The sequence below is a fragment of the Prionailurus bengalensis genome, chromosome B3 (assembly GCF_016509475.1).
Source record: "Prionailurus bengalensis isolate Pbe53 chromosome B3, Fcat_Pben_1.1_paternal_pri, whole genome shotgun sequence".
In the NCBI taxonomy this organism is placed as follows: domain Eukaryota; kingdom Metazoa; phylum Chordata; class Mammalia; order Carnivora; family Felidae; genus Prionailurus; species Prionailurus bengalensis.
This window is the reverse complement of record NC_057355.1, coordinates 22,586,556-22,730,734: the sequence shown is the minus strand read 5'-3', so window position 1 is coordinate 22,730,734 and position 144,179 is coordinate 22,586,556. Positions and strand designations below refer to the sequence as shown.

General features: G+C 40.3%; 1 protein-coding gene across 1 annotated transcript; it reads right to left on the bottom strand.

The window, feature by feature from the left end:
* Nucleotides 1-23,446: 23,446 nt before the first annotated feature.
* Nucleotides 23,447-137,447, bottom strand: CHRNA7 (cholinergic receptor nicotinic alpha 7 subunit). The gene is made up of 10 exons (XM_043554864.1): nt 137,313-137,447; nt 136,908-137,047; nt 88,920-88,964; nt 76,133-76,242; nt 42,083-42,162; nt 36,499-36,666; nt 35,527-35,721; nt 34,450-34,536; nt 31,445-31,554; nt 23,447-27,120 (listed from the first exon to the last, which is right to left on the bottom strand). Exons 1-10 carry the CDS (start codon nt 137,356-137,358, stop codon nt 26,602-26,604), a joined length of 1,500 nt encoding a protein of 499 aa, XP_043410799.1. The 5' UTR covers nt 137,359-137,447; the 3' UTR covers nt 23,447-26,601.
* Between the last annotated feature and the right edge of the window lie 6,732 nt (nt 137,448-144,179).

Sequence of the window (144,179 nt, the reverse complement as noted above, 5' to 3'; positions counted from 1 at the left end):
GAAAGATTCCTAGCCAAGAAAAAGACTCATCAAAGAGTGGCCTTCTTGTTCTGATCATTCCAAACTGTGAGGAGCTGATGTGACCAAACAGGGGCTCCTCTGACATGCACTAACAGTGGTTACATGGCCTTATCATTTCCTTTTGAGAATTTGAAGTTCCAACAACCTTCTTGGTCTTCATTTACTCAACTTTAAACACTTAAATACTTCAAAGAGCATGTGCAATGAGACATTGTTAGGCTGAAAATCTAAGGCCCACCTCTCCAAAGCCAAGTTGTTTTGAGCATGACAACAATAATCAGTTTGATTCCAAGTACAGCCAGAACCAAGAAATATATATATATATATACATATATATATATATGTATATGTATACACACACACACACACACACACATATATATATATATATATTTCTCTTTGGATATTTTATCTAGAATTTCAAAGTTTGAACTGAAAGTGAACTTCATCCACATCAGCTCCATTTATTATACAAACAAGCATCTCTCGAGTTTTTTTTTTTAACTGGCATACATAATTCATATGCTGTTCATATTTTTGTCCTTTCAGTGTATATCTTGAAGACAATAGATTTGTTCTAGCTGATGCCTGGGCCATGTTCCATGGATTTGGATTTGGTGTTATCACAGCTGTATGTTTCTGAGTAATCTAAAATTTTGTCATGATTTCCTCCTTAATTTGAGAATTATTAAGAAGGCTGGGCTTGTTAAAGGGGGATAGATCATATTCTTTTTTGCTATCCCTTTATATGTAATTTCTAATTTCATTGTTTTATGAAAGGAGATAAGGCGTGTATCATTTTTACTTTCAGAAATTTATAGGATTTTCTTTGTGACCGGACACATCATTGATTTTTCTGCCTACCTGAATGGGGTGGGTTTCATAAATACCTGGACACAGGAAGAAGAATCTTTAAGTATCTTAAAACTGGGATCAGTCCAGGCTCCTTAACATCTCAGCTATTTGGCTTCAAGCAAGGAGTTTCAGGCTGAACCCCTGGGTTAAAAAATAAGACCTCTCATGGCTTCTGTTCCACTATTCCAGAACAAGAGCTGGGGGAACTACAGGAGCCCTACATCCACCTCCTTTCTATGCAACTGTCTCAACAGTATTTTTTTTAATTGATATATAACTACCATATAATGTTATATTAATTTCACCTTTATAACACAGAGATTCAATATTTCTATACATTACTCAATCTTTACTACAATAAGTGTACTCACTATCTGTCACCATCCAAACCATTACAATATTATTGACTATATTCCCCAAGCTATACTTTGCATCTCCATAATGACTTATTTACTTTCTAACTGAGAGTTTCCCACACTATCTTGGAGGCCAGTACAATGACTCTGCTTATAGAAGCCCACATTCCTGGCATAGTGCCTTATATGAGGAGGTAGGACAAAGTAGAGGGAGGAGGATCAAGTGCTACTTCTGGGGCATGGTGTACTTTGAGGAAAGCAAGACTTTGAGGGTGGGTTTTTAGGACTGAAGTGTGACATAAGTGTGTTAGAATTCTAGGGAAAAAGAGCAACACATGTCCAGGATAGGTCCTTCACCACTCTGTTTCCTAAATATCAAGGTGTAACTTAATGCTAGTCATATGTCCTGGACTTGCAACATACAGCTTCTACCTATGTTATAATTAAGCAGAGGTGATAATTTGTTTATGTAAAAGACAAAACTAAGGGGGGGTCTCTGGCCAGTCTCAGGCAGCAGGCAGACTACGTGTACTTCAGACTGGTGATAGTTACATGTGAATTTTGCCAACACTTATGCAGAAGTGGAGAAGGTAGAGGTGCAGTAAAAGTTTAAGAAGCAGCAGAGAAACTGGGGGCAAATCCTGATATCCAAATTTGCCCTTCCCGCCCCCAACTATTTTAAATTACCAATTATCCATATAGAAACCTGGAGACTCTTTTAACTTTGTATTTCAATTTGTGGTCATATTTTTGTCTTAGATAATTTTCTAACATTGGATAACCTGAAGACTAATTTATTTGCTTGTCACTTTCCCATTAGAGGGTTGAATTCATTTCTGTTTTCATTACTGGTACACAGTGACTTGTCCAAAATTGCTTTCACCTAAGTCCCATGTGGACGGACTTACAGCATTTTAACAAGATGGTTTTTTGCTTTGGGAAGTATTTATAATGGATAAAATAAATCTTCTTATCTTTGAAGTAGTACTTCATTTTTGCCAGCAGACATACAGGGACATAGTCATAAAAGTTGGAAGGTTAGTTTGAATGTGAGACCAAAGTAAGTCCTTTATACTTGGCTGCATGATAATACAGGATTCTTTCAGTTCAATACTGAAGTTGTTATGCAGCATTTTATTAGATGATAAAGAGCTCCCTTTCTTCATATATACTCTATAAACTGCTGAGTTGTCAAAGTGTTCCATAAATAATGCAAGCCTCTTGCCCATCATTAACAAAAGACACCACTAAGTGGACAGAAAATTCAATGATTCCCTTTTATGGAGATCGTAGGACACATAGCACAATTTGCTGACCTTGACATCAAAAAAATAATGTCTGCATAAACTCTGGCCTGGATATTTTCATATGGGAAATGGAGAGGTGGGGATTTTAAAAAGAGACATTGAACATTGTTTAAAACTCTGACTTCACTTTAAAAGTGGTCCACTGAGAAAAAAATGGAACTATTGCTTCTCTTCCATTCAGAGCACACTCTTCTAGCAAAGGCCCGCTAGAGCCAGGAATCTGAGCTCTTTCAAGAAATCAGATTGTAGTAAGCCCAAGTGAACTGCAAAGTCAGATCCCAGTGTGAGAAGTTATATCATTTATTATAGGCCATGAATCATCATTCATGTGTCTCATTTGTATGACAACAAATATGCCAGTCGAGCAGATTCACTGTATATATGTCCCTGGTAATTCAGCTAGGGAAATGCAACATAAAGAACAGGTGACTTGGTAAGTTTATAAATACAAAGAAAACAGATGCCCATAGGGCAAATTTGCCTAAGACAACCAGATGTCCAGGAATTTGGTCTAGGGCATACTCTCCCAGCCCTAAACATTAAGTTCTGATGCTCCATTTCTCAATATTCTAAGCAGTAACAAACCTCAAGTCTTTGCTAACATCTCTGGTGAATTCATAGCATCTGGATACTTCCCATCTACTCCCTGATTTGGAATATTCCTCAGCAGTCTGTTGATCCCATATTCTGGAAAGTACAGTTGGAAAGATTGTAGTGTAGAAATTCTAGTGCCCATTCCAGGTTTACTTACAGCAAATGCACAAGTTAGACTCGAGGCATCCCCAAATGTCCTGTTCCACAACTAGGAATCCACATCTCACTTGTTTCTCTTAAATAAGACCCCAGACTGCCAAAATTCTTTACCTGACTAAATCTGCTAAACAATCTGAAAGCTGTTAAGAATTTTTTGCCATTTTCTAATTATATGGCCTACCATGATTAGCTTTGGTAACAAACAAATCCATGCTCTCAGAAGAAAAGTTAATGCTACATTCTAGAAAACATGCATTATCCTCTCATCCTGGTGTCTTTCTTTTCCATCCAGTTGTATCAGGGCATATTGTGGGCATGTTAAAAATTGGATTTCTGGTCTTTACTCCTGACCTTCTAGGTTAAAAATATCTAAGAATTGGGCTCAGAAACTTTTATGTTTTATAAGCCCCCCAGATAGTTCTGTATATGCTGTAGTTTCACAGCACTTGGGGAGAGTTTTCATCAAGACACATTTTTGTCTTAATGTTCTGTAGTTCTGGACACATCCAAAGATGTTACTGCATACCACAGAGGAGCAGCCACAAAGTTCCCTGCAGCCATCAACCACCCCATCCTCAGACCATTGCAGGACTGTGCTAAGGAATGCTTGGAAAGTTGAAATGGGGTTGTGGAATATGTGAGGGCTGGAAATTATGAATCTTCATGTCTGAACCTAATGTCTGGCTCTGCAGTCATGAGTTATGGTGCTTAACCTTTCCATTGTTAGGTTCTCTACCTATAAAATGGGAACAAACACACTAAAGAACAAAACTCCTTTCCAGATTGTAAAGTGATTGACTGAAGCAATGAAAGGACAGGACCTTGTATATAATGATATCTGATTTAATTCAGTAAGTGTTAGTTTTCCTCTCAATTTTTCATTTGCAAACTGATCATGGAAGTGACTCCTGGTTGGTGGGTAGTTTTGAAGATCACATTGGTTGTATGTGAAGGATACTCTCTACAGATAAGATAGCTCCACAGGAGCAGAGAACCCTGAATTCCTTCCCTTGTCTTGAAAGAGTGACAAGACCACCACACCAGTTCAATCTGAGGGCTATGTGGTCAGATGAATGAGCCCTCTAGATGTCCCTATCCTAATCCCTGGAATCTGTAAATGTCTTACATGGCAAAATGACTTTGCAATGTGATGAAATTAAGGACTTTGAGATGGGGAGATTATCCAGGATTATCCAAGTGGGTCATAAAGGCAATCATAGGTGGCCTTCTAAAGAGAAAGGCAGAGGGAGATTTGACAATAGAAAGGAAAAGCAATATGACAGAGAAGTAAGGGAAGAAAGGGCTGGGTTCTGCAAGGAAAGTGTAAAATCCAAAGAATGCAAGTGGTTTTCAGAAGCTGGAGAAGGCAAGGAAATGGATCTTCCCCGAGATGTTCCAGAAGGAGCCAGTGCTACGGATATCTCAGTGTGCTATCTTCATGAGACTCATTTCAGATTTCTGACCATCAGAACAGTAGGGGAATATATTTATATTATTTTGAGCCACCAAGTTTATGGTCATTTGTTACACCAGCCATAGGAAACTAACACAGGTGGGTTTTTAAATAAAATTATTTCTAAGAAAGTAAGGGAAATATTTTAATAATTTACAGAGGAGAAGTACCTGAAACTCTAATAAGGCAGTTTGAACTCATATATATTTACTCCACCAACATTGACAAGACACTCACTAAGTGCCTAGCACACTGCAGTTCAAGATCAGCCTGACATGATCTGCAATTGTCCATTTCCCCAGTCCATTTGCCCCACCTGAATGAAGCATCTCTGGAAAAAATGCTAACTACCTCTTCAAAATTCAGATCTAGGATAGAGCCAGAGCTCTATTTATGAGCTGGCACAGTTTATGCCAGAGCTGGGCCTCAGTATCTCCAGAATCAGCTTTTTGGAAGCTTTTTTGGAGTTTCTCAGGTCAGCTCCCATGACCCTGTTCTTTGAGGCCTCTGTAGGTAAGGAGACCCAGGAGGGAACAGTAGGATATTTTCTCCCCATTCCTACCATTTTCTATACTGGATATCTTTACCTTGTTTCCTTTTTGTCCTGTTTTTCCTCATTCTTGCTCTGTCTGCCAGAATCATATTGCCCGCCTATAGAAAAGGTTGGTTCTGAGGTTAAAACAAAGCTGATGCAATCCATTCAATGCACAGAGGCCCCTGGGCTAAGAATAGGATGATGGTGTAATTTATCATTCACAGCAGGATACTTCTGCATTAAAAGCAGCATTGCCAACCTGAGACAATGTATCTGCTGGAATTGGCAAGCTCCAACCAGACAGTGGCATGACCAGTCCAGAGTGGGACTGCAGCTGGGACAAGGAAAATAAAAACAGGTGGTCCTTCTGTCAGGCTTCTGTGTTCTCTCATTCACACTGAATGAGAGACTACAGACCTGTGGCTGTCTTAGGCTTCCAGGAGAGCCTTAGACCCCCAAAGGTCTGGGGTGGAGAAGCAGGACACTGTCCTCTTCATTCCCTTTAACCAAGAACACCATCTGATTAGAACCAGACACTCAAGAAATTTGTCTCAACTTAGCAGCACGTACCCCAGTGTCCCATTCTACCATTCTAGGCTCCGATGGGCAACCAGAACTTCGTAGAGATCAGGGTTCTCTAGAACCCATCAACAGGTAATCCTGTGCCACACACACTGCTCCCAAGTTCTCTTTTGGCCAACCATTGGGTTCCTACTTCCTAAAAGAGCCAGCCAAAGCCTCTGGGTCATTTGCAGAACAGTCCAGAATCACACATCTGGAATGCCATCACAGACCAGACCATTCTTAATTTAGAACACCCCAGGATGCCCGGGTGGCTCAGCTGGTTAAGCATTCGACCTCGGCTCAGGTCATGAGCTCACAGTTTGTGGGTTTGAGCCCCACGTCAGACTCTATGCTGACAGCTCAGAGCCTAGAACCTGTCGCATATTCTGTGCCTCCCTCTCTCTCTGCCCTTCCCCCACTCACGCTTTGTCTCTCAAAAATGAATAAACATTAAAAAAAAAAAGAACATCACTTCCACTTGTCAGGTTTTTAATATTTTGTGTGTGTGTGATGAACTCCTTCCCCCTTGTGTGGGCAGAGAAAACACAGAATACCCAGTGAAATTTTAATTTCAGTTGAATAACATTTTTTTAGTGTAAAGATGTCTCATGCAGTATTTATCTCATCATGTATTTTTATTTTCTAAATCTACTAACCCTGCCTTCCCTCATTACCCTCCCCCAAACTCAAGGAGATATTTTCCAAAATCATATCATGGTTGTATAATATCAAAAATACATGTTTAAAAGCTTTATTTGCTTGTTTGTTTAGATTGGTGTGTGAAGAGGGATACAGTGATAACTATTTCATGCCCACACAGTGAGTTCCATGAGGGAGGGGCCATCCGGTAGTATAAACCGTGCGTGTTCAGATCTCCTCCACGTCTTATACTCCTGGGAGGGGTGAAAAGAATTAGTATGCACAACTGGAGATGTCTTCTGTAAGCTTCCCTAACTCCATCATCAACTCCAGACACAGAGGACATGTAGGGGGCTCAGGCATGTGTGTCAAAGGCTCCATATGATGTACAAAGTCTCCCTGACTTTGGATATCTTCCTTTGAGCCATTTTGCTAAAAGTCTGTAGCCAGAAACTTTAAGTAAATTTTATTTGTTTTTTGTTTCTTTTTGCTAACATTTAAAATTAACAATTTTTGTGCAGTTCAGTGAGAAAACTGGTGGTGAACATCCATTTTTGTGCCTTTTGTTTTGTTTTCCGAAAAAAATGTTCTTTGAAAGGAGATACACAGTAATTAAAAACTAATGGAGTGTGTGTCTTAGGGACAAATAGCAGGAGAGGTGGGAAGGAGAGTTTAAAGGCCCCAGGTGATTCTCATTAGTCATTAATACAATCAGCAGATTGATAAGTGAAGAAGATATGATCTCCTCTCTCACAAAGTTACCCTTGTTATTATCCAGACACCACAAAAATATGCAAGGATATTCTTAGTTCAGAAGTTAAAATCCTGAGTGTTCCAGAATCCTAGGGTTTAACAAAAGTTATACTATCATGGTGTTGGTGGCCAGGTGAGGGTGGAATATATAAACTGTTTTATATATGTCAAAGACCTCATGGAAATTAGCCCATGAATGCTACCTGAATATATTGTAAATGAAAATGTCCTCCAACCGGAGACCCCCAGGAACATGCTTGCAGGTGAACAAGGTAGGCTTATTGTCCCTTGGAGCTAGAGAAACCACACATAGTGCACCCCATGGGGAGTCACGGGGCATCTGGGTAAGAGGGTGTCAGAAAGGGCTCATTACAGGACTAGGGTTTGTGTTGAATGACTATGGAGGAGATCAAAGAAGTGGGGCTTTCCTCTGGATCGGATGCTGTCAGAAAGCATAATGTTGTTCTCAGGTATCCTAATAAATTACATCTAGGGCAGACTAGAGCGAGGTGGCATTGTTCTACTTATAAAGAAGCAGCACTCTCTCACTCTATCTGGGAGAGGCGGATATTTGGCCAGTTTTGTGGTTTGGACAGTGTTCCTGTTTTGTTGGTATTCAGACATGATGATGTACTGCTTTTGCTCTCATCCTGATCCATCACATGCTTGGAATGGCCTTGCCTGACTTTGTGTGTGGTATAGTTGTTTGCATTCATTGGGAGAGCATGAAGGCCCAGCTGTGAGTGCCAGGCAGGCTCCTGCCCATCAACTGGGGCTGCTTTTCTCTTTCTCAAATCCAAGCAATAATAATCAATGCAAAATATGACTACATTAGCACTCTTTTGTTTTTGTTCACTGCAGGATTATTATTATTGATGAATAAGATATCAATGTTCTTTTCTTTAGAAACACTGGAATGTTATTAAGTGGGTAGTATGATATTTGAAATTATGGGATACATAAAGGAAAAGTAATTTAAAATTCTTGGGCTAAAGACAATCCAATATCCAAAAATTCCATTGTGATGCAGCCACTGAACGAAACCCCAGGAGACTACAGAGAGGGTACGTCTGTCCTTATCAGTGCAGGCACCCCCTTCTCCTGAGTGTGCCTCTCTCACTGTGGTTCCCTCACTTGGGCTGCCTCTCTGCCCACAGCCCCAGGGATATCTATCCAACACCTTCACACTTCCTGGACTCCATGGAATGTTCCCCAACAGTCCTTGGCAGTGCAGCCTCCCACCTCAAGGACAGTGTATGATAAAGACATAAGATGTCCATTTCACTCCCCCATCTACTATCTGGGCAAGATGGGTAGACCCCTCCCTGCTGCTCCAAGTACAATCAGAAGCCTAGAATAACACAAGAGGCAATCCAAGAACTGTAAAAGGTGATCAGAGGATGGAGGGCTGGTTTGGGACCCTATGAAGGAAGGAACACTGGCAGGAAAACGGGTGTCTCTCCCATCCAACAGAAGATCCCAGCACAGTGTCTGAAGGTGGCCAGATGAGTTTGCTCTTCCTCTGATTCAACAGAGTCCTTTTGACAATACCAGCTCAACACCACTAACAAGGTGGATGGATCCTGAGACCTGCCAGTGTGAACAGCCTGCACTCTTCTTTCTCACAAGCTGAGAACTTCCTCCCCACCTAGAAATACCTGGTGGATAAATAGCACCTGTAGAAGGACCCTGCCTGGGAAGCCTCTTTGTGCAGCACAGGAAACCCTGCCTCACTGAGAGGCACCCAGTCCTGGGCCTGGGAAAACCCCTCTGCCCCTCAGGCAGCATCAGCAGGGACTACGGGAACTCCAGGGACACCAGATAAACCCAGCAGGGGAAAATAACACGGCAGAGACTATGACACTGTCACTGAAACCACAGCCCACAAAATATGCCAAGGCATGCATGCCTAAACAGGAGACTGCTAAAGTAAAAGATTTGAAAAGGACCCAGAGTCCCCTACATGACAGACAAAATGTCTACGACACAAGGGAAAAGAATCACTCACCACACCACAAAGCAAGAAAATCACAACTTGAATGAGAAAAGACAGTGCAGCCAACACAGAGTGAATCAGATATTGGAACTCTCTGACAAGAACTTTAAAGTAGCCATTACAAAAAATGCTTCTACAATGATACATTTTCCTGAAATAAATGAAACACTGGAAAATCTGTCCTTCCCCTCAGCTCCAGGCTGGCAGCTGCTTTCTGTGATTCCCGCCTCTCTACACCTTAGAGTCCTTGATCACTCCTTCAGTCTCAGCTGCCTGCTTTTGTCTGTTTGATGGTTCTTCCTATGAAATCTTCCATGCTCACATTTCTGCCTCCTGTCTGCACTGACTGGCACAGGGAGCTTTGCAAAGTTTAGAAAATACCATTTAGTGAGGTGGAGAAGAGAGTTTATATCATACTTATCTAGAAAATGCCTCAAAATCCTCTTTTCACTTTGTTTTTTTATTTTTGTTTTTGTTTTTGTTTTTCATCTGGGTCTTTCTGTCCTGTCTTTGATTGTAGGTTACTAATTCATCAACCAAGTTGGCTGTGATCTTCCATCCCACATCCTGCAAACCTCACACAGTATCTCACCTTAAAAACTGGGGGGACTTCAGCTCCTGCCTTCAAACTTGCTCAGATTTTCAGCATAGTCCTCAACACCTGCCCTCTGAGGTGGAAATGAGGCAGATATGCTGTCTCCCTTGATTCTGTCTTCAAGAATCTGAAGACAAATTGGATTATACCACTGCACTGCTGACAACTTTCTTTTTTTTATTTTTTTTAAATGTTTATTTCTGAGACAGAGAGAGAGAATGAGTGGGGGAGGGGCAGAGAGAGAAGAAGACACAGAATCCAAAGCAGGCTCCAGGTTCTGAGCTGTCAGCACAAGAGCCTGACACGGGGCTCGAACTCACGAACCATGAGACCATGACCTGAGCTGAAGTCGGTTGCTCAATCAACTGAGCCACCCAGGCGCCCCTGCTGATAACTTTCAATGCCCCCCACATTGCTCTGAGGAAAAGCAGTGACACCCCAATGTCACACCTCCCAGCTCTTAACCTTACTTGATCGCTTGTCTGTCTGGTGCTGCACATGGTCAGGGGCCTCTGCTGAGCTACTGCCACTCCTATCTGTCCTTCTGGGTAACTCTGCTCATTCTCCATGTGCTGCACAAGGTTGCCTCCAGAGACACTTCCCTGGCCCCTTCTTTCCACTCCCAGGTCTTCACCCTGTCACACATATCCTGTCTCAATCATGTCCGTGTCCATTTAGGAGTTTCCCACCCTCCCTGAAAGCCTCCCAGCTCCACATAGATTTGCTTCTCTGCCTTTCCATGCGGGAATGTGCAGAACATGTAGGATTCAAGTACTTATTCTATGAGGGGCTTTGCCGCTTTTCATGTGTAATGATCTCTCCCTGCTGACCTGCCAGCTTCTCGTGGGGTTCACTGCCAAAGCCCTTTTCTTTATTTTTGATTTGTGCTGTGCAGTATTGGGGTCTTGGAAAATACCACTTGGAAGAGACGACTGACACTGTCTCTCTAAACTTTGTTTTTTCTCACCAGAAAACATGTGGCTAGAGGCCCTTGCCCATGGGGTCAAGAGCAGTTTGTTAAACTTGAAAGGGACACCTGTGACAGAACAGCTGGGAAGCTGTTTGTCATAAGCCTTTATATATTTATTTTAAAGTTTATTTATTTATTTTGATAGAAACAGAGACAGCACCAGTGGGGGAGGAGCAGCGAGAGGGGGAGAGACCGAGAATCCCAAGCAGACTCCACACTGTCAGCACAGAGCCCAATGCAGGGTTCGAACTTATGAACTGTGAGATCATGACCTAAGCCGAAGTCAGATGCTCAACTGACTGAGCCACCAGGAGCCCCTGTATAAGCCTTTGAAAACAAGAATGGAGTGTTCCCTGTGTGAGATGACGTTTGATCCTGGTGAAAATAAATTTAGCTGACATTTCTGAGTGTTTCCTCTGTCCTGGACTGTATTGAGACACCTGTCTCAGCAGGCTCTGCTATTAGTCATTTACTCTTTACAGATGGGGACACTGAGGTTTCAATTAGGTGCCTATATAGAGTGTGCTGGAAGTCAGTGGGAGGCAGAGTTGGGTTTGCGGGTGAGATGGGCTGACCTGGGGTGGCCATTTCTAACCACTTCACTAGAGAAATGACAGAGGGTTTGAAGGGAATGGATTTACAAGCCACAAAGTGCCTTGGAGGGGTTTTCTTAATCATTGCCAACCCAAACTTATTAGATTAGCGGTGCCTTAACACAGCCTTAGAATACTCCTGGAAAGCTCTAACTACATGGCCTCAGGGCATTATTCTCAGCCACCCCTGCTGCCTAGGCTCCAACTGAAAAAGCACTTTTAGGAACGACCAGTGCCTCAAAAATCATGGTATTGAAGATATATCTTTCGAAGAAAAATGGTTTCAGCACCAAATTTCATTCACAGCTATTGAAGACAGCACTCACCAGTAACAAAAACAATAAATACTTTGAATGGAAATAAAGTTGAGTTGACAAAGCAGCCATAGCATCTTCACATTTCCTATAATTCCAGATATTGAAAGACAGGACACCGTTCTTTGCTGCCGTTTCCAAGGCAGGCAGACATGTTTGGGGTTAATGAGTACAATGTTGGGACATTGAGTCTCTAGTCCTAATTCAAAAACAAGCATTTGTGAGAGACTGAGAAAATGACCAGTTTTGGCCTCAGTCTTGCTGTCTGTAGCCAAGGAGCCACCTTCTCTAGGAAGTCTTCCATGATTTCCCAAGGCCAGGATACCTTACTTCTTTTCTCTTATATCTAAGTCTCTTACTGAGAAAGAGCTCTTGTTCCAGCTAAGGGACTGTTTTTTCACATGACTGTATCTACTTTGCTCCTCAGAGCCTGGAAGAGGGGACATCATGTCATACCAAGCTGTCTTTATTAGTCTGCTGGGGTTGCTGTAACAAAATGCCATGGACTAGGGCTTACACATCAGAAGCTTATTATCTCACACTTCTGGAGGCTATAAGTCTGAGATCAAGGTGCAAGCAGAGTTTGTGTCTTACGAGGCCTCTCCAGTTCATTTGCAAATGACCCTCTTCTCCACGTGTCCCACATGGTCTTCCCTCTGTGGGTGTCTGTGTTCTAATCATCTGTTATTAGGAGACCAGTCAGATTGGATTAGGGCCCACCTATATTGTAATCTAACCAATGTGAGTTTGCTCTCTGGTGAGTCAGAAACTGCACCAGGCTGAGCTGTCACACAAAGAAAATTTTATATGCAGCAAATAAGGATATCATGGGGAATAAGTTCCAAAGCCTTGACTCCTCGAGCAAAGGTGGATGGGTTCCTTTTATTTAGGGTTGGGATGAATATTTAGATATAAAAGGCTTGTCATCATATGTAGAGGTGGGCTTAAGGTGACACATGCACCTTAAGGAAACATGCCTATACATATATTGCATGTTATGTAAATGAGGCTGAGGTTCCCTGGGTGGAGATTTTAGTAAGTAGTTTTTGGTCATTCTAGACATCACTCTGTGGTCCATCTGCACAGGTAAGAGTCATGGGTGACACTCAAACTGGTCTGGGTGGTCTGGGCTGGTAGGAGGTCTGTTGCTATCGCTTAAGGGGAAGTTTCACTGTCCATTTGCCTGAGTTAAGAGATAAGCTGGAAAGGAGAGCTTAAGGAAAAATGTGGGACAAAAGTCAATGAGTACAAGCAGGTAGGCAGTGAAGGTCAGGTCTGGGGTCTAGCTGATGACAAACTTAACCTCGTTCTACAAAGGATTTAAGACACTCCTTTCTCAAATGCACAACCATTCTTCCCTCTACTTAGAAAGCATGTGGGCCTTGGCAAATGCAGATGCCTGAGGTTGTCACAGAGGAACCAGAAGGCCAAGGATGACAGGGTATAGGGAGCAGGCTGAGGCATGAACAGTGGGCGGTCATTTTCTGAGCCTTTATTATGTTTAAAGAGTGTAACAACAGTTTCTACTGTATAGTAATTACCAAAATGCACAGGAGGACCCATAAGGCTCATTTTATCTCTGAAATATTCATTCCTGCAAGACTGTCTATATCTTAAAAGATAGGTCAGTATTGCATGTCTTAAAATACAGCTATGTAGTTAGTATTAATAGAAAGATATATGACAATACATGGCCAGTTCTTGGTTACTTTCATTTACCATGGGGAGAAAAATGGGCAAACAGTGGAGGAATACTAAGCTCCACAACTGTAGATGCTCCTTCAACATAAAGATCAACAGCTTCAACATAAAGTTAAAAACACCTGTCAGGATACTCTCAAAATATTGAGAATATAATTTTCCACTAGCTTTGGAATTTAAGTAGAACACTTACTCTCCACACTCATTTTTCTGGATATAGGTCAAGCGCCTTAAAAAGGTGTTGTGAGTGGAGGAAAGCAGGACCAGATATGCTCCCTGCTGAAACAGCAAGAATACTAAACAGCAGCAGGGAGGTAAGTGAAGTGACAAAGCTGCATGCCACACTCTTCAAAATACTGCAGCCAAGACAAGAGAGACAAGAGCGGTGTGGGTCTGCAAGGCACAGACCTTGCCTCAGTGAGACGCTTCCACATACACGTCCTATTGAAACACCTCACTCCACTTTCCCTGACCCCGCCACACCAATCTTGAGTGAGGCTGACTGAGAAGGGAAAATGTAATCCAGAGGGGAACACGTCTAGAAATCCCATGAATGCAGAATGTCCTGTTGACCCCTTGCGGATCTCAGCAGAAGCAGAAAACCCACCAGGGATCTTCACATTGTCTTTCCCAGATGGACAGAAAAAAAAAAAAAAAAAAAAAAAAAAAAAAAGGAATGTGATATTAACCACCTACAAGGCACAATCAGATAAAAAGGGAATGTTCCCATGTCCCACCCACTGGTGGGACTAGCAGCTCCATCCATGAGTATCTTTTCTTCTCTCTGTCCTGAGCAGAGTGGGTGTAAGGATAAGGTTTGGGCAAAGCTGCTGCAGAGATGAGCTGGTGGGAGGCCCCAGGAGTTGATGCTGAATTTAAGAAATAAATGAAGTCTTCTCTCAGACTTGTACCTCAAATGTTACTGGCACTTAACAGACCAACAACTGCAGCAACAAGGAAACATAAACCCTAGATCCTCTATTCTTCCTCTCAGAACCTCAGGGCAGAATAGCAGAAAAAGGGGGCGGAGTGGGCTTTCACTTCAAGCTTGAATGGGAGAATAATTAGAGATTTGGGAAAGAGGGTCTGAGACCTTCTCAATTACAGGAAATAGAAAGACCACCCAGAGCTGCCCAAACTAAGCAGAAGCAAGATGAAAATAAATGGCAAGGCATCCATGCAAACATGCTGTTGGAGAACAGAAAGGAAAGTGTGCCCATGGCATGTGGGAGAGGCAATGATTCCACTCTGTAGGGACAGAGAGCCAAATGAACAGCAGGAAATGCTCCAAAATTGAATATAAGAAGTTAATGAAAAATTGATTTCAATAAAACAAGATCTAAAAGATATCAGTGAATAAAATGAAAGGCAAATTGCAGAGCTTGGGAGACAAATTGAGAATCAAACCCACCATTTCAGAACACATGAGAAGACTGGAGACAGGTTCAGATGGATAAATCATGAAATATAGATTTAGTTATGGTATGCAAAAGTATATATGTAGCCACTTTAAACAGATAGAAAGAATAAATCTTCAATTTTAACAAAAGGAATACCCATATGCCCAAAAGAGGGGAAAGAAAACTTAAAACATAGGATGCAAAAGAAATATTAACTACAGAAATCATTTGAGGAAAATTAATATTAGAAACAAACATATCAGTTGTATTAAAATGTAAATGAACATTCAAGATAGACCTACAAAAAAGTGACTCAAAAACAGTTAAAAATAAAGTTATGAGTGAGGATATATGAGGCATTAGCTCAGGAAAGGAAATCTGGGGATCTGATTTTAAGATCAGACAATTGTGTGTATTCAAACTAGACATTTAGGATAGAATCTAAATATGATATATTAATTGTTCAATATCAGATAGGGACAGAAAGGAAAACTGAGAAGTACTGTAAATGGGGAGAGCGACTGCTCCTGCCTGACTCTAACAGGTCAGTGTCTAAGGGTAGAACTCCAAGGTCGTACTCTGGGAAGGACCCATTTGTACAAACTGATTATATTAAGAAAAACTCAAACCATACCTCAATAAGTTATAATTATTACAAATAGTACAGAATGCATGGTGCTCAAAGAACAGTGTGCTACAATTATAAATTAAATTTTAACTTTTAAAAAATCTGGGCATTTTTAAAATGCTCAAAAAAGCTCAGTTCAAAGAAGATATCAAAACTGAAATTATAGAATATCTAGAAAATGAAGGTTTAAAAAAACTACATATTAAAACAGGGATTGCTGTGAAAGCTTTGGTGATAATATTCAGAGCTAAAGGTACTTAAATAATTAAAACAGAACTAATGAAAATCAATGAACTATATATCTACTGAATAAGTTAGAACAACAAAGTAAGCAATAAAAATAGAAGATAAGCTGTAACTTGGATGAACCTTGAGGACATCATGATAAGTAAAATAAGTCAGTCAGAGTATGACAAATACTATACTATTTCACTTGTATAAGGTACCTAGAATAATCACATTTGTAGAGACAGACAGTAGAATGGTGACTGCCAGGATCTGGGGAGATGGGAGATGGGGAGTTAGCACAGAGTTGGGTGCAGAGTTTCAATTTTGCAAGATGAAAGGAATTCTGGAGATGGATGGTGGAGATGGTTGCACGACAATGTGAATGTACTTAATGCCACTGAACTGTACATTTAAAAAATGGTTAAAATCCTAAATTTTATATATCCTATATAATTTTATAAAAAAAAGAGGATCATGGGGCTCCACGGTGGCTCAGTGGTAAGCAACTAACTTCGGCTTGGGTCATGATCTCGTGGTTTGTGCGCTCAAGCCCAGTGTCGGGCTCTGTGCTGACAGCTCAGAGTCTGGAGCCTGCTTCAGATTCTGTGTCTCCCTCTCTCTGCCCCTCCCCAATCATACTCTCTCTCTCTCTCTCTCTCAAAAATAAATAAACATTAAGATAAATAAATAAATAAATAGGATCAACTTCAAGACTTACTATAAAGCTATAGTAATCAAGACAGTATGGTATTAACAAAAGAACAGGACATATTTCTTTGGGTAGTATTGACATTTTAACAATATTTATCCTTCCAACCCATGAGCAGGGAATATTGTTAAAATGTCAATACCCAAAGCAATCTACACATTCAATGCAATCCCAATCAAAATTGCACCAATATTCTTCTCGAAACTAGAACAAGCAATCCTAAAGTTTGTATGGAACCACAAAAGACCCCAAATAGCCAAAGTAATATTGAAGAAGATGAAGAAAACCAAAGCGGGAGGGCATCACAATCCCAGACTTTAGCCTCTACTACAAAGCTGTAATCATCAAGACAGCATGGTATTGGCACAAAAACAGACACATAGACCAATGGAATAGGATAGAGACTCCAGAATTGGACCCACAAAAGTATGGCCAACTAATCTTTGACAAAGCAGGAAAGAATATCCAATGGAAAAAAGTCTCTTTAAAGTGCTGTGAAAACTGGTCAGCAACATGCAGAAGAATGAAACTAAACCACTTTCTTACACCATTCACAAAAACATACTCAAAATGGATGAAGACCTGAATGTGAGACAGGAAACCATCAAAACCCTAGAGGAGAAAGCAGGAAAATCCTCTCTGATCTCAGCCGCAGCAATTTCTTACTTGCCTCATCTCCAAAGGCAAGGGAATTAAAAGCAAAACTGAACTATTGGGACCTCATCAAGATAAAAATCTGCACTGCAAAGGAAACAATCAACAAAACTAAAAGGCGGGGCGCCTGGGTGGCGCAGTTGGTTAAGCGTCCGACTTCAGCCAGGTCATGATCTCTTGGTCCGTGAGTTCGAGCCCCGCGTCGGGCTCTGGGCTGATGGCTCAGAGCCTGGAGCCTATTTCCGATTCTGTGTCTCCCTCTCTCTCTGCCCCTCCCCCGTTCATGCTCTGTCTCTCTCTGTCCCAAAAATAAATAAACGTTGAAAAAAAAAAAAAAAAAAAACTAAAAGGCAACATACGGAATGGGAAAAGATATTTGCAGATGACATATCAGAGAAAGGGCTAGTATCCAAAATTTATAAAGAACTCACCAGGGGCACCTGGGTGGCTCAGTCCGTTGAGCATCCAACTTTGGCTCAGCTCATGATCTCACAGTTTGTGGGTTCGAGCCCCGCATCAGGCTCTGTGCTGACCAGACTCGATCAGAGTCTGGAGCCTGCTTCAGATTCTGTGTCTCCTTCTCTCTCTGCCCCTCCCCTGCTCACGCTTTGTCTCACTCTGTTTCTCAAAAATAAATAAATGTAAAAAAAAAATTTTTTTTAAAGAACTCACCAAACTCCACACCCGAAAAATAAATAATCCAGTGAAGAAATGGGCAGAAAACATGAATAGACACTTCTCTAAAGAAGACATCCAGATGGCCAACAAACACATGAAGAGATACTGAACATCAATCCTCATCAGGGAAATACAAATCAAAACCACACTGAGATATCACCTCATGCCAGTCAGAGTGACTAAAATGAACAAATCAGGAGACTATAGATGCTGGAAAGGATGTGGAGAAACGAGAACCCTCTTGCACTATTGGTGGGAATACAAACTGGTGTGGCCACTCTGGAAAACAGTGTGGAGGTTCCTCAAAAAATTAAAAATAGATTTACCCTATGACCCAGCAATAGCACTGCTAGGAATTTACCCAAGGGATTCAGGAGTGCTGATGCATAGGGCCACTTGTACCCCAATGTTTATAGCAGTGCTTTCAACAATAGCCAAATTATGAAAAGAGCCTAAATGTCCATCAACTGATGAATGGTAAAGAAATTGTGGTTTATATACACAATAGAATACTACGTGGCAATAAGAAAGAATGAAATATGGCCTTTTGTAGCAACGTGGATGGAACTGGAGAGTGTTATGCTAAGTGAAATAAGTCAGGCAGAGAAAGACAGATACCATATGTTTTCACTCATATGTGGATCCTGAGAAACTCAACAGAAGACCAGGGGAGAGGAGAAGGGGGAAAAAAAAAAACTTACAGACAGGGAAGGAGGCAAACCATAAGAGACTCTTAAATACTGAGAATAAACTGAGGGTTGATGGGGGCAAGGGGAAAGTGAGTGAAGGGCATTGAGGAGGGCACCTGTTGGGATGAGCACTGGTGTTGTATGGAAACCAATTTGACAATAAATTTCATATAAAAAAAAAAGAACAGCACAGAATAGAGAACTCAGATGGAAGCCAGTGGAGCCCAGCAGAAGACACACATAAATATAGTCAATTAATTTTTGACAAAGGAGCAAAGGTAATTCAGTGGGAAAGGATAGTTGTCTTTTTTTTTTTTTTTTTAAACAATGGATGCCAGAGCAACTGAATGTACGTATGCAATACAATGGAGCAAACAGTCTTTTCAATAAATGGTACTGGATATGCACATGCAAAAAAAAAAAAAAAAAAAAAAAGAGAAAAAGATACAGACTTTACACTGCTCAAAAAATTAGCTCAAGATGAACTACAGGCCTAAATGTAAAACACAGTATTACAAAACTCCTAGAAGATAATGTAGGAGAAAACCTAGATGACCTTGGGTATGGAAATGACTTTTTATATACAATAGCAAAGGCATGATCCTTGAAAGAAATAATTGATAAGCTAGATTTCATTTATATATTTACTTTTAATTTTTTTAATGTTTATTTTTGAGAGAGAGAGACAAAGACAGAGTGCAAGTGAGGAGAGCAGAGAGGGAGACACAGAATTTGAAGCAGGCTCCAGGTTCTGAGCTGTCTGCACAGAGCCCAACACTGGGCTCAAACTCACAAACCAACCGTGAGATCATGACCTGAGATGAAGTGGGTCACTTAACCCACTGAGCCACCCAGGTGCTCCTAGATTTCATTTAAATGCAAAACTTCTGCTCTGTAAAAAACAATGTTAAGAGAAAGAAAGACAAATCATAGATTGGGAGAAAATATTTTGAAAAAACATTTGATAAAGGTCTGTTATCCAATATATATACACAAAGAACTCTTAAAATTCAACAGTAAGGAAGCAAATAACCTGATTTAAAAATGTGCCAGGGTGCTTGGGTGGCTCAGATGGTTAAGTGTCCAACTTAGCTCAGGTTATGATCTTGCAGTTCATGAGTTGGAACCCTGCATTGGGCTCTCTGCTGTCAGCCCAGAGCCCGCTTTGGATCTTCTGTCTCCCTCTCTCTTTGCCCCTCCCCTGCTCCTGTGCTCTCTTTCTCTAAAAAATAAATAAACATTTAAATAACAATTGGCCCAAAGTCCTTAGCAAACACTTCTTCAAAGATAGACATATGACAAAGAAGCATATGGATAGATGCTCCACATCATTTGTCACCAGGGAAATGAAAATGAAAGCAACAATGAGATACCCCTACTTTCCTTTTTTTTTTTTAATGTTTATTCATTTTTGAGAGACAGAGAGAGATAGAGTGTGAGTATGGGAGGGACAGAGAGAGAGGGAGACACAGAATCTGAAGTAGGCTCCAGGTTTTGAGCTGTCAGCAGAGAGCCTGATGTGGGGCTCGAACCCATGAACCACAAGATCATGACCTGAGCCAAAGTTAGACACTTAACCAACTGAACCACCCAGGCGCCCTGAGATAGCACTACTTTCCTATTAGATGGCCAAAATCTGGAAGACTGACAACACCAAATTCTGGAAAGGAAGGGAAGGAACATAAACTCTCATTCATTGCTGGTGGGAATGCAAAATGCATTCTAATGTATTCTATGCAAAACTAAATATATTCTCACCATATGATCCACCAATCGTACTCCTTGGAATTTACTCAAAGGTGTTGAAAAGTTATTTCCAAACAAAAATCTGCACATGGATGTTTATAGCACATAATTGCTAAAACTTGGAAGTAACCAAGATGTCCTTTAGTAAGTGAATGGATAAATAAACTGTGATACATCCAGACAATGGAATATTATTCACCTGTAGAAAGAAATGAGCTATCAAGCCATGAAACGACATGGAGAGACCCTAAATTCATTATTACTAAGAAGCCAGTCTAAAAAGGCTATATACAGTATGATTCCAACTATATGGCATTTTGGGGTAAAAAAAGGAACAGAATTATGGAGGAAAAGATCAGTGGTTGCCAGAGATTGGTGGGGATGAGGGAATTAACAGAGCACAGATTTTTAGGACAGTGAAACTATTCAGTGTGTTACTGTAATGGTGGGTACATATCATTACACATTTGCCCAAGCCCATAGAAAGTGTAATATCAAGAGTGAACTTTAAACAATGAACTTTTGGTGGTTATGTTGTGCCAATGTATCTTCATTGGTTATAACAAATGTGCCAATCTGGTAGAGGATGTTGATACTGGGAGAGGCTATGCATGCGAGTAGGTGGGGTTATATGGGAACTCTCTGAACCTTCCCCAATTTTTCTATACTTAAAACTGCTCTAAAAATCAATCTTACATAATAAATAAATAAATAAATAAATAAAGGAAAAGGACTGAAATATTAAAAGCAGAAATCTAAAAATTATAAAACAGCAGAATTTGTTGATGGGCAGTATTTGTTAGAAGGCAAATTCATAAAAATCCAACACAACCAGAAGTGGGACTGATAACAAGGTTTTTGGAGGAAAAAAATTACGAGAGTGTACAATTTTAAATGAGATATTGAAGAGTCAGACAAGAAAGTCTGAAGAACTGGGCAGAATTGTGGAATATTTTGCAATCCTGTGATTCCTAAATGGGGTGTGCTGAAAATACAATGGTATTTTACCCCAAGAGTTCAAAAAGGTTGAAATTGTGGACAGTACCTCCCTCCTCCCAGGTGTGAGACATCAGGACCTCCTAACCATATTATGGTAAGTTCTGATATCAGAAAATCAAACCCATATGCAAATGAAGTAAGTGGTAATTAGAAAAGGAGCCAAGAGCAGTGAAGTCAAGTGTAGGGAGAATTTCAAGAGGGTTTGGGTCAGAAAGAATGTAGTAATGAGAGAATATTAAATTATGTAGAAAGAGTTACCTCCAGAAGCATGTGCCTCAAGATGGCTTCTGGTTAATTAAAGCTTTAGGTTGGTCTGTTCTCCAAGTAACTGTGGCCACCATATCAATACAATGGCTACTCATGTCTGACATATCTGTGATGCCTGGCCTGTTTGACCCTCTGGCTCCCTCTGCCAAGTGAAGCTCCTGTCCTGGGACTGTAAGCCAGTGAGGGTGGCAGTTTCTCCCACCTGTGGCTCCTCCTTGCACAGTGTGTAAGCTGTTCCAGAACAGGTCAGGTCAGCTCAAATCCAACAGGGGCTGCGGCCAGTTCCCCCAAACTGATGAATAAATCTAAGGGTTCGGTGCTTGAATATACAAACACAAAATCCTTGGTGAGTCAAATCAATAAAATCAGAAGAAAGGAGAAATGTACACAGTTAGAAATAAAAAACTAAGGAATAGCCACCAATACAGAGGAAATTAAAAAATTCTAAGTGCCTGTATTGTAAATCTATGCAAATATGTTTTAAAAAATTGATCGTAACTAGTTTTCTTAAAACAATATGTAACTAGGGGCCCCTGGGTGGCTCAGTTGGTTAAGTGTCTGATTTCGGCTCGGGTCATGATCTCACGGTTCATGGGTTCAAGCCCCACATCGGGCTCTGTGCTGATGACTCAGAGCCTGGAGCTTCAGATTCTGTGTCTCCCTCTCCCTCTGCTCCTACCCCACTCACACTCTGTCTCTCTCTCAAAATTAAATAAACATTAAAATTTTTTTTCTTTAAAAGAATATGTAACTAAAGGTGACTTCAGAAGTGCTTGAGGACCTAACTGGCCCCATGGGAGGAATTCAGAAACATACCAGTGGATGCCCAGACAGCCACCAGGTGCTTTCTTTTTCACTTGCAAAAATGATTCTAAAACCAAGTATCTGGTTGCAGAATGTAGAGATTTTTGTTTAGCACACAAAAGCAGCAGAATGATTAATCTCAATTATCAATATTAGTAGGAAAAATCACAGGTAGGGATCATCTCAGGAACATAATAGTGGTTTGGTCTTAAATCTATAAATATAATACAACTACTAGAGCAAAGGAGGAAAGCCTTCTGATCATCTCCATGGATACTGAGAGGCTATGACAAAAATCTAACTTCCCCAGAAAGCCTTAATAGTTTGAGAATACAAGGATACTTTTTTATTATGACAAGGAAAATACATGTCTTCATACAAGTTGAATGGTGAGACACTGAACCATCCCATTAATGTCAAGAACAAAATAGGTATGCCACCTGAATCACTATTATTTGACACTGTTCCCAAATGCAATTGCCTAAAAGAAAGAAATAAGGGAAATTATTGGAAAGGACAAGGCAAAAGAAAATCTTAGAAACAGTAAGAAATTACCATTAAAGTGCTTGATTATGACATTAATATACAAAATCAACTACATTCCTACACATCCAGTTAGTAAATAAAATGGAAGAAATCATTCCACTGAAAATGGTACCCAAATGATAAAATATCTAGAAATAAACAAGAAATTCATAGGCCTGTATGAACAAAACCATAAAAATTTACCAAGTGGTATAAACTTAGACTGAATACAAGCCTAGACTGTAGCAGTCTTAAGTAGGAAGACTCAATCTATAAACTCATTGTGACCTCAATTTAAAAAAAATGTGTGTGTGTAGGAGAGAGAGAGTTAGAGAATACAGAGGGAGGGGGATAGAAAGAGAGCAGAAGGGAGAGGGAAGAATGGGTGGAGGGGATGGTTGTTTTGAAAATACTGATATTTGAATATTTGAGTATTTGATATTAACATGGATAAAGCTTCAGATTTGAAAGGCATTCTTAGACAAATCATGAGTAAAAATAGCCCCAAACACTTAGAGAAAATTAGTTTACAAATGAGGTGGCATTTTGATCAAAATGGGGAAAACACTAACTGCCTTACAGGGATACCCCATTATATATTTTGTTGGCACAAGTGACCAACAAAAAACAAATGCATTTTTACCTTAATTTCCTGTAATAAATGAATTCCAGGGAGTAAGAAGATGTAAAGGTAAACAAATGAAACCATAAGAATTTAGAAGAAAATATGAGTAAATTTATTTATAATCAGAATGGGGAAGGCCTTTTAAAACTGGAAACAAATCCCAGGATCTACCGAGGCAAATATGGATAAATTGACAACATAAAACTTAAAACTTTATATATGCTACAAAATAAATAACATCAAAACATAAATAACAAACAAATAAAAATGTTTCTAAACAAATAAAAATATTTTCAAGACATAAGACAGAAAAGTTCCAAAGTACACAGGCAAATTAAGAAAAAGCCAAATAACCCAACTGTAAATTGTATAAACGACATAAATTTACAAAAACTGAAATTTACAAAAAACATCTGAAAAGATACTCCATTTATAATAAAATTAACTTAATCAGAATAACATTGCAATATAATCTGTCACCAGATTAGAAAAAAAATATTAAGTTTGATAATAGTGTTGAGAAAGCTGAGAAACTGGCCTTTTCATTACACTCTTGGTAGGTGTATCCATTGATCGGTCTTTGGGGGGTAATTTGGCAATACCTACCAAAATGTTAAATGCACATGTCCTTAAATCCAGCAATTCCATTTCCAACTTAGAATTTACACCAAGGTATAGTCACAAAAGTATGCTAAAATATAAATCAAGGATGCTAATTACAGATTTGTGTATAAAAGTAAAAACTGGAAATATTCTATATGTTCACTAATAGACTAACCAAAGAAATTATATCCACTGAGACAATGGTATGCCAAGCAGCTATTAAGAAGAATGAGGTAGATCTTTATATGTTGTTATGTAAAGATAAAACACTAAGTGCAGAAAGCGAAGTGCAGAGTGCTGTGTGCATAGCATGAGTGGTTAAAAAAAAAAAAAAAAAAAAAAGGAGTCTCTTTCCACACCCCATTTCTCCCTCTCCTGGCCTCCTTCCCTTTCTTTTTCTTCCCTTCTGGAAATGCCTCCTAGTCCTCAGAAGCTCACTCATAGGTGGTCCCTGTGGCCATTCATGCTTTTCTTTTCTTTTTCTTGCTTGCTCTTTCTTTCTTTCTCTCTCTCTTTTTTTTTTACTACATGTGCATCTTTTCCTTATTATTACTTTTTAAAATGGCAGAGCATTATTTTAGTGGTCAACATACTTTTATTTGCTTTTTTATGTTTTTCTGTATAAAATACAAAACCAAAAAAGGTTTTTTCCAAGGAAAAATGTTGTAGACATTAATTTTCAGATAGCAGTAACAAATGAAACATTCTCTTAGATATCAAAACACCTCTACTGATTTCTAAAATAGAAAAAAAATAAACACAAAAAGAAAAGATTGTGCATTGTTCATCTATCCCATGTAGAATGGGTAAACTCTGAGAACAGCCATATTCCCAATGGTGTGATGCTGGAATGCTTTTATTTATCAACCGCCTTATAAACAAGGTATCCTCTCTGCAGCTGCAATCAGTGCTCACGCGCCCACATGCACAAGCCTCCACAGAGCTTACGTGCCCACAGAGCATGCACCAAGCCTCCATATTCCTCAGTGCAAACCAATCCATGCTCATTACCCAGAAATGAGTGAAATAAATGGCTGGAGAAAGGTATGCAATTTCTTTTCCTCTGAAAATCTAATCTTCCCTCATAATATATACCCATCTCAGGGGTTAGAAGCAAATTAAAGATCCCCAGGAGCTCAAAGCCTTCTGTAGTTTTGAGCTCTGAGCAGTTACTATATGAAACAATAGAACAGGAGAGGTTCTGTTGTGTTTCCCTCTCCTGTCATTAAAAAATAAGGAGAATGGGAAAAGGCAAAGTGATTTTGGTCAGCTGGATTATGTTAAGTGGTGAACCATGTCACCACGTAGGTTTAAAATTAAAGTTTCCCTGGCTTTCAAAACACTTATCTCCAGGGAATCTACCTGCTCAAGCCACCTTTCTGGGCTAACATTGGGGTAGATGAGCTGTGGGTAAGCAGATCCCTAAAAACCAGAGACTGGAGTTACTGGTTGTATAGCCATTTTTAGCCTGCCAGCCCCTTCTGTTGACTTCCATTAGCCTTTCATCCAGGAAAGCCAGTGGCCACATCATTCCCTTCCCAGTTCCTGCCATACAGGGAACGAGAAGATGTCCCAGACCTTGCCCCTGGCCTTGACACGTAAAGAAAAGCTTGGCATATTTTCACTTTATGTTGTGCATTTGTATGGACCCACAAGTTTCTAACACTAATCAACTCTAGTACATGTGAAATATCTAATATATTAAAAAAAAAAAAAAGAAATACATAGCTGGTTTAATTTAACCTCTAGCTATTACACTGGGCTGGTAATTCTAATAGAACTCTATTTGTCCTTTGGGTGTTTCAGAATAGAGCAGACTCAAGTCCCCAGTGTCTGGGGGCAGCACAGGAAATGTGAGTCACTAGGAGCTATAGCAATCCCTCTGACTTGCCTGGGTCTAGTCCTAGTTCAGAATGAACACACATCTGTGTCTGTCCTAATTCCCTCCACAGGGTAGACTGGCAGGACTCAGGCTGGTAAAAGCATAATTTATAAGATCAAGTGTGTGTGTGTGTGTGTGTGTGTGTGTGTGTGTGTGTGTTTTAAAATGTAGGAACAGCATAAAACTGTTTCTCTCTACCAACTGTCTATGGTAGAGAAAAATAAAACCTGAATTGCAGAAAACACCAGCAGTTAGGTTTTTAGTTTTGGTTTTGTTTCCTTTGACCAATAATTTGAATGGATCTAGTGACTGCAGCTTATTATTATTATTATTATTTTCAATCTAGGTTTGTAAACAGGCAAAAGCATATGTTGAATTTTCATGTAGGCCTTCTTGGCAAGTGACATGCAGGCATGCAAACCAGGTGTACAGGCTTCCCTTGGCAGTCCTGAGCCACTCTGACCTCTCTAAACGGCTCACCAGGCACTGGGGAATGGGCAAAATGACCTCTCAGTGGTTCTGGGGACCCTAAGGATGTTCCAAGGATATCAAGGAGCCCCTCTAAGAGGATGAAACAAAAACGTGCTGAGATCCTATTACTGAAAGGAACAAGGAGACTGTAACGACATGACTGACAGCTACGGGTACATCAGTGTCCTCACATTTAGTGTGGCTATGGGATTAGCACCCCAAATTATCCCCAAGCTAATGACATCACCTGTCTGTGCGTTTTCCTACATGCTGGGGACCAGAACCAGATTAAGCAAAGTCTTTGGACACAGCCTCCACGAAGTTTGGGGCGGACATCAGGATGCCGATGGTGCAGATGATGGTGAAGACGGAGAAGGCCATGAGACACAGGCGGTCCACCACGCAGGCGGCAAACTTCCACTCACTGCAGATGGCCTCGCTCTCGTCCTGGCAGCGGAAGCGATTGGCAATGTAGCGGACCTCTTCCAGGATCTTGGCCAGGTCAGGATCCCCCTCGGGGGGCTGCCCGCCATGTAGGAGCTGCTCGTCGTGCGTGGGGGAGCAGGCCATGCGGCCACACACGACGCCCGAGTCGGGGGTGGGGGCACAGTGCACACCGTCCAGGCCGCGGAAGCCGATGTAGAGCAGGTTGCCGTTGGTGGTCGGTGGCCCTGCCACCGCGCTCATCTCCACGCTGGCCAGGCTGCAGCGGCGCGGCTTGTGCTGGCAGGCCGGCCGCACCTTGTCCTCCCCGGGCCTCTTCATGCGCAGGAACCATGCGCACCAGTTCAGAAGGATGACTCTGGTCTGGGGAGACAATGGGGCAGTTAGCAGGGTGGGTGGTGAGCCTCAGCTGATCCTAACAGCAAGGTGATCCTAGGACCTCAGCCCTACTTAGTGGACCCAAAGGGTGACATGCCCCTGCTCCTTCCGGGGTGAGTTTCCACAGGCAGGCAGTGCCAACGCCTTACAATGGTTGAGTCAAATGTGAGCTACGCAGATGAAGGCAATGCAGAAAGGCCCCCCAGGATTGAGTGAATTCTCAGTGGCAGACACACAGCAATCTCTGGACAGATAAGCAGGTGGGAGGCGAGGGTTATCTTAGGAGAGTCCTGCCTGAGCTGTGTGAATAAGACCAGTCATTTTCCCTCTCCAATCTTTCCTCAACTGTAACTAACAGCCATCATACCTAACTGCCTGTAAGGCACCCTAGTGTCCCATGACACACCCCTGGAGATTTAAAGATTTTCAAGGGTGACCCTGTGACACCTATCAGATGCTGCATGAATGCCTAACTTGAAGCAGTCCAGACTGAGACACCAGATCCCTTGCGGTGATGACATATCATTACAAAGCAATTTTTGTTGTCCTGATGAAAAGCAAGTGCCAAGAAAGTCAACATGGGACAGGAAATTAGGGTAGTGTGCTCCTAAGATTTGAGAGGTTGTGCTGTACCAACAGGTGCTAAGTGGTCAGGACATAAATACTTATTAAGTTGTTTTGACCGATGTAATAGAGAGAGCCATTAGGTTGTTTGTTTGTTTGTTTGTTTGTTTTGCCCCGGGGGCTGTGAAAAAATCCCTGAGACACTAAAGGTGCTGTGAACCAGGGAAGTTTAGGAATCTCTAACCTAATTCATCAGGACACAGTGAAGACTGAGTAACATGATATGTGGGAAAGTACTTGGAAAAATCTAAAGCAGGGGTTGGCAGACTTTATCTTTAAAGGGCCACACAATAAAGTCCATAAGGTCTCCATTGCAACTACTCGGTTTTGCTAATAAAGTACAAAATAGTCATAGAAAGCATGTAAAGAAGCAAACGTGGCTTTTTTCTAATAACATTTTATTTGCAAAAACAATTGGTGGGCCAGATTTGACCATCAAGGCCATAGTTTATCAATCTCTGGTTTAAAGTGTTTTATCAACATATATCGCCCACATGCATCCAAGATGCTCGAGAGAAATCACTGATCTTTCTTGTTTTTCCCTTTAATGAAAAGAAGGGAGCCATGTGAAGACTCAATCCAGATTAAAAAAAAAAAAAAATTCTTGGAAGCCTATTTAGACAAGTGTGTGAAAAGTAGGCTCTTTCCCTGAAATTATCCAGATATTGATTTTAACTTTGGTTTATGATTGTGGGCGAACTCCATCAGCAACATAGCAGGTATGTTTCACATCTATAAGTTTAGGCAGTAAGTTGTGAAGTTCATGCCTGCAGCACTTTCTCGGTAATCGTTTTTATAACATCTTATCAGAGATAACTGCAATAGACCGGTCTGGAGAAAGGTAATGAAAGAACAAGAAGGCATAAGAGCAGGTTCACTTAAGCTGTAAAGATAACCTTTTGTTCATAGCAGATGGAAGTCTATATATCCTGCCCACACTCTATGGACAAACCTCCAGAGCCTGGAAAGGGCTTTTTGCAGACCCTGGAGGGTTTTCTGTGATCATTAAGGGGCAGGGCCACATGGCCCCACATGTGTCCCTCCACAGGAGGCTCCTAAGGCATGCCATTTCACTTGGGCCTCTCAGAGGTTCTGTGAAGTGAGTATAATCTCCCCACTTTACAGACAAAGAAACAGAGGCTTCAAAGAGGCTAATAAATTGGCTCAAGGCCACATAGTAAGCAAGTTACTTATGTGTTTAGACTTCCACAGCCTCATCTGTAAAAGGGTCTACAATGTCTTCCTCAAAACACCTGTGACTTCAGCCCACCCCCTACCCGCACTTTGAAGGCACAGGGAAGACTGAACCAGAGCTCAAGGGAGTGCAGTGGGCAATGAATGCATCCAAACCCAGAGGCAACTGTGCACACAGAGAACTAAGGCCAGGCGTGTCTGTGGTGGTGGTGGTGGGGGGGGGACAGGGGGTGTTTGTGCATACCCTGGGGCACATCTCAAACTAATATTATCCACGCTGCCAGGTCTATTTTGAATTCCATGGCCTGAATCATTAGCTTTCAAGGCTAAAGCATCTCAAAAGATGAAATTATCCTCTTGGCACTTATCAAACTGTGCTCATGACCTCTTCTATTAGGTTATGGTTTTGTGTCTGGCTGTGCAAATGTCACATAATGCCGCTGCACCGGCAGTATCTTCTTCATAGCAACACATCATAATAAAAGTTCCTTGGAGGCTGTTTATGTTTCAAATACACACAGAAAGAAAGAAAAATGCAGTAGGGTATATAAATTGAAAGCGAGACATACAAGCTTCATGTTTCATTTGCAGCCATTGGTTTGGACACATTTGTGCTGAGAGGTGAATAATTAGCATATCGTCTTAATTAAGATTTTCTTTCTGGGGGCGCCTGGGTGGCTCAGTTGGTTAGGCGTCCAACTTCAGCTCAGGTCATGATCTTGTTGTTCATGAGTTCAAGCCCCATGTTGGGCTCTGTGCTGACAGCTGGGAGCCTGGAGCTTGCTTCAGATTCTGTGTCTCCTCTCTCTGCCCTTCCCCTGCTTGTGCTCTCTCTCTGTCTCTCAAAATTTAAATTTAAAATTAAAAACAATTAAAAAAATATTTTTTCCTGGATACTAAAGTACTACCAGGTTGGTAAAATTGTTTTTTCTTCATGTCTTAAACATAAGAAATAATAATATATATTTTTAGCTTTACATTTGCATAAATAAACACTTGAAGGATAATGGAGGAATTAATTGAAATGGCCATCAATATTGGTGGTGGAAGCAGAGTGACGGGCAGGGATGAGAGCTGATATCCTTCCTTACAATTTTACTTTTATTTCGACTTTGGGAACACGTAACTGTATTACTTATTTCAAATGGAAGGATGGGTAGACAGAAAGTGTGTCAGGGTTATAAAAGCCAGACGAGAATGCAGGTTAATGTGGACAGATGTGTCCCAGCTTTTAATGAGGGCACCTTCTTAAAACAAGCCAACGGACTGCAGTGATTAGACGTGTGTGGGAGATAACACCATTTCTGGGAGCTCACTCTACTGCTGATGCAATGAGCTATGAGAGAAAGTTTTTGTTAAATGTAAGAATTTCCTATGGAAGAGAATCTAAGAGGACACATTAACTTGGTAAAGCCATTTCTTTTTAAGTAGTTTTTCTTAAGTTCACTTTTGGGTAACTGTAAATTATTGCACAATGAATATTTTTAGAAGGCCTGGAAACTCCCTGTTGCTGGAGGTTCACAAAAGGCATCTTGCTTCTTGCAGCTGCATTTTAGCAAGTTGGTGAGTGCTAGACTCCTTTCTGAACTTGGATGCAAGGTTACAGATCTCCAAAGAAAAACAATCTTGTTTTCACATAAGAGGCTCCTTTAGCTCCTACTGCCCTTAGGCTATGCTCTCTGGGCAAGAAGACTGGAAGGATTGCAGGGCCCAAGTAAGTATCTTGGATGGGGCGCATCCCTCCCCTGCCTTGGGTGTGAGGTGAGGAAAGCCCAGGACCCATGTGGCCTTAATCAAGGTTTCCTGAGTGTCAGGTGAGCGTCAGATACTGGACTCCTAAGGAGCACAGCATGTGACTAGGTAAGCATCAGCCTGCATGCCGGTGCTAAGCAGGTGCTGGTAAGGTGTGGCATGCTCTGGGCTGACACAACAGGCTGTTGTATTCAATCATTTGGTTTTCATCCTTTAGCTTTCATCCTATACTCCCTTCCCCACTGGTAACTACTAACCTTTATTTTATAGGCCTGTGGTAAGTTTACATTCCTACATATATTGACTACGCAGGTTATTACATGGCTCACTCTTTCTTACCCTTTTACTCCTCATTCTGTTTGGAAGATCCAACCACATGGCTGTGTGCTTATCTTGTCTGTTGCTTCCAACCACTGCACAGTTCTCTGTGGTGTACATGCAAAAAGTAGTTTCACAAACACTATGGTAGCAAAATGTACAGAGCAGTCTGTGTGTGAGCCCTCTTCCGGAATGTCCAATTGTAAGAACAATGCCATGGGAGCCTAAGAGCATGCTCACCAGAACTGTCCTCTACATATAGACCATGCAATAATGTAGATGGGTGGGGTGCTATGAGAAATATGGTTCTGTTTAGGAATGCTGGGCTGTGTGTGGGATTTTTCAGATAAATAAATCATTCCTAGAGCCTCCCTTGGGGAGGAGCCCTGACTCCCTGTGGTGAAGCACAGGAGGAACGCACCCACTTGGGCATCTTGCCGCCATCGGGGTCGTGGTGGTGATACTGCAGCACAATCACTGTCACGACCACAGAGAGGCCCACGATGATCATGGTGCTGGCAAAGTACTGGGCTGCAGAGACAAGAGACACAGGGTGAGACCTGGGGCCTCCATGGCACAATTATCACAGGGTGGCAGGCAGACCCAGACGGTGGTGACTGATTGCCTGGGGCTGGATGGTGAAGCCAAGAGCAGGGCAGGGCCACCTCCAGGCCTGCAGACTCCTGTCCACATTCCTGGCAGGCAGAGGCCAGCCCAGAGCACAGAGACCTGGTTTCCTGTCCACGAAAGCAGCCTGGCCTACCTAACTACACTGTTTTGAACTCCGTCCATTGCCTCCTTCATTGAGGGTTAACAGAGCCTCACCAGATGCTGAAATGATCGTTCCCAGGATAAAGGATGTGGACTGTCACGGAACTGAAAACACTTGGGTGGTGAGGGTGTGGTCACCACAGGGATGACTACAGGCTGTGAACGTGCTGGGGGTGGGGATGGAACAAGGGCAAACCTGGGCATCACCGGCTGTCTTATGAGGCCTGGATAGCTAGCATTAGTGGAGAAAACGAGGCTGGGGCACCTGGTAGCTCAGTTGGTTAAGCATCTGACTCTTGATTTCGGCTCAGTTCATGATTTGTGAGTTCAAGACTCGCATCAGGCTCTGCACTGACAGTGGGGAGCCTGCTTGGGATTCTGTCTTTCCCTCTGTCTCTGCCCCTCCCCTGCTCATTCTCTCTCTCTCTCAAAATAAATAAATAAACATTTAAAAACAAAAAAGTTAAGAAAATGAGTCTGGCCCCATCTAATGAGAGATAGGAGGAGGTGCCAGTTGTGTGAGGAAGATGTGGAAGGCAGTGACTTTCCAGGAGAACATTAGCTTCAGCTCTGATGGGCAAGAATTGGTTTCTCCATCTTGGCCCCAAGGAGAAGCAGCATGGAGCATCCAAAACAGCCCTCCCCCAACCCCCTGCCCCCATCCAGTGGCTGCCATCTGTGAGTTTACACAGGCTACTCAGCCTGTTTGGGCTTTAGGTTATTCACCAGTATAACAGGGATAGCAAGCAGTGCATTCTTTGCAGGGTTGGTGCAAGAATTAGCAATTATATGAGCCCAGGATCTAGGAGAAAGTCTGACACAAGGAAGACATTCCTTGATCAGCAACTCTGATTATTAGAACTTTGGTGTGGCTTTCAGCTCAAGGGGGGTGAGGTCTAAGCAGAAGACATTCTGGTGCAGAGGCTAAGTGTGTGACCACACACCTGGTTAAGAACACTTCCTTCTCTCCAGGCAGGAAGGAACTCACTGCCCCACTGTGGGGACCAAGAGGTACCTTGGTGAGGAGTTGCCAGAGATGGACATTTGAGGCTTAAAGTTAGCATCAGGGATTTCTAAGAAAGGGAAGGGTAGTAAACAAAACTCTTACTGGTATGGGCTGAACCGTGGCCTCCTTAAATTTATATGTGGAAGCTCTAACCCGTGGTACCTCAGATTGTGACTGTATTTGAAGACCATCCTTTTAAAGAGGTGATTAAGTTAAAATGGGGTCCTTAGAGTGGGATCTGATTCATTATGACTGGTGTCCTTATAAGAACGGGAAATTTGGACATATAAAGGGGTACCAAGGATGCACCCAGCAAGACCAATGTGAGGACCCAGCAAGACCAATGTGAGGACACAGCAAGAAGGGGGTCATCTGCAAGTAAAGCAGAGAGGCTTCAGAAGATCTCAAACCTTCTGGCATCTTGATCTTGAACTTCCAAACCCCCAGAACTGTAAGCAAATATATTTATGTTGTGTAGGCCACCCAGTCTGTGAAATTTTATTGTGGTCTCCCTAGAAGACTAATACAATGACTTGTGGAGGTGTCCATGGTCAAAGGATCCCACAGCTGAAGTCTCAACAACAGAGGTCAGAGGCCAACAGCATCACATCTTTCTAGAAATAGGCTATGCATCAACCATGCTTTTTCCCCATTGGTTCATCAGTCAAGGCAGTTTCTGCCAACTGCCCCACAGGGAGTGCTTTATGCTGAAAGTCTCTATTGAAAGTATTGTGTTCGAAGGTAGAAATAATGGGGTCAGACCCTCAAGTTGAAACATGGTTCCTTGCTCTCTGGATGGTACTGAGAGAACTAGGAACACCCACAAAGGCTTTTCATACCAACAATTATTCTCTCTGGCCAAACTATTACACATTAAGGGAACCCCACAAAGATGAGCCTTGGCTTCTTAGTTTGTGAAGCCTGGGAGTATCCATATAAGCTCCTCTACTCCTGTCCTCCCTAATTAACCACATATGGCAGCCCTCAGGTGGCATGGATCAACAGGAATAATCATAGACTCCTTTCCTGTTTCTGATCTCCATCACCAAACTAGAGTAGGGATTCTTATATTAAACCTAATATCCACTGTCAGAACGTTTGCTTCCCATTCTCAAAACTGGCTGGAGGTCTGATTCCCTAACCAGGAATGGAACCCTGGCTCTTGGTGAGAGTACCAATCCTAACCACTAGACCACTGAGCACCCCTTTGCGTGTTCCTGCTTATTCCAATCCAGAGAGGGGTGTAGCAACAAGTGATGCTGTCTTCTATTTCTGCCATCCTGCCCTGGGCAGAAAGTCATGCCTTACATCTGTCTTGGCCAAAATATAAATATATTTGTCCTGTTTACATTTCCTCACAAGCTTTAACTTTATACAGAGACATTGAGGTATCTCAGGAAACAACGGCTAAGAGTTAAAATGTGAGATCCTTACATTTTGGCAAAGAATTTGTGGAAAAACAATGACTCAGGTATAGTTATAGTCACTATAGGTATATAGTCACTATAGGTATAGTCACTCCTTATGGAAAAGAGAGGATTGGGGGCTCTTCAGGGCACGGAGGACAGATTTATGCTCTGTTTCCATGCTAGGAAATCCTGGGTACTCTCTAAGTCTGTGTCTTCAAGAGAGGCCCAACACTTGCTTACCTATCAAGGGCACTGAGTCAGATGTCGCAGGCATGATCTCAGCCACCAGCAACATGAAGACAGTAAGAGAGAGTAAAACTGTTATCCCTGAAACATAAACACAAAGGTGCCTGAGATAGAACAGATTATAGGGACTCAATTCCACTTAACTGTGCCTAACCTGACATTCAAATAACTACAGAGGTATGGGGGAGGGGTGAGTGACATCCTGAAACTAGATGCAGAATTCTCTGTACATATAGGCATGGCCATTTTTTCTGGGGACTTCTCATCATTTACCAGAGTCCTAGATAGAGATAAGTTTAGGAGCCAGAATTTTAGAACAACAATACAAAATGAATTACGGAACTCAACACAAGTATGTCTCATTTTCTTTATTACACTAGGATCTAGAGGTAGTTTCATATAGCATGACAAAACAAAACAAAAACAAAAAAACATGCTATCCAAAGACCTGGCTTTTGGTCTTGACTTTGCTATTTACTTCGATAAGTCACTTAACGTGTCTGAGCCTTGCACTTAAGACACGGGTTTGAGGATGATTTCTACATGTACTAAATATGGCCTTGGTAACTCTTTAAGATGTTGAGAAATTCATCTCACCATTCCAAATCTTAGTTTTCTTATCTTTGTATTGGATCTTAAGGAATCACCCTGTGGACAGCAATATACAGATGCAAACTGGTACTAGACTAAACTGTTCCCTGTCCATAACAAATGCTGGTCAGTTGCTACCAAGGAACAGGATTGGGTGGCAGGAGAGGAGAAAGCAAGGCCCCTCAGGACAGAACTCAGTAGTCTCTCCCTGGGCATTTTTATATTCTATGCAGGATCACAGGATCCTTCAGATTCTCAGGAGGGCATGGACATCCAGCATGGAGCCTAGATCAGGAGCCTGTGGTGTCGGGTGCCCTGGGCTGGCAGGTCAGTGTGTGATGCACCAAGAAGACTCTGCAACATCTCTGCACCCAGAGCCGTGACAAGTCCTGCACTGTCCACAGTTATCCCTACAGCACTGACCTGGAGGCAAGGCCTCCTGTCCTGTTGCAGACTCCCACCCAAGATCAGGACACTTACCCAGGGATATTTTCTCCCCAGAATCTGCAGGGAGCAAGAAGACGAGGAGGGCCAGCGCAGAGATGAGCACACAGGGGATGAGCAGGTTGAGGCCATAGTAGAGGGTCCTACGGCGAATGGTCACTGTGAAGGTGACGTCTGGGTACGGCTCTTTGCAGCACTCATAGAACTTCTCACTCCGCTTGCCTGGGATTCCTTCATTAGCAGGGGGTGGGAAGGAACCATTGTCTGAATAAAATTACCCTGCTTGTTTATTTTTAATGAGCATATCACACAAATGACCATGGGGTTTGTTGAGTGCTAAAAACCTGGATAATCAGTGTTTGAATAAACTATTTGTTTATTCAAAGAGGCCCAGAAAACTCCCTAGTCTTTTCTATGTAAGAACACAGCCAGAAGACAGCCATCTATGAATCAGGAAGCAGGCCCTCAGCAGACACCAGATCTGCCAGTGCCTTGATCTTAAACTTCTAGCCTTCAGAACTGTGAGAAATAAATTTCTATTGTTTATAAGCCACCCAGTCTATGGTATTCCATTATAGCAGCCTGAAGGGACTAAGACACCAGGATTATAAATAATACATTATAAGCTTTACACCATTATAAATGTAATTATTGTTTTTCTATTTAAAATCATCAAATATAGTTTCCCACGAATTGCAATTTACTGTCCAGCCTGATTTTAGGAATGGAGCAGATTCTAATATAAAGATGCCTATACTAGCACTGACTTGTTTAACTGCATACTTTTCATGGAAAGCATTGAATTTTCTAATTGTTTTTTTTTTTTTTTTTTTTTTTTTTGGTTGTTGTTCTCATTGTATAGCTCTCAATAAATTACAGAGATTGCTGCAGGGTTCAATAAATGTTCACACTGAAAAGCAGAGTGGAAAATCCCAAACTTTTAAAGCCAGCACAGGAATAAAGTGGCTTTCTACAAGGCCACTGGTCTCATGTCTTTGCTAGACTTACCCACAAGGTCCCATTCTCCGTTTGGGATATAGCCGCTGATATCTGCCTCTTGCATCTGTAGATCCAAGGACCACCCTCCGTAGGACCAGGACCCAAACTTGAGTTTGCACTGCTGCACATCAAAGGGGAACCAGCGCACATCAATGTAACAGGAGCTCTTGAATATGCCTACGTGGACAATGAAAACGGCCAGAAAAACTGAAATGGAAGGTGACTAAAATAGAAGGTGACTGCTTTAAATACACAGCATCTCACACTGTTGGTGGGAATGTAAACTGGTGCAGTCATTAAGAAAACTGTATGGAGATTCCTAAAAAAATTAAAAATAGAACTACTATATGATCCAGTGACCCCACTTTTGGGTATATATCTGAAGGAAACAAAATCATTACTTGGAAGAGATATCTTCACTCCCATGTTCATCGTGTTCATTACAGCATCATTTGCAATAGCCAAGACACAGAATCAACCTAAGTATTCATTGATGGACTAATAAATAAAGGCAAAGATTATCAAATCTCTCTCTCTCTCTCTCTCTCTCTCTCTCTCTCTCACGCACACACACACACACACACACACACACACACAATGGATAATACTATTCAGCCTTAAAATAAGATGGAAATCCTGTCATTTGCAATAACATGGGTGAAGCTGGGGAGCACTGTGCCAAGTGAAATAAACCAAAGACAAATACTATGTGATCTCATATGTAGATTTTGAAAAAAAAAAAAAAAAAGGAAACAACTGAACTCACAGAAGTGTTGAAATGCCAGGAGCTGGGGGTGGTGGAGAAACAGAGAGGGGTTGGTCAAAGGGGACAATCTTTCAGTTACAAGATGAGTAAATTCTAAGGCTCAAATGTACTACATGCTGACTCTAGTTAAAAATATCGTATACTTGAAATTTGCTGAGAGTGGATCTTAAACATTCTCATGGAAAGCAAAACCAAACTCAGCCATGTGAGGGGATAGATATGTTAACTTGATTGTGGAAATCATTTTACAATGTATATGTACATTGTCATCATGTTGTACACCTCATTACATTTTCATTTGCCAACTGTACTTCAATGAAGCTGGAAAAAAATTAAAATATAAATAATATATTTTAAAATACAAAAAAATATAGGGGTGCCTGGGTTGCTCAGTCAGTTAAGTGTCTGACTTCAACTCAGGTCATGAACTCGCGGTTCATGAGTTCAAACCCTTGCATTGAGCTCTGTGCTGACAGTTCAGAGTCTGGAGCTTGCTTCAGATTCTGTGTCTCCCTCTCTCTCTGCCCCTCCCCCGCAATGCTCTCTCTCTCCTTCAAAAATAAATATATTAATGTTTAAAAATTTTTAAATATAAAAAATATATTTTTAAATTTAAAATATAAATAATTCAAATAAATAAATACATACATACAGAGCAATCCTTTGATTTCGATCCTCAATATGCTGTTCATAATATGCAGTGCCTATTCTTCATGGCCTAGGAAAGGGCTGACGAGTTATACAATACATTACTTACGATTTCAGCACGTCTTTTTAAGGAGGGCCTCATGCACACATTGTTCTGACCCACCTGTGTTCCCTTCGAGAGGAGGTGACGTAGGCTTCTGGGCATCTAGACTAGGGGTGAGTAGAGAAGCATTCAGCCCCTGCTCCTCCAAACTACAGCTATACCTGTCCAAAATAAGCTTGGACATTTTTGGGAGATGTCTAGAAAGAAAACTTGGGTGAAGCTTTCTTGTTGTGTTTTTTTTTTTTTTTTAATTCAAAGACAACACCTTTATGCTCCATCGAAGACTGTTCTGAGGGATTTCTGTGCAAAGAATTAGAAGTTCTGTAAACTTGCCATGCCTGTGTATCTTCAATCTCTAAATAATAAGAAAGAAGAATAGAAAAAAATCCCAGAGAAATTGATAAAAATGACAAAGGGTTTATTTAGAAGCAGAATATGAAAGGGATATGAATATGAAAGAATATGTGTGTCTGTGTCTGTGTGTGTTTGTGTGTCTCTGTTTGGTGGGGGGGGGGCGCAGCGTGGGCATTTTCCTTATGTTAAAAATTGAGAAAATACTTGGTTATCTAGAAATGTACGTAGGGAATAATTTTAACTAGTTTAAATTCTAGATCACGAACAGAACAAAGACTGGTAAGTTTAAATTGAAGGCATAGAGCTTGGGCACAAGTGACAGTTTCCATTGAAATGAGTGATTCCAGGGGCACCTGGGTGGCTCAGTCCGTTGGGCATCTGACTTTGGCTCAGGTCATGATCTCACTGTTTGTGAGTTCGAGCCCCACGTCGGGCTCTGGGCTGACAGCTCAGAGCCTGGAGCCTGGTTCAGATTCTGTGTCTCCTTCTCTCTCTGCCCCTTCCCTACTTGTGCTCTGTCTCTCTCTATCAAAAATAAATAAATGTAAAAAAAATTAAAAAAAAAAAACAAAGAAAAAGAGTAAGTCCAAGCTAAGACAAGTTGGGAATGAATTTCTTCCAGGTCAGAGAGGAGACCAGATAAACCCTTCTAGCAATTTATGCCCATGTACTCCTCCCTGCCCAGAGAAAGGCCAGAAGGCAAGAGAAGGCACAAAGAGCTAACTAAGGGTGCCTCTATTCCTGCGGACAGAGTCAGCTCTGTACATTTCTGCTACTAAATTTAAAAAAGAATGAATGGAGGAAGGGATGTAACAGCCTTGCAAACACAACCCTCACCCCACAACCAAGTTAGGAGAGGGTAATAACTTCCTGTCCCCTCAAGTCCCTTTAAATATGATGTTCAGTGTTACACCCAATGTTCATGGGCATCTGGAAGTCAATACAGACACTGCCCTCCCATTAATGGGCTAGATCCCTTCAAACCTACATTGCCTGTAGAAAATGTAACTCTATAACTGAATTATTCCATTTCTATGAAATGGCCAGAGAAAGAAAATCTCTAGTGACAGAAAGCAGATCAATGGTGGCCTGAGGCTGGCAGTGAGTATGGGGATTAACTGCAGACCAACACAAAGGATCTTTTCAGGGTGATAAAAAATGTTCTAGGAGCGCCTGGGTGGGTTAGTCAGTTAAGCGTCTGATCTTGGTTGCAGCTCAGGTCATGATCTCATGGTTCATAAGATGGACCCTCATATTGGCTCTACACGCTGATAGCTTGGGGTCTGTGTGGGAGTGTCTCTCTCCCTCTCTCTCTGCCCCTCCCTTGCTTGCACTTTCACTCTCAAAATAAATAACCTTAAAAAAATAATGTCCTAACACTAGATTGTGGTAATGGCTGTACAACTCTGTGAATTCACTAAAAATCATTGAATTATGCAGTTAAAAGCAGTGAATTGTATGATATGTAAATTATACTTCAATAAAGCTGTTATAAAAATATGAAATAGAAAAGAAGGTAATTTCATAACCAAGTCTCTATTTCAAATCTTGTACCCAAAACATTTTTTTTTTTTTTGCCTGTGCTTCATTACATGAACAGAACATCATCCCAGATCTGTTCTACATGACCCCCAGGGTACAGTCTTGCTGCCCCAGACCAGAAAGCTCCAAACTTCTCCTGCCAATGTATGGAAGACTCCCACACAGCACAACATGCCTGTCCTTACCAGGCTCCTGGGGCCATGGAGGCTGGGACACAGGAATGAAGCCCCAGAGGGGGCTATTGCACACAGGCAGCTTGGGGCTCAGGAGTACTGCTTCTTGTAGCTGAAAATAGCTTCAGCCTTCAAAACAATCTGTAACACCATATTCTTGTATACTGATGACTACTGGAGATAGTTTTTTAAAATAGCCCTCATAATAAAAGCTGCAACTCACAGCCTGGTGAAAAAGAATGTCTGTGCATGTGATGGAAGGCTCATCCCATAGCTTCAGTCTCCAAGGGGCCTACTGTTAGGTGGAAAGCCTGCTTGGGCTGGGGGAGGGGTGAAGGAACTGGGGAAAGTAAAATGGAAGCATGTGCTTTAAGACAGAAAACCTGAAAATCTATAGCTCTTCAGTCTGTAGAAACATTATTGAGAGTTACCTGCCTTTGATGGATTTAATCACTTACACATTCATTTATGGACAGGTACCTGGTTGATTAGTGGTGGTTCTAAGGTGTATAAACATGGAATCTGCCCATGGGATGCTTATCCTCCACTAAGGAGGAAGAGCATTTAAGCAACAACTCAGGAGGCAAGGCCAGCTTTGCTGTGCTGTGAAATGAATAAGAAGGTATACGTGTGGTGTACAGTGTGTGTATGTGGGGGGGGTGTGTTGTTGGTGTGTGGGTATGTGTGAGGGAGGTATGTGTGTGGGGTGTATATGTGGGGTTTGTGGTATGTGTATGGTGTATAATGTGTGTGTGTGTGTGTGTGTGTGTGTGTGTGTGTGTGTGTTGTGTTGGGGGTGGTAGGTATGTGGGTATAGTGTGGCATGTGTGTATGTGGGGGGTGGTGTGGTGTGTGTAAGTGTGTGTGTGGTGTAGGTGTGTGTGTGTATGCGGGGGGTGGTGTGGTGCATGTATGTGTATGGGGCAGGTATATATGTGGGGTGTTTTGTGTGCCTCATGTTCTATAAATTTAATCCACAGTGAATGCAAGTCCCCCTTGTCAGGTCATTTCCCGTTCTCCTTAAAACCTGCAATCTGGGCAACCCTGGACATTTTCTGGTAGGTGGTGTGTAATGTGTACGCATGTATGTGTTGTGCAGGGGGTGGTAGGTGTGTGGGTATGGTGTGTGTGTGTGTATGTGTGTGTGTGTGTGTGTGTGTGTGTGTGTGTGTGTGTTGGTGGTGAGGTGGGGGATGGTTGCAGATTGCCTGGGAGCAGGAAGTTAAATGGTTGCAGTGGGGAAATAATCCTGGAAAGAACATGTAAAAAATCATCTCAAAGATTTCTAAAACTCTGTTAATACCTACATGCCTCAAATCATTAAAACCCAGGTTCCTCATGCTCTATATTATTCAGTGAACAGCCCAGGGCCCAGTGAATTGACAGAAATGATGGGCTTTTGGGAAAAAAATCAATCCCAGGAAGCAGTTAACCATCAACTGGTTGGAAAGGAGAAGAGAAGCTCAGTTAGGAATAAGTCATTGATGAGCCCCGCTTTGAAATCACTTGCTCTTATACCCAACACCCAAGTCCTCTGTAACACACACACTCAAGAAGCCAGCAAGTCCACCATCTCGCCCCAACACCTGAAGAGCAGCACCTGCCAAGATACGCAGTCTGGTGGGAGGGGAAATGGTGAGCTGAAATGGGTGGAGAGAATGGCCAGGGTTGCCCAGCTTGCAGGTTTTAAGGAGAACTGAAAATGACCTGACAAGGGGGACTTGCATTCACTGTGGATTCAATTTAAAGAACATGAGGCACACAATAAGAACATACGACACATGCCACCAAAGACAGTTTGAGCCATGACCCCAAGACAAAAAAAGGGAAAGATGGCATCATCAAGTTCAGGAAATACGTGCAAGCACACAGGGAAGAAAACAGGAAGGGGTGGTTGTGAATGAGGCAAAGGAGGCCCACCAGTAGTGTGAGCAACCATTGGGGGATTAGCACCCCAAACATGCCAAAATTGTCTAACTACAGGAGGACAAAGGAAGTGGATCTTACCTGGAGGGAGGTACTGGCAATGCCCAGAAGAATTAACTAACACGTTGGTGTGGAATGTGGCATCAAATCGCTCATCAGCACTAGAAACACAAAAAGGATTTCATGAGTCAGCACTGCCAGGCAGTGGGTTTCCCATGCCCTTAGGTCTGTCGTGACTGTGCTGGAATAGCTCTGGCAGGTGCTACTCTTCGCACTTGGGTCATGCCACCATTCACAGCCTGCCTGGGAGATCTCAGAGCAGAGGTTGGTAGAGGCCAATGTCCACCACCACCCCCTCATTTCATATGAACTGTGATTTTCATATGCATATAAAACAAAGTTCTTAGCAAAAGTCAATCCTGAAGACAATTTCATAGGACGGGAGCAGATGAGAAATTTCTATCTATCTGTAGGGTAGAAGCTCTCTGCCATTGACAGCCCCATGCAGGCATGGATTTTGATCCACTGTCCTCAAAGCTCTAGTTCCAGTCTCCTGAATGTGCCCAAAGCTTGGTTGATGCTTATCCAATACATCTTGAATGACTGAAGCTGCAAGTGCAGGAGGTTGCCAGGCATAGGCAGAGCCCAGAGGCATACTGGGCGCCATGAATAGCAATGACGGGAATGTGGGCAGGTGAAGAGAGAAGAATTAGGTATAAGTTTTAGATAGATCCTCCCCAGCCCCCTCCCTGCCCATGTTCAGAAACTCCTGCAGCCAGCACTTAACAAATTCTATAAAGGGGATGGGAAGAAGACACAAAATAGGAAGAAAGAACAACAATTAAAGCCAACAGCCCTTATTATCCATGTCTTTTATTTTCTGTATTACGATACTTTGCTGACCCTGGATGAAGTGTGCTCCCCTTCCGCTCCCAGGTTAGCCAGTTCCCAGAGATAGCAGACAACTTGTTCACCAGTGTATCCCTCAAATGCAAACCATCAAATCCAGAGCCCACACCCCAGCCACCTCCTTTATCAGGGTTTCATATTCTAGGCCTCTGTCCCTCTGCCCTAATAACCAGAGGGCCAGGTACCAGACAGCTAGGGACAGCCCCTATCACCCAGAGCCCACTGAAATTATTCACACTGGCCAATCTTAACTCTGCTCATTCTGCCTCACCAGTTCCATTCCATGGAAACCACAACAAAGGCTCTTGCCCATGTTCCCCCTTCACTCCCTCTGCCTCCTGACCCACCCCGGTGTTTTCTTGTGTGGGTCTGCATGGTGTGCTATGCCTCCTGTTTCTAGGGAACTGTGAATAAAAACTGCTTCCTCCATGACAGCTACTTCTGTGTCTGCATCTCTTAGCATACCTCATTAAAACAAATCCTGGCTATCCTTAAATAAAAAGAAACAGAACTCCCTCAAGAAAATACAGGCAGCCGGGTCAAAATGCTAGCACCAAGGAGTTAAGTTCCTCTCCTTTTAGCAACTGGGGACCTGTAGTAAGGCTGCATACTTCTGCAGAGGCTGGGGCAGCCTTTTCTAATCCCGAGGTCCTCTGAAAGGGAAACTCAGAGTCACAAGATATTTGAGGACAGCACTCAGCATGAGAGACACAATTAAAGACACAGAAAAGATCCAAGAAGAAGAAGTGAACAAAAGGAACAAAAAAAATTTGCTCCTTAAAAAAGTAATATCCTCACAGAAATTCAAGAGGATATTGCATTTAGTAAAACACAGCAATATGAAAATTAAATTTTGACTTATGAAATAAATGTTTATAGACAGGTAGGAGGTCTGGCTGATAAGAATCACAAAGATGAAATGTGAGACATTGATGAAGAGGGCCTTCAGAGTACAAAGCCAGGAGAACTCACTCAACAGCTGCTGGAGAAACAACAGGGGCAATGGGTGGGAGGGAAGGGCCAAAGAAATCACACAGAGAAATTCTAGAGCTGAAAGAAACCAGTCAAGCATGAAGGAAAAGAGAGGCACCTTCAAGAACATTAAAGGCCTTACAGAGCTTGTGTCCCCCGTGCTAGACTTGAGGATGAGCTCTAGGAAAATAAGGGTGAATACTGAAAAAGAAGAAATAAACTTTTGAACTAAAACTAAGTATGAGGGCAGGTGGGTGGTTCAGAGGGTTAAGTGTCCGATTCTGGATTTCAGCTCAGGTCCTGATATCATGGCTCAAGATCTAGCACCTGCATGGGGCTCTGCGCCGACAGAGTGGAGCCTGCTTGGGATTCTCTCACCCTCTCTCTGCCCCTTCCCTGCTCGTGTATACGCTCTCTCTCTCAAAATAAATAAATAAACATTTAAATAAATAAATAAATTGGGGTGCCTGGGTGGCTCAGTTGGTTGAGTGTCTGACTTCAGCTCAGGTCATGATCTCACGGTTTGTGAGTTCGAACCCCACATCAGTCTCTGTGCTGACAGCTCAGAGCCTGGGCCCTGCTTCAGTTTCAGTGTCTCCCCCTCTCTCTGCCCCTTCCCTCTCTCAAAAATAAACATTAATTTTTTTTTAAATAAAAAATTATTAAATAAATAAATAAATAATAAATAAATAAATAAAACTAGGGATCAAGAAAATGGATTTCCATGATGAGCTGTGCAGTGGACCTAGAAAAGGCACACAGGGGGTGTGTTTACACATTACAGCAAGATATGAGGTGTCTCTGAAGAGACTCAAGTAGATTCAGAGCAATGGAGAGAAGAAATAAGCTGGAAAACACCACAGATTCTATTAAAGACACATTAAAAAAAATCACTGTAATAAGAAAAAGAAATGTCAACCACAAACTCTGCGGAAAACACTGTACAAAAAAAGTCAGGGTGTGAATATGAAACAAAAATGTGATGATGTGCAGAGGAAGAAGGAAGAGAGGGAGACTAAGCCACCACAAAAGGACAATCCTTTGAGATGAAGGACACACCCACCTCCTTAACTCTGAGCACACACAAAGGGAGAAGGAGGAGGGGGCAGGCTCAAGGTGCAAATATTCTTTGCTTGACTGTGGTCTGTACCCGACTGTCTCAATGAATCACATGATAAACAGGGACTAGGCACAAAATAGCTGAAAATGTGGACCTTCACAAAATCACTTTATATCATATCATGATTTTCAAACTGAGTTCTCAGGAACCGTGAGGTTCTGTGGATGTGCTTTGGAGTTTCTGTAAATGTTTATTCCAACATCTCATTTCCTTGTATTTTAAAATGCTAATAAAAGCCCAAACCCACTCAAATTTTTACAAAATTTTAACTCTTCAGGATAGACTACCTACCAGTGGATTAATGCATGTGGCCCATTTAACTCCTTTTTTGGTGGAAGTTTAAGCTAAAACTTCTCTTGGCATGGTTATGCTGTATTTATAAACCTCTTGTGAATGGGTTACCCAGTAAGACTTCAGTTTTGCACTGCTCTTTTTAAAACTTCACATTTGAGCCTACAATTCCAGCTCGGAACCAGCACATGTTTCCACCTCTGTAGCTACAACTGAGAGCACCGTGCGATTCATGACAGAGGATGCATAGTTTTGCTTATTTTAAGCTTGGGTTTCTTCCCTGATTTTTACATTTATAACAAAGACTGTGATCATCTGTTAGATCAGTGACTCAATTCTGGAAGGAAAAAAAAAAATTCCTCCAAGCTCTTCCTCCATACATTTGGATCAATTTTAATTGAAGACTCTTGAGATCACAAGACAAATGAGTAAAATCAAGATAAAAATCTGTTTCCATTAGCCAACAGTTTACCTATGTGACTCACTGATTTTTAAATGCGGTCCAACCAAAATAGAATATTGAAGACAAACAGAATTGTAACTCTGTCATCATTATCAAAATTCAAATCTTAATATTTTTTTGGCAGTTTTAGAATTCTTTTCCATTTTATACATAAATGATATAAAAGTAAACTCCTGTAATAATTGTATGTTAATACCACTTTATCTGTTTTGGCCATGATAACTGGAGATAAAGTTTGAAAAAGGGCCCTATTGCTAAAAACTGAGTCTGAAAACAGCTCTCCAAGGCAGGTAATGAAGTCCCTATAAAACATGAGTAGCTGAAACCACTGCAGTGACACAGGAGATGACAGTGTCAGTGCTGTTTGGCTTCCGGCCCAGCACTATGTGCATTCAGTGATGTACAATGGGGGGGGGCAGCAGATAGTGACCATGAGGCCATGTGGTAACACAGCCTTGCAGCCAGCAGAAACTGATAACCATGGGTTGGGATGGGTCCAAGGACTCAGTTTATTCCTCTTTCTGCTCTGTTGTGCATGTGAACCTTTCTGTATTAAACAGTTTGAATATATATACTAATATATATTAGAACACGATGTGCTCACAGAGTTCTTGACAACTTAGGCACATGGCCCCTTCATTACCTTCGAGGGCTCCTCTCTCTAGCTGCCTGGGTCCTTGTCCAGCCAGCAAAGGGCAGACAGGCTCCCACCCCCACCACTGATGGGGCAACAAGGGCAACGGGCCTTGGTCATTGAAAAGTGACCACGGACAGGAGGGATATTTAGCCTAAATATTCAGGGTTCAGGCCCTATGTCCTTAGTGGGGTGGTCAGGGAGAAAGGGCATCTGGATATGCTCTAAAGATGGGCAGAACCCCAGCAGGTGGAAAGGAAAGTTGCGATATCCCCAACAGAAGGCATGATCTGATCACATATCTGGAGGTTAACTAGACTGAGGGAAACTTCATGAAGGTGTGGTTTGTCTGGACCCTGAGGTGAGTGAGGTATTGTCCCAACACCTTATCTTAGCACTTGCCTCATCAGCAAAGGCTAGCATGGAGGCTTGAGAGCAAACTTTGGGTGGCTATGACTGCAGGATCCAGGAGTCAATCAATGCTTATGGAATTAATTACAAGCTGTGCTTTCAGAAGCCATTGAAGGCACGGGCCAGCAGAGGTGAACCCTGGAGGTCTGGGATTAGATTTCTTCCTGTTTTCAATTCCCTAGGGCTTGCTCTGTGCCTAGTTCCACCCCTGACTCCTGGCCTGGGAAGCAGAGCCTCTGAACCCAGCTCAGTGCAGCCTCCTGCTTAGCCTGCCCTACAGCAGTGACCCCCACTGAGGAGCATGGAGGAACTCAGCCTCAAGCCAGGGAAAAGAAGCTGAACATGCCACCCCCAGAATCCTTTGGTCCTGGAGTCTGGCTGTCAGTGCCCTGAGAAAGAAGAACAGGGTGACCAGCCATCAAGAAAGCCCAGAAAGTAAACTCCCAACAGGCCACATACTCACTAAACTATGATTCTACATGCAGGTAATTCTGAAAGAAAGAGGAAAAAAAAAAATCCAGGGTCACCCTGCTGTACCAAAGAGGGTAGGCACTAGGTATGTGGGTTCATGAAGACTCTAATGAATAAGGATTCATGTACAATCCGCCCCATTCCCTCTGAGCTCACATTGTCCTTGAAAGAAGGACGGAAAAGCAGAAGAGATGAAAAATGATCTCAACTGTTCTTACCACAAAATGAAATAATGATTATGTGATGTGATAGAAGTATTAGCTAATGTTACAGTGGTAATTAAATTGCAATATATATTTGTATCAATACATTGCACACAGTAAACTTACATACAGTTATAGGTCAATTATATCTCAATAAAATTTTTTAAAAAATAAAATAAAAACATTGGAAGGAAAAAAGTAAAGGGGGAAGAAATAGAGAGCCAATCTATCTCAAAAGACAGTGGATCAAGGTATCATTTATTTTAAATCTCTTTTTTAAAAAAGCTATCAATTACATGTTAAGACATCTCTGATATAAAGTATGTTTAGATTTCAGAGGGGAAAACAGTCTGTTTAGAATAGATGAACTTTTTTTTCAAAAGAGAGTAATATGAGACTTTTAAATACAGGAAACAAACTGAGGGGTGATGGGGAGGTAGGAGAGAGGGAAAAATGGGTGATGGGCATTGAGGAGGGCACTTGTTGGGATGAACACTGGGTGTTGTACGTAAGCAATGAATCATTGGAATCTACCCCTAAAACCAAGAGCACACTGCATACACTGTATGTTAGCCAACTTGACAATAAATTATATTAAAAAAAAAAAAAAGAGTAGTAAGTCCTTTTTTGGGATACTTTTAGTTCTGTATTTTACTCTAAATGTTACTCTAAAATGTTACTCTAAATGTCTACTGCCAGCAAAGTGGCCAGTCACAGTCTGTGAACAAAAAGTCTTGAGCAGAACTGAAATTTTATGGCCATTTCTACCTGTCAGAGATCCCAAGGGACAGATATCTGGGCATCAGCTGGAAGCTTCCAGAGCAATATATTCAATCTGTTCTTTATCCGCCAATTTACATGTTAAGTGGCATGTAACATGGATGTTATTATAATAATTGAATGTAACATTGGATGGATTATAACCATGTTATAAATAAGAAAATGTTATTACAGTATATATCAAGTTTCTGAGCTCCCTATTTTGTTCCTTGAATTATATGACTATTTCTGACCTAGTACAATATCATCTTAATCACTACAACATAATGAAATGTTGGTATTTGGCAGAGTAAGTCCCCCAACTTTGTTCTTTTGTTTAAACATTGTATCACTGGGGCACCTGGATGGCTCAGTCTATCTGACTTCAGCTCAGGTCATGATCTCATGGTTATTGGGTTTGAGCCCTGCATCAGGCTCTGTACTGCCTGCTTGGGATTCTCTCTCCCTTCCTCCCTGCCCCTCCACAACTCACTATCTCTCTTTCTCAAAATAAATAAACTTAAAAAAAATTTTTTTAATGTTGCATCACCTACCCTTTACTCATCATTGTAAATTACAGGATCCACTTGTCCACTCCCACTAAGACCTTGTTGAGACTTCAGTTGCAATCACATTAAATTTATAGAATAGTTTGGGAAAATTGGGCATCTTTGCAATATTCAATTTTCATATAAATATGATATAACTCATCATTTATTTTGGTCTTTCTTATATTTATTTTTATTGGTACTTATAAACACTTGCAGATATTGGAAATAAAATTTGTTAAATTACATTTTCTAATTGTCACATGGGTAAAGAAATACATTCAGTATTTTTACACTTGTCTTATATCCAATATATTTTGTCTAGGTAGTCTCTAAAAGTTTTTTTTTTTATGTATAGAAACTGCATATTCTATGAATTATGATAATTTAGTTTATTCCTTTCTAATACTTGATGTTTTATTCCTTTGTTTTCATTACTACTTAAATTCATACCATTGTTAAGATATGTGATGACAATGATTATCCTTATTTGTTCCACATACAGAAACTTCTAAATGTTTCAACTTTAAATGGGTAAAGAACTTACATCAAGTGAAATTAAGTTTTATTCTATTTCAGGGTACCTGGTGGCTCAGTTGATTAAGTGTCTGACTTTTGATCTCAGCTCAGGTCATGATCTCATGGTTTGTGTGTTCGAGCTCCTCGCTGATAGTGAGGAGTCTGCTTTGGATTCTCTCTCTCTCCCTCTCTCTCTGCCAATAGCCAGCTTGCCCATGTGTGCTCTCTCTCTCAAAAAAATAAACTTAAAACAAAAGTTTTATTCTATTTCACAAGTGGGTATTAAACACTGTCAGTTGATTTTTCTGCACTTACCAAGATGATCACATAATTTTTCTCCTTTCTGTAAATAGGATGAGTCATATAAATGGATTTTTCTAAAGTTAAACAAAACTTATATTTCTAACAGAAAACTAAATTTGATAGGATTTATTTTTAATTATTGCTAGATTTAGTGAGCTAATATTGTAGTTAAGATTTATACATGTATATTCATTATTGACATTATACACTAGATGGAACTTGCCTATAAAACCCACCTTTTCCTTTCTTTTTCAAAACATATTAACCAAGAAAATGAAATTGCAGGCTTCAGATGTGGAGAAAATGTTTGAAAAAGACATACCTGATAAAGAATATAATCTAAAATACACAAAGAACTCTTGAAACTCAACAATAAGGGGGGGGGGGGGAAACAATCTAATTAAAAAATGAGCCAGAAACCTGAACAGACACATCAACAAAGATATACAGATGTCAAATAAGCATAAGAAAAGATTCTCCACATGATATGTCATTAGGGAAATGCAAATTAAAATGAGAAACATTTCTTAGATGGCCAAAATCCAGAACACTGACACCAAACGCTGACAAGGATATGGAGCAAGAAAAACTCTGACTCATTAATGGTGGGAATACAAAATGGTACAGTCACTTGGGGCTATAGTTTGGCAGTTTTTTACAAAACTAAACATACTCTTACCACACAATCCAACGATCATACTCCTTGGTATTTACTCAAAGGAGCTGAAAGCTTATGTATGTAATACACAAAAATCTGCACATGGATGTTTGTAGTAGCTTTATCCATAATTCCCAAAATTTGGAAGCAACCAAGATGTCTTTCAGTAGGTGACTGGATAAATCAACTGTGATACATCCAGACAATGGGAAATTATTCAGCAATAAAAAGAAATGAGCTAACAAGCCATGAAAAGACATGTAGGAACCTTAAAGGCTTATTACTAGGCCAATTTGAAAAGGCTACATATGTAGGATTCCAACTATAAGACATTCCAGAAAAGGCAAAACTGCCAGGGGTTGTGGTGAGGGAGGGATAAATAGGTGGGGTAGAAAATGTTTAGGGCAGTGAAACTACTCTGTGTGATATCACAATGGTGGATATATGTTATTATACATTTGTCCAAACCCAGAGAATGTATATGAAGAGTGAACCCTAAATGAAACTATACTTAGGTAATAATGATGTGTTAATGTAAGTTCATCAATTGTATCAAATGTACCACTCTGATGTGAGACATTGATAATGGAGGAGGTTATGCAAATGTGGGGGCAGAGGATATAGGGGAAATCTTCGTATTTTCCACTCAATTATCCTGTGAACCTAAAACTGCTCTAAAAATAAAGTCTAATTATTTTTAAAAGTTGATTTATTTTTGACAGAGAGAGAGAGAGCACAAGCAGGGGAGGAGCAGAAGGAGAGAGGGAAACAGAATCTGAAACAGGCTGCAGTCCCTGAGCTGTCAGCACAGAGTCTGACAGAGGACTCAAACCCACAAGCTGTGAAATCATGACCTGAGCTTAAGTCTGACGCTTAACCTACTGAGCCACCCAGGAACCCCAATAAAGTCTATTTTTAAGAAATATATATGGATTCAATTTTCTTGTCTATTTTTTTCTATTTTGTCTAGAACCAGCTTCTATTTTTCTAGAAAAAGTTAATTCTGGCTAAATTTCCAAATTTATTGGCATAAAGTTGTCTATATTAATCTCACTTGTTTTTGTTTTTGTTTTTAATATATATGAAATTTATTGTCAAATTGGTTTCCATACAACACCCAGTGTTGATCCCAACAGGTGCCCTCCTTAATGCCCATTATCCACTTTCCCCTCCCTCCCAACCCCCATCAACCCTCAGTTTATTCTCAGTCTTTAAGAGTCTCTTATGGTTTGGCTCCCTCCCTAACTTTTTTTTTTCTTCCCTTCCCCTCCCCCATGGTCTTCTGTAAAGTCTCACTTGTTTTAAAATGCCTGTTGGTGGTTATAAACCCTTTACATACCTAATAAACATTTGTTTGTATCTTCTTTATTTCCTAAATAATTACTCTGAGGTGTGTTCATTTTATTAGTTCTTAATTATCTTTATTTTTTTATTTTATTTATTTTTATTTTAGAGAGAGACAGCGAGCATGAGCAGGTGAGGGGGACAGAGGGACAGAGAGTGAATCTTAAGCAAGTTCCACACTCAACATGGAGCACAACTTGAGGCTCGATCCCACAACCCTAGCATCATGACACCTGAGCTGAATTCAAGGGTCAGACGCTCAACTGACTGAGCCACCCAGGCATCCCTATTAGTTCTTTTTAAAAACAGTTTATTTCTTGATTTCCATCTTACTTGTTTAATGTATTTCTACTCTTTGTTGTCCCTTCTATTTACTTAATATTAATATTTTTCTAACTTCTTGAGATTGGTGATTAACTCACAAATTTCCTTTTAAAATGTTTTCTTTGTTTTTGTTTTTTTATTTTTATTTTTTATTTTTAAAAATTAACATCCAAGTTAGTTAGCATACAGTGCAACAATGATTTCAGGAGTAGATTCCTTAGTGCCCCTTAACCATCTAGCCCATCGCCCCCTCCCACAACCCCTCCAGTAACCCTCAGTTTGTTCCCCATATTTATAAGTCTCTTCTGTTTTGTTCCCCTCCCTGTTTTTATATTATTTTTGTTCCCCTTCTCTTATGTCAATCTGTTTTGTCTCTTAAAGTCTTCATATGAGTGAAGTCATATGATTTTTGTCTTTCTGTGACTAATTGCACTTGGCATAATACCCTCCAGTTCCATTCACCTAGTTGCAAATGGCAAGATTTCATTCTTTTTGATTGCCAAGCAATACTCCATAAAACCTTTTCTAATGTAAATATTTAAGGTTACATATTCCCTCTACATACACACAGAAACAAAGACACATAGACACACACATACACTCTCACACTAAAGATATTTAGTTCTCCAGATACTTACTTTTAGTAAAACAAGGATAAATCTATTCCTATATCTGTGTCTATGTATATCTCTTTTAACTATCATATTTATATATTGGATAAGTCTTGTTAACTGTGTAGTTAAAAACTTGGATATTCTTGTTTTTTTTCTCTTCTTAAACTATCAATTACTGAAAGAAGTACATCAAAATCTTCTGCCATAATTATGGATTTGTCTGTCAATTGTCTTCATTTGTTTCAAAGATATTTTGTGTTTATTGCATACATACATGTGAGATTTGTTATATAGTCCTTTTTTAAATGTTTATTTATTTATTTTGAGATAGAGAGAGAGAGAGAGAGAGAGAGAGGGAGGAGGGGAAGAGAGAATCTTAATCAGGCTCTGCACTGTCTGCATAGAGCCTGATGTGAGGCTCAATACCATGAACCATGAGCCAAAATCAAGAGTCAGACACTCAACTAATTAAGCCACCCAGGTGCCTCATGATTTGTTAGAAACTGTTTCTCTTTTATCACTGACTTTACCTTGAATTTTAGTTGTTCTTTTTTCTTACAGTGTATGTTGTGTTTTTTTGTGTTCTTTTTTTTTTTTTTTTTTTTTTGTGGGGGGGGGGTTGTTTTGTTTGTTGCTATTGTTTTCCTGTTGTAAATACAGCCATTCTCATTCCTGGTTCTTGTTTGTCAGGTATCATCTTTTCATTTTTTACTTTTTATTTTAATTAGTGTGTTTATTTTTGTCCCATGTACTTAAGTGCTTTAGTTCCATCCAAACAGCCAATAGCTGGATTTTTAAAAGTATATATAGTTGGGAAACCTCGGTACTTTTACCTAGCTACCTAATCCATTTACTTTTATCTTCTATGTTGCTAATGCTTGGTTTTATTTCTACTACTTAATTTTGTGCTTTCAGTTTCTCTCTCCTTTGATTGTCTCCTTTCTTTGGGTTTCTTGTGTTTTCCTTATTGTTCTCCCTACTTGCTCTCTACCTGTTTGAAAGTTCACTATATTCTTACGCTTCTGATGGTTATTCTTATATTTTTAATGTGTCTTACTCAAAAATGACAACTCTATGCCCTGCCAGAGCAACTTAAGTACAACAGTGTTTTACCTGCACTTGCTCTCCAAGTACTGCCTTCCACATAATTATTTCCAGCATTTTAATCTCTTTGCTTTTAATACCTCCAAGTTCATCATTATTATTTTATATATTCTAATTTGTTTGTATTTACCTTTTTAACCAACTTCTTTGCTTACCATTCCTTTTCAAACCTTGTTCCTAAATGTTTATTCTGGTAGTTTCCTTAATAGTAGTATTTCTGGCAGTTTCCCACTGCATGGGAAACTTTTTTAGTCTTTGTTTTCCTGAAAATGTCTGATTTTGCCCCTCATGTAAAAAATGATTTGGCTGGGGAAATACTTCTAGGTTGATAATTATTTTCTTTCAGTACTTAGACAATATTCTCTCTCTCTTGTTTTTATTAATGGATTCTACTGTGGCTTCTAAAAGGTCTGCAGTCTAATTGTCACATCTTTGTTAGTAAGCTGCCCTTTTTTCTTTCATTGTTCTCAGGATCTCCTTAGCTTTGAATGATCTGCAGCTTTTAGAAATGGTATGTCTAGGGGCTCATTTCCTACTATCTACCTTTCCTCAGACTTGTATGTCCTGAATCTGAGGATTTATGTTTTTCATCAATATTATTAAATTTTCAGCCACTCTTTTGGAACACGGCTTATGTTGAAAAAAAGTGTTGTTTCAATGAAAAACTGTATCCTTGCTAACACACGGTTCTGAGTTACCCTGTCATTGTGTTTGAGCTATGTAGCAGTTCTTTGTAAGCTCCAAGCAATTGATAGATGTATAAATTATATGCTGTCTGGTAGTGATTTAACTGGTGGTGATTTTACTTTCTGTGCATTGTAGATAAACAAGTTTTGTGTCCACCTACAATTTATCTCAATATTCCCCTCCTCCATATAAATCTTCCTGATTTAACTTCTCCTTTGAACTGGCTCTAACATCTGTCAGTTATATAAGTAAAATAAATTCTTTAACATGTGTTCATTTTTTGTATCTATATACAAGTCACAATTTTACCTTTCTTCTGATTATTTTCAGAATAATCTCGTGAAACTTCTCCCACATTCTATTATTTCCATTTTACTAGCAAACATGTGTGGGAACACTAATCCTACATATGAGAGGAACCCACACTCCATGTCTTGCAGAATTAAGTACATGGTATCCCTTAGATTAATGCTTGCATATCTGCTTTCTGCATGACCTCAGACACACTGTGCTTTAATATGATTATGATCATGATTATTTATTCCTATTTTACCCTATTTGCAAAATAGGAATAATAATAGTCCCTTTCTCATAAGGTTGTTAATATATGTAAGACATCTGGACCAGGACCTGGCACACAGAAACATCACAGAAGTGTTAGATTTTTTTGCAATTATTCACTATTCTTTTCATATTTTCCATCTATTTAGCTTGCTATAATTCATTCAGGAAATAGCCTCTTCTTCGACTATGTCTCATGATACCCAATGCCTCCACTGAGTTTTTAATTTTGATGGTTAAATTTCTCACCCCTGTTAATCCTGCTTGACCTTTAAAAAAATTTTTTTTAATGTTTATTTATTTTTGAGACAGAGAGAGACAGAGCATGAACGAGGGAGGGTCAGAGAGAGAGGGAGACACAGAATCTGAAGCAGGCTCCAGGCTCTGACCTGTCAGCACAGAGCCCGACGTGGGGCTTGAACTCACGGACCGTGAGATCATGACCTGAGCCGAAGTCGGACGCTTAACCGACTGAGCCACCCAGGTGCCCCTTGCTTGACTTTTTAAAGCTGCTTTAAAAAAAAAAAATTCTTTAATGTTTATTTATTTTTGAGACACAGGGACAGAGCATGAACAGGGGAGGGTCAGAGAGAGAGGGAGACACAGAATCTGAAGCAGGCTCCAGGCTCTGAGCTGTCAGCACAGAGCCTGACACAGGGCTCGAACTTGTGGACCGTGATATCATGACCTGAGCCAAAGTCAGACGCTTAACTGACTGAGCCACCCAGGTGCCCCTTAAAGCTGCTTTTTAAATGGTACATTCCTCTTTTCTTGTGTTTTCAATTCTTAATCATGTTTAATTCTCTTAAAAATATTTGTTAGTTTCAATTATCTAAAGTTTAGATCTAAATCTATTTGCTGTGTTTTCCATTTGTTCCAAGTGAATGGTTTCTTTGTTTTATAATTTTAATTTTCAACTCCTCTTTAGAAGGGTTTTTGTTTTTGTGTATGTGTATACTTTTTAAGTGAGTTCCATCTTACTTTCTCTGCTGTTTCATTCCTTATAGAGTCTTTGTACCATTTTCTGTAAGAACAAGAGCTCACGTTGGTGTTGATGCAGAAACAGCATTGGTGGGAGAGGAGGGCAGGGAAGTGAGGGGACAGTGGGAGGAAAGAACAGAGTCCTGTGGCTTTCCTGTCACAGCTGTACAGCCCTTGTCCATGGACACTTCTCCTTGTCCTGCCTTGTACTATTTGTCAGGCTGCAGAAATCACATGGCTCAAAGACAGATTTACCACCTGTGGAGCTTGAACAGGGCACAAAGAAGCTTCCTAATGGGACAGACTGGAATGAACCTTCAGCCCACTAGACCCAGAAGGCAGCTTCCCCCAGCACAGCCTGAAACAGGCAAACTTCTTTTTCATTTTCCTGCACTGAAAAGTAAGTGCTTTCTTAGTCCACTTCTCACTGACAGCAGCATTCCCACACCATGCCAGCTTTCTCAGTTTCACCCCACCTCTTAGGGGGCAAGCAAGAGGAAGCACATGTATTACTCCTGCCTTGGTGGGTGATTAGTTTTGTGACACAGAACAGCTCGTTGAACTCTCCAGGGCCCCATGTGGGAAAGAGAGAGATGATCTCCGTTTTCCAAGGTCTGCTTGTGGCCTGGGCATTCCTTCTAACACAGTGTTTTAGGTAGCCTATATAAATTGATGTGAAGAAGTCAATGAAAGAAGAAGTAATTTTTCATTCCTGAACTATGTAGCCCATGACACCTTTTCTGACTCTAGATATATGAAACAAAGAGAAAATTGGAAAAAATTAATCACCCTTGTCAGTGGAAGACAAAGTGTTCTGCCATTGGTATGACCATGTATTAAAAGACTATAAATTATATGCAGAAATTCGCATATGTGTGTGTGCAGGGTGACTAGAAAACATGATGGTAAAGGTAACAATATCCAACTCTGCCCACCTGTACTCCAGAGATCTCTATGAGCTTGGGAATCCCCTAAATAAAAGGGGGCCTGAGTCCTTACTAACGTAACTGGCTAAAAAGTGACCACATTAATTTTTTAAGGGAGCTTTTCTCTTCAGATTGAAGATAGTAAAGAAACTGATCAACATTAATCTGAATGATTAAGATGCCTAAATAAACTAAGCATATGTTTTCAAAAACTGCCACTTGCTATGACATATTAAAAAAAAAGATAAAAAACATTATTTTTGTCTTCAGGAAGTCAATCTAAAAATTTCCTGCCCACAATGATACTATTTCTACCAAAACACTGAAGCAAAAAGGTTTATAATGAATTATAAAAACCAAACTTGGTTTACATTAAGTGGAATATAATACTGGGGCCTAATTTCTTTTCTTTTTCCTTTTCCTTTTCCTTTATTTTCCCCTTTCCTTTCCTTTCTTTTTTTTGAAAGTGTGCAAAGTTTAGGCCAAAGAGGTAAAATAAAAACAGCTGTTGGGAATGAAGTGAACCTAATTTTCTTTAGAAGTAAACCAAGTTGGTATAACATGCTTGGAAAAAAATTTCACAAAATACAATAAGAGCATTTAAGAGCCTTAAAAATTCCATGTTTGGTCTGGAAAGTTATCTAAGATTAAAACAATTATAGTCACAAATGCATTTTTTACCATTTTGATAGAATAAAAAATAGAGCTCAGACTTTCAGTTATAGAAAAACATACTTTTAACTATTTTCTATTGACTGATTTTTGTCCCCCTCCACCCCTCACCAATCCACATATTGAATCCCTAACTCCCAATGTGACTGTACTTGAAGATAGGGCTTAAAGGTTGAAAGGAGGTAATTAAGGTTAAATGAAGGCATAAGGATGAGGCTCTAATCCAATAGGACTGGTAACCTTATAAGAAGATATCTCTCTTTCCATCTTCCTCCCCCCACCCCCGACTCCTATTTATATGCCATAAGAGGACACAGTGAGAAGGCAGCAATCTACAAGCCAGGAAGAAAGCTATCAACAGGAACGGAATTGGCTTGCTCCTTGATCTTGGACTTCCAGCCTCCAGAACTGTGAGAAATAAGTGTCTCCATTTTTATGTATCTATTAAGATCACTTTGAATTATTCTTGGGAGCAGCACTGTATATAAATAAATAAGAAATAAAATTTAATGGCTTCAGGATTCAGTCTAAAATATCTACTTTAGTACAAAAAAGAAAAAAAAAACCCCACCCAATATATAGTACGTTGTTATGGCAGCTCAAGTTGACTAATCCACTATTCCTTCCATGATTTATGACTAAAAACTCTGAATATAATAAATAAATATAAGGAGACACGAAAAGTGCATAGAAGAAGGCAGAAGGAATGACATGAGGTCCCTATGTGTTCCATTTGCCTCCTATATTCCAAACTGGGTATTTGAGAAGCACAAATGGGCATAGACCAAAACCAAACCAAAACAAAACAATAAAGCCCTGAGAAAAAGCCTTCTCTGTGTAGCCCAGTGATCAGAAGGGCAGCCAGTCACACAGAAAACTTTTAGACAATATTCATGTCTCAGCTAAACACCAAAGAAAATCACGTTCCACTACTAACCCCATCAACAACAGCCAAGTGAGGACTCTAGACTTCCAACCAAATTATATATACCAAGAAAATATTATCCAAAAAAGCAAGAACAACTACATTATCATCAGATAAAGTAGACATTAAAGATCATTACAAAGGGTAGGCATAAATTTACACATTGATAAAGTCTCAGTCCACCAAAAAGACATAGTAATCATACATTCTTTCCACAAAGAAGCTGCAGAATATGTGAACCAAAACCATATGGAAGTGAAAAAAAGGAACAGACAAATCCACAGTTACAGTTGGAGACTTCAACACTCCTCCCTCAACAACTGACGACAGGACAAATAGAAAATCTGCAAGGATACAAAAGAACTTAACACATCCTCAACCAATAGGACCTAATGGACAGAAAATCCTTTCCCTAACAACAGCAAAAACACATTCTTTTCAAGACCCCATGGGACATATAATAAGACCATATCCTGAGCCATAAGACAAATCTTGACAACATTTGTTAGAACTGAAACTATACAGAGTGTGACATGTGCCCACAAGAAAATCAAATTAGAAACAAATAACAGGAAGTTAACAGCAAAGTCTCAAAACACCAAATTTCTAAATAATCTCTGAGTCAAAGAGGAAGTCTAGAGGGAATTCAAGACATACACTGATTTGAATGAAAATAAAAAATGCATATCAAAACCTATAAGATGTAGGTAAGGTGCCCACAAGGAAATTTATGGTAGCAAATGCTTACATTAGAAAAAAGTCTCAATTCTATAATCTGTGATCACCCCCCAAGGAACTGGAAAAAGAAGAGAAAAATAAATCTATAGTAAGTAGATGGAAGGAAATAATAAAGATAGGAACAAAAGTCAAACAAAGTGAGAAGAGAAAAAAAATAGGGAAAATCAATGAAACAAAAATTTACTTCTGTGAAATGATCAATAAAATTGACAAACCAGTATTAGGAATGAATCTGAGTATAGCACTATATGCCCTGTAGACATCAAAAGAGTGATAAGGGAATGCTATAAACAACTCCTTATACATAAATTTGACTGGCTAGGTGAAATACACAAATTCCTCAGAAAACACAAACTGCTAAAATTTAACCAAGAGCAAACAAGTAAGATGAATAGTCCTCAAACTATTAAAACAAATTAAATTAATAAACACCAAAAACTCTTTAATTAGTTCTCTAGATCCTGATGGTTTTACTAGAGTATTTTATCCTATGATTAAAGAAGAATTAATACTAACTCTATAACTCTCTCCCAGGAAGTAGAGGATGAGAGAATGTCTATCAACTAATATTAAGAGGCTAAAATTATTCTGAAATGAAAACCACAAAGATAGTATCAAAAAAACAAAAAAGCAAAACAAAAAAGAAGAAAAAAGAAAGAGAAGCGGGGGGGTGGGAAGAAAGCTACAAAGTACATTCCCTCATAAATAGACATAAAAACCCTTAACAAAATGTTAGGAAATATAATTCAGCAGCATGTATAAGTAATCACACATATATAACCAAGAGGGGTTTAGTCTATGGGTACAAAGCTGGTTTAGTATTTTAAAACTGATCAGTGGCATCAACCATATTTAAGAGCCTAAAGAAGAAAAAGAACATGACTATCTCAATTGATATGGAAAAGAGAGTGGTAATATTCAATACTCATCCATTAAAAAAAAAAAGGTTCAGAAAACTGGAATAGAAAGGAACTTCCTCAGTCTGATAAAGAACATTTACAGAAAAAACTAAGCTAGCATTATACTTAATGGTAAAAGGACTGAATGCTTTTCCTCTAAGATCAGGGACAAGGCAAAGATACCTTTTTCGACACTCTTAGTCAACATAATACTGTATGTCCTCACAAGGAAAATAAAGGAAATAAAAGGCATAAAGATATTGTGTATATGTGTGTGTGTGGTATATATATATACCACATCTTAGACACTTCTCCAAGGAAAACATCCAGATGGCCAACAGACACATGAAAAAATGCTCAACATCACTATCATCAGGGAAATATAAATCAAAACCACAATGAGATACCACCTTACACCTGTCAGAATGGCTAACATTAACAACTCAGGCAACAACAGATGTTGGCGAGGATGCGGAGAAAGAGGATCTCTTTTGCATTGTTGGTGGCAATGCAAGCTGGTGCAGCCACTCTGGAAAACAGTATGGAGGTTCCTCAAAAAACTAAAAATAGAACTACCCTAAGACCCAGCAATTGCACTACTAGGCATTTATCCACAGGATACAGGTGTGCTGTTTCAAAGGGATACATGCACCCCCATGTTTACAGCAGCACTATCAACAATAGCCAAAGTATGGAAAGAGCCCAAATGTCCATCGATGGATGAATGGATAATGTATATTTTTGAGAGAGAGAGAGAGAGTCAGAGAGACACAGTGTGAGTGGAGGAGGACAGAGAGAGAGGGAAACACAGAATCTGAAGCAGGCTCCAGGCTCTGACCTGTGCACATGGAACCCAATGGGGGGCTTGAACTCACAAAACATGAGATCATGACCTAAACCAAAGTTGGACACTTAACTGACAGTCACCCGGGTGCCCCAAGGTAGGATTATTTTTTTTCTAATGTTTATTTATTTTTGAGAGAAAGAGAGAGACAGAGCATGAGTGAGTGAGGGGCAGAGAGAGAGAGGGAGACACAGAATCTGAAGCAGGTTCCAGGCTCCAAGCTATCAGCACAGAGCCCGATGTAGGGCTCGAACCCATGAACCGGGACATCATAACCCGAGCTGAAGTCAGACACTTAACCAACTGAGCCACCCAGGCGCCCCAAGGTAGGATTATTTTTTTTAAAAATTAGAAACTTTACCAAATTTCCAACAATGGTCAATTAAAATACATCTTCTCAATGGACTATTATGTCACCATTAAAATGATGATTACGAAAAATCCATGGAAACATGGAAAATGTTTATGATGACTGAAAGATGAAGTCATTATAATCACCTAAAAATGTATTAAGTGGATGGACTGAAGGAAGACATACAAAATGAAATTTAGCTGTTTAGGGAAGGGGGGACAGAAATTAAGCATTTTGACTTTGTCATGGCCATTAATGATAGTCTTTTGAAATATGAAGATGTCTGTCTTTAATTTGCCTTCAATATGAAGTTAGCTTTCATAATAAATAAGGGTCAACAAAGACAAGATAAAAAGTGACAACATGTATTGGAAGTTGAGAGAGAACTGCAACCTTCACACCTAGATGCTACTGCCACAGGTCTTCCATAAGCCTTTTATTTATTTATTTATTTTTTCTTTAAGAGAGAGAGAGAGAGCAAGTGAGCATTAAGGGGAGAGTGGCAGAGGGGGAGAGAGAGAGAGAGAGAGAGAGAGAGAGAGAGAAAGAAAGAGAGAGAGAGAATCTTAAGGAAGATCTGTGCTAGGTGTGGAGCTGGGCTTGGACACGGACTCAATCCCATGACCATGGAGTCATGACCTGGGCCAAAATCAAGAGTTGGATGCTCAACTGACTGAGCCACCCAGGAGTCCCTTCAGTAAACTTTTTAGAGGAACCATCTGGAAGACCATAAAATGGAATCCACACTATGTTCTGCTTACCAAGAACATCAAAGGACTATGTTATAATCATAACACATCTTACCTGTTGATTACAAAAATGAGTAAGGAATCCTGTAATGAGTCACTAAAATTGTCTAGCATTAATGCATCCCTGGGAAAAATAAGAAGCACTAAGTAAGTAAGTACCAGAAAGAAACATTCAGATGGTTAAAATCAAGTTCTCATTGGTGCTTTTGCCATAGTCTCCAATGGCATGAGCACAATTTACCATTCAGTTGGTCTTTTTCTCAACAGCAATAGGGAGACAAGAATAAAATTGAGGTTAGTGTATGGGCTGAAATTCATAACTTCCAGCCACCAAATCCCTGCTGGCTTCCATCTAATTAAAGGAATGCAAGCTGGTATTAGTGCTCAGCAGGCAGGGTCTTCCAAAGTTTGGCCTGGGGACCATATGTGGCAGATTCCTGAGCTGTACTTCACATTGCTATACTTGACCCTGAGGAGGTAGAGATGATGTCTCCATTGTTAACAAGTACTCAAGGAGCTTCTTACGTCAGAGCAGAAGTCAGAGAATCAAAACAGAAGAGTCAAAGTGGGCAGCAGAATGTAGAATGCTCTTAGGATTCAGAGGGCCACCAAAGGAACCACTGAAGAATCTGAGAAGTTTCAAAGCTAATCTACTGTCTCCTCATGGACCCTTTGACCGGGTGCAAAAAGACTGCAGACATCGTTCTAGAGCCTGACCTAGGAACCTTCCATAGCAGTTCTGCTACTGCATCCTGCTTTCAGTGTCTGGGTGCCCACATTGGAAAGAGGGTTGGGAAGAACACACATGCCATTTCACTCTCTTTGAGATGCTTTGGTGAATTTTATAGTTTTCCTCACAATGGTATGGCACATTTGTACCAGGTTTTTTCCCTCAGTATCTCACAGTTATCTTTACTATTGTAAATGAGGTCTTTTATTCCACGTTACTATCTGCTGATATGTAACTCAGCTGCTATCTCTCTTCCTTGTTGAATTCTCTTATTAGCTCAAAGTTTGTCAGCTAATTCTATATTTAGACAAATAATCAACTAGTAGCAATGACTGTTATGTCTTGCTCTGTAATATCTAGATCTCTTATTTTTAATTTGCTCTGGCTAGGGCCTTCCAACAGACCGCTGGCAGCAGGAATATCTGGCATGTTTGCTTTATCTCTGACTCGGATGCGGATCTAACTTTTCAACAGTTAACTTTGTTTGTTGGAGTTTTCTTGTGGATAATATTTATCCAATTATAAAAGTTTTCTTCTAGTCTTAGTTTATAATGTGTTTGGATCAAGAATTTAGCTGAACTTAATATATTTTTCTGTCAGTTGATATTTTTTCTTTGTTTCCTTGTTTAACATGGATATGTAGTGAATTCCATTAGCAAGCCTATCACGTTAATCCATCTTTGCATACCTGGGATAAAATTTATTTGGTCTTTTTCACTTAATGCACTGCTTGATTTTATCTGCCAGTGTTTCATTTAGAATATCTGCATTCCATATTCACATGCAAGATTTGTTGATAGTTCTCTTCTATTGAGATGTCTTTGCCATGTTAATTTATAACAGTGGTATAAATTTTCCATCTTTTATCCATGTTCTAGAATAATTTATATAATGTAGATTTATCTATTCTTTGAATATTTAAAATTCAAATGTAAAAATGTATTTTTAAAAATGTAAATATTTGCCTATCTTTTACATTTTTAAAATGTATTTTTAAATCTATTCTGATTTTCTACTTTTTAGGTATACTCAGTAATTTGTACTCCCCTAGAAAATCACCCATTTAAATGAGATATTCTGTGTGTGTGTGTGTGTGTGTGTTCTTTCATTTAGTCATTTAGGTTTTTTTATGTTTTTAAAGAACTAGATTTTAGTTCTGACTTTCTTGTTTCTAAATGTGTGTTTGCTTTGTGTCTTTAAATTTTTTTTCTGCTTATCTCTTCATTAATTCCTTCCTTCTGCTTTCTTCAGGTTTATTTTGGTATGCATTTTCTAACTTTTTGAGGTACAGGCTTACTAACCAAATTTCAAACTTCCTTGTTTCCTATTTTGTAGGCATTACCTTTACATATCTCCCTGGTCTTGCTATGTTTGCTCTCATTATCATTCATTCCTTAAAAGATATTTCTTGAAAGGTTCTATATACTGAGACTAATCTGAGAGTTTCTTTAAAAAAAAATTAGGTACAAATTATAGATACATATACAAAAATAATACTATATCATAATCCCCTTGTTGTTATTTCTACTTTTATGGCATTTGATCAGAGAATATGAGCTGTAGGAGATCTGTTTTAGAATATACACTAGATATTATTTATAACTCAAAAATAATTTTTATAAATATTTCAAGGGTATTTAAAAATGATTTTTGTTTAGGGGCGCCTGGGTGGCTCAGTCGGTTAGGCGTCCAACTTCGGCTCAGGTCATGATCTCATGGTTTGTGAGTTCGAGCCCCGCGTTGGGATCTGTGCTGACAGCTCAGGGCCTGGAGCCTGTTTCTGATTCTGTGTCTCCCTCCCCTCAGCTCCTCCCCTGCTCACACTCTGTCTCTCTCTCAAAATAAATAAAGGTAAAAAAATTTTTTTTTAATATCTTTTGTTTATTGGGTACAAATCTGTTTCTTGGTTCAGTCTTATCAAATATTTTATTTAATCCTATTAACCATACTTATTTCCTAAAATTCTGGTTTTCTCCATTTCTCTTATATATTTTATCAGTATTAGTTGCAAATATCTTGAAGCTAGATTGTTTGCCATGTAATTGTTCATAACCACTTTGTTTACTCAGTAAATTTTCCTTTAATCAATAAAAAAGATTAATTTTGTCCCTGTTCATGCCTTTTTTTTAATTTAAATTTTAGTTCTGTTGTTCTTTTCATGCCTTTTATGTTTTATTTTTTATTTGTTGAATAAGAACACTGCTAAATCAGTGGTTTTTTTGGCATTTTTAATACAAACTTTTTTCAATCCCTTTAATTCTGCTAGATCATTTTTATTAAAATCTGTCTTCTGTATATAGCACACCATTGGGTTTTTGGTTTTTTTTTTTTTCTTTTTTAAATTTTATTTATTTTAGAGAGAGAGAGAGCATGAGTGGGGGAGAGGGGCAGAGGGCAAGGGAGAGAGAATCTTAAGCAGGCTTCAAGCTCAGCACAGAGGCTAACCCTGGGCTTGATCCTACAATCCTGGGACCATGACCTGAGTCAAAATCAAGAATTGGATGCTCAACTGACTGAGCCACCCCAGCATCCCTGTATGCCAACTCAATCAGAGGGTCTATTTTACTTTAGGGATTGTTATGGGATTTAAACCTATTTGCATTTTTGTGATTAGTGACTACATTAACTTATTTCTGCTTTTCTATTGTCATTTTACCATACTTTCTTATATTATTTCTTATTTTTCTATTCCTGAATTTCTTCTAGTCAATTTCTTCTCATTATTTGTTTTATGTCTAGTGGTTTGGAAGTTAAAATACCACTTCTTCTCCTCTAATATATCTACTCAAATATGCAACATATAAATTTACTTGTACTTTTTTTTTGCCATTTTGTACATTTAACAGGGGTATCTTTACCATATACAAACCACAGAACAGCAAATTTCCATGCCACACTCCTCTGTATCTCAATCTCCTACTGACCCAAACCTCTTAGTTATTATTTTATTTAAACATATTATCAAATATTTAAACTTAACTATGACTTTTAGTGTTTTCCTTGATAACAATTCATGAATATGTTCCATGCTTGCCCCTTTTTTTGGGTTTCATCCCATTTTGCTAAGTATATCCTTGAGTACGTAAATCACTCAAGTATTCACAAATTTGAAACTACGTTAGTTTTTGCCTGGGTAGTTCATTTCAGTAAAATATTTTCTTTTGAAAAGAATTTCCCTCTAATACTAGAAAGTAATGCTCTATTAACTTGGGCAAATTTGTTTCTTGTTACAATGATTTTTCACTTTGAGAGCTTTGATTTTTCTCTCGTCCTCAATGTTTTTAAATTTCAGTGTGATAGTCAAGATATATGTTTCTTTTTTTGTTTACCCTGCTTAGTATTCAGTATGCTATTGGCACATGAAGAGACAAATACAACCATCCTATTTTAATTCACTGAGGAAAAGACAAAATGCTCATTAAATCATGTTCAATCATTTCCTAGTCTTGAAAGTGAAATAAAGGGAGACTCTTACCTCATACCATTTATGAAAATTTAAAGAAAAAAACCCACAAAATACAAAGCAACCTCTTTGGTTTACCTTAGTAGTTTAGTTTCATATAAACTTTTTAAAGTATTAAATGGATACATATATAATCTTCTAGTATGGGATCCCAAAGCCATAGAGGATACATAAATAAAATAACGAAATAGATTTCCTTCACTAAGAATGCAAAATTTGTTTTAAATAAAAGACCATGAACCATACTAAAAGACAACTTAAGCAATTATCATTGAATAATCCTTCATGAAATTTTGGTATGGAAAGTGAAGGACAAAGAAGAATGATAATCTCTAGGCTAATTTGTTTCTCAGGCTAAAATCCATGTATATCTTAATGACTCATACCCAACATTCCCACCCCAAACAACCAGAATGTATGTATGTATGTATGTATGTATGGATGGATGGATGTGTAATGTATGTATGTACTTGGTGTTGGGAAGAATAATCAATCCAGTGTGAGTTCCTAGCGCTATTACCCGAGTTCTGACCTCCAGAAATTCCCTACTGGGGACCCAGGTAATGTCCCCAATAGTGTACCTGCTCACTGTAATTTGATGTTCTCCATGTGCTATTTGCCACACCAGCTTTGGGGGATAAAGCATGCGTACAGCACATGGTCTCTCTGACAGAGATCACTAGCCAGCAGGGAGGGAGGAGAATGTTAAACCTGATTTTTCCATGTGGCATGCTACTTAGAAACACCAAGTCCCCATGGCACACAGTGGCCCAGGTAGGGACAGCCCCTGAAGAGAAGCCTGGCCAGACTGAACTGAATTCCTGATTATAGTTCATCCTGACCTTATCCTATTCTTCATCCCCTTCCTTGCATTCAAAGCACATATCTGCAACATTTGATCTCTTGTAGAATTCTTCCCCACCACTTTTTTAAAGAGGTATGTGTTATGGCCTAACTTCATTTTTTTTCTCATGAAAATGCCCTCTCTTGGCACCCATGTCTTAATCTAACTGTTCTCTCTAGATAGCCACTGTCCCAAAATGAGGAGACCACATATATTATTGTCTAAACTGAGTCACTCTTAGAAGTTAAAGGGGCACTATTCACAGCTGTGCCAGGACAGCAGACTAAAAACCCACGACTGTCTCAGGAAGACAGCCCCGGCCACCATCCCATAAACAACTACTCCCCTCTGCCTTCTGGATGAGGATCTCCCTCTTCCAGATCTTTCAAAGATGCCAGATCACTGACACACATCATTTCTCCCCTGTAAAATGATCTTCTGAGCCTTTGTCAATATCCACGAAGAAGGTGTTAAGCACTGGGAAAAGTGAAAAGGCCTGGAGTCAAGGCTGTGGTTCTGCGTGCAGGTCATTTAGTCTCAGAAACAGATGAACTGGGTATCTTAATTCCCAGCCATGAAATCAAATCATATGAGACCACCCAGGGTAAAGTGATTTTTTAATGATTACAAGTGCCTCCAGGACACTGAATATGTGTCCTCTTAGAAGCACAGCATCTCACACATAGTAGGTCCTCAGAAAATTCTCCTGAGCTGAACTGACAGCATCAACCACATCACACCTGTGGCACTGCCCTGCAAGTTAAAGTACCCATTTCTCCAGGCTTTCATACTCTCCATGGGGCATGTTCTGCTTGAGCAGTGCATTCTGTAGGTCAGCCTCCCAGGGCTTGCTGGGGAGGGCCAGTTTCTCTTTCTTGCATCTCTTCCTGTGAATAACAAACTCCTATGTGCTCCTCCATGCAGGTAGCTTTGAATACAGCCCTGGGTGGGCAGTGGAAATTTGCAGGGACCCCCACAGCAGTCTGAGAAGTGCAGGCAAGGGTTGATCTTGGCCCCCACCACTGTGCTACCTGTCCAGTCCTCTTTCAGTCAGCTCATGATGATGACTGAACTTTCCATTGAATTCCTGTCTCACATATTTATTACACAGACCCTTACAATCATGTTGGCTCTGTGTCCGATGCCACTAAGATCAATAAGCTCATCTCCAAAAGCCACGCTCTTGGACTCAATCAGTCTCACAAGGCCCTCAGGGTGCAGGGAGGGAGCGGGCACTCAGTGGACTGGCCCCGTGCCATAGGCAGAAAGACAGTTTGCCTGGGCCATCTGGATGCAAAGCCGTCCGTAGAAAACTCTGCTTGCTGCAGCACCTGGCCCTCTGTTTGAAATTCTGCTCAAACCCTTGCACAGTGGTTTGCATTTTGTCATCCCACTCTGGCTGGCAAAGGATTTGGTGAAAGAAAAGTTGGATGTCAGATGCTCTGAAACCGGGAAGAGACAGACTCACCTTTCCAGAATGAAAGACAAAAGAGACGCCCAGAGAAGGTCTAAAAGCAGAGTCAACTCAGAGGGAGTGAGAGAGGAATTATTTTGCTTTTTCTAAGTTACAGAAAAATAAAAGAGCTCTAAAAAGTATGACCACAGTCAGGCCAGCCTAGGGACATGAGACTCTGGAGTCAGGCACACCCTGCTGGGTGACCTTGGGCAAGTGGCTGGACCTCTCTGAGCACCAGTTTCCAGCCCTGAGAAATGTGGATGTAAAGACGGACTCTGGAGCCATCCAGCCCTTTGCAGAAAGAGTGGAACCAGGCAGAGGTGCTAAAGGTTCACTAGGGATAGTCCATGCTGTCCAGTGTAGACAGGCTGGGCCCTGAGTCAGCCTGGGGCAGACAAGTATCTGGGCTGACAGTGGCTGAATGACGACATGTGTTCGTGTGCCCACCCTCCATCAACGTTTCCAAGAAGCTAGAGGAAATAACAAAAACAAAACACATCTACCACCATCATCTTGGAGAAGTGTACAAGCAGAGAAGAACAGGTAACTTCTGAACAAAATAACCATGGAATGTGAATCAGTTGATAGCAGAAGAAGTCAGATGAAGAATATGAATAAGTATTTTGACAATTATTCAGAGCAAAAAAAGAAAGGAATTCTACCAAAGGATGAGAGCCTCTCCCATGTCATTCATAGTAAAAGCCAAGACCCCCAACACTTGGGCCACACCCTGTTGTTTCTCTGACCTTCTCCACCCTCGCACTCCAGCCACATCACCCCCTTGTGTTCCTCGGCAGACCCAGATGGCATGTTTCCATCTCAGGGTGGTCAAAAAAGATCAGTTTGTTTCAAAGATAAAAGCATGATGCACAAATATAAAATGAACATGTGTCAAAGTTTTTACTTAAGTCATTAATTAATGAGGGAATAAGCAAGGTGTCAAAAACCAATTCCAAGAAGCATCCAAAAAGCTGACACATACAAAGGCAACCAGAAACATGGATCAGATATGTTAACAGGAATCAGTCCACCAGACAAAATCCATTTGCTTCTCTATGGACTGGAGTCCTTTGCATTACTATTGGTTTCCTAGAACTTACAGAGTTGGAAAGTAGTTCAAAGACCATGACATAGTCCGAGATAGTTTCTGATAACCTGGAAGGTGTGTGAAACCACACATAACATGCCATAGGCTACTGGGTCATCTTTCTCTTGTCTGTTTTGTTCTCACATTTCAAGGCTTTTCACAACCTTCCCTAAAAGGCCTGTGCCCTTGTTATTCTTTCCATCAAGAACGTTTACCTCGTTGATGCTCTATGACTTGTTCCTCCACCTCCTTCTGGCTCTTCTGTTGGCCTCACGTCCCACCCTAGGCTCTACCACTCCCTACATGCTCTCCATGCTTTCTTTTTCTTGGAGCCCCTGATATCTGGCATGTGTGCTCCCCTCTTCTATTTGTCTACAGCACAGGGATTTTTGTCTGGCTTGGTCACTTCTGTGTCCTCAGATCCTAGGACAGTGTGTGATAACAGCACGTAAGCCTTCACTAAATATTGGTTCAGTGAACGAACAAATTAAAAACAAACATCAAAGGGGCAGGGGTGAGAAAGGGGAGGGTTGGACATACAGTTCAGAGGATGATTTTGGAGATGCACACATAGGTTGGCCACTTCCACTCACTACTTAAAAACAGGTAACTGCTCCACTCTTTTCCCACCACACCTTGTTAGAAACAGCCTCCCTCCAGATTAGGTCTGAATATTTGATAATGCATATCATGCTATAACAGCACATCATAAAACCTCATTCTCTGGGAGGTCCAAAGCTGAAAAATTATCTTTGCTTAACTGAAGATTCATGCCACATCCAAGAGCTGCTAACTCATATTCTTTTGGTAATGGCCTTCTGTTCCCATCCCCAGCCCCAGACCAGCCATGATTGAACTTTGGGCCCTTGAACACCAACTGGTTAACCTTCTTCAAGAGGCATTAAATTGAATAAGAGACTTGCTCCCTAAGATCCCATTCTTTATTTGGACTGATGGGATACCATGATAAGACATGAAGCCCACAACAGGGCTAAAGCCACTCACAAGGATGCAGGTCCCCGCTCTTCTCCATTATCTTTGCTACCTGTCTGTCTCCTCTCTGCTTTGGCTGAGAAACCCCCTAAGTCCTTATGATGTTCTCCTTACTACTCACTTCATTGCTGTCCTCCCCATCAGGAGTCAGGATTGGAGCTTCAATCAGGCAAAGGTGACAACAACTGAAACTTGAGTGTGAAACCCATGTGTGCTGTAGCTAACCACATCAACAGCTGTCCTTATCAGACTCAAGGCCCTGACAGCTGCCTTTTCCAACCATCACCAGCCCAGCTTGAGGCTTGAGGTTCTGGCCACCAGCACACATTCGGTCCATGCATGGGGCAGGCAAGCAGAGCCGGTGTCAGGGAGCTGCCATTCCTGGAAGCAACTATCAATCTATGACAGAAGGCAATTGACAGACAAACACCACAGAGGTCTCCAGCAGGAATGGGTCCCCACTGCCCAGAGCAGCAGCTTGCTTTTTAGCGCATTTTTAATGCATATATTATCTTCCCTCCCTTCTCTGAGTCACTTCCTCTCCCAAATAAACCATGCACTGAGGGGCACCTGGGTGGCTCAGTTAAGCATCAGACTCTTGGTATCAGCTCAAGTCATGATCTCATCGTTTGTGAGTTCAAGCCCCGCGTCAGGCTCTGTGCTGACAGCGTGGAACCTGCTTGGGGTTCTCTCTCCCTCTCTTTCTCTGCCCCTCCAGCACTCACAGTGCTCTCTCTCTCTCTCTCTCTCTCTCTCTAAAATAAAAAATAAAATCCATAAACCATATGCTGAAGTACTTGTTGTAGGCTGACTTCTGGGTGAACCAAATCAGTGACTCACTGATCAGCACACAATCATTAACCCTTATCGGCTGGATCACCACGTTCCACCCAGATGTGTCCTGCCTACATCACCCCCTCTCCAGGCTCTGCTGTCAGCCACAGGGTCATGGGAATCTGTGACAGAAAGAGGGTTATAGCCAGAGGACTCTAATCTCAGAGGCAAACATGAGTCTGCAGATGTGCAAACGCAGCTTTGCACAGGCTATAAGAAAGGGGTGGTTGATACCTCATGCCCTACCAATACAGAGCCAACAAAAACATCTTCAAATACACTCATCAACAAAGATTCCACTATTATTACGGGATTTTCTGACTGAGCAGCTTAAGAATGGAGAAGACCAGAGAGGCTGAGGTAGCTGCCTGCAGTTGCACAGGGCAGGCAGGGGTGGCCAAGGTGTCACTGCAGTTCAGGCTTTCTTCTGCAAGCCGACTGCTGATAAGAGTGAGGCCTTTCATTCCGTCCAAATGGGAAAATCATGAAAAGCTATCCACAACTGCTACTCACTTTGAGCAAGACTGTGTTCAGAAAAATCCTTGAACTGCAGGCTTAAAGTAAAGCAGAATAAAGCAACCAAGAAAGTACTGGGATCAGCATCCGGCAGGGATGCTTTTATCAGCTCCTGTCCTCTCCTCAGAGCAACCCGGCCAGCTGGCTGGCAGCACTGTAACTTGTTCACCATCCATCAGGGAAATAAAGCAGCCCATCCCAGAAATGATGCCGAGATGGCTGCTTTGCAATGACCCAACCTCTTCAAAGCACAGAAAAATGTATTATATCCCCAAAACCATTAGTGGCTCAAGCTTGGACTCCAATATCAAACCAGAATAGAGCAAGAAACGTGATGGACGTGTTTGTGATGCTTCCCCTAACCTGAATCAATGCTCCCTTCAAAATCATGGCTTATGCAGAATGATGGCATGCTCCCCTCCTTAAGGAAAAGCTCCCCCTGCAAACACAACAATTTAATGAACCATCACACAAGCCTACTGAGAGAACATACTATTTGGAGTGCCTGGAAGCTGGCAGAAAGTATTAAGCTCAACATCTCTCAAAATCTCCAATAACAGAATATCAGAAGGTCAGGATCCTATTAAATTCAAGCCTGTTTTTGCTACTTCCTCTGTCAATTTTTTGGCTCAGGCCCAGGTTCATATTTTCCAGCTTGCCAATATGATTTCCTTCCTTCCTTCTCTTGTTGTTCTTAGCAGTGCTCATGTCACAGAGACCCATCCCCTTCCCCCTTTCTCTTAATTCCTGCATCCCTGATTCCTCCTTCCATCCTGTCTGTGCACAAATATTTATTAAGCACTCTCTAGACCCCCAGGGGGTGGCAGAGCCCATGTGCCATCGGGGACGGGAATGCCTTTCTGTAAGGCATGACAAAAAGACACAACCGGGACTCAGTGGAACAGGGAGTCAAGCTGAGGTCTGAGGGATGAAAGAAGGGTAGGCATTCCACACCAAGAGGGGAGCTCACAGAAATGTCCTGTAGTGGAAAAGAGTCCAGACACACCAAGGAGGTGAAAGACAAACATCTAGCCAGGAAGCAGGAGGTGTAAGAGGCAGCTGCAGGGGTGGGCTGGACCACTCATCCCTGCCAGCCAGGCCACATGACTTGTGTCCAGACAGTAGAGGGAAGCCAGCGAATAGAGGCAAGGGATAAGGAGATCACTCTGTGTTTGGAAACTCTGTCTGCTTGCCTACCTACCCTCTGTCTCCTTCCTACCAGTCCCTCCAGCATGCACTTAACTGAGTGCTCCTTCATTACAAATGTTTGTTTTGGTCCTTCATCCCCCCCTCAACTCTAATCTGGCCTTCCTGTTTCACCTCTTCCCTTCCATAGAGCACACCTTCATCTTCCTTCCTCCCCCCCAACCTGTGTGCCCTAGAGACGTGAGGCTGACTTCTGCTTCCCTGATCCAGGCTGAGCTCCTGCCTACTCTGCCCAACAGAGTGCAGTGAAGGGGCTGTTCTAGGATTCATATGCTCAGTTCATAAGGAGCCTGGTGGCTGCCACTTCCTTCCTCTCTGAACACTTCTTGCCACACACTGGGGGTTGCCTGCATCCTGTGGAAAAGGCTCATGGAGGAAGCTAAGGTGGCACAGGTAACTGTCCCAGCTGCGCTCCCACCAACAGCTGGGGGGTGTGGCTCTCCACATTCCAGCTCATCAGAGCCTCAGCCCCCTGCTTTTTGCCAACAACTGACTTAAACAGACAGGCCACCACATGGGTCAGTCAGCCCACAGTGTGGTGAGAAGTCATATGCATACATTTTTTTTTAAGACACTAAGTTCAGGATAGTCTCTCAAGCAGCAAAAAATAACTGACACTGTGTCTATGACTGGCTTACATGTATTCTGTAACCTGCTTATCCTACATCATGTCTGTGTGGACATGCAAGCCATATATTTAACAGTTACTTCAGAAAGGAAGTTCTATATCCCATTTTTCAGAAAAACTAAAGCAGAAGAGGAGGCAGCCTCTACAGATTCCATGATAGAAGCTGGTGGATGTGGTCAATGGGGAGATGAGGAAAAGAGAAAAGAGAAAAATAGTTATTTAGAGCTCAAGGGGAAACATGAGAGGAAAGGGGCTCTGGGACCATCAGCTGGGTCAGATGTGGGGGGAGGATGGGTACCATTATTTCTGAGATCCTGCTCCCTGGTGACAGCAGGTGGAGACTGCATCTTTGCTCCTTGAAATTCAGTTTGCATAGAATACGTGGTAACTCTTCCTTAGCCAGAACATTAAAAGCATCAAACATTTTATTTATTAGGTTTTGAGGTGCTACATATAAGTGGTAAGAAGCACCTCTATAACCTCATGAAGTTTCTACCACATTGTAATATCTATTCTTGATTTCAAATGAAAAAGAACTAAATTAGGCACAATGTAAAAACACTATTGACATTTATTTTTTAATTACTCTGAGCAGAAATCCTCATCACCATGTCTATAAATGCACAACCACCATCACTGAGTATTCAATCTTTGCCAAGTACCACACTAAGTATGCTAGGTGCATCCGCAAAGTTATCCCTTCCAAACTCTGAAGCTGGCATCTCCCCATTTTTCAAAGGAGGAATCTGAGACTTAATGTTTATAACATACTAAATATTACAGCTACAATTTATACCCAGACTTCTCCAATGCTGACTCTTTGTCCTTAAGAAGTCAACTGCAATGCCCCTGTTATGGGCTGAATTTTGTTCCCCACCCCCCCACTCCCGCCAAATTCACATGCTGAAGTCCTAGTTCGTATGTTGAAGTTCCACAGTATGTGACTGTATCTGGAGGTTTTAAAGAGGTAGCTAAGTTAAAATGAGGTTGTTAGAGTGGTCCCTAATCCAATGTGATGGTAGTCGGCACAAGAGTAGATCAGAGAACACAGACATGTGCAGAGGGAAGACCATGTGAAGACACAGAGAGAAGATGGACATCTACAAGTTGTAAGAGAGGAGACTCAGAAGAAACAAAACCTGCAGACACCTCAATCTTGTATTTCCAGCCTCCAAAATAAAATGTATTTCTGTGGTCTTTTGATGTCAGTGGCTGGGAAACTAATGATCCAAAGATGAGCCATGGGGTTCCATGTGCTTCACCTACTCAGTTGGGGACCACTTACTCTAACTTTACACATGTTTCAGAGCTCAGGTGTCTGAACTAATTTAAGAAACTGAAGAGTGGCAGCAAATCAGAAGGGAATACTATTCTTCTAGAAACAAGCCCAATTATTCAAATGAAATGTAACTGCCAGCAAGAAAGACAGAATTAAAAGTTGACACAAGAAATGAAATCACCCAGCCTCCTAGAAGCAGTCAGTGTAGGACAAACACATCAGCTGGTGACAACCAAGGACAGTAGCCAATGGTCACACTGTTTTCTAAGTCAGGAAGGCATGGGACTTCCTTCTCTTCCCGGTAGGACCAAATGCAGCAGTTGTAATTAGGAAGTATCTTTCTTTAATATTAAGCTTGTTATCACATTCTAAACCTTACTGGGAAGAGATGCTCTGGATCCCCTTATTTTGATTATGTAGCTTAGCAAAAAAAGATTTAGTGCTTCTAGAAATTTACCTTGCCTGAATACCTTTTAGGCATCTGGTTTACAAATCAGACTGTCCTGGTTCACAATGAATCCCTCATTTCTTGACCTCAGGAGCAGGATTCCTGTTCTTAATCCATATTAGAATATGACTATTATCTGTCTTTTTTCTATCAAGTACTCCACCTGCATCACAAGCTTCTGAACACAGCTAAGGTGATGGTCTTCATGCACTCAGCTATAGGCAGCAGGGCTCTCCCAATGCACAATGGGAATACATCAGATGAGGACCTGGGTCCAAACAGTGGACTCCAGTCATGCATGTCAAGGGCCAGCAACTTATGCTGTGACCATAATTGCTGCCATTCAGGTGCAAAGGTAATTCCACATGTAAAAAATGCCTCAGTGCCAATATGCACAAAAGTATATATGTACCTATAATGCACAGCCCTATAGACATTTGCTCAGGCAGAGTGCTGGGTAATGCAAGTCTGCATGCCAAGGCAGAGAACATGGGAGAGGGGGACAGAATGTTTCTCAAAGGCCTGGCCATTTACAAAGCATCATGGGCAGCAATGGTCCCAAATTACACATCATGGGTCTGGCATTTCGATGAAATATTCAAATATGCTTGGTTGTTACATATATGCAAAACTAAAATCATTTCTCCTTTTGTCCAGTGTGCTTACCTGTTATAGAGAAGAATGTCTGGCTTCCAAATCAGGCCATCTGGGAAACGAACAGTCTTCACGCCCGGATATTCTGACATATTCCATTGTAAATAGTGATCTGTCCAAGACTAACACACACAGACAATGACATTAGCAGCACTTTGCTTCCTTGCCTACTAATATTTCTTATAAGGGATTATTAGATACATTCAAAGCCAAAAAGAGTTCCAGATACTATTTACATAATTGAATTGTTATCTATAAAATATAAGGAAACTGAGAATTAAGTAATCTCTTGCAAAATGACCATGAACAGCATAAAAATCACATTTAAGATCCTGCTGTCACCATGACCACATTCAAACAGTAGCATTAAAGTTAATTCCAGTCCACTGCATGCCCCGAAGGCTTCCCCTCCCACAGCAGATGGGTTTTTTTTCCTAGCCAAATGAGTAACTGTTTTGCTTTCAAAGTTCTCCACTGAAAGGACACTTTGGAAAAATAAATTCACTTATTTCAATTGGAATATGAACTAAGCTAGAAAAATTAAGAATATTTATTTCCATGAAACAACTTTTTGCAGCTGCTGGGGAACCTCTCAGAAGCTTCTAAGGAGGATGTGTTTTTGGACTGGAGTTCTTATTTTCATGCAGGAACAGTGCTTCTGATGCCACAACCCCAAAATGCAAACACATGGCCTTGGTGGTAAAACACTGAATCAGGACAAGGGTGAAGATGGGGACTCAGGAAATAGTCATAAACACACCAACACAGGTGCATCTGCTTGACGTCAGGTCCAAAATTGGTTCTTGAGTGACCTTTGCCAGAGGAAGGCCCATGCCTGGGGTCCCTTGTCCAAGGACGACATAGCTCAGCCCTACCTAGGGTCCACTAGCTCTGTCAAGACTGCTCAGGTAAGATCCCACCTACAGCTGCTATACAAACAGCTCCACCAAGCCAGGGTTGCAGGGCTGGCCTGTTTGGACTCAGCACCTCCTACAAATGTGCCATAATCAGGGCAGACCCCCAGTAAAGGCCCCATCCTGTACCCAGTCTCCCTGGGGCCACCCATGATCTGGAGCTCAGACCTCAGATTTAGAAAGGTATGTGATGCAACACTTCCAGCTGGGATCTAGGCAACTCCCCGTAATCAAACATATCATTATTTCTGCAGCAAAACGTGCATACTGATACTAAGTAAGAAAAATAAATGCCTCCACTGCACATCTATTTCGGTTTGATTTTAGACTCAGTGAATTTGATGCAAAGTTACAAAAACAACATCAAGGGGGACAAAAACCCTTTAATTTTCAAAGCTATTGAGATTTGGGAATTGTAGCCAAGGGGTTGTGGATCACAGAGCACGTCCCAGAGATCCCACCATCCTCTGGAGAGGACAGGCAAGCATCCAAAAAGACTGTTCCAGTTCTGGGACCATACGAAGTCAGATGAGAGGGAATAGCCAGGTGAGTAATGTGACTTTATAGCCATGGGCCTCTGAGAATGAAGATCCGTCAATGTATAACATGGTGAAAAATCACTTGGAACATTTAGGATAGAGCCACCCTACTGATGTTTCTAATTGATGTGGGTAGTTAGTAGTGGGGAAGGGAGGAGGGGAGAAGAGCAGGAAGGATACGCAAGGGGAGGAGAAGGACAGTACCCAGAAGGGCCAGTCTTGTTGAAGCTGGTTTGCAGGAATGCCTAGGCATGAACTAAACTGTGTTTGCTCCAGCTGCTCTGTCTCTGTACCATTTGCCCAGTGCTCCCTTCTTTTCTCTCCCTTGTCAGGGGGATAAGCCCTTCCACACTCAACACCTGTGCCTTCCTTACCAGGATTTCATATCTCACCCTGGGATGCCTGTCACTGTCACTATTGCCACCATGTTAATCATGGTCATAGGGCTCCCAGAGCGAAGGTGGGCATGGCAGGCAAATGCCCATCTCCCACACCTGCTGAAATGATGGGCAGAGCAGGGAGGGAAGGCAGGGAAGTAGAAGCCCTTGGTTGGTCAAACCACAACCTCTTCAGATGGCACATGTGAGCTGCACAATACTTCCCCAGCAATTTCACATCTCCTCAACCCAACCCATGATCTTAGCTGCATGTGTCCCATGGGTATGTATCCTGACCATTTGGTTTGTTCAGAGTCACGTGTACACCTTGCTTGTCATGATCCAGGGATGCCAGCATGATTACTATTCCTATTTATAAGAGGAGACCGGGGCACAGAGAAGCAACATCCTTTCAGTCAGACACTGGGTCAGGACTCAGAACTGCATTATTTGACTTCAAGAAGAGTGATCAGTAGGCTCTACCATTGATGTTTCTTCCAACCCAATCTCTCTGCACTGGCAGTTGGGGGCTGTTCATCCTCTCTGAAGGAGCCCCCCATCTGCTCACTCAAAAGCCAACTTGGGTCTCCCCTACCCTCAGGAAAGAAAAGAGGGGCTGCAGAGAGCTGTGGAACTCAGGCACATCTGGGTTTACACCAAGGCTGTGGCAGAGACCAGCTGTGTGAGCTCAAGCAGATGGTTAATTTTTTTTTTAACGTTTATTTATTTTTGAGACAGAGAGAGACAGAGCATGAAGGGGAGAGGGTCAGAGAGAGAGGGAGACACAGAATCTGAAACAGGCTCCAGGCTCTGAGCCATCAGCACAGAGCCTGATGCAGGACTTGAACTCACGAACCGCGAGATCATGACCTGAGCCGAAGTCGGACACTTAACCGACTGAGCCACCCAGGCGCCCCTCAAGCAGATTGTTAAAAACAAACAACCCAGGGCACCTGGGTGGCTCAGTCGGTCAAGTGTCGGACTTCTGCTAAGGTCATGATCTCAGGGTTCAGGAGTTCAAGCCTCACATCAGGCCTTCTGTTGTCAGTGTAGAGACTGCTTCGGATCCTCTGTCTCCCTCTCTCTCTGTCCCTCCCCAGCTCATGCTCTCCCTCGCCCATCTCTTTCAAAAATAAATAAACATTAAAAACAAACAAGCAAACAACAACAACAAAAACATGGGCCCAAAATTACTTAGGCCAAGTCACCAAACTGAGGCTTAATACTTAACTGTATTTTCAACCTCCCATAGAAACCTAAGTCTTAAAGGGCCAATCAGGAATTTTCTGATCAGCCTCTGTGAAGTCATCCTTCGCCACAGGGCCCTCTCCATCCCTCAATGGAAGATGAGATATAATCTACTTGATAAAACCCCCTGCCCCTCCCCCAAAGATAAGGTTACCTTGCCTGAAACAATCCTTTCTTTTCCCTTGCTTATAACTTTCTTGCCCCACCCTCCTTCCTATAAAAACTTTCCATTTTGTACAACTTGTGGGAGCTCTCTCTACTTGCTAGATAGGGTGCTGCCCAACTCACAAATCCTTTAATTAAGCCAATTAGATCTTCAAGTTTACTTGGTTGCATTTTGTTTTTTAACAAGGTAAATACCCCCTCTGGGAGCTGCAGCTTCCTCACAGGTGCCTGCCTCACAGGGCAGGACGGCACTGGAAGGATGAAATGTGTGCAGCAGCAGGTAAGTCATGTGGCCTTGGTAGGCCCATGACAAATGATGGCTTAAAAAAAAAAAAGAGGGATTCCTCCATTTCATAAGATACTACAGGACAGGAGAGCTGTAACAACCAAGCTACAGCTAAAGGTGCAGAAGCCCCATCAATTGGGCACTGGGAGCCGGAGTGGGAATGTTGGGGCTGTGTGCCCTGGGAGCGGGAGAGCCCAGGATGCCACAGGTTTCCATGAGCATTTCTGAAGAATGGATGTGTAAAGGGGCTTGTGAATAATAATGTTCCAGAAGGAGCTTTTCTATCCTCTTAAAGCACTCACTCCCCACTCAGATCCCTGGAGGGCAAGAGGCCCTGCACAAAATCTTCCTACAGACAGTGTGTGGCATGTTGGGCAGCTGATAGTGTCAGTCTAGAAACACCAATACTCCCAGACCATCTGGAAGAGTCTGTGCTTTTCCTTCTCTCCCTATTTCTGTGGGATCCCTTCTCATTTAATCTTCAAGATATGACTATGTGGGGTTTTAAGGGGACATACAAGGGAGGAAGGGGCCCTTGATCTGAGATGTACCATAAGAACCCTAATTCTTCCATGGGTCTCAGAACTGGCCGCCATTAACATCTACCTTGAGGCCATAGGAAACTTTAAGTTTGTGTGCATGTACATGCATGAAAATATTTATAGCAGGATAATGAGAGAGAAGAAAGGGAACATTTTCTTTGTTTAAAAAAAAAGGACATTATGGTATAATAAGAAACATATTTGGTCTATGTCCCAGGTTCTTGGCACATGGTTTCTAAAACCTTGGGAATTTCCTGAGGATAGGAGTGTCTCTAATTATTCATATACAGCACCTTCTGAGCCCACCAGAGGTTATTCTATTGAGGTGAGGTGACTTAGGGTGGGGGCCTGAGATCACCTCAGGTTGCCAGCATGCAGCCGGTCATCAGAAAGATCAAGCTTTGATTACAGGGTGGCAACCTTCAGCCCCACCCAACCTCAGTCTCCAGGGAGAGGAGAGAGAATGGGGACTGGGTTATAAAAACTCTTGAACCACAAGATTTGGAAAGTTTCCAGATTGGTGAATACATCCAAGTGCCAGGACAGTGACTAGCCCACAGAAGGCATGAAAGTTCTGGGCCTCCCTCACACCTTGACCTATGCATCTCTTCCATTCAGCTGTTCCTGACCAGGATTCTTTATAATAAATTGGTAAATATAAGTGTTTTCTTGAATTCCATAAGCTGTTCAGCATTCAAACTCAGCTGGATAGAAGTGTGGGCAGCCTGGACACCCCCTTTGCACCTGGCATCTGATGGGGTAGTCTTGTGGGATTGAGTCCTTAACTTGTAGGATCTGATGCTAACTCCAAATAGAGAGGATCTACCCAGTTGGTATCCTGAGAATCAGAGAATCAGTTGCTGGTGTGAAAGACAGCATGTACTTGGTGTTGGAAAACTCCATATAAACATGTTTTGGAAATTCTTCCAGTCAACCATTTTGATCTCAGATGAAAAAAGTGGGCCTCCTTCTTCCTCCTGCCCCCAACACTTTTTCTCTCATTGTGACAGAATGATTGAAATCACCATTAACTATGGGTCATCATGAGGGCCCTAAGCAAGGCACTGGCTAGCCTGTGTGGGAACATAAGGTGTGGCATTCTCAGAGATGAAGTGGTAGAAAATGCAGCAATTAAGTATTTTAGAAATAAACATGGTTTACAACCTAGCATTCTACAGTGTGAATGCTATTCATTCCATAATTAGAATCCATAATCAGGAAATAAAAAATAGGGAATAAACATAAGAAGGATGGAAAATGTAGAGTCAGAAGAATGGTTAAAATTCCATAATAAGAGAAGCCAGATTCTTTTGAAAAGCACAGGCAAGTCTTTGGATGGTTCAACTGTCTCTTCAGAAACTGAAATGCTGCTGCCACTTCTTCTTATAGATTAAATCAGATCATATCTGACAGGCCTCCCAAAATGATAAAACTAATCTACACAGAAACTACCCCAATTGCTTCCTGCTAGGAATAAGAAGAGGTATATAAAACAGCAACTTTCTCTTCCTTCGGGTTATTTAAATAACCAGAAAGTCCTACAAAATCAAGGAGAAGTGAAAGAAAGGAAAACAAAATAACAAACTGTAAGTCAAAAGAGAATTTAATTTATTTTACTTTTCTGCCCTTCTATTCCGACTGTATAGAAAATCTCTAATTTGCAGAATATTGACCTCAGAGTTTAAATACCCTGGGAAAAAGATTATTCAGATTCAGATTTTCAGAACAGCAATTCAGCAACATGAAGCTCTGGGGAAGAAAAGTGGCTGAAGGCAATTTCCTTGATTTTCTGTCCTCTCCTGTCCATATTTCTGCCTCCCTTGGGTCTTCTGCCCTCTTGGTCTTCAATATGGAGCTTCACTTCTTATTCATACCCTTTATTCAGGCTAGGTCAGGTCAGGCTGGTCACCAGCTAGAGAACATAACAAGCAGGAATCTAGGTGATGGTGGCTTTATAAATGGCCCCGGTGCAACTTCCAAGGCCTGCCATGGTGACATTCAAGTTCCTTATTTCCATGCTGTGGCCTCAGAGGAATTCCAAGGCTTTCCAGGGGGAAAAAGCTTCGACTAGGTGCCTGTTAAGGTCTGTTCTAAACCCAAGATACCCATGATTCCTTAAAATTCATTCAGAAGCCAGTGTTAAAGCTGCTACATGAGCTACAGATGCCACCTTCCTGATAAATATGTCACCCCTGCTTTGTAAGGACACATGCTAAAAAGGCACCCAGCATGTTTCCAGGTGGTGGGCATATGGAAACAAGTATTAATTAATGATGCAATACCTACACACACCAATGCTTCCTGATCTTCACATTTAGAAGGGTCTATGCCTTTCCTTCTCTCCCTTCCATTTCTGTAAAGCAGAGATTTTTTCCACCTCTGAACTCCACTGTCCACACCACCAGCTGGCCTCCTGCCATACTTCAAGGGAGTCACTTGTTCACAATATTTTAACCTTTTTGTTAGGCTGTAAATTGCACAGCCTGATTGTAAATGGCTGAAGAGAAGAAATTGGGTCTCATCCATTTCTGGGTTCCCCCTCATGTGACCTACTTCAATGTCTTCCCCGTAGCAGGCATTCAAAAAGATAAGGTGAATAGGTAAGTGAGATAAAAAGGTGATTTTTAAAACAAATGAAGCTGTGGACATTTTTGCAAGTGCAATAATGAATTAGAAATAAGCTGTGCTTGGAAGAAATTTAGAGGTCTCCAGTGACATCCTCCAAAGCAAGCATGCTTATTTATGGAGCACCTGAACTCAATGCAATAAGTAATAATCTAGTTACTTTTTTCCTAGAAAACAACACTCTTTGAAAAAAAAATGCCAAATCATATATGTTATTAACGATCATTTGCTTACTGAGGGATAAAGATATAGCCATCAGGAAGACAGATCTGTCTCTGACCTAATATGTAGTGAGCATATTAGGTGTTTCTCTCTTTATAAGAAAAATGTCAACAGCAGCTCTATACCATAGAAAACATGGGAAATGCCTGGTTTTATATAAAAAAGGAAACATTTGTACTATCTCCCAGAATTCCCAGAGCTTACACTACAGTGTTTAAATGTGAGGTGGAGTTGGCTTTATTTTGTATCATAATATCTTAGCCCTTCCTAGGTTCACCTTGAGTTTTTTGTTTCATTCATTCATTCTACAAAACTTACTCATGCCTGCTGGGGGTAGAGTAGCGAATACAACTGGAGTCCTGCCCTCCCAGAGGACACATTCCAGGTGGGGGATGAGAACTCAGAGCCAGAGAACAAATAAACAATACAAAGTATGGGACAAGGGCTTTAAAAACAAAATGAAGTAGACTTAGGGAATACATGTTGTGTTCCCCCAAATTCCTATGTTGAACTCTAATCTCAGTGTGAGGGATATCAGAGGTGGGGCCTTTAGTAGGTAATCAGATCATGAGGAGAGAGCCCTCCCGAATGAGATTAGCACCCTTATACAATGGGACAGATCCCTCCCTAAGAGATTAGCACTCCCATTTCACCTAGTGAGGACACAACAAAAATGCAACTCAAAAAAGAGCTCTGAATAGAATGCAACCATGGTGGCACCTTGGACTTCCAGCCTTCAAAACTGTGAGAAATAAATATCTGTTGTTGATAAGTCACCCTGTTTATGGTATTTTGTTATAGCAGCCAGAAAGACTAAGATACCAAGGTGAAGAGAATGGTATGGGCTGGGGGTAGGCAATGAGGGTTTGAGATAGTAGGGTTTGAGAGGAACTCAGAGAAGACCTCACTGAAAAGGTGATCTTCAGGTAGATACTACTAAGAAGTGAGAAAGAAAAACAAGTGGTTCTTGGGGAAAGAGCCTTCCAGGCAGGGGGAGCAAATGCAAAGGCCCTAAGGTAGATGATGTGTGTAGGGCAACAAGCAGGGCAGGGAACACAGCAAGAAGAAGAGGGCTGGGGAGGATGTAGAAGAAGTGAGGGCCTGGCATGCAAAGTCAAAGACCACCTCAAGGACCTCAGCTTGCTACTGGGTGAGACAGGAGCCCCTGGAAGGATCTGGGTCAATGAGGCTTGTGGCTAAGCCTTCTTCTTCTCTTACTGGGATCACGCTGACTGCTATATTGAGAACAGACATCACTAGTGGAGGTAAGGGCTGAAACACGAGGCCCAGCTATGAATCTCCATAGTAACATAGGTGAGAAATGATGCTGGTTTAGACCAAGGTGGAAGCAATGGGGTTGATGTGCAGTAGTTAGAGCTTGGCTCTGTTTTGAAGGTTGAGATCGGAGGTAGGTGCGAGAGACTAGAGTTAAGGGTGACTCTGAGGCTTCTGATCTGAACAAATGAATACATGGAGTTACCATTTATCCAAATGGAGACTGCAATTGTAGGGGCCAAGGGCAGGCTGCCCAAAACGTGCCACTTTGTCATACTGATTATTTTAAATAAAAGTTAATTACGATACAGCTTGTTCAAGAGGGACACTCAGACCCTCCACTGTCCCCCTGAAAGCAGGAAATAAATCTACCATGTGAGAGGTGTCCTCCCTCAATTAGGATGTAGAGACATCCTTATCACCAGAGATAGGGAATTTAGAGCCAAGAAGACTACATAAACAACCCCTGTGACTTTTTACTAATTTACCACCCCAGCCCAAGTTCCTTTTAGAATTCCTTACTAATTAAAGCTCCCAAAGTTAAGGCTTTTTGTCCCGTTAACTCCTCACAGATTTATTGTGTCTTTGTCTGAAAAGTTTAAAAACTATCTGCCTTTGTCATTTCCTTAGGTGTCAAAGTTGTCAAAGTCATTATTTGGCCTCCGTGTGCACATAATAAAACTCTGTTGTTTTTTTTTTTTTTTTTCCTGTTAATCAGTCTCATGTAAATTCGATCTTAGTCCAAGTGGAAGACCCCAAAGGGTAGAGAAGAATTTTTCCTTCCCTTCACTATAGAGGGGGCAAGTGAGAAAGGGAAAGAAAGGACACACTGGATTTAAGAGCCTACTGGGTGCCCATGTAGGGGCACCAGGAAGGCAGTTGGGTTGGTGCTGTAAGCCAGGATACTGGGTGCTCCAACTCTTGGGACAAGGAATGACTGCATAGAGATGAAGAGACTAGCAGGGGGAACTCAGGAGTCACTAGAGAATTAGGAGGAAAACCTAAGGACAGGTAGCCAAACACTAAATGTAGAAGGATTTCCAGTAAGAGGGACCAATCCACTCTACCAAATGTTCCTGAGAGACCCAAGGTAAGAGGGAAAAAATCAATCCCTGGAAAAACCAGAATAAAGGTGTTCTATCCTTGGTGGAGAGTGGAAAGATAGGACAGGTATTGACAGGTAAGGGACATCAGGTATCACCTGGGGTGATGGTGAAGTTCTGCTTCCTGATGGGGGTGGGACTGAGGAGCTGAAAGCATTCCTGGCTATTCATTGACTGATACACTTAGGATCTATACATCACATTGTATGCAAAATTTTTACCTTGAAAGAAACCCTGGTCAAAGAGCTGCCTGAAACATGCAGGTGAAAATGCACCACTGTCTGCTATTCCTCTTTGAAATGAACTAAAAAAATAAGCTAGGCTGATAGAAAGATGGATAAATAGCCAAATGGGATAAAGTAAGAATTTAAAAAAAAAAATGCTAATTACAGAATCTAAGAGGTGAGGCTATAGACTCCCCATGAATTCAAATGTTAGGTATGTTTGAAAATTTTCATCAAAAAATTAGGGAAGGGGCACCTGGGTGGCTCAATCAGTTAAGTGTCTGACTCTTGATTTTGGCTTAGGTCAATGATCTCAGAGTTAAGAGTTTGGGCTCTGTGCTGGGCATGGAGCCTGCTTAAGATTCTCTCTACCTCTTCTTCTGTCCATCTCCCACTCATGCATGAACTCTCTCATTCTCTCAAAAAAAAAAAAAAGAAGGAGAAGAAGAAGAAGAAGAAGAAGAAGAAGAAGAGAAAAGGAAAGGAAAGGAAAGAAAAGAAAAAAGAAAAGAAAAAAAGCAAAACGGGGGAAAAACATTATTTAGAGTATAGCATTCACAACCTGGGGGTTAGTGGTTTGCTCACCCCAAGTCAGCTAAGGGTGAGTTTAACTGAGAATTCATGGGAAGAGAGTGGGGATGTCTGGGGAGGATGCTGCTTGAAGGAACATTGCTGTAAAGGTGAGAAGGAAACGAGAGTCACTGGGGAAAGTTAATGGAGACAAACAAACTGCAGTTTGTATGCTAATGAGGCCAACCTCTAGACACTATTAGGACATGACTTTAGAAGCAACAGGGACAACTGTGACAGTAAGGCTCTCAGCAGGCCCCAGAAGAGGGAACCTCTTCCCAGGAGGGAGGCGCCATCTCCAAGGGGAGAACAGACCCAAGCCCACGTGCCCAGACAAAAGGAGGGAAGCTAGAGCAGATGTGCACAGGGTGAAGATAGGATGTGCTTACTAAAGAATGTTGTTTCACTGGAGAATGTTATGCTAAGTGAAATAAGTCATACAGAGAAAGACAGATACCATATGTTTTCACTCTTTGTGGATCCGGAGAAACTTACCAAAGGACCATGGGGGAGGGGAAGGAAAAAAAAAAAAAAAGAAAGAAAGAAAGGTTAGACAGGGAGGGAGCCAAAACATTAGAGACTCTTAATAACTGAGAACAAACTAAGGGTTGATGGGGGGTGGGAGGAAGGTGGGGGGGAGGGAAGGGAGGGTGGGTGATGGGTACTGAGGAGGGCACCTGTTGGGATAAGCACTGGGTGTTGTATGGAAACCAATTTGACAATAAATTTCATATTAAAAAAAAGAGAGAGAAAGGGGATGTGGGGGCAGGGGGTAAATGGGAATTCTCCACACCTTTCTTTCAATTTTGTTATGAACCTAAAACGGCTCTAAAAAGATCAAGTCTTTTAAAAAAGGGAAAGTAGTATATAAATTTCAAAGGAAAACTTAAAAAAAAAAAAAAAGAATGTTGCTTTAAATCCTGCAGGGAAATTCTGCAAAGGTTCTACTTTATTCATTACAGGCAGGTTCTGTGAGGCATCTCTTATATAGCAAAGCCTGCTCCGGGGACATACAGCAGATGGCTTTAAGTGAATCTGTTTTCTATTCCCCAACTTCCACTTGCATTCCCACCAAAACTCACCTGCCCAACAACCACCTGGGAATATCCCTTTCCCCACATTTACTACTCTGATTTCTGCCTTACAAAGAAAGGGAATTTCCCTCACCTCAACTCCTGTCTTGGGACATTGACCCAAGAAGCAAACAACAAAAGGCAGATTCAAAATACCAGTGTCTATGTAAATTGTGTTAAAAATCAGGTGACAAAAACTTTCAAAGATCAGGCAGGTTTTAATTCCTTGTTTTCAACAAAATTGAATGAGAAACTAAGCAAGCTGTCAGCTAATACATTCCAATGAAACTATATGATTTTTGTCATGTTATCTAGAAGAAGTTCAAGGAATTGACTAACGTTTTAACAAAATGCCTTTCATAATGAATGATACACTACTACATCTATTTTAAAAAGTCATAGAGGGGCGCCTGGGTGGCTCAGTCGGTTAAGCGGCCGACCTCAGCTCAGGTCATGATCTCGCGGTCCTTGAGTTCCAGCCCCGCGTCTGGCTCTGTGCTGACAGCTCAGAGCCTGGAGCCTGTTTCGGATTCTGTGTCTCCCTCTCTCTGACCCTCCCCCGTTCATGCTCTGTCTCTCTCTGTCTCAAAAATAAATAAACGTTAAAAAAAAAAGTCATAGAATTGATGGTGAAATCTGCATTAATGTCTCATTTCGTAATAAAAAAAAATCATCGTCTACAAACATATGAATTAATTTAAAACAAAGCCCCATCTTTTGGTAGAGACATGAATGCCACCGTGATGAATTAAGAACCAATAATCATTGTAATCCTAAATCAATCCAGAAGAAAAAAAATTAACACTTATTTTCTAAAAGAATGATTTTATGTAAATATCTACATTTGAGAGAACCAAGACAGAGTGATTGATAACCTGCAAACATGAAATTACAGAACATTAGGATAAGTTCTGTGTGAAAAGTGGCATAGCAATACAAGTGCAATAATAAAAGGAAGGGACTGTGCAAGACATCTGCAGCTAGAAGGCCTTCTTTATATATTTCCTAAATGAATGATATGGGCATCAAGTCATTATGGTATTTAGTTTCCACTTAAAATAGAGACTAACAGTTTTACTTTTAAATGCTAATATTTACAATTTGCTGGAAAAGACATCATTTGCAATTCATTAAATTTAGGTGAGAATTTTACATGTCAAGCTAAAAATCCATGAATGGAATACAGCATTTCAGAATTCTTGCAGGGGTCCCCAGAGCACTAAGCATGACTGTGACAGCCTCTGGCTTAGGCAACTCTCTAGGATTCCCATTATGCTAGAGGGCATAGAGAGTGAGGCAGATGCCCCTAAACCCTGGGGACCAGTTAAGGTTCAGGTTACAAACAGGTTACCAACAATGTAGATCTTCATCTTATTACTTGTTTTGCATGAGTGCTTTTAAAATTTCCCCAAATCACCCTGTAGGAAATACACGCATTCACTGAGCCCTGCAGGATGCAGTGAGAAATACCCAGAAGTGGATGTTCTACTTCACATGAGTTGGCATGTGTGGAGTTAGGGAGGACAATCCTGACTCTTCTCAGGGGCTCTCTTCCTCCGCTGCATTTCAAGCAGGAGCATCTGAGAAACCACAGCAGGAAGACCCACGGGAGAGGACTGCTCTTGTCTCAACTTACCATTTGCAGCCAAATGTTGGTAGTTAGAACTTGGTTCTTCTCATCCTTCAAAGAAAAAGAAAGAACCATAAATATTGCTTATATGGTTTACAAAAGAGGGACTGATGTCATTATTCATGCAGGAATCATACTACTGGGGCTGTGGGAATGCGTGGAAACTAGGAGGAACCAAGCACTTCCAAACACACTCAAGCAGCATTTCCCCAGAGTTAAGCTTGTTCTCTTTATTCTGAAGTAACAGACATTTATTATAGAGCACTTACAAAATGCAAAGTATAAAGAAGAAAATTAAAACCCACAGCCCCAATATCCAGAGATGACACTTCCTAATGATTTAGCTTACTTACCTTTGTACTCTTTAAAATAATTTATATGCTTAAAAAATAAAGTTGGGTACAAATTCCAATTTTTTAAAGTCAAGTTTATTACCAGAAAGTATAGAGTTTTAAACAAATATAAATATGTCACGCTTCCCTCCCCCAGGAAAGGGAGCATGACCTATGACAGATGTTGTACCATATGCCAATGGTAGTGTGTGGGCCACATTTCTCCCTGGTCCCTGTGGATCTGCCTACCTTTTCTCTCATCTTTTATCTACCAGGAAGTATTCCTGGCCCTTGATACACACTTGCAAGGTAAATTCTGTCCTAATGAGCAAACCAAGTTTCAGAAAGGTGAGGTGACTTTATGAAGGAGCTATTCAAACTTGGATCTTTCTGACCCAAAGCCCCTTTTTCCACATTTCTGAACCACCTACAGGTGGCATCCAGAAGAGTGCCAAGTCTGTGCTTTAATCAGAGCTTGGGATAGTGTACTAACCATGGCTTTGTCCCAGCACAGGACACCTAAAGAAAATTCTAGTCAACAACAGCCTTTCCAACTGGGATGCAAGCAGTGTTTTACCACAGCTGGTTGAGCCCAACATGGCCTAGCAAAAACCAGTGTGCACACAGCAATGACCAAGTTCCATGCAATACTTATACTGAGATAGTGGTATTCACTACTTAGCACTCAATTCCCACCCAAAGGACTCTACAAATTGACAACTGCCATTCTCTCTAAGAGAAAGTATTTATTAATGCTCCCAAGCAGAGTGCCTAGAAGGTGAGACTGTGAGCTCCTCCAGCAGGAATTACCTGGTCCAGTTATGGCATACACAAAAACAATCCCAATGGCAGAGAGAACATGGCATCTGCTGGGGCGTGGTCATAGGGAGGGATGCAAACGAGAAACAAATGCTGCTTCTCATTAAAATAAAAATGTATTGAACATGTAAGGAGTTGGCAAAGATTACTTGATGCATCAATGGCCCTGGCCCAGAAACTCACACTCTGAGCACCTTTGAGAGATGAAACTAGGAGGTAGGGAGGTATCTGAATCCTGAAGAAAGAACAGGGCTACTTGAGGAGGGACAGGGAAGAATGTCCTAGTAGGGTCTCAGGACACAGCTGAATCCAGAAGTAGATGTCAGTTTGGTTATAGGAAAAAAACATTCTATTTTCCAAAATAAAACATGGCAGAGTCTTCTGGGTGGAAAAAGTTATGGAGCTAACATTTCTCTGTACTCTGTACTAAGCAAATGGTTCCCAACGGAGCCATATATTTGAACTGCATGAGTACTCTAGTTCCGGTTCAATCTCCAATATTATTTGAAAGCATCAGTGAACTCTTTTAGGACATACATCCGTTGTGTCAACTTATTAAGGAGTTGTTGTTTTTAATGGACTTAAAATTAGCCAGTGTTCCACTTGGGTGGCTTTCCTTCTTTTAATTGCATCTGTGTCTTCAGCTTCTGAGAAAAAGGCTTCTGTGGTTTGGGAGCTCAATTACTACCAATCTAATTAAAAGGCTTTCTTCTTTCCAACATTTGAACTGAAACCTCATTAGAGTGAAACGGAATTTCTGTGGTGTGTAGCAGCATGGGACTAAAGTGCCAGCATTTCAAACTGTAATCAACACTGAGCAGCAGCCAGCCACTGCTGGAGAGCACAACGATGCCAGGTAAGGGAGTCGTCCGTGGAGATTTGAGAGGACCAGCCTGCAGATCAGCAAGGAGGCTGCTGTTGGCATTCCCAGAGTAGGTCTCTTTCCTTCCAGCTTCCATCCCAGGGCCACCGGCTAGCTGAGGCTCTCAGCTCTCTCAGTCCGCACAGAGACAAGGTGTCCTACCTCTTCACCACCCCTGAGATGCAGCGTCCTCTCCACACTACACATTGAATGTTTGCATTCCCCTGAAATTCACATGTTCAAACTCAACTCTACTGGGACAGTATCTGGAGGTGACCTTTGGAAGGAGATTAGGTCATGAGAGCAGAGCCCCCAGGAATAGGATTACTGCCTTATAAAAGAGACTCCAGAAAGCTCCCTCGTCCCTTCTGCCACGTGAGGACATAGGGAGAAGATGGCTCTCTATGAACCAAGAAGCAGGTTCTCACTAGATACCAGATCTACCAGTGCACGGATCTTGGATTTACAAACAGCATCACAACTGTAAGGAAGAAATGCATGTTGTTTAAGCCACCCAGTCTGTGGTATTTAAGTTATGGTAGCCCAAGCTGATGAAGACCACACACAGTCTGACCTCCACTAAGCTCCAGATGGAGCTCTCTGCCCTCCTTCAGCTGCACTGATCAAAGAATTAAGACCAAGGTTCTCAGTGTAGCACACAGCCTTTTCTACAAGCCACAGTCCAGCCATGTGCTCATTCATTCATTCATTTATTCATTTGTTCACTCATTCAACAAATGTTTGCAGAGTACTTCCTGTCTCACGCATTATGCTATCCAGACATGTAGAGTAGGAATTGAACATTGTTCTTGAGCTCATGGAATACAAAATGTGAGTGGGGGCGGGGGGGTGGGATTACACAACTCAACAATGATATAATTTCAAAAGGTGATAGTAAAGGAATGAGACACCTTCAGAGAGGATGACAGGGGTACAGTCCCAAGGATGAGCCTTCACTTTTACACCCTATGATATTGGAATACTGAAAGACACAGATCCCTCATGCCATCACCTGTACCGCTTGCCCTTTAAGAACTCACTCCTCCTCACTTCCCAGGGCCTGCCCTGTCCCACACCTTCCTCCTTTCCCCTGCTCCAGGCCAGGCCCCCCCAACAGGCAGCCCTGGACTGAAGTTGCCTCCTGGATCACCAGGGATTCCAGCACAGAGCCAGCAACCCAGACAGACCTTGGCTTTGCATAGGAGAATGAAAGTCAGTGAGGAGAGGCGGATTTCAGTTCAACATGAGGAAGAACCTCCCTGGCCTAGAACAGTTCAGCCTACTTCAGAAAGGATGTGGCAACCAGCTCCTGGAGTTATAAACACAGAGGACAGCCACCTACCTGGAAAGGACACTTTCATCCTTCGGTGGCCCTCTGAAGGTGTAGTCCTGGTGACCTAGGGCCTGTGCAGTCTACAGTGGCCAGGTCTCCTACACACCCCAGTGCCCACACTTACACCCCTACACCAGCCACTTGGCCTTCCTTCCTGCCACCCTGAGGATAGCCAGTGTCCTGCTTCCTGAACCTTCTGCAAGAGGGCCCAAGGCACAACTTCAGCCTGCATTCAACTGCCATGCCTCAGGGTTTACACATCGCTGTGCATGCTGAGGTGATGTGGTGAACTGGGCATGGAGACTGAGCCTTTGGTTGAGAAAGTTGGCAGATGGATCTGCAGTTCCCAGATGTCTCTCTGGCTTCAGGCATTAGGATGTTCCTGGAAGAACATACAGGGGCTCCATTCCCTCTCCCAAAATCTACTTATTCTACCCAGGAGGGAAACTTCCTTCCCTCTCATCTAAACATCCTCCACTGACAGCAAAGCCACCAGCCTCCTGTACTGCGCTTGAGCTTGTTTAAATCCTGAATCAGCTGATGAAACTGCATTCAGTAGTCTCTTTCCTCATGAGTTGGATGTCACACTGGTCAAACACTGGGATTCCTGTGGGAAGGAATCCAAACCCCAGCCCAAGGGCCTCTGAATAAATAACCAGCAAGCAGAACAGAATCTGAATATGGTTTCAGTGATGACCCTGCCTGGCAGGACAGCATGGTGGAGCAGACCCCATGCAGAGGAAGACCCTCCAGACTCCAATCTCAGCCCTCTAATCTCAGGCACTCAGTTTCTGTGGGTTTCAATTTTCTCTCCCAGAAAATAAGGAGACAACAGCTTTCCTGACCACCACCCAGAGTGGGAGAGGCGAGGGCAGCCTCATACAAGCTGTGACATGTGACTCAGTGCCAGTGGCTGTTCCTGTGGGGCTGCCCTCACACACACACAATTCTCTTGCAAGACCCACACTCCTTCTTAACCCTGGGACCACACAAGAGGAGACACGACTGACGGTTGCCATGGAATCACAGGATGGCCTTGTGACAAAGCACCCCCATAGCCAACTAGTCTAATGCCTCATTTAAAAAAAAAAAAATCTGAGCACTTCAGAATATAATTCAGCCTTAAAAAAAGGTGGAAATTCTGCTATTTGTGATAGCATAGATGAGCCTGGAGGACACTATCCTAAGTGAAATAAGCCAGACATAGAAAAACAGGTACTACCTGATTACACTTACATGAGGAATCTAAATTAGTTGAACTCACAGAAGCACAGTGTAGAAAGGTGGCTACCAGAGGCTAGGGGAGGGGGAGATGGAAGGTCTTAGTCCATGGGGACAAATGTTCAGCTCTGTAAGATAAATAATTCCTAGAGATCTGTGTAGCATGGAGCCTATACTTAACAATGCCACATTACATATTTAAAAAATTTCTAAAAGGGTAGATCTAATGTTAAACTTTATCACAGAAATTAATAATGATAATAAATAAATAAAGAGGGCTGGAGGAAATTTTTGAAGTGATGGCTATGTTTATGATACAGATTTTAGGGAGGGTTTCACAGGTATATGCTTGTCTCCAAACCTGTCAAATTGTGTACATCAAATATGTATAGTTTTTGTACGTCAATCATACTTCAATAAAGTTAGTGTTTTTTTTAAAGTACACTTTGATTTAAGTAGCTATGCTTTTTTGAATCAATCTCCCAGAATAATCATGTATCTGTTTTGAGTACAATGGTTCTGATAATGTGTAATGTGCTACCTTTCATTTCATATAGCAATTATTCTTCTGGAAGTTATACAGCAACACTATTCAAAATTATTTTTCATAGTTCCCAACACTTTCTTTTTGCTTTTGTGTAGACACTGAGAAAAGGAGATAACAATACATCTCACTTTGTCTAAGTTCTTGTTTTCAGAGAAAATTGCTGGATAACATAAATTCCTATTCGTGTAGTCTTTGTAGTTTATAGCAAGGATTACTTCTTTTATCAAATTTAATTTTACACCAACCATATTTTTGCCCTAGTTTTACAGAATAATAAACCGAGAGTCCGTGACTTCCCCTAAGTCAGTGAGATCGTAGGTCTGACAAAAAACTCATACCCAGAATAAGAAATAAACTCCTACATATCAATAAGAAAAAGGCAGACAATCCAAGAGAAAAATGGGCAAAAGATGAACAAGCACATGATTTTCACCACAAAGAATATCAGTAATAACATAGATAGGGTACCTGGGTGGCTCAGTCAGTTGAGCATCTGACTTTGCCTCAGGTCATGATCTTGCAGTTCATGAGTTTAAGCCCCACCTCAGGCTCTGTACTGACAGCTTGGAGCCTGGAATCTGCTACAGATTCTGTGTCTCCCTCTCTCTCTGCCCTTCCCCAGCTAGTGCTTGTTCTTTCTCTCTTTCTCAAAAATAAACATTAATTTTTTTTGAAAAAAAAAAACGTAGCTAAACCTTCAGTAGACATTTGGATTCTTGCAAATGTCATGTGTGGATGTGTGCGTGCGCGCGCGCGCACACACACACACACACACACACACTTTTTTTAAACTATATCAGTCTTGTGACAACAACCCAGGAAAATCAGTACTATTATTATTCTCATTTACCAATTGAGATAATGGGAAGGCTCCCAAATTTAACCTAATATGTCTCTGTTCTGCTCCAATGTTTTGCAGTGAGCATATATAACCTTTATAATCAAGAGAGAAGGGGTGAATAAAGATAGCATCTGTAAACAAAGTAAGTTCCTAGCCCTAGGTCACACAGCTCAGTGTAGAATCTGAGATCCAACCCCTTATCTTTATCTGTTTATCTCAACACCTGTGTTTGAAGCACCATGAGACTCCTCCCAATATCACAATAGTGAGCACCTTGGTGATGCTAATAAAAAAATGGTCCCCTTTGGTATCTGTATAGCAGAGAAATTCTCAATTACTGTATGGAAACCTCTGAGGTTCTGAGATGCTTTAGAGGATCAGTGAAGTCAAAACTTTTTCCATAATCATTAGAAGTTTTTAGGCTGTTTCCCCCACATTTCCTCATGAGCAGAGGGGAGAGCTTTGCAGAGACCATATGGCACATGATGTCAGCAGCAGACTGAATGCAGAGGCAGATAAGAGAATCCAGCTGTCTTCTATTAATCTTGGTATTTAGGAAATTTACAAAATATAAAAAAATGCCACCATTCTCAGTAAAATTGTTTTGCTTGGGAAAAATGGTTAATTTCCACAAAATATTAGTTACGTTAACAATTTGTAATTGTTTATTACAATTTAAAAATGAATTAATGAACTTGAAACATTTTCTTAGTTTTAATTTCTAACATGGTAAATATTGATAGTTATAATCCACATAAAAATGGGGGGAATTCTCAATAGCTTTTATGAGAGCAAAGGGATTCTGAAGCTTAAAAGTTTGAGAGCCACTGGTATAGGACTAGGCATTCGTAAGACACCCTGTTTCTTGTACCTAAAGACCTGGCCCTCTCAGGGTGCAGACCCCTATTCCATCTTTGTTTTCATTTGGGGTTGCTTATGATCTTTGTCTTGGGAGTGCAAATGAAAAATCTAGGTATCTATCACAAGCAGACCTGGTTGGGTCACCATCAAGCTGTGTAGACTTGGAGTAGTCATTGAGCTTTTCTGAGACTCGGTTTCCTATATGTAAAAATAGGAAACTGAGGGGCACCTGGGTAGCTCAGTTGGCTTAAACATAGAACTCTTGGTTTCGGCTCAGGTCATGATGTTGCAGTTCACAAGACTGAGCCCTGCACTGGGCTCTGTGCTGGCAGATTCCCTCTCTCTGCCCCTCCCCAGTTTGTGTTGGCTCTCTCTCTCTGTCTCTCTAAATAAATAAATGAATAAATAAATAAATAAGTAAATAAATAAATAAAAACAAATATAGGAAACTGATTGCCACATCACCAGCAAGTTGCAAGGATTAAATGAGTACCACACCAAAAGTGACTAAAACATAGGAAAACTTTCCAACTTTCAATTATCAGAAATAAGTTCTCCCAACACAAAGGTACTGGAGAGGCTTAGAAAGTTTGGCCCAAATAGGTAACATCTCTCTACCTCCAACTGCCTACCTTTCAGTGTGGTGTATCATTACATTAGTTTTATTCTCACTGAAATCTGGGCCTATGAGGTTAATATCTCAATGTCAGCATTTAATTTTTGTAAGTTTATTTATTTTGAGAGAGAGAGGCAGAAAATGAGGGAGAGTGAGAATCCTAAGCAGGCTCCACACTGTCAGTGCAGAGCCCAATTCGGGGCTTGATCTCACAAACTGTCAGATCATGACCTGAGCCAAAAATCAAGAGTAGGACATTCAACTGACTAAGCCACCCAGGCACCTCTCAACACTTAATTTTCTTAATGCGTTAAGAGTTATTCTGTGATGTATGCATGTTCAGACATGAATCTTTTCAAAAAGAATGTATGCAACACAGTTTCCTTCAAGCATTGGATCTAACGTCCCTCCACCAGCTACCCAGCCTCACAGCAGGCTTGGCCAAGGAATCTCACTATTTTCCTACCCAGGTTCTGGAACCCCTTAATCATCACTTACCTGTTTAGAGATATACACTTATTTCTAGCAGTATTTTTAAGTACTAACAAATAAAGGAAACGTGTGTGCTCTGTCCCTTTAAAACACAGCACTCTGAAGAGCGTGATACTGTAGATACTGCTCCAAAGAACTCCACAGAGACAGGCTATAGTCCTTGGAAAATTGTCTCTAGAACTCCCCAAAGTGATTTAGGACCCTTTTATTCTATTTTTAGCTACCAAAGTTAATCGTACATATATCTAGAACACTGTTTTCAGGAGCAATTCAGAAAAAGACTTGAGGAAATCTCTAAAATCATGCCAGAGTATATAACAGATACACATTTTTTTCCTCCCAATAGGTCAGTGTGTAATTCTTTACTGACTTAATCCCAGGTAAGACACATCATAATGAAGGGTACAAAACTGACCCCATCAGGCTGACTCCTTTGGGAAGTATGCATGCCAGGTGAACTAGTGACAAGCGTGTCTCAGGCACTTAGGTCCTTGCACCTATGGTAACTGATTTTCTTTCCCCCATAAAACCCACTGCCCAGTGCAATATTGAAGGGACTAGGGCCCATCACTGAGCCACTCCAGCTGTCTGTGTGTGAAGGTATGAGAGGGATATTCTAGGGAAGTGACCCACCCTGACGGTGTAGCCATATGGTTCCCGCTGGGTGGACCCCATACCCATCACTGCCCAGGTTCCCCAAGGGAGGCATGGAGTTTCAAGAGTGTACTTTTAACTGGGACTAAAAGGTCTTCTTTCCACTTCTGTAAAAGGAAGGGCCTCCTTATCTCCCCCAGAAGACCCAAATCTGGAGGAACAAAGCTGTGAAAGGGGATTGTGAGAGTGGAACCTAACAAAGACACAGCACCTTGACTTAGAAGAGCTGAGAGGTGGAGGGGGTGGTGGAAGGAGGAAGCAGGAGCGTGGGAAGAAGATTATGGAGTGCAGGAGAGGCAGAAGGGCTCCAGATGCACTCAGTGACCCCAGAATGAAGATTTATCTCAACTCTCCTTGAACAGACACAATAAATTTCCCTTTTACACTTAAACCATCATTGTAACTGAATTAGTGTCCAAGCATTGCCTTCACTGTTTACAACAAATGCAACACACATAACACATTATCTCCTACAGGGCTAAGAGTAAACAACTGCACCCACTGCCAGACCCCACAAATGCCTGAGAAATTACAGAAATGTGTGCAGCTTCAACACCAGGCTTTTCCAATGAAAAGCAGGAACTGGTCCTGGCACATCTTATCACAATTAGGGTCCTCTAAAGACATGAACTATAGATACAGGGATCCCAACATAACACTCCATGTGGAACTGGTGCAAAGGTGTGTTTAAAAGGCCGAAGGGAAGGGGATGATGTACGTGAAAGGAAGGAGCAGGATGTAAAAACAGTAACATTTTTCTTTGTTGTTATTTGACATTTTTATTACATTTTTTTAATGTTTATTTATTTTTGACAGAGAGAGAGAGAGAGAGAGAGAGAGAGAGACAGAATATGAGCAGGGGAGGGGCAGAGAGAGAGGGAGACACAGAATCCGAAGCAGGCTCCAGGGTCTGAGATGTCAGCACAGAGCCTGATGCAGGGCTTGAACTCACAGACCACAAGATCAAGACCTGAGCCAAAGTTGGACACACAGCCAACTGAGCCACCCAGGTGCAATTTTTATTAAACTTTTTTCTTTTTCAAAAAAAATTTTTTTTAACGTTTATTTATTTTTGAGACAGAGAGATACAGAGCATGAACGGGGGAGGGTCAGAGAGAGGGAGACACAGAATCCGAAACAGGCTCCAGGCTCTGAGCTGTCAGCACAGAGCCCGACGCGGGGCTCGAACTCACGGACCGCGAGATCATGACCTGAGCTGAGGTCGGCCGCTTAACCGACTGAGCCACCCAGGCGCCCCTTTATTAAACTTTTTAATTTTTATTTATTTTTGAAGGAGAGAGAGAGAGAGAGAGAGAGAGAGAGAGAGAGAGAGAGAGAGAAAGTGCCAGCAGGGGAGAGGCAGAGAGAAAGGTAGACAGAGAATCTGTAGCAGGCTCCACACTGTCTGTATACAGCCTGACGCAGGGCTCGAACTCACAAACTGTGAGATCATAACCTGAGTTGAAATCAAGAGTTGGACACTTAGGGCACCTGGGTGGCTCAGTTGGTTAAGCATCCAACTTCAGCTCAGGTCATGATCTCACAGTTCGTAGGTTCAAGCCCCATGTCGGGCTCTGTGCTGACAGCACAGAGGCTGGAGCCTGCTTTGGAGTCTGTGTCTCTCTCTCTGCTCCTCCTCCACTCATGCTCTCTCTCTCTCTCTCAAAAATAAATATTAAAAAAAAAATTTTAAGTTGGACGCTTAACCAAGTCATCCAGTGCCCAGTTATTTGGCATTTCTAATATTTCTACAAGTAATGTAGATTAATTGGTTTAATGAATTAAGGACAAATAAATAAGACCAAAAATAAGGAAAAATGATATAAAAATAGCTCGCCACCATTATAATACAGATTATTAAAAATTATGGGTATACATATCATGAGAGTAAGTCCTGGGCAAGTTGAAAAAAAATCTGGAATGACAGCTGCATAAACAAAATATAGCAGTATATGAATGAATGGATGGATACACTTTTTTAAAACAGCAAATACAAGGAAGAAAGGAAGGCAAGCAGATAGGCACAAATAAAATATAAAATATAGTCTGGAAAAAAAGCCCAAACAAGGACATGCTTCCCATGAGTTCTTTATACAATATAACTTAATAAAGCCTTGAATCAAATTAAACATGATTTCAAAGACAAGATCATTAAATAACCAAATGAAATGAAAGGGAAACTGCAGAGTTAAATAAATAAACTTAGAACCAAAACAACATGATTACATAGCTAGTAAATTAGACACAGAAAGGGACAAAACAGATCCAGCTAAAAATTGAGTTATTGGCATGAAAGCAAGGCATGAGATAATCACAGTTTGTGCAGAGGAAAAACACAAAGAGATTAAGTCAATTAAAGAAGAGGTCGGAGATGGAGGTGACACAGGAAGAAAGGACTAGAGCTGAAATGGAGAACAGACACATGAGAAATAGTAAGTGTTCTGGGATAATGCACAGAAGACATACTCCTGGTCCTGGTGAAATGGTAGACTCCATAACCTTAACACCATTGTGCCATAAAACACCTAGAAATTCTGAAATCTATTAAAATACAAATCTAAGCTCATAAAAAAAAAAAGCACAAGAAATCCCCCAAAACAAAAAATTCAAGAGGAACGTAAAAAGCACATTGTGAGTGCACAAGTTGATGCTGGCAGAGCTCTGTGACTACTTACAGTCACAGAGTGAATGTGAATGGTGACTACTTATGTTCACAGAGAGTTTGAACAGTGCCTTGTTGGTACTGAGGACAAACTTTGATTCCACAGGTAGAGGGGAGCTGAACCAAACCCCCACACCTCATTCATCCACGTGACACAGGCCACAATACTATGGACACCCCTACACTTTCATGGATTTTATCTCCAGGAGCCCCCCGCCTCAACCAAGTTCTCATGAAAACTATGCAAGAAAAATCATCTTGAAACTCTGACATGGGGAGGGAAGGAGCAACTCTAGGGAAATAAGCCATCCAGCACCTTCTCCTCAGCACAAGCCTATCCTCCAGACTTCCTGAGAGGTTTATTCCTGCTGGGAAGAGGACATCCTGCCCACATCAGTACCCTGTAGTCTTTCTGTCTCACCAGAATGGGAGAGGGAAGAGCTGTATCACCAGGAAATACCTGAGAAGTTCAAGCCCAGGAGCACAGGCCTACCAAAAGAGTGAGATTTTATCGTAAGATTACAGAATGCTTCCTCTCCCCACCTTTTCACCACACCACAAGGCTCCAGTAGGACACCAGTGGGTACAATTGAAAGAGTTACAGACTCTCTGCCCAGGAGTGCCAAGGGAAGGCCAAGGTTCAGGGAGGGGAGACAAAAATATGGACACTAGAAGAATGTACAGCTACAGCAAACAGTAAAGTGTAACTGTAGTCAAACAAACATAAATTATCATGCTAAAGGTGTATTTACTTCAATTCCTATTACCTTAAAGGTCATTTCTAGCTTGTGACAGAAAAACCAAAAGGCAACTAAAAGACAAGAAAAAAATAATCCAAAAGAGACAAAGCAAGCATCAGAACAAGGCTCTGACATCAAATTTCAAACGCCACTCAACTGTAAGACATATATATTTTCCAAAAATGTTAAAACGTGAAAAAAATAAACATCTCAGAACTGATGGACTATGGTGTAAAATGTTATTTTTACAGATAATGAAAGATAAAGAATGAAAAGTAGCAGAGACTTCTCTAATCCATCTCAACATCATTCACTCCAATGTTCGAAAAACAAGTGGGGGCAAAGAGCCTACATGGGAGTTCCTTCCAGAATCAACATGGAGATTTTTATACATTATCTGAAAGGCAGAGAAATTTCTAAGTTTGCAGATATTCTTAAACTCATTCAAGCAGAGAAGGCTAATTGGGAATAACCTATAGGAATATGTTGCTAAACTATGGGAATTACAGAAACAATGAATTTCATTGTGGTGATGTTAGAGAAATAAACAACTGCAACTCAGGAAAAGAAGTTGAGAATCCTTGTCACCCATTCCCTAGTAGCATGTTACCCTACACACCTCAATCAAGGATTATAAAGTCATGCCTGTGTGGCTTGGTTAGGCGTCTGACTTCAGCTCAGGTCATGATCTCATGGTTCAGGAGTTCGAGCCCCACGTCAGTCTCTGTGCTGACAGCTCAGATCCTGGAGTGTGCTTCAGATTCTGTGTCTCCCTCTTTCTCTACCCCTCCCCTGCTCATGCTCTGTGTCTCTCTCTCTCTCTCTCTCTCTCAAAAATAAATAAACATTAAAAAATGTTTTAAATAAAAAAAGGATTATAAGAAGCAAAATGGGAATACTTCCCTCTTCTAAAGATTTCAACAAAATACAACAGGAACAGAAAAGATGGACATTTAAAGCAAGCAAAGATCCAGTAAGAGAGAGGCAAGATAGTGGGGGCTTCTGTAAAAAGAGAAGCCAATATCTACTCCGAGACCCCTTCAGAGGAGTCAGAGGTCAGGTGGTATCTGAGAGCAGGGGTGGGTACAGTCTGTACAGTGGGTCCCTGACACATGAGCATGGGGGAGTGAACACCATTGAAGTAGCAGGTCCCTCCCACAGCAGTTGACTCAAAATGTCTTCCTCTTCAAGCTAATTATGGGACTAAATGCCCAGTCCTGGTGATGCGCTTTTATTAAGTTCCTACTCTCTGCCATATAGATACCTGAGGGAGTAGCAGGAGCACTGAGCATTATATGGCAACACTTTACCCTCTACAGAGGCTCCACAGGCCCACCCTGACCTAAAGGTGGCCCAACCCACCTGTTCTGAGTTTTTAATGTTCTCATTAATGTTGCTACCGAGGCAGCCCCCAGTGCCAACTCTGAGTCTAGGAACACAGTAGCAGAGGACTTTGCATTTGAGGTTCCACCCTTTAAGGAAACTGGGCTGGAGTTGATGAGGGAAACAAAGGCAAGAGAAATGTAGCTTAAATTAAATCTCCCTACAGCTTGCAGCCCACTGATAAGATACCTGAGGCATACAGAGCATGACCTTCCTTAAGGAACTCATGGCTGCCTGAGTGCCTTAATGATTTTGTTTTATTAAAGACTAAAAGTCTTTATCTTAACAGCAGCTACACCATAAGGTCTTCAAAGCCTTGCTTCAAAATTCCTTGGAAACTTACTTTATCTCTATTGGCTCTCCCTCCACAAACTTAAAAGTATATAATCAGTCACTCCTCACAATTCCAGTGCAGCTCTTTCTGCCCACAGGTCCTGTCCCTGTGCTATAATAATACCATCTTTTAGCACCAAAAATGTCTCAAGAATTCTTTCTTAGCCATTTGCTCATGAGCCACACTTTAAATTTCATCATGGAAACCTGAGGGCTAATGAGTACTACTCAAAAGATGTACATCAATGAAGAGAAAGCACTACAGTGCTCTCTCACAGATTCCTGGTTCACACTGTTACCACAAGGATTTTGAGAAGTCTCGAAGAACTTGTGGTTTACAATGGAACTATAGGATCCTATACAATCTATAAATAATGAGTCCTCTACAGATCTTTAGGCTCTAATTCTTTTCTTACAGACTTGTATGTAGAAAGCTAATAAATTACCAGTGCCCAGAAATAACTTGGCAATTCATTCTAACTAATCACTGCAGAGTTCTAACACTAAGAAAGGAAATTCTATACCTCTTCCCCAGCCCAAAAGTCCATTTCTCCTAATACACAGCATATTCAGATGTCCTATTCTATAAGGAACAATGAGGAGCTAAATAAGCCAAATTCAGACTATTCACAGACCTCATTTCTTCTTCTGGGAAGTACAATGAAGTGATTCATGCCATAAAGCACACTATACCAATTACCAAGAAAAATGTTCCTATCACAAAATCAGGAACAGAATGACTTTGGAACTTTTTTGTAATTCCAGTGATTAAATAGTTTGCATGAAGTTCCAAAGTATGCCCTTCCTTAATAAATGACCTTTTGTTATGTATAAGCCACTTAATATGTCAGGGAAATTTTTTTCATTATAAACCCTGAATTAGCTAGGTAGAAAATGCTCTGTGCAGGGGATGCTTGAGTTTGAATCTACAACAATTATAGCTGAATCTCTATTCCACAATTTCCCACCTCCTCACCTCTATCTACAATCATGCCTTAACCTGTAGATCAGAATAAACTTGCACCTATTTTTTTTTTAATTTTTTTTTCAACGTTTATTTATTTTTGGGACAGAGAGAGACAGAGCATGAACGGGGAAGGGGCAGAGAGAGAGGGAGACACAGAATCGGAAACAGGCTCCAGGCTCTGAGCCATCAGCCCAGAGCCCGACGCGGGGCTCGAACTCCCGGACCGCGAGATCGTGACCTGGCTGAAGTCGGACGCCCAACCGACTGCGCCACCCAGGCGCCCCACTTGCACCTATTTTATACTCATTGTAATCTAGAACAACAATTGGTTTCTCTTCAATATAACAAGGGGATGCATTTACCCTAACTTGGATTTCATAGACAAATTATTAAAAAGGATTAGGTTATAAAATAAGAAGAGATCCCCAGGGAAGTGCCCCTTTGACATTTCTTAAGAACTTTCAGTAACTTCTGAAAGTTCTCTATAGTCTTCCCAGTTCACAAAGACACATCTTACCCTCCCCTGACCAACCACATGACTCAACACTCACTTCCTCCTCTGCCCCCAGAAGGACCTTCCCAAGATGCAACCGGAGTTGTTTTACCAGGAGTTTAAAGGCACTCCTCTGTTCTCCTGTGTTTCTACAGTCTCTGATGGTGGTCATCTCCATCAGAAAGGCCTAGGGGAATGATGGTTAAGATAATTAGTACACACCTTCTCTTTCTGCTTTTGAAAACACACTAATAAGACAGAAAATCTTGCCCAATAAACTCACAAATAAAGAGGGAAAGAATAAAATCACAAACATTATGAATATGTATTGCGGTTTTGGCTGAGGGGTAAAATGAGGCTTCCCAAAATATACACATGGGGAAACAAGTGGCAGGTTGCCATTGAATATGCTTGTCTTCTCCCATTGTATTGGATTAATTCTAACATCAAATTTATAAATAGTGCACAAAACTTTGAAATATTGCTACATGTTCACATCCTGGACTCGTCCTCCTCTGGGTGTGGGCTCATGGACTTTTCACTGTAGATAGTAAGATATGATCCTGAGAAAGAAAGAATTATTGGTTTCCACAACTGTAGACCATTTTCTTAAATCTGTACTAATGCAAAGGTGTATGTATATAAAATAAACCAAATCTCCTTTTAAGTATTTTAAAATGATGAGATGTAAAAGCTGATGACAGTATAGTGAAACTGGCAGTTTCCAGCACTGTGAGTCAGTTTGTAAACTGTTATGTACTTTCTTCAAAGAAACCTTTAAATTTGCCTTTATGTCAAAAGATTTAAAGAACAAAACTATTAACTTTTTGGGCTAATTCCACATCTAAGAAATAACCTTAAAGAAATAGCTGGGAGTCAGAATAAACAAGTAAGTACAAAGGTATTGATTATGTAATGGATAGTGCCAACAATATTATAAACAAGTTAAATGGCCATAATAAATTGCAGCACATCCATAAAAGGGAATACTATGTAATTAATTATTAAAATGTTTTTAAAAGAATGTAATCAGGGTGCCTGGGTGGCTCAGTCAGTTGAGCACTGGACTCTTGATCTTGGTTTAGGTCATGATCTCATGGTTCCTGGGATTGAACCCCACTTCAGGGCTCCCCACTGTTAGTGCAGAGCTGCTTGGAATTCTCTCTTCTCTCTCTGACCCTTTCCTGCTCACACACATGTGGACATGCTCTCTCTCTCAAAATAAATAAATTTTTAAAAAGTTAAAAAAAAAAGAATGTAATCATATGAAAAACACATTAAAATTAAAATGGGAGAAAAGCATCCCATAAATTGTACTTATAACATTTTCCATTGTTTAAATTCTATTCTGTGATCCTCATATTTCTCACTCCCTGTTTAGTCATGAATATGATCTGATCATTTCAATATTGAACTGATCTCTTAAATCTTTCTTTACATCCAACCTGCTTTACTAAGAATTACTTGACCTCTCCAAATAAAATATATGCAGGATATGATACTGACCTTACATATATAAAACTACAGGAGTTATGATTTTTATCTGATTTTTTGATAGTATATATTTTGACTTATTATAGAATTTTTAAATGCTTATAGCAAGAGCAATAAAAATGCCTAAGTTCCAGAAATATGGAATAGATATACTTGTTCCCATTATTACCACTAAATACAACTAAAAGCAACTAAAAATTATGGATATTACATGTAAAGTAAACACAAGAAGACTCTTAAAAGTATACAGGAGAAAGTAGACTGCCTATATGCCTTAGTACCCATGGAACAATACTGCAGTGACTTTCCTGGGTTTTATTTTTGATTCTTACATCCCATAAAGATAATTTGGAAGCCATGAGTTTCATTTCCACTAGTCAGTAAGCCGGGGGTGGGGGGCAGAGTAGGAACTCCGTATCTGTCCAGGAGTAAGGAGGAGTTTATCCTTTTTGCCTCCCCTCATGTCAACAGAAGCCAAGCAGGAAATCTCAACTTCCACCCTCACCTAGCAGTTAGACAATACCCCTTCTTCCTCTGCTAGAATGGTGTCCGAGAAAGCCAGGTAGCTAGAAAGTTTAAATAAGACCCAGAGTCTCACAACATAATAACAAATTGTCTAGGTTCCAATTGAAAACCGCTCATCATACAAAGGACCAGGAAGATCTCAAAGTGAATTTAAAAAGGCAATCAAATGTTGCCAACAACAAGATGACAAGCAAAATATGTCAGAATTATCTGCTAAAAATTTTAAAGCAAACATCATAAAAGTACTTCAATGATCAATTACAAACATGACAGTAATAAATGAAAAGATATTCTCAGCAAAGAGATGGAAGATTTAAGTAAGAATCATAAAAACTTCAGAGCTTAAAAATAAAATAACCTAAATAAGTGGATAGGTTCAACACCAGAATGATTGAAGAATGAATGAACTGGAGGATAGACCAATGGAAATTGCCCAATTTGAAAAAAAAAAAAAAAAGAGAAAAATTAAACTAAGAAAAAGAAAACATAAAGCCTCAGGGACCTATGGGACTACAACAAAGATATAATAATTGTACTACTGGAGTTGTGAATCAAAAAGAAGGTGTAACTGAAAAAGCACATGAAGAAATAATGTCTGACACTTCCTAAATTTGACAAAAGAAACAAATCTATAGATTGAAGAAGTGAGTAAACTCCAAACAAGGTAAATCTAAAGAAATCTCCACCAAGATACATCATAGTCAAAAACTAAAGACAATGAAAAAACTTTAAAAACAGCAAGATAAAAACAATAACTTACCTATAGGGCAAAACTAATTTAAATGATGGTGTATTACTTATCCTAAACCATACTGACGAGAAGGAAGTGGCATAACACTTTGATATGTTAAAATAAAGGTCAATTCAGAATCCCATATCAAGTGAAATATATTGGTCAGGAATAAAGGACAACTCAAGGCATTTTCAGATGAAAGCAACTAAAAGAATTTGTTGCCTATTATCCTACCTTAAAAGAATGGATAAATAAAGTTCATTAAACAAAGGAGACAGTGAAAGAAGAAAACTTGGACATAAAGGAGAAAAAAACAGAGCAAGTAATACAATACAGCTTTATTTCTCCTGTTAAGTTTTCTGCATTGTGTTTGATGGTTGAAACAAAAATTATACAACTGTCTGAGATGGCTCTAAATGTATGAAGAAGAAATAGTAGAGATGATTATATTATAAACAAGGGATGGTAAAGAATGCAAACAGAGGTAAGACTTCTATGCTGTACTGAAGCAGGTAAAATGACCAAATCAGTAACCAATAAGCTATTTCTACATAACATAATCCTAGACACCCACTAGAAACTTATACAAATAATTTTGCTCAAAAACACTGTTGATATGGGGTGCCTGGGTGGCTCCATCAGTTGAGCACCTGACTCTTCATTTTGGCTCAGGTCATGATCCCAGGGTCATGGCATCAAGTCCTGCAACAGTCTCCATAATGAGCAGGGAGCCTGCTTGGGATTCTCCCTCCACACCCCCCCCCCCGGCCCCTCTCCCCTGCTCTTGTGCTGTCTATCTCTATCAAAACAAAACAAAACAAACAACAACAAAAAAACACTTTTGATAAATCAAGATGAAATTCTAAGAAAACGTTTAAATAACCTATAGAGAGTCGGTAAAACAAAATAGAAAAATGAAAAAAGAGAGAAACAATCAGAAAACAAAAACAAAGTGAAAGACTTAGGCACTAACATATCATTAATTATATTAAATGTAAACAGCCTAAATACAGCAATTTAAAGACAGACTGGCAAAGTAGATTTAAAAAAGTGACCTAACTATGCTGTCTACAAGAAACTTACATCAAAATAACAATACAGGAAAGTTGAAAATAAAAAGAAAGAAAAATAAATAGCATGTAAACCTTATCCAGATATATCAGAACTGGCTATATTAGTGTCAGATAAAATAGCCTTCAGGGCAAAGAAAATTATTAGAGACAGATAAGGGCATTACATAATGATAAAAGAGTCAATTCACCAAGAAGACATAGCAATTCTATATGTGTGTGCACAAAACAACAGAACTGCAAAACACATAGAAGAAAAAAACTGAAAAAAAAAATCAGAGGAGAAACAGAAACACCCACTGTTATAGTTGGAGCTCTCCATACTTCTCTCAGTACTTGAAAGAACAAGCAGAAAAAAAATCAGCAAGCTTACAGAAGAACTTAACAACAATACCTATGAACAAGCTTTAATCAACATTTATATAACACTTCAACCAACAATAGCAGAACACTCTCTTTTCAAGTGTCCATTGAATGTATACCAAGATAGATCATATTCTGGTCCATAAACAAACCTTAAAAATTTTAATACGATTGAAATCATACAAAGTGTGTGTTCTCCAAAAACAATGAAATTAAACTAGAAATCTATAATAGTAGGACAATAAGAAATTATTCAAAGGCTAAAATGCTGAAAAACATATTTCTTTTTTTTCAATTTTTTTAATGTTTATTTATTTTTGAGAGAGACAGAAAGAGAGTGTGAGTGTTGGGTGGGACAGAGAGAGAGAGAGAGAGAGAGAGAGAGACAGAATCCAAAGCAGGCTCCAGGCCCCAAGCTGCCGGCACAGAGCTACCAGCACAGGGCCTGACACAGGGCTCAAACCCACAGACTGTGAGATCATGACCTGAGCTGACGTCAGACACTCAACTGACTGAGCCACCCAGGCACCCCCTGCAAAACATATTTCTAAATAATGAGTGGGTCAAAGAGGAAGATATGAGAGAAATTTTAAAAAATACATTGAAAATGAAAATATAACATCAAAAAAATTTTTTTTTAATTTTTTTTTTCAACGTTTATTTATTTTTGGGACAGAGAGAGACAGAGCATGAACGGGGGAGGGGCAGAGAGAGAGGGAGACACAGAATCGGAAACTGGCTCCAGGCTCTGAGCCATCAGCCCAGAGCCTGACGCGGGGCTCGAACTCGCAGACCGCGAGATCGTGACCTGGCTGAAGTCGGACGCTTAACCGACTGTGCCACCCAGGCGCCCCAACATCAAAATTTGTAGAAGAGAAATGAAGCAGTGCTGAGAGAGAAACTTATAGCATTTGAATGCATACATGAGAAAAGAGAAGTCTCAGATTAATAATCTATATTACCACCTGAAGAATCTATCAAAAGAAGAGAAAAAACACCCAAAGCAAAGATAATAAAAAAATAAAGAGCAGAAACCAATAAATTTTAAAACAAATAGAGAAAATCAATGAAACAAAGAGATAATTTTTAAAAGATCAATAAAAGTAATATACACTTAGCAAGACCAACAAAGAAATGAAAGAAAACAAACATCAAGAATAAAAGAGGATATGAAAAGATCCTTCAGACAACCAATAGATAATAAGATAATATATTACAAAGAACTCAATTCATGTAAGTTTGAAAGTTTAGAAGAAATAGACCAATTCTTCCTCCCACCTCCCTCAAAAAAGAAAAAGAAACTATCACAATGCATCCAATACAAAATAACATAAAAAGCCCAATAACTAATAAATAAACTGAATTTGTAATTTTAGAACTGTCAAAAATGAAATCGCAAAGCTGAGATGATTTCACTAAATTATACCAAACATTTGAAGAAGAATTAACAGCAATTATATGCTACTGCTTCCAGAATTAGAAGAGGAAGACATACCAACATATTTATGAAACTAGTATTACCCTGAAAACAAAAAAGTACAAAAGATAAAACATATGACAATATCTCTCATGAACATTGACAGAAAAATCAGTAACAGAACGTGAACAAATGGAATTCAGCAATATAAAAAAAGAATGTGTCCTGACCAAGCACAGTTTATTCCAAGGATTTGATGCCTGTTTAACATTTAAAGATCAGTCAATATAAAAATCAAAATATTAACAGGCAAACAAGAGAAATCATCCAATCATATCTACTGCATCAAAATAAGCACTAAACTCTAAAAAAATAATAATAAATTTAGAAATAAAAGGAGTAGAGGGGAATGCCGTCAACTTCTTAAGGAACATCTACAAGAAATCTACAGCTAACATTATATTTAGTGGTAAAAAACACAATTTTTCCTCAAGATCAGAAATAAGGCAAAGAAGTCTGCTCTCAATACTCTTATTCAACATAGTGCTGGAAGTTCTAACCAGGACAGTAAGTTCAAGATAAAAAAAAAAAAAAAAATGAAAGGCATACATATGGAGAAGGGTGAAATAAAGTGTTACTATTTGCAGAAAACATAACTGTCTGCATAGAAAACTTCAAGGAATCTACAATAATAGCTCCAATAATAAATGAGTTTAGCAATGTGGTAGGATACAAAATGAATACACCAAAATCAATTCTATTTATACACACTAGCAGTGAACAAAAGATGAACAAAATTTAAAAATTACATTACTATTTATATTTGTTTACAAAAAGAAAGGAAAGAATAAATGAAAGGAAGGGAAAGGAAGAAGGAAGGAAGGGAGGGAGGTAGGAGGGAGGAATTAAATCTTATAAAATATCTGCTGGACATATATGCTATAAACTACAAATATGGGTGATAAAAGTCAAAGATATAAATAAATATGTAGTCATAACATATCCATGAATTAGAAGACTCAATACTCTAAATTTATACATAGATTTGATGCAATTTATATCAAAATCTCTGAAAGATAGTTGTATATATTCACAATATTATTTAAAATATATATGGAAAGATAAGAAACAAGAATAACTAAAACAACTTTGAAAAAATGTGAAGAATATACTCTACTATATTTCAGTTCTTATTAAACAGATTCATTAATAAAGACTGTGTGGTATTAGCAGAGGGTTTACCACACAGATCAATGGAATAAAATAAAGAACCTATTTGTAGACCCACAGTAGTGTGGTCAATTGATTTTTACAAGAATGCAAAACTTCAAGAGATAAAGGATAATCTTCTTGACAAGTAGGGCTGTAGCAATTAGATATCATATTTTAAAAAGTAAACCTAAATATCACAACTTATAAAAAAAGTAAATTGGATCACAGATTTAAATGTAAAATGTAAAACTTTAAACTTTTAAAGAAAACATAGGAGAAAATCTTTAGGACCTTGGGCTTGCCTTTTCACTTTCTTATAGTAACTTCTCATGTTTTTAATTTTGACAATATCCAATGTATTTTTGGTTTTATTACTTGTGCTTTAGATGTTAAAAAACCATTGCCTAATCCAAGGTCATGAAGAGAAACCTCTGCCTAATCCAAGGTCACGAAGATACACCCCATTTTTTTTTTCCAGAGCTACATAGTTTTTAGCAATTACATTTAGTTTTTTGATACATTTTGAGCTAATATTGGTATATGGTATGAGGTAGAGGTCCAATTTTATTTTTTTTAACATGATATCCAATTGTCTCAGAATTGTTTATTGAAAAGTATTCTTTTTTAAAGCTACATATTTTTTATTATTATTTGATTTTGAGAGAGAGAGAGTGAGCATGAACAGGGGAGTGAGAGAGAGAGGGCTGACAGCACAGAGCCCAACACTGGGTTTGATCTCATAAACTATGAGATCATGACCTGAGCCAAAATCAAGAGTTGGACACCCAATGGACTGAGCCACCTAGAAACCCCTATTAAAAAATTCTTACTCATATTATCTTGGCACACTCATCAAAAAGCAATTAGCCAACAATTTATAGATTTCAAGATCCTCAACTCTAATCCTTGAATCTTCATGTCTAATTTTATGTAAGTATCATACAGTCTTGATTACTGGAGCAAGTCCTCCAACATTTTTTTCAAGATTCTTTTGTCCAAAAAGAGTCAGCTAGGAATTTGATACAAATTGCATTGAATCTGCAGATTAATTTGAAGAGTATTCCCATTTTAACAATACTAAATCCACAGATATGGGATATCTTTCCAATTATTCAGTTATTCCTCATTTTTTATTGAGGTATAATTGCATATATTAGTTTCAGGTATACGACATAATGATTCAATATTTGCATATATTGTAAAATGATCACCACAATAAGTCTAGTTAACATCCATCACCATATATAGTTACAAAATGATGTGGAATTTTGAAATCTGAAAATATATTAATTTCTTCTTCATTTTTGAAAGATAATTTTGAGAGATATACAATTCTTAGTTGAGTCTTTTTTCTTTCAGCATTTTGAATATTTCATCCTACTGCCTTCTAGCCTTCATGATTTGTATGGATAAATCAGCTGTTAATCTGAGGATACTTTGCATTCTACTGTTTTCAAGATTCTTTCTGAATTTGGCATTCAATAGTTTGATTATGAAGGGTTTTTTTTTTTTAAGTTTTTATTTTAATTCAAGTTAGTTAACATACAGTGTTAGTTAGTTTCAGGTGTACTATATAGTGATCCAACAATTCCATACTGGTGTTCATCATGACAAGTGCACTCCTTAATCTCCATCACCTAATTAACTCATCCCGTCACCCACCTCCCCTCTGGTAACCATCAGTTTGTTCTCTATAATTACAAGTTAGTTTCTTGGTCTCTCTCTCTCTCTCTCCCTCCCTCCCTCTCTTCTGTTCATTTGTTTTGTTTTTTAAATTCCATATATGAGTGAAATTACATGGTATTTGTCTTTCTCTGATTTAATTCACTTAGCATTATACTCTCTAGCTCCATCCATGTTGTTCCAAATGGCAAGATTTCATTCTTTTTTATGGCTAAATATCATTCCATTGCATATATCACATATTCTGTATCCATTCATTTATCAGTTATGAAGTGTTGATCTTGTAGTTCACTGAGCTTTTTGGATGTATAGATTCATGTTTTTCATCAAATTTGGAGCATTTTCATCCATTATATTTTTAAATATTATCTCTTTCCCTTTATCTTCCCTCATAGGACTCCCATTTTACATACATTGATATATTTGTTGGTGTTTCACAGGTCTTTGAAGTTTAGTTCATTTATCTTCATTTGTTTTTTCTTTTTAAGTTCTTCAGACTGGATAATCTCATTAGTTTATATTCAGATTCCTAGTTATATTCTACCACTTGCTCAAATCTGCTGTTGAAACTCCCTGGTGAGTTTATCATTTCAGTTACTGTAATTTTCAACTCCAGAATTTATATTTGGCTCCTTTTAATAATTTATATCTCTTTATCCTGTATGTGGTGAGACATCATTCTTATTCTTATACTTTCCTTAAGTTCTTTAGACATAATTCTCTTTAGTTCATTGGACATATGTAAAACAGCTGATTTAAAGTCTTTGTTTAGCATATCCAATAAGTGGGCTTCCTCAGAGTAGTTTCTATTGATTGCTTTGTTTCTGTATATGGGCCACACTCTCTTCTTTTGCTGCACATCTTGTATATTTTTGTTGAAAAGTGGACACTTTATATAATGTCACAACTCTGGAAATCATTTTTCCCTCCCCCAGGTTTGATCTTGTTGTTGTTTATTTATTTGTTTAGTCTGTATCCTTGTGTGTGGCCACTGAAGTATCTGTTCTAGTTAATAATGGAATAGAGATTTCCTTAAACACCTGTAACAAGTAAGTCTCCTAATCTTTGTCAACAGGCTCTGTGTATGTGTTGAAGTAAATTTTCAACAGTCATCCAGGCAGCTGACTACTTTTCTTTGACATTTACTTCCTGCTTGCACACAGCCTCAAGGTCAATCAAAGGTGAAAAGTTAGGGCTTCTCAGGTCTTTGCTTAGCATGTGCATAGCCTTACATATGCTTTTTGGGGATTTTCAAAGACCCTATCGGCATCTAATTCCCTAGTTTTTACTATTAGTCTTTTGGTTAGATTGGTATTTTTCCCCACATGCCATCCATTGACACAGGCAATTCTAAGCTTAAGCAAACACTTCTAAAATTTTCAAACTGGAAAACACAACTCAATAGCAAAAAAAAAAAAAAATCCAACTTAAAAAATGAGAAGATTTGAACAGACATTTTTCAAAGACATATAGATGGACAACACGTACATTATAAGATGCTCAAAATGGTCAACCATAGGGAAATGTAAATCAAAACCACAATATCACCTCATACCTGTGGGAATAACTCTTACCAAGTCAAACAAACAAACAAACAAACAAAACCACAAGAAATAAGAAATGGTAGCAAGGATGTGGAGAAAAGGAAACCTTTATTCACTTTTGGTATATATGAATGGATAGGGAAATTGTAGGATACATATATACAATGGTATATTATTCAGCCATAAAAAAAAGTGAGATCTTGCCATTTGTGTCAACATGGATAGACCTAGAGGATATTATACAAAGTGAAACAAGTCAGACACAGAAAAACAAATACCATATGATCTCTCTTATATGTGGAATCTAAAAGGAAAACAAAAAACAAGCTCATGAATACAGAGAATATATGGGGTTGGAGTGGGGGGAGAAATGGGCAAAAGGAGTCAATAGGTAAAAAGAAAAAAAAATACAAAAACAAAGAAATTATGATGGTACCGAAGGAATATAGAAATGAAAGTCAGAGGAAAAAAAAATTTTTTTCAACAAATGCTCCCATGGAAAAGGTCTTATGGACCTTTTTCTGTAAAGATCTGGATTAGGTCTTTAAAGATAGCCCTGCAAGTAGTGTTTACTAAAGAATCACCAGACGGATCAAATAATGGCCATTCTCTGACAATGAGACTTTCAAGGAACCCTAATGCTGTTCTGTTCCCTTCAGTGCTGGTAAGCTGATGGCTTTGAGCATGATTGCAGACTGTAGGTTTCAAGGCTCCTGGACAGCTGGAAATATGGGGAGGGAAACAGGGAAAGTTACAAAGCTCACTCTTCTTACCAAGATTCAGTTGACTTTCTTTAATAAATGCTCCCCCAGACTTCTACAAGCCTTTGGTTAATTTCCAAAGCTTTTAAGAAGTTTCTTTTTTAATTTTTTTAATGTTTTTTAATTTATTTTTGAGATACAGAGAAAGAGCACAAGCAGGGGAGGAATAGAAAGAGGGAGATACAATCTGAAGCAGGCTCCAGGCTCCGAGCTGTCAGCACAGAGCCTGACGTGGGGCCCAGACTTGTGAACTGGGAGATCATGACCTGAGCCGAAGTCAGACATCCAAATGACTGAACTACCTAGGTGCCCCAAGAAGTTGTTTTTATAAAAAAAAATTTCACTTTTCTTCTTGATTTTCTGGAGGAGAGAATTCTCAGGGGTTCCTTACTCTACATTTTCACTTATACCCTTAATACACTCATATTTGACCAAGTTCTTCATAGGGCTCTGGCACATAGTCCTGGTTCAATACCACCATTCAGAAAATTCCTATTAAAACTGAAATTGGGATATAAGCATGCATTCTCTTCTTCCCAAATTAAAAAAAAATGTTAACAAAATGTGTCAAGACATAAATTCACATTTACAATAAAAGATAAATATGAAAGGTGAAAGGAGACACAACATAAACAGCTTGGAATCTGAAACCTAAGTGGACAAGAAATGATGATGACTTGTCAGAGTCTGCAAAGTACAAATCGAAGTCAACATAGAGGAAGCTGAGACAGGACCCAGTACAGGTCACAAATTAAAGGGAGCAGCTAACTGTGACACTAAAAGTGTAGATGGGGTTGAAACAGGAGGACTGGAGCAAAGTATTTATAAGAATCATTTAAATGCCCCAGTATACTCACATTCACATCTGGCAATTGCTCCTCCCTGTCCTGGTAGAATTTTAGAACTTTACTCTCTGGGCTCTGTATGAAACACACAGTTTCAACAGAGATAACACACTGAAAATAGATGTGGGGTTAAGTGTACTTGACTTCCTTAGCCCCTGTCCCTTCCTGGCTCCCAGAACTCTGTCAGGCTCAAACTGTCCAGGTTGCATAATAGAAATATTTTCTCGTGGCAAACTGAAAAGCCCCAAAGAAAAGATCTAAAAGTACTAAGGTCCACAAAATATCTTCCCAGCCAGACCATGCTATAGTGAAATCCACTCCCCCACCATCACCAAGATATTCATGGATACATACAACACCACTCTTACTAAAGATCACCTCACTATGAGAAAGCCTCTAACATGAAAAACAGAGACCAAAATAAGCAAGGAATAAGGAGACTCTGAAGAAACAGACAATATGAGGAGCAGATGAAAACTTTCAAAACTTAAAAAAAATAACTTCAGAGATGGAAGAGAAGCTATGGCATCAATGCAAGAAGAACAAGTTTCAACAAGAAGCAGACACTACCAACAAGAAACATTCAGAATGCGAAACAGAGCTCTTGAAAGCTGGAACACTGGAAGATAGAGGACAAAGAAACAACAAAATTCTGAGGAAACATTATTTAGCTTATTTCCAGCTAAACTATCCATCAAGTACAACAAAAAATAAAGTCACAAAAAGACCTTGCTTCATATAAGCATATTTCTCTATGCTCCCTTTCCCGAACTGCTACTGATGGTCACCATCCATCAGAATGAGAACAGAAACATAGAAAGACATCATGGGTTCCTGAAAGGACATAACTAGAGAATGAGCAACAGAAATTCTGTACTTGATAGTTGTGGCATAGTAAAAAATAACACACACACACACACACACACACACACACACACACACATACACACATACAATCTTTGTTCCATGTTCCTGAAATTAGTTTTAAAACTTCTTAGAATTTCCTGAATGATAAGAATGATTTCATTACGCTAATGAAGCACTTAAGGCAAAAGCAGGGGATTCCCTAAAAGGATTCAGGATGGAGGGTGATCATCAGAAAAACCCTAGATGAGAGTAAAGGGCTGGAACTTTCAGCTCAGCCTTCGAGGAGGAGGAGGATGAGATGCTGGAAATCGAGTTCAATAATGTGGCCAATAATTTAATTAAGGGTGCCTACAAAATGGAATTTAATTAAAAATTCTAGACAACAGAGGTTGGAAGAATTTCCTGGTTGGTGTACAGGGAGGGTGACATGATCTGGTTTCTGTGTTTGGGACCCTCCTAGACCTTGCCCTAACATACTGCTTTATTTGGCTACTCCTTTATATTCTCTATAATAAAACAATAATTGCAAGCATAGCATTTTCCTGAGTTGTGTGCATTGTTCTAGGAAATTATCAAACCTGAGGGGTTTTAGAAAGCCCTGGCAGAAGTGCTGATAGCCTGGAGACCCCACTTGTGGCTGGTATCTGAAGGAAGAGCAGTCTGGCTGGGTTCTATGCCCTTATCTTGTCAGATCTGATGCTAACTCTGGGTAGCTGGGATGAGAATTGAATTGAATTGTAGGATACCCCATTGGTATTTGAGATTTGTTGACAGAACCCAATAGTTAAAGAAAATACCAGTGTGACAGCTATGCAGCAGACCTAGGGAACAACCAATTTAGTTTCAAACAGGAAGACAAAATGCTTCAAAAGATATGTCTCTACGAACCTGAAAAATAAAAAACAACATGTGTATGAACATAAGAAGTACAATTTATACTTCTACTAAAACGTTTAGGGATGAAACAGTGATTTTTACACAAGAAATTCAATGACTGGAAAAAGATAATAACATTAGCTTTGAGGAAAATAAAAAAATTATGCTAGAAAATAAATACAATCACAGTCTACTACATGGCTCAGATGTGAATAGTAATTTCATAATTATATTTCATACTGTATATTAACTTAACCAAAAATGATGATATAATTCCATTGAGAGAAAATGGGAAGAAAGGGGGAAGTGTATTACTTGTTTGGGGGTGGGGAGTGAATGGAGAAATAAATCTTCACTTCAGCATTGGGAAGTACTTAGTGAACATAACTCTAAACCAAAAGGTAGTGGTTATTGCAAGCATTTCATTTAAAGATATAGATGTGAATCTCAAAGAAACAGCTAAGAAATGAAAGTAGTTGCTTCTGGGAAATGTAAATGGAGGCAGATATATAAATAAGCCATAGAGATCTATTTCAGTTCTTAATTTATGTGCAAGAATTATATTAACAAAAATACAAATTTTTTAAAGTATCACCACCTACAACAGTACTGTGACATTATCACAGTAAGTATTATTATTTTAGGGGACAGTATCCAAGAGGTGTGGCAGCATTCCCGAGCTCACACAACTTAGGAGGGTTTGAGCTCAGATTGACTGATTGATTTTCAGGGAGGGGAGGAAGGCCTGAGGGAAAAAGAATCTCAGTCAGGCTCCAGTCCCAGCGTGGAGCTGAAGGTGGCTCCATCTCACAACTGTGAGATCATGACCTGAGCCAAAATCAAGAGGTGGACACTTAACTGACTGAGCCACCCAGGCACCCCTGAGCTCAGTTTTAAACTCTCTTCTTATGATGTCAAATCTTGTGTATCTGTCTGAATCTACCTAGCAGCAACTTATAAATAAGTGAAGTGTTTTGATATCACCAAAGGGAAAAAGATTAATTCTGACTAGAAGAGACCAGGAAATCTCTTTATAGAAATGTCATTTGAACTAGGCCAGGAACCATTTCAGACTGCTCTTTACAGGCAGGGTAAATGCCTAGACAATTTTCCTCCCTTCTCTCTTGCCTTGACTTGGCTTCTGGTCTGGGCTGGGTGAAGGATGCAGTAAGTACAGTCCACTTCATGACTACTGATGCAAGGGCTGCTGAGCTCTCAATGGTTTTTAAGCCATTTGTAGTTTCTCAACACATGGCAGCTCCACTTTTACAATTACCATGAACTCACACCAACTTTGGTGTCCAATTAACAAAATACAGTGAATAGCAGTTCATTTGCAGGGCTGCAGCAAGGACTAAATGCAGAGCCAGGTACTGACATTGGTTACTGCTGTCATCCCTCTGATCTTATAATTCACAGTGAGCATCCAGAGCCCTCAAGGCCCACAATGCTCCTCAGGGTACACAGCTCTGCCATCACCCCTTGACATGTATGCTCTGTCCTTCCAGTGGACTTTGAATACTTGCTTCAATGCCTTCCCACCTCACTGAAGCCACCTTCCCTCCCAGGCCAATTGCAGATGGCCTTCCTTGATGAGTGCATTAGTCAGCATTCCCCTAAAAAACAGTAACTATAGGACACACACACACACACACACACACACACACACACACGAAATTTATTATAGGAATTGGCTTACACAATTACAAAGGCCAAAAAGTCCCATGACCTGCTGTCTGCAAGCTGGAGAACAAGGAAAGATCTTGGTGTAATTCAGTCTGAGTCTGAGTCCAAAAGCCCAAGAACTAGGGGCCAACGGTATAAGTCCTTCCAGAACTGTGAAGTTGGAAAACCCATGAACCAGGAGCACTGATGTCCATGGGCAGAAAGTGGATGTCCCAGTTTAAATATGGAGAACAAATTCACCCTTCATCTGCCTTTTTGTTCCATTAGGGCCCTCAATGAATTGGTTGATGCCCAGCAGCATGGATGAAAGTGATATTCTTTACTCAGTCTGTAGATTCAAATGCTAATCTCTTCCAGAAACACCCTCACATACATCCCTATAAATAATGTTTTACCAGCTATTTAAGCATCCCTTACCCAGTCAAGTTGACATAAAATTAACCATCACAGTGAGCCTCCAATAGAGGAAGATACAATAGTGAGTCCACTGTTATATCTCCCAGTTGCAGTATTTTCCCATCTAATATTTATCTATGTCTTTTTATCTATTAGTAACTGAGTAGTTTTAATTTAAAAGTGGCATAATTTGATTAATTTGAAATTAATTTGGAAGTGGCATTTAGCTGGAACTTTGAAAAATGAATCTGGGCTTCCTGTTTTTAAAGGTGCATCTACCCATTTCACAGTAGTGATTATGGATTAAGACTGGCCTTGTTTCTGTCATCAAAGTGGGTTGCTATTTTCCCCACAGTGTTTTTGGTGTGTTTCTTGAAACCATCTGTATATATTACTGGAATATTCAAGTTTCTTTGCTTCACTTTTCCCATTCAAGGTTGAAAATTTTATAATTTTCTTATAGTGCTTATTTAAATTTTTGAAAAAAATATTTTCATTCATATATACATTGAGATAGCAAAAGAGAGATCTGGGTTATAGACTGCTATTAAAATTGCAGGGATTGTTGTTGCCTGACACTTTAATTAGGCTTAATGAGATTTTTTTTCTTATCTCTGACTACTTGTATTTCTTATACCCCACCTATAAAGGTTTGGTTAGGGTTTGCTTTTTGTTTTTGCATAACTAGAATACATTGGATAACAATTCTTTTAAATAATTTGTGGGTGGTAAACCTTGAATCCTTACATATTTGAAACTTTTTTTTTTCTTTTCTACTTGACTTTGTAGAGATTTGGGGGATAATAATAATCAGTTTCTCATCTAAGCTTTGGCATTATAGCCCATTGTCTTCTCAAATCCAAGGTTTCCTCCTATATGACAGATGTCATTTTGGCAATCATCCTCTGGCAAAATGATTTTTGCCTGTTCTGCACGAATTAAAGATTTTCTTTTCCTTTACTTGGTGTGTTAAAATTGAAGTATGCAGTGTGACTTTTTCATCTAAGTTTTCATGTTTTCCTTGAACTCTAGAAGGTTTTTTTTTTAATCATTTCTTTATTATTCTTACTTCCCATTTTCTCAGTTATCTCTTTCTGAGATATATAGTAGACTCAAGTCAGAATTTATTCTATTACCTACTGTCAATCAGTGATTTCCAAACACAATTTCCCACTGACAGGCTTCTTGATAAAAGGGGATCTAGGTCTAGAGTGGGAGATACACAATGAACTTGTGACACCTCATTTTATTTTGTGCTAGAAACAGAGAAAATATCCATGGTCACAGAAACCATGCCAAAAAGACACAGGAGGTAACCCGACATTTTGAGCATTTAGAAATATTTACTGCAATGCAATAAAACATATCAAATATCCCCCAGAATAATTCAAAATGATAATAAAATCTCATTGGTCACCCATTTAAAATCTTCAATATTGCATAATATATTATTTAAAAATCCCCAAATTAAAAAAAAAAAAAAAAAAGGAGAAGACCTGGGCTCGAACCCCAAAGTTTCTCTGCCTAAACAAGAATGACCATAATAATATAACATGTAGTTCACATGATTACTGAAGAGACAAAAATAAGGTGTGTGACAGTGTTTGAAACTTTAAAGTTATATACATACAGATGATGACATTTTAAAGCTCTTTTCAAATACAGACATTGAGCTATACACCCAAAGTCAAACCATCAAAGCTACTTATAGGTAGGGGAACCAGACCCTGAATCCTACCCACCTCAGGTCTTACCCACCTACCCACAGCCTTTTCCATATTTCCTGGCAGATACAATGATAATGTCAGAAGGATACTCATTTTCAAAAAAATAGATTTCTGAAATCAGTGCAATCTTTCCCATCTACACAATGCTACACCATGTATTCCATCTTGCTATTCATTTCCTCTGTTTGAGATTAAGTTTCAAGCACTTTATAAGCATTTCTTTCTAATCTGGTATGCTATTTGGAAAAATGCAGGAAGCCAGTGGAAAGATTGTTTGTGAAGAGACTTCTGTGACCAGCTGCTCCCTGTTGGTGCAAACCACTACTGGAAAGGAAACGCATTTCCTATCATGAATATTCCCTTTCAGTTTTTCATGTAATCCACTGCCCCTAATTTTCTCTGTCATAAGCAATGAAGGTGCCATCTGTATGTTGCTGTTTTAATACACACCCAATGGTTACTGACAAAGGATCATCCAAGGCCATGCCTGTTACATTAATTGCTCCATACGTGGGAAGAAGATGAAGGGTCCAACTGTCCTGACTCCCTCTGAGGGAAATAAAATAAGGAGAAACTCCCTGTGGCTATGGACTGTATTCCAGTTCTGTTCCAGCTTCCAGAGAGCTGCTTTAAAATCTGCTCTCATTCCTGGGACCCTAAGTCAGAAAATACAACTCCTTGGCCTAATGACTTTGAGAAAAAAGCCCTTGATGCAATATTCTGGAACAATAAAACACATGACTACTAATATAAAGAACAGGGAAGCCTCAAAGACAAATTTAGATAAATTCTCCTGCTTTAGCTATCTACATGGCCGGCTCTTTATGTCACTTAAAACAAACAAAACAAAACAAAACAAAAAACAAAACAAAACAAAACAAAACAAAAAACAATAAAAAAAACCAAAAACCTATCTCCTGACTTCCAACTGCCTCTAGGATATGGCCCTGAAAAATAACCAGAAATATCTGAATGTTCACAAATACCAAGATTCTATGGACTTTGCCCATTTTTAATCAACATACCTGTTATTCTTTAGTTTTCATCACTCAGAATTGTATTGATCCTCAATCTACAGATATTTGAGGCAAATATAAAATACTGTTGTAAGTGATTCAGGAATAATATGCTGAGTATAACTATAACATTTAATGAAAAATCTAAGAGTTACATTTTAGTTTTAAAAAGAAAACCTTTTAAAGAAGTTTTTAAATGTTGAGGATTTTACTAAGTATTTGTAAAGGTTTTGCCAATTCATAGAAACACACACATAGATCATTGGAACAGAATAGAAAACCCAGAAATAAACCCATGATTATATGGTCAATTAATCTTCGACAAAACAGGAAAAAACATCCAATGGGAAAAAGACAGTCTCTTCAACAAATGCTGTTGGGAAAACTGGATAGTGACACACAGAAGATGAAATTGGACCACTTTCTTATACCATACACAAAAATAAATTCAAAATGGATGAAAAACCTAAATGTGAGACAGGAAACTGTCAAAATCCTAGGGGAGAACACAGGCAACAATCTCTTTGACCTTAGCTGGAGCAACATCTTACTAGATATGTCTTCAGAGGCAAGGGAAAGAAAAGAAAAAATAAATTATTGGGACTTCATCAAAATAAAAAGGTTTTGCACAGTGAAGGAATCAACAAAACTAAAAGGCAACCAAAAGAATGGAAGAAGATATTTGCAAATGGCATACCTGGTAAAGGGTTAGTATCCAAAATATATAAAGAACTCAACCCCCCCCCAAAAAAAACCCCATAATCCAATTAAAAAATGGACAGAAGACATGAATAGACACTTTTACAAAGAAGACATCCAGATGGCCAACAGACATATGAAAAGATGTTCAACATTACTGATCGTCAGGGAAATGCAAATCAAAACTACAATGAGATATCACTTCATTATCAGTCAGAATGGCTAAACTCAAGAATACAAGAAAGAAACATCAAGAAGCATCAGGTATTATAAAGGATGAGAGAAAGGGGAACCTTCTTGCCCTGTTGGTGGGAATGCAAACTGAAAAAACTGATGCAGCCACTCTGGAAAACAGTATAGAGGCTCCTCAAAATGTTAAAAATAGAACTACCCTCAATCCAGCAATTGCACTACCAGGTTTTTATCCAAAGGATACAAAAGTACTAATTCAAAGGGATACAGGCACCCTAATATTTATAGCAGCACTATTTACAATAGTCATTTTATGGAAACAGCTCAAGTGTCCATCAAATGATGAATGGATAAAGAAAAGTGGTGTATATATGCAATGGAATGTTATTCAGCCATAAAAATAATGAAATCTTGCCATTGCAATGACATGGATGAAACTAGAGATTATTATGCTGAGCAAAATCAGTCAGAGAAAGTCAAATACCATATGATTCCATTCATATGTGGAATTTAAGACACAAAACAAATGAGCAAAGGGAAAAAAGAGAGAGAGGAAAACCAAGAAGCAAACTATTAACTATAGAGAACAAACTAAGGGTTACCAGAGGGTAGTTGGGTTGGGGATGGGTTAAGTAGGTGATGAGGATTAAGGAGTACACTTGTAGTGATGAGCACTGGGTGTTATATGGAATTGTTGAATCACTATATTGTATACCTGAAAGTAATATTAACACTGTACGTTAACTAACTGGAATATAAATAAAAACTTTTTTTAAAAAAAGCTTTAACCATTTAATTTTTAAATTAATTAATTTAATTTTTAAAACCCACAAAACATTTCATTTAATATATAAGATATGAATATAAACTAAAGATTTTTCAAGCTTACGTACCAGTAAGTTCATTATCTCATTACAGGCTCTCTTTGAAAATAGTATAGAAAGATTTTAAGTTGCTTAGGACACTTTGGGGAACTTTATTTTGATTTTTCTTCAGTATCAGATTATAAGCATCCAAAAGAAAGAGAACAGAATATCCATTTCCATCTCATTTAGGAGCCATGAATCTTCATCATGAGACCCCACTTTAAGAAACACCCTGTCATTCATCATAAACAATCTTATCCTGAAACTAAAAATTCCCTACTGAAAATTTTCAAATAATAGTGCTTTAACCCTAACAGGAGTCCAAAAGTATTCAATAATATAGTAGTTCATTAGAGTAAATGTATCACTTTCTACAGTGGCTACTTTAAAAGAAAACATTTATTTACATTTAAATAAACTGTATATGTAAGACATATGTGAAAATGCTTATTATCTCATTCTTGGTAAATTCAAGGGTGTTGCCAAGGACGAGGAAATTATAACTTCTACCTGTATTTTTTAGACAATACCTGTTAAGCATATATTCAACAGGTCACAGAATGCCATCTGAAGGACATGGTCATACAGCATTCTAAGGAACTGCACTAATATAAGAAAATGACAGAAACAACTGTGCCCAAGTGTTCACTGCCCAATCAGTTTAAAGGATCCCTTTAAATATCAAAATGTATTACAGAAGTATCAACATGGACATGTGAATCAAACAATGGATTAAAAATACAAAACAACATATTTATGCCATTGGCTAAGTTGCTGATAAGAATATCCTGTAAGTTTCCAGTTTGAGATGTCACCCTAAACATACCTATTTATTTCCCCTTTCCCTCTAAGACCACTGAAATTAAAATAAAGGAGGGAAGTGGTATAGAAACCCCCAAACAAAGAGAATGGGAATTAAATCATAAATGGAATCATAAATAAAAATATTTCAATACACTACAGGAAAACAGCATGTGCATGGAGGCTTGGTGACTGCAAAGGTCGAGTGAAGGTAGCCACTGCTAAATACTGGAGAAGGGACTGACTGCAGGGTGGGAGGAGCAGGTTTGCTGAGTGGAACCTCACTGAGTTCAGAAGTGAACTGAAGGAGGCAAGGTGGATGGAGTGGAGCTGACACAGGTGAATGACAGAGAGCTCTGGAAAAGAGAGCTACCAGCTCCCTTCTAAGAATAACCATTAGCCAGGGTTTCTTCTCAATACAGTCAAAACCCAAAAAAGTGGATCGGTTAGAGCTGTGGAGTCTAATATGGTAGCCACTAGGAAAAGGTGAGTCCTTGATAAGTGACCGCTGCTGAAATGTGCTGAGTGCAACATACACATGTGATTTCTAAGACTCAGCTCTGCCCTCCCCCAGAAGTGTAAAACCATCTTATTAACAATGTTTCTGCATTTGCTATGTGTTGAAATGTTAATAATTTAGATATATTAGGTTAAGTAAAATATATTATTAAAATTAATTTCACCTATATGTTTTTAAGTGTGGCCACTAGGAAATCTAAAATTACATCTGTAGCCGACATTATACTTCTATTGGATAGTAATGAATTAGAGAATAAAGAAGTTAATGTGATAAGAGATGCCCCTGAGGCAAACCATCCAGCTCTTTGGCATTTAGGGGCCTCAAAAATTTTAACAGTCCTCACTCAGGCCCTAAAACCAGAGCTGAAAGACACTAAATCCTACTCTCAAATATAGCACTTCCACCAATGCTTCTCTTCCCTAATTTTAAAATACAAAAAGATGGGGTGCCTGGGTGGCTCAGTCGGTTAAGCGGCCGACTTCGGCTCAGGTCATGATCTCGCGGTCCGTGGGTTCAAGCCCCACATCGGGCTCTGTGCTGACCACTCAGAGCCTGAAGCCTGTTTCAGATTCTGTGTCTCCCCCTCTCTCTGACCCTCCCCCATTCATGCTCTGTCTCTGTCTCAAAAATAAATTTAAAAAAAGTTAAAAAAATTTAAAAAATAAAAATAAAAAATAAAATACAAAAAGAATTCTAAGAATCAGAAGTCATTTTAGGAAAGCTTGCCAAACAAACCGTAAAAATAAACAGAAAGACAAATAAATAAATGAGCAAAATTAAAAGAAAACGAATAAATTACCTTAGAAGAAATAATATAATCCAGTTTAAAACACATAAACTAACTAAAGAAATGAACAATAATCTTCAACTGATATCATTTGAGAAAGGTGATCAACTATATAATGAACAGAGAGAATAATAAAAGGAGGATCCACAGAATAAACTGCATGACTAAAGATTTAGAAAAAGAAAGGTATGATATGACTTGGTAAAGAGTATAAAAAAAAGACAAATAGGGGCGCCTGGGTGGCTCAGTCAGTTGAGCATCTGACTTCGACTCAGGTCATGATTTCGTGGTTCAGGAGTTTGAGCCCCACATCCGACTCTGAGCTGACAGGTCAGAGCCTGGAGCCTGCTTTGGATTCTGTGTGTCTCTCTCTCTGCCCCTCCCCTGCTCATGCGCGCTCTCTCACGCGTGTGCACTCTCTCTCACTCTCTCTCTCTCTCTCTCAAAAATAAAAATAAATAAAACATTTAAAAAGAGAAGAACATTTGAATTTGACAGACACCAGGATCAGTAGACTACAGATACACTCCACCCCACTGAATGGCACAGAAGCCACAGCATTGGACCCATACAGAAGGAAGTATAGGCTCAGAAAAATGGCTTTGCAGACAATACAGTTTATATTGTCACAAAATCATAAAGACTGCTTTAAAAAAACAGAATCAAATTGCAGAGAAATTAAATATGATTAAAAGAGAGAATGTAAAGGTTACCAACATGGAGGCAGAAGGAGTTAAAGAAAAGTAGGGACAGAACTAGAGTGCTTACAGAGAGGGAAACCCAATTATGGATAACAGAAATGAAAAAAAGCCTTAAGAACAGTCTTTTGAAGGTATAAAAGCGATCAGTGAAAATGACAACAGTGGTATGAGAGTAGAAGGGGAGAGCTGTGGTGAGTGAGCCAAGTTCATATCCTGTCATAACAAGAAGTCAATAGCAAGTGGATACAGTTGATCAATCAAGGAATAATAAATGGAGTATAAAAACAGGAGTCATAACCAGAAACAGACCACTGGAGGTCTCTGAGGAATGAACAGCAATGGGAAATGTGGGGTTAGGGGTTAGGGCTTCTTATAAATCCTTTACTGTTGGCTCTGTAACTGCTGTATGTCATATCGACATGTTTAAACACTTAAAAATGTCAAAGCCTATACATTTTATCCATATTATACACACATTAAATAACTGAAACATCTATCTGAAGGCAGACACAGTGGATACACAATGTCCAAGTGTGATATAGTTCAACATTCACGCAGCAAATACACTACAACCTTTAATTATCTTTTAAAAAACAAAATAAATTAATCATCAGTCAAGATTTCCACAAAACTACTTTAAAAGTGATACCCTTTAAACTATACTAAATTAAGAGACACCTGGGCAGCATCTGACTCTTGATTTCAGCTCAGGTCATGATCTCATGGATCATGGGATGGAGTTCCGCATCGGGCTCTGCGCTGACAGTGTAGAGCCCGCTTAGGATTCTCTCTCCCTCTCTCTGCTAGTCCCCTGCTCCTGCTCTCTCTCTCTCTCTCGCTCTCGCTCTCTCTCTCTCAAAATAAAATAAAAAAACATTAAAAAAATAAACTATGCTCAACTAAAAATCAATTCTAGGTAGATGGTACATAAAATATGAAAGGTAAAACAAGAACAATAAAATGCCTCCATGGGAAAATATCTTCATGATGTTGAGAAAAAGAAAGTTTTCAAATAGGACACAATAAGCATTAAACATAGAAAATAAGGTTTCATGAGTTGGGCCACATTATAATGAATTGCTGTTCATCAAGACAGCATCTCTCTAGAAGTATATTATACTTTGATTAAAGATTTACAAAAGACAGAAAGAACATTAAAAGAGCAAAAAGACAAGCCAAGAGTCTGAGGGAATATTTGCAAAAGCATTTAAGTGCCTAAGGACTCATATCCATAATACAGAATAACTCATACAAATCAAAAAGGAAAAACAACACAAAACAAAAAAATAGAAATGATAAAAACAGGCAAGAGACATGAATAGACACTTTTCAAAAGAAAATAATCAAGCTGAAAATTAGGAAATAAAAATGTCCTTGACTTCACTGGTAATCTAGAAACTGCTAATTAAAATCACAAAGAAGAAGGTCTGCCAGGGTGACTCAGTCTGTTAAGCACCTGACTCTTGATTTCAGCTCAGGTCATGACCTCTCGGTTTGTGAGTTCGAGCCCTACATTGGGCTCTGAGCTGACATTGTGGAGCCTGCTTGGGATTCTCTCCCTCTCTCTCAAACCCTCCCCTGCTCTCTCTGTCTCTGTCTTTCTCTCTCTCTCTCTCAAAAATAAACAAACTAAAATCACAAAGAAGGGGGCCTGAGTGGCTCAGCTGGTTAAAGATTGGCTCTTGATCTCAGCTCCAGTCATTATCTCAAGTTTCATGGTGTTGAGCCCCACTGAGCCTGCTTGGGATTCTCTCTCTCTCTCTCTCTCTCTCTCTCTCTCTCTCTCTCTCTCCCCTGCTCATGCTGTTTCCTTCTCTCTCTCTCAGAATAAATAAACATGTAAATAAATAAATAAATAAATAAATAAATAAATAATAAAATCCCCACCCACCAGAATGGTGAATAAAAAAGATTGAAAATACCAAGAGTTGGTGAGTATGTAGAGCAATAAGAATTTTTCATACACTTCTGGTGAGAATATTAATTGGTATATAACCATTTTTTAAAACATTTGGGGGCACTTGGGTGGCCCAGTGGGCTAAGCAGCCAGCTCTTGATTTCAGCTCTGGTCATGATGTCACGGTTCATGAGTTCAAGCCCTACATCGGGCTCTGCACTTAACAGCGTGGACCCTGCTTGGGATTCTCTCTCTCTCTCTCTCTCTCTCTCTCTCTCTCTCTCTGCCCCTCTCTGCTCGCTCGCTCTCTCTCTCTCTCTCTACGTCTCTCTCTCAAAATAAATAAAATAAACACTTACAAATAAATAAATAAAACAATTTGGCTTCATTTGGAAAACTTAAAGATATTGCCACTTTATGACTTAGTCCATTTCTATACATATATGCATGTGATAGGCAGAAATGCATACACATGTGCATCAAAATATATGTACAATAGGAATATTCATGGCAGAGTTCTTATTAATAGACAAAAGCTGGAATCCGAATATCCATCAACAGAATAGCAATAAAGATGAATAAATTACAATAGGCAACAACTTGAATGCACTCTCACAAAAATAAAATTGAGCAAAAATAACCAGACCCAAAAGAATACACACCATGTGCTTGCATTATTCCACCTGCATAAACTTCCAGAGAAGGGAAAAACTAAATCGTGGTGCTCAGTGTCATACTAATGGTTTTTCAGTGAGAAATAAATGCAGTTTTCTTACTTTATCGATATGCCTTCTCCCTGGAATATAGACACTACCTCTTTTACCCCAAGTCAGGAATCTTTACAATGATCTGGGAGTAAATTCCCCACTTTGGGAATCATCTCACACAAATGGCATTTGTTAACTATGACAGTTACAATTCCCTCCCCCTTTACCAACTTCTACCTGTCACTGGGACTGATCAACTCCTTCATCTACTATCTGACTTGGGGCCTGGAGTCAGCACATGTCCAACACTCTCCCACAGCCCATTCTCCTTCAGTGACTTTTAACCCAGAATGTGGGTTTTTGTACAATTCCTTATTTAATATCATGTTAGTTTTATCCAATTATTTTGGAAATCTGGGAGCTGTGATTCCTTAGCTTTTTCTGTAACTTCTAGCTTTTTTTCATGGAAACTTAAGCATACTATATGATATCTCATTTAGAGGTACCCAAAGAAAATATTCAACAAGGAGAGATAAGAACGTGTGTGTGTGTGTGTGTGTGTGTGTGTGTGTGTGTGTGTGTGTTTATATACACATAAATAAGTACACAGACCCATTATTTTTATAATAGTTTTGGTTTAGGGGAGTTGTTTGTTTTTCGTTTTTGCTAAAATGATTTATAGCTGATGTTGACTGTCAATAAATTACTGAAATAAATACCATGGGAATTGCTATTAGAAGGTTCCAAATGACTCTCCTTTTCTCTGAGGAGTAAAACACTACCTAATCCTAATAAATCAATAAGAGAACAGAGATTTTGGTTGGCATCCCTCCATAAGAAGACTATTTCTCTTCCTTTAACAGCATGTCAAGGATGAATCAGGAACTCTGAGAAAACTGAACCCTTTGGGGAATACCTTCAGTGGTAGACCTGAAAAGCAACATTTACAAGAAAGATTCCTTTAGCAAAAGTGTCCATACTTCTCAGTTTATAAAGCTAAAAAATTTGTATGTTTATTTATGTCCCAAAGCCATAAAGAGGTTTGAGAGGGATAAAATCTCCACCATAATAAATCTGGAGCAATTATAAGGATGCATTATAAACATGCCTTAATTTAGAATTTCAATTCTGCTACCATCAATGATGAACAAAGTGGTTCTCACGAATCTTCCAGTTAGAACAATTAGGATGGAAAATGCAATGATCACATGCATAAAAACACCAGAGAAATTAATAGAGCAATGAGAAATTGCAGCACCAAGATCCAGAAGGAGAGGGAAGCCCTGGGTAGATAACAGAGTTTGGGGCACCTTTTGGGAACCATTTGATGATTCCTGAAACAATGCCTAAGAGACCAAAAAATTAAGCACATCTTGACAGACTTGAGAGCTAGGGGAACCAAACAGGAGTTCAAGTTCCACTGAAAAGAAAGAAGACTCTAGCAAATTCTTTATATTTATATCTAGGTATGTATAAGCAAAAATCAACAGCAGAGCAGCCCTTACAGGGATGGAAGTCCAGGCCCTCATCATCTCAATGATTAACTGGATTAAGGCAGTTTGTGCTTGTGCTGGTGCCATGACCCAGATGTCGGCCAGAAACAAACATGAAAGTTGATAAAGATAGTATGCTCAAGAACCTCAAATTATACCTACAATTCTTCATATGTACTGGGACAAAATAAAAAGGCAACCAGGTTTAGAAACAACATCATGAATCATTTCATGTAACTTAAAAGTCACATCATGAATCATTTCAATATACACTTTTTAAATGATTTCTAAAATAAAAAGAGGGACAGAGATTGAACATGCACTAATGTGAGAAATGCAGGATAGTGGAAAATGAATTTGATTTTATTTTAAAACTCGTATTTATTTACTACATGGCATATTGGGGGGAGGAGTTAATATGGCGGAGAAGTTGGGGGACCCTGGGCTTTCTTGGCATCACTTTAAAATTAATGCCTGTTAATATGGTTTAAGGTGTTGTAATGGGGTTATACACTTTTTTTAAGTTTATTTTTGAGAGGGGGGAGGAGAAGAGTTAGATGATTAACCAACTGAGCCACCCAGGAGCCCCCACTTTTTTTTGATAGAGAGAGAGAGAGCATGTGTGCAGTGCATGCACAAGCAGGGGAGGGGCAGAGGGACAGGGGGAGAGAGGTTACCTTAACCAGATTCTATCCCCAGCACTAAGCCTGATGTGGGGCTCATACTCATGAATGATGAGACCATGACATAAGCTGAAATCGAGAGTCTGATGTTTCACCAAATGAGTTACCTAGGAACCCCTAAACTTTTAATTTTTAAATATTTCTCTACACACTCTATAGAGAAAAGAGACCATGAACTACACCAGAATGGCTTGAGTAATGGTAATTTGGGTGATGATTTTCCCCTCGTGCCTTTTTGTTTGTTTGTTTCCTACACAAAATATATATTACCTTTGTAGTTTTAAGAAATATGTATACAAACATTAGGATACTTAATTGAACATTGGGTTTTATTCACACATGATGTTCAAGATGTATAATTTTTACAGTTAATATTTGGTAACATTAAGTTAGAGTTACAGCATTTTAAATAGTGGCTGGTAGATGAAAAATTCTAAGCCTGGAAAAAGCAAAGGCCCCGTGAGGATGTGTCAGGTAACACACAAGCCCTTAGGATATCAGGCTCCACAACCATGCCTGCCACTGGTAGCAGCAAACCCGAAATGCATGACCACTTAGTTCAACTGTCTTGTGACTAACGTTTCTAAAAGGCTGAATCTAAAAGTAAAATCTATAAAATACCAAAAATCATTTGTGCATAATTATGTGTTTTACATTGTATAATAATTATGTGTTGATTCACATTACTCAGTTTAAATACTTTGCCTTCTGGACAGGCTTTCATAACTGTGCACATTTATTTTATGCAAATCAACACTTGGAATGGCCTTAAGATGTATGCATACAGGTGAATGACTAAATGGCACAAATAAAGGAGAAATATTATGGAAACTGTTGGCAGTTTAGAACCCTGCATTTGCAACACTTCAAAATGATTTCTTGTGTCTTATCTCATTCGCAGCCCAGTTACAAACCCACGAAGTAAATTAATAAACTCTGTGAGTCAGAGTATGCATTTAGGAATAACTCAGGCACTTTTACATAACAAATTTATCTATGTAGCTACATGAAGTTTACGTAAACAGTTATACATCACAGATTGGCTATGCAAAGTGTCTTTGGAATCTGTCCACTTTTCACTTTCCCACAATGTGGGAAGTTCCGACCTCTTCATCCCTTGCCTACATACACTTCACCTCCTCTCCAAACAATTCCGCACACATACTGCCCTCAACATCCTCTATCTAAATAAACACAGATCTGGTTACATCCCTCCTCTCCTTAAATATCCACCAGACCTTCCCACTCTACACCTAGCACTTCACCAAGGAGCCTATTAAATAGCTAGAACAGACCACAGCAGGTAAAACAATCCCTTTGAAAACACGTGCTTTGTCTTTAAAATGTGTGCATCTTTTTTTTTTCATTCTAATCTATAATTTATACTTGTTGGATTTAATACAAATATCACAGTTTGGATTGTTTCCATTTCTAGGAAAATATGCTATGGCAAGCTGATCTTGCAGCTTCACAAATCCTCTGGCACACTGCCTCCTCATGCCCTCTGAGATACCCAGACGAGGGCAAAAGCTCAACTCTGCAAAAGCATACACGACACATTACACTCTATTCCCCTCCTGTCTCTGAACTCAACTCATAATCCTACCAAAAAAATAATCCTATCCTTCACCCTGCAAGGTGTGTTTCTAGAACATAATTCTTACAAAAGAGTCTGTAAAGAAAAATTAGTAGTTTGGTCAATGCTATATCCCTCTTTTAGAAATTCTCAATAAACATAAGGACATTCAATATTCTAAGAAGTCTTGCAGTAAAACTTGTAGTGAAGGTTAACCAGGAGACAGTGCTTCATAGAACCCATCTTGCTGAAGGTATGCTGCCCTCAACCAAAATCTCTGTCTTTCCTCACCCTGCCCCCATCACCTGGAAAGTCTTTCCTACTTGCTCCAACTGTCAAATTCCTACTCATTTTTAGAAATCTAACTACCTCCGCTTTGAAACCATTCCCAGCCATGCTAGCTGGAAATAAATGTTTTCTCCTATGTGTATTTGTAGCACTTTGTATAGGCATGTATGTTAAATTACACACGTCGTAGTCTTGGATCTCCATGTCAGTCTCCCCAGCCAGATTGTGAGGAGTTTTAAAAGTAGAAACCATCCCTTATTCATTTATGAATCCTCTGAATCAAGCAATGTTCACAAAAACAAGTTCAGTAAATATGTGTGGAATAAATTGGTGAAAGAGAAATGATCTTTCATGAAAATAAGATATGCAACATCATATGCCAACTCTTCATCATTCCATCCAGGAAACCTCTGCTGGCAAAAAGGGGAACAATAACAAGACTTAGGGGGAGGGATAATGGTCTCTAGAACAGCTCAGTCAGAGTGCATAAATGACCCCTGTTACCAGATTTATAAAGAGAATTTTGCACCAGTCAAGACTGTCACATGAATCCCTTATGAGAGCCACTGTGTCTCTGTCCACGGTGCTAAGATTCCAGCTGGAGAGCCCTGCTTCAAAACCAGGCAGAGTCAATTCCAACTGGAATACAAATGTTTGCATATTTCATTACTTCTGATACAGAGACTTCCTTTTCACCTAGGATCTCAGGACAGTCACACTCAATCAGTTACAGTTCAGCCAGTTTAAATAAATCAAGCTAACTATTCTGCAAAAGTAGTTATCAATTCTAAAGGAGGCAAGAGATGCAAAGAACTTGCAAGTCAGATGTGGGTTTTCCTTGCAGCCCTGCCTCTAACCAATGAGCAACTTTGGGCAAGTGACCACAGCTTTCTAGGCATCAACTTCCCAATCTCTGAGTTGAGTAGCTACATAATTAAGAGTGAGCAAACCTTCAGTGAATCACTAGCGTATGTCAAGCACTTTTTCTTATTTAATCCTCTTGAAACCTGGTGAAGTGGGTATTACCATTCTCATTATACACATGAAGAAACAGGGATTAAAGAGGTAAAGAAATCTGTTCAAGGCCACACCATGAGCTAGCAGCATTGCCTGCCTAGGAGGTTCAATGGGGTCATGGCTGGACAGCCAAGGTGAGATCAAGGCTTTTTCCCCTCCCACCTTCCCATTACCTCACGCTGCTAATGGCTGTCTTCACGTGTTTCTCTAATACTGTAACGATGATGATATCCAGTATTCATGATTTTTGTTTTTTTTTAAACTTCCTAACTTGACACAAGTTTGTGTTTTATTATTTGTCACATTGTGTAACTCAAGTTTATGCCTAAACTTCTCATAAGACCCCCAAATCCCTTATATAACCTGATTCCTTAAGGGTCTCTTAAAGAGTCAAAAGCACTCAGAAAGGCTTGCAGCTGCTCAGTGAGTGGTCTCCTCTCCAAAAGAGATGGCCAGCCTTAGGAGAACAGCTTCACTTGCTCACTGTTCCTACTCCTTGGCTAAGTAGCCACTGTAACTTCACATACCATCCAGCCAGCACAAGGACCACTCAAGAGAGGCAACTGTGTAGCATACCCATGGTAAGGCTGTCTTGCTGGCTGGAGCCAATCCTAGGCAAATGGGACAGTGGGAGGTGGGTTTCACCTTCCCAGCCTATCATGCACCAACTGTGGAGTGTGTTGACTGGTCCTTTATCATGTGTGTAGGGGATGGGGTGGGGAGTGCTGTTTGGTTTGGTATGTTTTACTGAAAATGACCACAGTCATGTGCTAACTTTGTGGTCTCTCAAAGTGCATTCACATATTTAGCTCATCAGTGACCAATGAAATGCTATCATGCACAGTACAGACTCTGATCACTTATAAAACTTATCTAATAGCAATCATCCACAAACTGTCAAAGCCAGAACCCATCAAGGCTCCCAAGTACAAATCCTGAACCTCTTGAAGTAAAAGAGAAGTTGCTCTGTAAAGTACTTGCCTCTCCAAACACCCAGAGACTTGTGCCCCTCCCACGGCCTCTGTACTTGCATTTCTCTGACCTGGCTTCATTCAATGCTAGAGCTTCTTTTTCAGTCTCTCTTCCCCTAACTCCAACTCTTCATCCTTTCCCCTCTCCTATAATCCAAGCTCTGTAAACAGCAATTTTTGCAAACTGTATGATGGCACTTGTCTTTCTTTACAGCCCTCCTTTCATGATAAGTTGACCATGTCATCACATATGCATTGAATATTTTAAAGCATAGTTCTGTCTGTAGGAGAAAGTACACATTTAACACAGGTGTAGTATGGGAGAGGAAGGCATTCATTGTGGCAATTCTAACTAGGTTAAGTGATGCAACACGCATCAGTGTGGTAGTGTGGGTACTCTTTGTAAAATTATGAAATATCACATGTCTTCTTACACCACTTATCTGAACCTCTCTGGTGGCTCTTAGCACTTTCTGTGTGGAACTTAGGCCATTCGCACACCTCTTTCCTCCCTGAACACCACCATCCCTGTGTCCCACTCTCATCCTCATGTGCCCCAGAACAGAATCTGATGCCTTGTACAGACACTGCACAGAAACCCATTTTTAACAATGAAACGCTTTTGTAAAATATTTGTATTGTATGAAGGATATAACAATGAAAACTGAACCTTCAGAGCAGTCTAGAAGAGCAAAAAAGAACTTGTCGTACATACGATACAGATTTGTCCACTGAAATGAGCACTAGCAAGTCCACAAAGAAAAAACCCCATGGGGCTGAGAGCAGGTGCCTGAAGGAACAGACAAGTGCATCTCGGGTGTGGACCCAAAGCTGGACTACCAGCACTACTCTCACCAGTAAGGGGCCAGGGAAAGTCCATTACTGGTATTGTGGTGAGGGGCGTGTAAATGCTCACAGCTGGCCAACTGCCTGGACGCATTAACCAACTACAAAGCCCAAGGCCAAGCCCCTACCCAAAGAAATTACATACCTCAGGCACCAGCAAAGTCTAGAGATGGCTAAATTGGCACAGACTGCATGCTAACGCTTAGCACATAAGGAGCACTAAAATGTGATCATTTGGACCTTATTCTTGCTGATTCTGGCTCAGGATGGGGATACTTTCATCCTGAGTTTCTAAGCTGAGGGAAAGGTGGGACTGAAGTACCCATGCACAAGTAGCTGGGGCAGTGAAACATGCTTCACGGGGTTCCTCCTCGATTGGTGGGGAAACTGAGGCACGCAGCAGATGGGGAAACTGAGGTAGGAAGCAGAGGGCAGGCCCAGGTCGGGGACAGAGCGCGGGCCCGCCTCACCCTGAGCCAACTAGCGCGTCCAAGCCAAGCCACCCCGCCTGATGCTTCCGCGACCCCTCAGAGCCCAAGGCGGGGAGAGGGCAGCCCTGTGGCCGGGGCCAGGACTCACCACGTCCATGATCTGCAGGAGGCTCAGGGAGAAGTAGACGGTGAGCGGCTGCGAGTCGTTGGCCACGGGCCTCTCCAAGGGGTTGTAGTTCTTGACCAGCTCCTTGTAGAGCTTCCTCTGGAACTCGCCTTGCAGGGACACTTAAGGAGAGCCCAGCGGGCTGCTCAGGGAAGGCCACCGGGGGTGCACCCCACACCCCCTGCCCGCGGACCCCCACCGCCCAAAGCAAGCAACCCAAACGAAAGGGGCTCTCATTCCCAGGACAGCCCCCGGCAGCGCCGCCCACTGTCCCTCGCTGGCGCGAGCCCCCAAACCTGGCCCGGGCGCGGGGCGCACGGAGCAGCCAGGATGCGCCCGGGATCCCGCGGAGGAGGAGTAGAGGACTGGGAGATCCGGCGGCTTTACCGTGCAAGAGCGACGCGGCCAGCGCCAGCCACACCGACCGGCGCATGTTGGGACTCTGAGCTGCCGCGGCCGGCGCGCCCAGCGTCTCGCTAGTCGGCCCGGGCCTGCGCCTGCGGCCGCGGAGCCGCCTCTCCCGGTTCGGCTCGCGCGCCTTTAAAGAGCCGAGCGCGCGCCCCCGCCCCGCCCGCCTCCGCGCGCTTCTCCACGTGACGAGCCCCGCCCCCGCCCCCGCCCCCACCCCAGCCAGCCAGCGGGGCCCTTGGCGGCTCGGCGGCCGCCCAGGGAACTGCAGCCCGCTGGTATAAGTGGGAAGTGCGCTCCGGAGTACTGGTTACAGCCAGGGCACCCCGCCCCGCCTCCGTCTCCACCGTTGTCCCGGTCCCTCCGCATCACACCTCCGGCCGAGCCAGGGGCTGTCCGAGGCCAGGTTCTGTCTCTCCCTTTTGTCCTTGGTCCCCAGTCCGCTTCCTCCTGCTCTCAGACAGAAGCTGCACGGGTCCTTGAGAGAGAGCGGGACAATTCTGGGGTCCAGTCTTCCAGGGTCCTCCCCTCCCTTACGACAGTGGCTGGGTGACAGCGACTAGGAATCAGGCTCCCACAGGTTGGGACGTCTCTCCAACCAGACAAAACAGACATGAGAGGAAGCCCCCCTCCTACCTCCCGCCAGGGTGTTCTGTCAGCAACCATTTGCTGGGCATCACCAGTCCGATTCTCATCTAGGTTCTCATCTAAGTGCTGGGAGAAGAGGGGAAATCTCTGCCTGGAAAACATTCTATGGGGGAGGAGAAACGCCGCAGAAGTGTGTGATGGCAATCCCAGTGGACACCCTTTTTATGTCTCGTTCTCTTTTAAAGGAGATTTAAAATTGAAAAGTTACTTCCCACCCCTTTCTGGAAGGACAACCAAAACTTGGTGGTGTGATTTAGGCTTTTCTCCTTTTCCTTCTCCTTCTCCTTTTTAACTCGGGAGAGAGTTAATTGACATGGGGAGGCTCAGAGTAAACATCAGTCAAATGGTCAGAGGCTAAGTCGAGTCCTAGACGTTAAGGAGGGGGCTTGGATTTGGAAGAGGAAGGGGGCGAGGATAGGGAGGCGGAAAGCTCTGTCCCACTAGCTCTCTGCAAGAAGGTTGCAGAAAGCTGAGTGCAGCAGGTTCCCTGCGCCCACGTAGGGGGCGCTGCCCCAAAGTGATCTACACCAAGAGCTCAGGCAGGTTGGACCGGCAGAGGCAAAGCCCACATTTGGGCACTGCATAAGACACGGGATTTTTGGATGACATTAAAAACAAACAAACAAACAAAACACTAGAAAAGCTCACCAAAACGTGACTGCCTTTGAATTTACCGGAGCGGCAGGAATGGGTGACTGAGCCAGTTATTTGATTTGGAAAAAAACAAAGAAATGTGACAGCCTTGCAAGGAAGTGTCTGATAGCAAATTCACACCTGTTAACTGACGCATGTATAAGCAAATAATGAGTGTAAGCTTTGAACTAAGAGAAGGTCCTAGAGGAAAGAAAGATTGATTCTTTCTGGGGAAGAGTTCATAGACATGACAGCCAACCTGGGCTTGCCACAAAGGAAGGGTCCAGCCAGGAGAAGGGAACACCAGAATAGAATTTCCTGGTGAGCAGACAGGTATGCTCTTAGCTTTAATCGAGCTCCTGAGTTCTGCAATCTGGCAGTCTGGATACCCACAGAGCTGGCACTGGTGAAAAAATGAACTAAAGGGTTTCAGCTGCTGGCAAAGAGAGAAAAAAAAATAAAATATCAGAATAGAGGGGGCATAGGACACAACAGGGAGATTCTCACCGGCATGCCATCCCCACTGGTCATCTGAATGCAAGCAACACTAGCTCTCAAACACATTTCCTGAAAGTGTCTAAAAGCCCAGTCTTCCATTCTAGAGGGACATGAGCCTAGAGGGGCCAAGGGAATTCATATACCTTGAGTTTGGCCATTGGGATCACCTTCCTAAAAGCATAAAAACTTCTTTTGTCCCTTGTACCCATAATATCAGAAACCTAGAATTAAACTATTTTCTAGTGGGACAACCAGTCAATGAGTTTTTATGTATGTCCTATGTTCTGCTAGATGCCTGTAGGACCTACCAGCACAATCCACTCACTCAGTTTACAATTTAGAACTAACATGAGTGTGGATAAATAAATTTCAGTCTGTGCTGTGCCAGTAAATAGGTCTGTGAGTGTGGCTGTGTTCATCCCCATATAAGACTCACCTTTTTCATTTGTAAAATAAAGAAAGGAGTGGGACTTTCTGGGAGTTGAGCTGACAGAGCTGCAGGTACCCCTTTGGCTCCCATTCCCAACATGAATGGTAAGTAAAATGTAAGAGAAAATTAATACATACTTGAGCTTAGAAAGGCAGGGACCAGAAACAAACCCAGAATAGTTACTCACAAGCTGGTGCTATTATCATAGTCCAGGAGAGAGGCATATCTAGACGTGGGCTCCAAGGATAAGAGTCTTAAATTTTAACAAACCTCAATGAAGCAAACTGGTCTTGAGCCTATGAGAGGTGGGGGACTGGAACAAAAATATCCAGATAAATCTAGAGCCTGCAAAAATCTCCCCTTTCATGTAAAAATAGACCAGCAAACCCTAAACATGACCAAGGGTCATGGGAGGAAACATGTTTTCTGCTTTGAGTCTGGATAGGGGGAAAAGGTAACTATACATTTATAAACCCAAAATTGCAGGGGTGCCTGGGTGGCTCAGTCAGTTGAACGTCTGACATTTTATTTCGGCTCAGGTCATGATCTCGTGATTCATGGGTTCGAGACCCACATTGGGTTCATCTGTGCTGTCAGCGTAGAGCCTGCTTGGGATTCTCTGTCTTCCTCTCTCTCTGCCCCTCCCCTGCTCGCTCTCTCTCTCTCTCTCTCTCTCTCTCTCTCTTTTTGTCTCTCTCAAAATAAGTAAATACAAACTTTGAAAAAAATGCATAGTGCTTAGGTGTGTGCCCAAATGTATACAACTTACATGGTTTAGAATTCAAGAATCCCTCTGGGAACAGCTTCTATAAATTTACACACATGGAGCTCAAAAAAACTATGACTTTCATGAAAATGAACTCCAACTAAAAAATATAAAACCCACTCCGAAATAAACTATATCCCCTATGAGGCAATAGCCAATAGTAAGTGAAAGTACACAGACCACAGGCAAAAAAAGTTAGTACCCCACAATTTGAGATAAGAGGATGATTTGGGGAAAAAAACTATAAAATAAGTATGTTTAAAATGCCAAAGTTATTGAGTAATATCAGCTGCAATAATAATCCACAAATCCTGTTGGCATAACACTATAAAGTTTATTTCTCTCTCATACCATAATCAAAAAGTTACAGTGACTTCCCTAGGTGGCTAAGCTCCTCAAGTTTTTTAAAGATACAAGATCCTTTCAACAACTGGATTGACTGTGTTCTGGGGACCAGAGGAATGTGCTAATTGAAGTCTGCTGGAGCCTCAGCCTTTACACAGCCTGCAAACAAGTAGAGGCGTACCTGGACCAGGACTGAAGTTGCTCGTATCATCTCTGCCCACATTTTCTGGCCAGAGCCAAGTCTCTTGATCACAACTTCAAGCAAGAGAAGGTGGAAAGCAATCTTTTTATCTGTGCCTGGGCAGAGAGGACAAAGGTAAGCAGTATCAGTAATATGGTATACAGGTGATAAAGTAGGAATTAATAGCATAAGGAGAGCAAACCACAGAGGAAAAGAAACAAACAGAAAATAAAACACGAGCATCTAGGAAAAAACCCATAACAATTAAAATTGAAAATCTAGCAAATGTGTTAAAGAGGAGACTGACTAATGTTGAAGAAAGCATTGGTACTCTGGGAGCAAGAGCTGAAAAATGTACCCAGAAAATCACCTGGATAAGAAAGGTTAAGGGATAAGAAGGATAGAATAACAACTCATCTACTAGGACTCCTAAAAAATATTAATAAAAAGAATAGGTGAGAAATTATTTAAAGAAAAAATGACTAAGAGATGCCTCGGTGGCTCAGCCGGGTAAGCGTCCAACTTTGTCTCAGGTCATGATCTCTCAGTTCACAGGTTTGAGCCCTGCTTTGGGCTGTGCTGACAGCTGGGATCCTGGAGTCTGCTTTGGATTCTCTGTCCCCGTCTCTCTCTGCCCCTACTCCCTCATGCTGTCTCTCTCTCGTTCTCTCTCTCTCTCTCTTTCAAAAATGAATAAACATTAAAAACAAATTTAAAGATACAATGACTAAGAAGTTTCAGTTCTGAAAAAATATATAAATATCAAATTAAGGAAGTACAATAAACAATGATCTGGCACCAGGCTGGCTTTGTTGGTAGAACACGTGACTCTTGATCTTGGGGTCATGAGTTCAGACATCATGTTGGGAGTAGAGATTATTTAAAAATAAAATCTAAAAAAAAAAAGTGGCGATCATGTTAAGTAAACAAAAGATTCATCATTAGATAGTGAAGCTGGTGAAACTATTAAACAGCAAAAAAATAAAACACAGATTTTAAAGGAGACAAAGAGCATTAACTTAAATGCAAATCTAAATAATCAATGACTGTTAAGTAGTAAGAATGCTTTGGAAGCGAAAGGGTATAATTGAAGAGGACATTTCTGGCCCTTGTAAGACAGCAAATTCAGGTAACAGGCAAAATCTGCTGAAAAAAAAAATCCAACCAGCCAAAATGACAAAGTATATTGGAGATTGACAAACATTAAGAAATTAAGAAATTTGGTCTGGTGGGCATTTATAAAAGCATGCACACCCAACAATTAGTGAAAACACGTTCTTCTTAAATAAATGAAATATATATACATATATACACATGTATATATATGTATACACATGTGTATATATATGTACATATATATATGGTTCTTACTCTTCATTCTTGATATTATTTTGGTATATTATTTTTTTTCTTAACTACTCTATTTTAGTCTTTTAGTTTTTAAAATAACTATTATACACTTGATTATTTTTTCATTAATTCATATCTTTTTAAATTCCTTCATGCCTATATGTTTCTAGTTTATTTCTATTATAACTTCTTAGTTAAATGATTACATCATTAATGTTTAATTTTTTCTTGTCTAATAAAAAACAAATCAAACTACTAAAGCTAGTTAAGTACTATGAAAAGAAAGAAATTTGGGACAGTACAGCTTATAGAATTAGAAATAGAAACCACATTGCAAATAGCAAACCAAATTAAAAAAACATAAAAATTAATAATCATCAAATAGGATTGTATTAGTCAGCTCAGGCTACCATAACAAAACACTCCAGTATTGATGGCTTAACAAACAAATTTATTTTCTTATAGTCTAGGGGCTGGAGTCTAAGATCAAGGAGATATTAGGGTGAGTTTCTGGTTAGGCCTCTTCCTGGCTTGTAGATGGCTGCCTTTCCCCTGTGCACACACAGAGAGAAAGTGAAACAGGTCTGATGTTTCTTTCTCTTCTTCTAAGGACGCAGTCCTATCGGATTAGGGTCCTGCCTTTATGACCCCATTTAACCTTAATTATCATCTTATAGGACCTATATCCGAATACAGTCATAGAAGGGAGTTATGACTTAAACACATGAATATGGGAGAACACAATAAAGTTCGTAAGAAGGGTGTATCCCTGGAAAGCGAGATATAGGCAGACTTAGGAGATATATCGTATTTGATTCCAGACTACAACAGTAAAGTGAATATCCCAATAAAGCAGATATTATAATAAAGCAAGACAAATGAATCTTGGTTTCCCAGTGCATGTAAAAGTTATGTTTACAATATACTGTAGTATATTAAGTATGCAGTAGCACTATTCAAAAAAAAAAAGAAAGAAAGAAAAAGAAACTAGTGTACACACCTTAGTTTAAAAATTGTTTAATGTTTATTTTATTTTTGAGACAGAGAGATACAGAGCATGATCCGGGGAGGGGCAGAGAGAGAGACACAGAATCCGAATCAGGCTCCAGGCTCTGAGCTGTCAGCATAGAACCTGATGCAGGGCTCAAACTCATCAACCGCAAGATCATGACCTGAGCCAAAGTTGGATGTTCAACTGACTCAGCCAACCAGGCACCCCTCACATCTTAATTTAAGAAAAATATGATTGCTAAAAATTGCTAACCATCATCTGACCTTTTAGCAAATGTAATCATTTTTCTGGTGAAGGATTTTGCTTCAATGTTTGTGGCTACTGATTGATCATGGTGGTGGTTATTGAAGTTGGGGTGACTGGTAATTTCCTAAAATAACAATGAAGTTTGACACATTGACTCTCGTTTCACGAACAATTTCTCCATAACATGTGGTGCTATTTGATAGCACTTTACCCACAGTAGAACTTTCAAACTTGGAGTCAGTCATCTCAAACACTGCTGCTGCTTTATCAATTAACTTTATGTGATATTCTAAATCCTTTGTTGTCATTTCAATAATCTTCACAACATCTTCACCAGGAGTAGATTCCATCTCAAGAAATCACTTTCTTTGCTCATCCATAAGCAGCAACTCCTCATCCATTAAAGTTTTATCATGAGATTGCAGCAATTAAAATAAAATAGCAATAAAAAAAGTTTAAAATGTTGTGAGAATTACCAAAATGTAACACAGAAACACAAAGTGAGGAAATGCTTTTGGAAAAATGGTTCCAACAGACTTGCACTGCACAATGTAGGGTTGCCACAAACCTTCAGTGTATAAGAAAAAAAAAATGTGCGAAGCACAATAAAATGAGGTATTCCTGTACTCATTACTATGTTAACAGGCCAACAAAAATATCATCATGTCAACATATATTGAATAAAATTCAATTCTTATTTATAATTGAAAAATAACCAACCTAGCATTAAAGGAAGC

Coding starts and splice junctions, on each gene's coding strand:
- CHRNA7 (XM_043554864.1), bottom strand. CDS start 137,358: ATGCGCCGGTCGGTGTGGCTGGCGCTGGCCGCGTCGCTCTTGCACG. Junction 76,243..88,919: donor CCAACATTTGGCTGCAAATG/GTAAGTTGAGAC, acceptor TGTGTGTGTTAG/TCTTGGACAGATCACTATTT. Junction 27,121..31,444: donor GCGGCAAGATGCCCAAGTGG/GTGCGTTCCTCC, acceptor TTGTCTCCCCAG/ACCAGAGTCATCCTTCTGAA.